Below are 143,837 nucleotides of genomic sequence, written 5' to 3'. Positions count from 1 at the left end.
TTTTTGGAAGTGACAATATAATGGAGGTATCTACAGTAATATGAAATAGCTCATTCATTTAATTTCAATTTAAGTATTTTATTTTATTTTATTTTATTTTATTTTATTTTATTTTATTGAGATGGAGTCTTGCTCTGTCACCCAGGCTGAAGTGCAGTGGCGTGATCATGGCTCACTGCAACCTCCGCCTCCTGGATTCAAGCAGCTCTCCTGCCTCAGCCTCCTGAGTAGCTGGGACTACAGGCATGGGCCACCATGCCCAGATAATTTTTGTTTTTTTTTTTTTTAAGTAGAAAAAAGGTTTCACCATGTTGGCCAGGCTGGTCTTGAACTCCTGATCTTAGGTGATCCTCCCGCCTTGGCCTTCCAAACTGCTGGGATTACTTTTAAAGAGTTTCTGCACAGCAAAAGAAACTATCATCAGAGTGAACAAACAACTTACAGAATAGGAGGAAATTTTTGCAGTGTATCCATCTGACAAAAGTCTAATATCCAGAATCTACAAGGAACTTAAACACATTTACAAAAAAAAAAAACACAACCCCCTCAAAAAGTGGGCAAGGGACATGAACAGACACTCTCAAAAGATGACATTTATGCAGCCACCATGCAAGGCCATTACTTCCCAATCATGAAAAAAATAAATACAGATTTTATAGTAAAATGATAAAAAGAATTGCACTTGGGACCTTCTTTAGTTACAGGCATGAGCCGCCGCACCCGGCCATCAAGTGTTGATTTTTGGGGGAGTGACAATATAATGTCCATTTCACTTCTGACTTGCAGAATATGATCACAGATTCGTTATTTTCTGCAAAAATATTTCAGGACTTTAATTTTTCCAAAGGCCAGCCTTAGCCAGTTATTATTTAGATAATTTTGTCTTGAAGCATTTAATACAGCATCCATATAAATTTTCATTTTTTTCAATTTTTAATTGACTTAACTCTGCCAGATCCTTATCTGACAATAACTTTTGTTGTCATTTGAGCAGCTCTCAAACATCACTTTCATTGACTTTGTCAGCCTACACAACAGAGAGAGGCTCTCTAAAAGAAAAGGTACTTATTTGGGAATAGGGTATTGCAGTGGGATTATTCATGTCAGAGTAAACTATGGGCATATTCCCGGAGGTAAAATAATACAAAGGTTTTTAAGAAAAGAAGGAGGATGACATAATTGTTTTCAAATGATTATCCTTGGTTGCAAAGATCAATAACAAGGGTGACGCCAGTCCAGGGTTGGATAGGCAGTTACTGGGCAGATGTCCTTGCAAAAGAATTTGTTGTGTAAGGTTGCAATGGCCTTTGTGCAAGGTTGCTTTTTGTAGAGTCTTTGTGATAGTCTTTGTTATCAAGCATACAAGCATGAGAACCCTCTCTTCATGGCCTTTCCTGGCTCTAGAGTTTTGTTGTTGTTGTTGTTTTAACATTAATGATTGCATTTTGATTCTGCCAACTTTCACAACTTCATAATATTCAGAAACTTAAATTCCAGTTTCATTTGTTTACATTGTGTTATTGGCTACATTCATTGGCAAGAAGAACAATAAATAGGTTTGGATGTACTAGACACTACTAGTGCGAAAATAAAGACCTATTTTACAAGTGAACGTCCACTAGAACTTCATTAACATAGGAACACAAAACAATGAATATACAGCTAAAAGCCCCTAGATTGAAGGAATAAGCAACCGAATTCAACTGGATCAAATGGGATTTGGGTAGGTGTGATTCATTAAAATTCTTTTATTCAGTTACCTATTTGTTAGCGACCTGCCAACACTAGAGGCCAACAAATAATGTTGATAAAATGATGCCAGAGAACTCCACCAGTAACTTCCATTTCTTGTCAATGAAGAATCCAGCCTGAGAGAACTAACTCAACAGCAGGTTTCTTTAATTATCGTAATAATGCAAAATCTGTAACATGATAAAACCTGCAACCAGGCTTGTGCCCAGTTTCAGCATGCTGTATCTAAATATCTGTTTTCTTTGCAAGGAAACTGTTTCAGAAAACTCTCTACCGCGGTATTTCCCCTAACTTGAATGCAATCATAAGAAAATCAGACAGTTGGCCGGGCACAGTGGCTCATGCCTGTAATCCCCGCACTTTGGGAGGCTGAGGCAGGTGGATCACCTGAGGTCAGAAGTTTGAGACCAGCCTGGCCAACAGGTGAAACTAAAAATACAAAAATTGACCAGTGTGGTGGCACACGCCTGTAGTCCCAGCTACTCAGGAGGCTGAGGCGGAAGAGTCACTTGAAGCTGGGAGGCGGAGACTGCAGTGAGCCAAGATCACGCCACTGTACTCCAGCCTGGGTGAGACAGAGCGAGACTCCATCTCAAAAAAAAAAAAAAAAAAAAATCAGACAATTACCAGGCGCGGTAGCTTATGCCTGTAGTCCCAGCACTTTGAGAGGCTGAGGCAGGCGGATCACGAGGTCAGAAGATCAAGGCCATCCTGGCTAACACAGTGAAACCCCGCCTCTACTAAAAATACAAAAAATAATTAACGAGGCATGGTGGCTCGTGCCTGTAGTCTCAGCTACTCGGGAGGCTGAGGCAGGAAATTGCTTGAGCCTGGGAGGCGGAAGATTCAGTGAGCCGAGATAACGCCACTGCCCTTCAGAGCGAGACTCCGTCTCAAAAAAATAAATAAATAAAAGAAAAAAGAAAAAACAAAATCAGACAGAATGCTAAGAAAACAGCTCTGTAAATGTTTGTTCTTTTCTATTTTTACTAGTTAGTATTTTGTATCTATGACTTAATTTTTATCATGTATGCTAGGATTTTAAATTTTCAGTCTTGAGGGAGGTATTCAGTTTTTCAACTTGCTAGAATCCGGAAATCATGCATTAATTCCATAGACACTCATTGCATGAACATTACATCCTATTATCAGGCAATGAAGACAAAGTGGTGAGGACAAACCAGGTTCTTGCCTTCGTGGAATTTAGAATAGCAGTTCGAAATTTAAACATGAACTACTGGCTATAGAATAATAAAAACAAGTAATCTAAACCAAAACAACTTCTCCTTAAAGGTTCTGGATTGCAAAAGAAACATATTAAAATGCCCCTGCTGCAAAAGTATATTCAAATAATTTTCATGGGTAGCTAGCTATCAGCTGGATGCTATTAAGACACAGATTTAAAGAAAGCAAATATTGGCCAGGGATAGTGGCTCATGCCTGTAATCCCACCACTTTGAGAGGTCAAGGCGGGGGAGGGGGTGCGGGGGGTGGGGTGGATCAGCTGAGGGTCAGGAGTTCGAGACCAGCCTGGCCAATATGGTGAAACCCTGTCTCTACTAAAAATACGAAAATTAGCCAGGCATAAAGGTGGGCGCCTGTAGTTCCAGATACTTGGGAGGCCGAGGCAGGAGAATCGCTTGAACCTGGAAGGCAGAGGTTGCAGTGAGCGAAGGCCCCACCATTGCACTCTAGCCTGGGCAACAAGAGTGAAACTCTATCTCAAAAAAAAAAAAGAAAAAAGAAAAAAAGGAAAGAAAAAGCAAATATTTAGACATTAATTAAACAATACTTGTTATGCCAGCTAAATATGCTATGTATAAAAGTAAATACAGTCAGGTTTGATAGCGTTCATTGGTGCATCTCGATATTCAAACCCATCACAGAAATGCAGCTCGAAAAGTAAAAAACTTAACAGGATAAACTTCCAAGTATAAATATTGGCATTAAGTTGCTTGCCTGGCTGCACATATAAATCAGGTTGTTCCTTGTAGAAGAAGATCTAAAATTTACCAGCAATTTCTGTTTGAAAAATGAAACCAAAGACTAGAAATACTACTACGGTCCACCAGTCAGGCTTGGGTTTACGGTCAGGGGAAGGATGAACACTTGACCTAAGTCCATAAAACATTGGGTCAATGTGGTGGCTAGTTCCTAAGATGGCCCCTAATGGTCCTCATTGTATTTATACCCATCAGTGGTCCCTTTTCCAGGTTGTATCAGAGTTAGTCTGCGTGACCATCAGAATATGCCAGAAGCGATGGTGTGTGTTTTCTGAGATTAGATTATAAAAGACTGAAGCTTCTATCTTAGGCTCTCATTTTGGTGGAAGCTAGCTGCTACATCTTGCTATTAACTAAGCAGTCTATGGAAAGGCCCATGTGGAAAGAAAATGAGATCTCTAGCTTCAGCCAGTGAGGAATGAGTTCAGCCAAACACCGAGTAAACTTGGAAGCAGACCCTCTAGACTTCAGATAACTGCAGTGACCTTCAGCCAGAAACATGCAACTAAGCTGCTTCTGGATTCCTGACCCACAGAAACTTTTTTTTTTTTTTTTTGGAAGCGGGGTCTTGCTCTATGGCCCAGGCGCTAGAGTATGATCTCAGCTTACTGCACCCTCCGCCTCCTGAGTTCAAACAGTCAATTTCAGGCACGCGCCACCATGACCAGCTAATAATTTTTGTGCTTTTAGTAAAGACAGGGTTTCACCATGTTGGCCAGATTGGTCTCAAACTCCTGACCTCAAGTGATCTGCCTGCCTCGGCCTCCCAAAATGTTGGGATTACAGGTGTGAGCCATGGCTCCAGGTCTGGATTCCTGATGCACAGAAACTTTGAGATAAATGTTTGTTGTTTTAAGTTGTAAAATGTAGGAGTAATTTGTTATGCAGCAATAGATACCTAATACAACACCCTTCACCATACTAGATTATTTGAAGCAAACCCCAGAAGCAATATCACTTCATTTGAATATATTTCATTGTGGATTTCTAAAAAATAATTTCTTTTTTCTAAACATACCATCATATTATCACACTTAGAAATGAACAATAACTGCTTAATATAATCAAGTATCCAGTGTATCTAATCACTGCTCAAGTTTATCTCATTTTTTTTTTAGTTTGTTCAATTTAGGATTCAAATAAGTTCCATACACTGCAACTGGTTGGTATATTTCTTTTAATTTATAGGTTCTTTCTCAATTTTTTTTTTTTGCAGTTTATTTGTTGAAAAAATTGGGTTATTTGTCCTATAGATAGTCCATATTCTAGATTTTTCTGACTGCATTCACAGGGTGCATTGTTTTATGTATATATTTTTAAAAACTTTTTTCTCAAATGGATTCTGATAGTTCAATGGTGCTATTGAACAGGGTCCTCTCTCTCGTATTTTCTGTAAATTGGTAGTGACAGAGGCTTGTTCAGATTAAAGGTTTTCTGTCTGCTTGATAATACTGCATTGTAGGTGGTAATTTTATTAGGAGGCACATAGTGTTAGATAGCTTCTTTTTGAGAATTTTTTTTTTTTTTTTTCCCAAGACGGAGTTTTGCTCTTGTTGCCTAGGCTGGAGTGCAATGGTGCAATCTTGGCTCACTGCAACCTCCACTTCCCGGGTTCAAGGGATTTTCCTGTCTCAGCCTCCCAAGTAGCTGGGATTACAGGTGCCTACCACTACGCCCAGCTAATTTTGTATTTTTAGTAGAGACGGGGTTTCATTATATTGGTCAGGCTGGTCTCGAACTCCTGACCTCAGGTGATCCACCGCCTCGGCCTCCCAAAGTGCACGGATTACAGGTGTGAGTCACCACACCTGGCTTCCCCTCATTATCTGTATGCATACAAGAAAGGCAGAATAAATGTATGATAAATGCTCTTTATCAGATTTCAAAATAATGAGTTGGTTTCCTCCTGTGCTCTGAAGAAGACCAATAGGGTTTTTTAAAGCATCATTATGAATTTATAGCTCTAAACATATTTGTTGCACTTTATCGCAATAGATTAATCCATTATTCATATTAGTGGTCAAATTGTCCTGTCTTTGAACAGTGGCAGCTTCTTCAAGTTGGCACCATGTGTTTTTTATATGATCCCAGTAGAATTGATCATTTATTTGCTTTTTGTCATGACATGATGTTTTAGCCTCATCACATACATTTTCTGGTCCATATCTAGAATCAGTCATTCCTCCAAGCATCAATTCCGTTGATTTGGAAATGGTATTTATAAGACAGTCTGTGAGCTAGGTGTTATTTTTACTGGGTTGGTCATTATCTCCAGGTCTTTTCAGTGGCCAAAGGTAAAACAAAATACTTTTTTAAAAGAAGCATAGCCACAAAAAAAATGAAATCATATCTTTCATAGCAATATGGGTGGAGCTGGAGGTCATTATCATAAATGAACTAACTCAGAAACAGAAAACCGAACGCTACATGTTCTCACACATAGGTGGGAGTTAAACAATGGGTACACATGGACATAAAGATGGAAATTATAGACACTGAGGACTCCAGAAAAGGGGAGGGTGGGAAGGGAGCAAGGGCTGAAAAATTACCTTTTGGGTACAATGTTCACTATTTGGGTAAAGGGTAAACTAGAAGCCCAATATCCACCAATATATCCAGGTAACAAGCATGCACACATATCCTCTGAATCTAAAATATATATATATATATTTTATATATATATATATATATATATATATATATTTTTTTTTTTTTTTTTGAGATAGAGTTTTGCCCTTGTTGCCCAGGCTGGAGCGCAATGGCGTGATCTCTGTCAGTGCAACCCCCGCCTCCCAGGTTCAAGCAATTCTCTGCCTCAGCCTACCGAGTAGCTGGGATTATGGGCATGCGCCACCATGCCCGGCTAATTTTGTATTTTTATTAGAGACGGGGTTTCTCCATGTTGGTCATACTGGTCTCTAACTCCCGACCTCAGGTGATCCACCCGCCTCCGCCTCCCAAAGTGTTGGGATTACAGGCGTGAGCCACCTTGTCTGGCCAATAAAATACAATTTTTAAAAAAGAAAACTACATTTTGTATGACTTTATTTATATGAAATGTCCAGAACAGACAAATCTATGGACACAAAAAGTAGATGGTGTTTGCCTAAGAATGGTGAAAGTGAAGAGACATGGAAGAGGACGGCCATGATGGCTAAAGGATGCAGAATTTCTTTTCAGGGTGATGAAAATGTTCTAATATTGATTGTGGTGGTGGTTACACAACTTTGTGAATACTGTGAGAGACACTGAGTTGTACACTGTAAATGGACGAACCATATAGTATGTGAATTATATCTCAGTAAAGTTGTTTTTAAAAATTCTAATGGCAGAATCAAGATAATTTGTTTAATTACCTATTTTGGATGTACATACTCTACATGATCTGAATATGTCTATGCTTTTATAATGTATTTTAAATGAAAGGAGAATGAAGGAAATGCCTAACTTTTCAAACAGTTTGTAAATTAACGTAACACATTTGCATTTTAGAGAACAGCATAATGATCTTTCTATACAAGTTAATCTGAAATTCATGAAATAGACACAAATTCTGTATCCATTCACAAAAGTGAAGATAAGAAATAAGACAATTTTCAGGAATATTCCTTTAAACATTCTCCTCTGATTTAACTTGACTTGCCTTACCATGGCAATAGAGAAATCACTAAAAAATGCTGTTTAACAGGAAAAAAGTCTCTCAGTTTCTGTGAGGAATGATGTATGATTCTGATCTCTCCTAAGGGTAAATATTATAATATCAAAAAATTATGTAATTATAAGCAAAAGTGGCAGAAAGAAAGTCAGAGTTTAAGAAGTAAGTGCATTATACTGACCAGGCACGGTGGCTCACTCCTGTAATCCCAGCACTTTGGGAGGCTGATGTAGGCAGATGGCTTGAGACCAGGAGTTCAAGACCAGCCTGGGCAACATGGCAAAACCCCTCTCCACAAAAAATACAAAACTTAGGTGGGCGTGGTGGTCTGTGCCTGTAGTCCCAGCTATTATGGAGGCTAAAGTGGGAGAAGAGCTTGAGCCTGGGAGGCAGAGGTTGCAGTGATCCGAGATTGCACCACTGCACTCCAGCCTGGGCGATAGAGGGAGATCAGTCTCAAAAAATAAACAGAAAAAAATAAGTGCATTATAAAGATAATTAAATTGTAGTATAAAATTAACTATACTGAGGCTGGGTGCTGTGACTCATGCCTGTAATCCCAACAATTTGGGAGGCAGATCACTTGAGGTCAGGAGTTCGAGACCAGCCTGGCCAACATGATAAAACCCCCATCTCTACTAAAAATACAAAAATTAGCTGAGCATGGTGATGTGCACGGGTAATCCCAGCTACTTGGAGAGCTGAGCTTTGAGAATCGCTTGAACACAGGACGGGGAGGTTGCAGTGAGTCAAGATCCTTGCCACTGCACTCCAGCCTGGGTGACAAAGTGAGACCCTCTCTCACACACACACACACAAATTAATTACAATGAAAATAAAAAAAAAAGAATGTTACAATATCATACTGATACTTCCAACTCAAATTCAGAACTAGAGGGATTTAAAAAAAAATTTTAATTGTTTTTAATCGACAAATAATTATATATATTTGGGGGGTACAATGTGATGTTTTGCTATATCTATGTATTGTAAAATGATTAAATTAAGCTAATTAAATCCATCACCTCACATACTTATCATTTTTTGTGGTATATCTAAAATTCGCCCCATTAGCAATGTTGAAATATACATTACATTTTTAACTATAGTCACCATGCTGTGCAATGTATCTCAAAAACATGTTTTCTTTTCTTTTTTTTTTTTTTTTTTTTTTGAGACGGAGTCTTGCTCTGCCGCCCAGGCTGGAGTGCAGTGGCCGGATCTCAGCTCACTGCAAGCTCCGCCTCCCGGGTTCACGCCATTCTCCTTCCTCAGCCTCCCGAGTAGCTGGGACTACAGGCGCCGCCACCTCGCCCGGCTAGTTTTTTGTATTTTTTAAAGTAGAGACGGGGTTTCACCGTGTCAGCCAGGATGGTCTCGATCTCCTGACCTCGTGATCCGCCCGTCTCGGCCTCCCAAAGTGCTGGGATTACAGGCTTGAGCCACCGCGCCCGGCCAACATGTTTTCTAACTGAAACTTTGTACCCTTTGATCATCTCTCCATGTTCCCACCCCATAATTAATTATATTAATCATGCAATTAATTACATAATTCATTAAATAAGGCTAATTCATTAGGTGCCCCACAAAGGAATAGTTACTTCTTGAGCTCTGTGCCACGTGGTTTGGTAGCTCATTCAGAAAGGCTTTACTTCCGGTAACTAAGGAATAGAGAATAGCTGTTGTGTTATTATTCCTAGATTTAGTCAAATAACTTGTTTAGACTCTGGTAGCTCTTAGTGATGTTAGATGATGAAAATCAAGTGGGAAATTTAGTCATTATTTCCATCTATTCCATAGGTCATCCTTGAATGAGATAATTTGGATGAATAAATCTTGATGGCCAATCCCTCAGGCATTTCTACCTTCTTCCTTAACAGAACCGTGATTTGCTCAGGCATTGTGAAATATTAAGAGAATTAATCATGTTTGATTCAAGCAGTGGTTCTTAACCCTGGCTGCACATTATAATCTCTGTGAAAGCATTTTACAAATATTGAGCTACAGCACCACCCGAAAACAATTCGATCAGAATCGTTGCAAGTTGGGTGCAGGTGAAAATATGTTTTAAAATTTTCCCCGATGTGCAGCCAAGGAGCAGGACCACGAGCCTGAGCCAATAATGGCAATTTAGCTCCTTTATCAGTGACCAGGGGAAGGTGCCTGATCTGACCTAGGAGACTTAGAGGGGAATTCTGTTAGAGGCTTCCAGTAAAAAAAATATTCCATCCTGAAACAAGAGAAGATTGTAAGGGAAAGACTTGTAAGTACCCATGCGCTTGCTTGCTGCTTGGAGCAACATCAGGTGAGTAGGGAACGCTCGGTGTGGTGGCCATTTTGCAACTATCAGGGAAGACAGCTGAAGCAATAAAGACAGCAGAGCACGAAGATCGAAGGGTTCCAAGAGCCACTGTAATTATAATGAGAATAACTGATTTACTATAGGAATTAGGACTTACACGAATCTGAAAAGAGTTGCAAAAGTGAAGGTCTGGAAGGGAGAGTCAGAGAATCAGAGAAATAGGCTGAAGAGTCCACTGAAGCACTGATGTTGAGTAACAAACTTCTGCTGATCGAGAAATCCAGGAAATCAAGCGTGACCAGTTGCCAAAGTGGGACTGCAAAGAGCGTATTCATGGAGGGTGTCTTGAAATTGCCATCTCTGGGGAAAGGTTTGTCTTTGTGTAGCTATCGCCTACACGCTGGGTCAGGGGCTGCTATTGATCAGCCGAACCAGCAGGTGGCAAGAGAGGTAAGACACAGAATGGAGAATGGAAGGACAAGCTGGGACTCGCAGCATCTGTCTCTACCTGTCGCCCGTTTTCATAGCAATGACCTTTTGAGCACAGTCGCTTCAGTTTCATTCACTTTCCAAATCTCATACATATTCCTCTTTTGTTCAGTTCTAGTCTAGAACCATTTAGGAAAGAGGATTCTGGGAAATGTAGTTCCCATCCTTAGCCAATAAAAGGGATAAACAAGGAAGTTATAATCCTTATAGAAAGTCTAAATTTGGTGGTTAAAAATCATTAATAAAGTCAAGTTGAGGATAATACCAGCCGACTACTTCTCAGAACCTTGCCGTCCCCATTATTTATAAATGCAAATCAATTTCCTTACATTTGTAGGCTCATGCTTCTTTTTAAGTTCTGGAACTTCTCTCTTATAGAGATAAATTGTTAATAAGCACACACTATCAACAAAGAGTAAAGGTTAGTGACAAAAATTCAAAGGCTAAGAAGAATTTAAAAAATTAAAATTTGAAGAAGCAGATTGATGTTAAAAATAAAGATTGATGGGAATTAAAACATTTGATAGACAGGAAAAACAGACCAGGGGAACAATTAAAAACAAGAAACTTCTACTTTTAAGTGTGTTGAGATTAAAAAGTAGAGAGAAGCAAACCAAAAAATGGGGAGAGTGAGAAAAAAGCAGGGAGAGACGGTACAAGGGAGAAAGACCGTAATATATTTGAGTTCCTGGTTCCAGACACCTTTGATGCTAACTGTACTGCTGATCTTAATAGGGTTCTTTTGTTTTGTTTTGTTTTGTTTTTTGAGACAGAGTCTCACTCTTGCCCAGGCTGCAGTGCAATGGCAAGATCTCAGCTCACTGCCACCTCTGCCTGCTGGGCTCAAGCAATTATCCTGCCTCAGCCTCCTGAGTAGCTGGGATTACAGGTGCCTGCCACAATGCTCAGCTAATTTTTGTATTTTTAGTAGAGACAGGGTTTCACTATGTTGGTCAAGCTAGTCTTGAACTCCCGACCTCTAGTGATCCGCCCTCCTTGGCCTCCCAAAGTGCTGGGATTACAGGCATAAGCCACTGTGGTCTGCCAGGGTTTGTTTAAATGAGCCAACAAATCCCCATTTTTTGCCCAAACTAGTTCCCTAAACTGGGGTTTTTTGATTTACAAACAAGAGTAATAATAGATTTTATTAGACAAATACTCCTGGAAATTTACCCAGTTATTTATTGCACTAATTATAGTTAAATGAATGTTTTAAATTTTTTTAACGTCTGATTTGGTTATTTTCCAATTAATTTTTAATCCTTCCTCCTTGGAAATCCTGCTTTCTACTCTTCCTTTAAAGGTAGTAATTCCCAGATTTGAAGAATGATAATACTACTATATAGAAGTTATTCCTAGGACTTTATGATATGCAATACCTCAAAACTAAACACACTTGTTCTTCAACTATACAGGGGATAAAAAATTCAGAGACCTAGCCTGATGTTTTGAAGACAGCACATTATCATTTATACCAAGAAGAAAACATCATGACTCAAAAAGTGAAGCTAGGCCGGGCGCGGTGGCTCAAGCCTGTAATCCCAGCACTTTGGGAGGCAGAGACGGGCGGATCACAAGGTCAGGAGATCGAGACCACCCTGTCTAACACGGCGAAATCCCGTCTCTACTAAAAACACAAAAAATTAGCCGGGCGAGGTGGCGGCGCCTGTGGTCCCAGCTACTCGGGAGGCTGAGGCAGGAGAATGGCGGGAACCCGGGAGGCGGAGCTTGCAGTGAGCTGAGATCCGGCCACTGCACTCCAGCCTGGGCGACAGAGCTAGACTCCGTCTCAAAAAAAAAAAAAAAAAAAAGTGAAGCTAGTAAAGCTTTTAGGCAAAGTTCTAAGGGGAAGATTATTCTGTACTGCCTTACAAAGTAAGTATATTTCCTGTTTGTGAGAAGAACAATGAAGAGAATACAAGGGTGTGCAATGTTGGTTCACTTTATGAAAACCCAACATTCAAAAAAATTGTGTTATTATTATTATTATTATTATTATTTTGAGACGGAGTCTCGCTCTGTCGCCCGGGCTGGATTGCAGTGGTACCATCTCGGCTCACTGCAACCTCCACCTCCCGGGTTCAAGAGATTCTCCTGCCTCAGCCTCCAGAGTAGCTGGGACTACAGGCACCTGCCACCACGCCCCACTAATTTTTGTATTTTTAGTAGGGACGGGGTTTCACCATGTTGCCCAGGATGATCTCCATCTCTTGACCTCGTGAGCTGCCTGCCTCGGCCACCCAAAGTGCTGGGATTACAGGCATGAGCCACCACACCTGGACTTTTTATTTTTATTATTATTTTTTTTAACACGGAGCCTCACTCTGTCTCCCAGGCTGGAGCGCAGTGGTGTGACCTCAGCTTACCAAAACCTCCACCTCCCAGGTTGAATTGATTTTCCTGCCTCAGCCTCCTGAGTAGCTGGGATTACAGGCACCCGCTACCATACCTGGCTAATTTTTTTTTTTTTTTTTTTTGTAATTTTAGTAGAGGCAGAATTTCACCATGTTGGCTAGGTGAAAACTCAGGTTAAGTATGCTCAGTTGCTGCAGAATAGTCATCTGTTTAACTAAGGTTAATTGTTCCCTCTTGAGGTACAAAACACTACCAGACACCAGACCCAAGGGACTGTGTATGTGCAAAGAAGAAAATGGAACCTTCCAATTGGTACTAATAACATTTCAGAATCTGGAGACTAGCAACTGATCCTAAACTCTTTTTTGTTTGTTTTTCATTGGAGAGTGAGAGTGAAAGAGGAGAAGTCAGAGAAGGAGAAGCACTTTTTTTTTTTTTTTTTCCCAGCTACCTCTGTCACCCAGACTGGAGTGCAGTGGTGAGATTATAGCTCACTGCAGTCTCCATCTCCTGGGGTCAAGCAATCCTCCTGGCTCAGCCTCCTGGGTAGCTGGGACTACAGGCACACGCCACCACACCCGGCCAATTTCTTATTTTTTGTAGAGATGAGGTCTCACTATGTTGCCCAGGCTGGTCTCAAACTCCTGGGCTCAAGTGTTCCTCCCGCCTCAGCCTCCCAGAATGCTGGGATTACAGGTGTGAGTCACCTCCCATGACCTGTTTTATAGTTTTTTAAAAAATTGATACATAATAATTGTACATATATATAGGGTCCATATGATATTTTGATACATGCATATAATGCATAATGATCAAATCAGGGTAATCAGGATATCTATCACCTCAAACATTTATCATTTCTTTATGTTGAGAACATTTCAAATCTTCTCGTGTAGCTATTTTGAAATGCACAATAAATTATTATTAACTATACTCACTCTTCTGTCCTCTTTTCTACATGTTTCACTTATTTATTGTGGTATTAAGAAAACACTGTAAAACTTAACGGCTTAAAACAACAATCATTTCCTTATCTCTCATGGTTTCTGTGGGTCAGGAATTCAGGAAAGTCTTGGTTAGATGGTTCTGCCTTGGGTTTCTAATGCAATTGTAGTGAGACACTGACTGTACCAATGAAGGGCTGAAGCAACTGGGGGCAGGTCAAGCATCTCTCTCCAAGTGGTCTCAGGGTCTCTTTATGTGGGCTACTTTTTAGGCTTCCTCAAAGCATGGCGGCCTCAGAATATTTAGGCTGCTTATATGTGGGTGGCATCCCTCAGTGTGATCATTAGAGATCAAGGTGAATGTGTAGCATATTTATTACCCACCCTTAGATGTCACATGGCATCTCTCTGCCATATGCTTTTGGTCAAGACAGTCACAAAAACTTGCCCAGGTTGGAGAAGAGAAGTCATAACCTACACCCCATCTCTCAATGGGAAGAGATAAAATATATGGTAAGAAGAGAGGTGAGATAAAAGATACTATTGTGGTCACCTTTGGAAAATATAATCTGCCACACTGCACCTACCCTTTAACATGTATTTTGTTTTTAGTGCTTCTGAATTGTCCTTAGCACTGTTTAAACCGAATTTCATCTTCATTGTTATAAATATCCACTGGTAAGTAATAAGACAAATGAAAGACACAGTGTGTTTTCTCTAAGGCTCCACATCCAACCAACAATAGCCATGCCCATGTCTATAAACTCCCACCAATCCCCTCTCTATTCCCATTTGAAAATAACTGGAAGTAATGAGTTTTATTTTGATAGAGGTCCCTGCAAACCATAGCAGTCGCTTTATTGCCTATTTATCTAATATACCAATTTTATGGCCCATGTACTATAGGCAAACCGCAATATATCAATAGAATATTATAGTTAAATATGCATCAAAATATTGATGCATATTCTAGATTTTATTATAATTTTCACTTTTTCCAGTGGCTTTGGAATCTTCCTACACTTTCAGAAATATAAGAACTTCTAGACTGGGAATATGAGTGACTTGTTTCCTTTAGTCTTTTTTTGTGTTTTGTGCTCTTCAAATTTTACTATAATAAAGCATTTATTACTTTTCTTTTGTTGTTGTTTTCTGAGATGGAGTCTCACTCTATCACCTAGGCTGGGGTGCAGTGGCATGATCTCGGTTCACTGCAACCTCCACCTCTCAGGTTCAAGTGATTCTCATGCTTCAGCCTCCCAAGTAGCTGGGATTACAGGTGTATGCAACCACGCCCAGTTAATTTTTATATTTTTAGTAGAGACGGGGTTTCACCATGTTGGCCAGGCTGATCTTGAACTCTTGACCTTAGGTGATCCACCCACCTCTGCCTCCCAAACTGCTGGGATTACAGGCCTGAGCCACTGTGCCTGACCATTACTTTTCAATCATGAAAAAAATAAAGTGAAATAATAAAAATAATAATAAAATAGGAAATAACAAAAAGAACTGCCCTTGGGACCTTCTTTACTTTTCTTTTTATCTTTTTACATTATGAAACACTATACACGTAGCAAAAAGTATGAAAATAAAAAGGGCTGGGTGCGGTGGCTCACACCTGTAATCCCAGCAATTTGGAGGCTGAGGCGGGTGAATCATGAGGTCAGGAGTTCAAGACCAGCCTGGCCAACATGGTGGAACCCCGTCTCTACTAAAAATACAAAAATTAGCTGGGTGTGGTGGCATGTGCCTGTAGTCTCAGCTACTCAGGAGGCTGAGGCAGGAGAATGGCTTGAACTTGGGAGGCAGAGGCTGCAGTGAGCTGAGATCGCACCACTGCCTCCAGCCTGGGTAACAGAGCAAGACTGTCTCAAAAAAATAAATAAATAAATAAATAAAGACATCTACTAATGAACTACAAGATTAAACAAAAGTCAACATTTGACGATATCAGATTCTTCTCCTTTGCTTTATCTTTGTCTTTTAAAATAAATTACAGATACAATTAAAGTTAAAATATGATTAAAATGGCGGGGCACAGTGGCTCATGCTTGTAATCCCAGCACTTTGGGAGGCTGAGGCAGGCGGATCTCAAGGTCAGGAGTTTGAGACCAGCCTGACAGTGGTGAAACCCCGTCTCTACTAAAAATACAAAAATTAGCTGGGCATGGTGGCGTGTGCCTGTAATGGTCACAGGTGCCTGTAATCCCAGCTACTTGCGAGGCTGAGGCAGAAGAATCGCTTGAACTCAGGAGGTGGAGGTTGCAGTGAGCCGAGATCGTGCCACTGCACTCCAGCCTGGACAACAGAGTGAGACTCTGTCTCAAAAATAAATAAATACATAAATACATAAATAAATAAATGATTAATAAATCATGCCCATCTTTCTTTCCTTCCTATGTCTATCATAGAAGACTGAATACTGCATAAACACTGTAGTTTACATGAGTGGTGCACACAACACAATTATACATGACCAACCCAGAATTCCTATATTGAATTAGTGATTTTCATTATAATTCTCATTTTTGTACTGATTATAAGTGTTCCCCATATGCCGATCTTTAAATATTTACATAGATAGCATATTATAGTTACTTCGCAATTTGCTTTTTTTTTTTTTTTAAGACAGAGTCTCGCTCTGTTGCTCAGGCTGGAGTGCAGTGGTGCCATCTCGGCTCACTGCAACCTGTGCCTCCCGGGTTCAAGCTCTCCTGACTCAGCCTCCTGAGTAGCTGGGATTATGGGTGTCCACCATAAGACCCGGCTAATTTTTGTATTTTTCGTCAAGTCAGAGTTTCGCCATGTTGCTGAGACTGGTTTTGAACTTCTGGTCTCAAGTGATCCACACATCTCGGCCTTCCAAAGTGCTGGCATTACAGGCGTGAGCCACCATGCCTGGCCGCAATTTGCTTTTTGATGTTATCCATGTTAATAAGTGTGTGTCTAAATTGTTAGTAAGTACTGGTCTGTAGTATTCAATTTTATAAACAAATCGCAATTTATCCTTTCCTCTATGAAGGTAGTTAATCCCCCCCCACCCCCGCCATTTTCCTCTATTACCATTAGTACTGCAATGAACATTCTTTGTTTTTTGTTTTTTTTTTTTTTTTTGAGACGGAGTCTCACTCTGTCGCCCAGGCTGGAGTGCAATGGCATGATCTCGGCTCATTGCAACCTTCGACTCTCGGGTTCAAGCGATTCTCCTGCCTCAGTCACCAGAGTAGCTGGGACTAGAGGAGCCCGCCACTACACCCGGCTAATTTTTGTATTTTTAGTAGAGACAGAGTTTCACCATATTGGCCAGGCTAGTCTCAAACTCCTGACCTTGTGATCCACCTGCCTCAGCCTCCCAAAGTGCTGGGATTGCAGGCGTGAGCCACCGCGCCCAGCCAATGAGCATTCTTATACATGTCTCCCTCTTCATATAACTATTAGATTCTCTAGGGAATGTAGATAAAAACAGAATTGCTGGCTACAGGTGTAGATCTTGTATATTGCCAAATGCATCTGTGTAGTGAGCTCAGATACAACATCAAACAGACTCTCCCCCACCGCAAAATAATGCAGCAAATACAATAACAGTCTATTTCTCATTCACCTAAAAACCTAGAGCAGCGTGTGCTGAGACATAGTGATTTGAATAAACACCAGATAACATGTAGAATGGGTTGAGGGAAGGGGGACTCTGCTCTACACAGCTATTCAGGTAACCAGGCTGTTAGGGATGCTGCCATTTTTAACATGTGACTTTCAAGTTTCCCTTGGCATGGCCATTCCCATCAGCCAGAAGGGGCAATGTACATGGAGAAACACATCATTTTAATCCCATTCCACTGGTAACATTCTGTTAGGTAACCACACCCAACTGCAAGGGAACCTAGGAAAGATAGTCTGCGTGCCCTGGAAAAAGAAGAAAATGAATTCAATAAAGAATAAGCAGTCTCTGTCTCATTGTCCAAAGTATTGGGAGTCATTTGTATTTCCAGGAGTGTACAAGAATTTCTATTCCTCTGCACTTTTACCAATACATAATATGAATTTTCAATTTTTCTCAAGCCAGTAGGCATAAAACAGCCTAGCACTGTGCCTTTCATTTGTATTCCTCAGATTCATAGCAAGGTTGAACATCTTTACATATTTTTCTTTGCCATCCATTTTTTCCTCTTCTGTTTAAATCAATTGCTTTATTTTTCCCTTCTGCTTTGCCTTGTTTATCTAGTGGCAGTTCTTCGTAAATTCTATTATAATTATTTTGCTATATGGATTGCAAAATTCTTCCAATTCGTGCATGTCTTTTTACTTTGTTTATGGTGTCTTTTGTCATACAGAATTTCAAATATTATATGCAAAAATGTCATTATATGCAAATTTATCAGGTTTCCTTTATGAGTTGTGGTCTTTGTGCCTTATTAAAAAAATCTGTCCTGGCCCAAGTGTAATGAAGACATTTTCCTGTGTTTTCTTAAGTTTTATAGTTTTGTTTTTCACGTTTAGTGTCTATTTTACCTTAATTTTTTGGTGGGTGGCAAAATTTTCCTTCTTACCCTATATGGAGAATCATTGGTTTCAGCGTCATTTATTGAATAGTTTACCATTTCCCAGCTGATTTATAAATAGATAAAAATTCTGCCATAAATAAAAAAATCCATATGTGCATGGGTCTATTTCTAGACTTGTATTTCTTTTTAATGGTATATTTGGTTATCTGTTTAATTGTAAAAAGAGCATGTTTTAATTATTATAGATTTATTACAAGCTTGATATCTGGTAAAGATAATCCTTCCTCTTCTTCAAAATTGTCCTGGCTCTTCTTGGCCTTTTCCATTTGAGTTTTGCACGGGTTTTTCAAATTTAATGAAAATCCTTTGGATGTATGATAGGAATTGCACTAACATCATAGATTAATTTGGAAGAGTTGCCATCTTCATGATGAGATCTTGGAATTCATTCAAACATCTTTTTAATGATTCCAGAGTATCTTTTTACTGTGACATGGGGTTACAGTTTTAAGCTGTGTATGTATTTGTCAATGCCCATATAACTGTACGACACAAAATAAGGACCATTAACTATGGACTTTAGTTACTAATAATATATTGTTATTGGTTTATTAATTATAACAAACCCATTAATGCAAGATTCTAACTATAGGGGAAACTGTAAGCTGAAGAGTAAGGAGGTATATGGGAACTCTCTTACTATTGGCTTAATTTTCTGCAAACCTAAAACTGCTACAAAAAATAAATTAATTAACTTAAAAAAACTCTTAAGCTATGGTGTCTAATTCCTACTAGTTGTGAGACTTAGGGCCATGTTTTGTGTGTGTGTGTGTGTGTGTGTGTGTGTGTTTTGTAATTTTCTTTTATTTATTTTCCTTATCTGTATCATATACTTATCTGTACCATAATACTTATGACGGTACTTACCTCAAAAGGTTATGTGAGGATTATATGATATATGAAAAATGTTTAACATGGTGGTTGGCATACTGACAAGCTTCAATGATAGCTACAGTAATAACTCAGGCTCCATCACTTCTCTCTCTCTCTCTATCTCTCTCTTTTGAGACAAGGTCTTGCTCTGTCACCTAGGCTTCAGTGCAGTGGTGCAATCATAGTGCACTAATCTCTGACTCCTGGCCTCAAATGATCCTCCTGCCTCACCCTCCCAAGTAGCTGGGACTACAGGCATGTGTTACCACACATGGCTAATTATTAAATTTTTTGTAGAGACAGGGGTCTCGCTATGTTGTCCAGGCTTATCTTTAATACCTGGTCTCAACAATGCTCCCACCTTAGCCTCCCAAAGCACTGGCATTACACGTGGGAGCCGCCATGTTCCGCCCAGGACCTCTTTCTTCTGATAGACTAACATTCCAGCTTTAGATTTCCCCTCTTAGTCCTTAGCTGCTTAATCCAGTCATTCATTGTAAAAATATTTATTCTCTCTCAGATATTGTGCAAGGCACTTTAGATACAAAAACATGTAAGTTTTCTTGACTCAAATAGTTTATAGTCTGTTGGAAGAGACAGAGAGTTAGAAAAAAATAGTGTGATGCTATGGTGCCATGAAAAGAAATACCTGATCTTCATTCCATGTTTGGCTGCAAGGATGGTTGCAAGAAGTATTCAGCATTTTCAAGGATTTTCCCAACCTATAAGTTGAGCTAGACTTGGGACGCAACCTTCCTTGGTTTGACCAAAGAGCCACTGACGAAACCTAGGTTCTGAAAGAACAATGAGATCCGAAAGGTTTGAGGCCCCAGTAACTCTACCTAGACTCATCACCATTAGCAGTTGGTGTTCTGGGTTCATTGGCCACTTTGCTATCAAGTAAAATGTACCATTAGTATTAATAGCGGCATGTATTATACCACTCTTGAAAGTAACAAACCCTTCCATGACTCTTAGAAGCCAAGCCTTGCCTATCACACTGCTTCTGTTTCCCTAATCAGGTCACTTATTTCACATAAACGTGTTGCCACCAACACCCAGCAACATTGTGCAGAACACCAACTGCTCCACCTTTCAGAGTCACCTGGATCCTTTGTGCCAGTTTCTGTAGAATCCCCACAACTTCCTTACTCAGCCCCTGCTGTGTCCTGAATTCTTCATGAGCTGGGAGCTCAGAAAACTTCTTCCAAAAGACAATGACTCTTAAACAAAGCCAAAGTATGACCCAATGCCAAGAATTTATAAAGTCTTCTAAAAGATCTCTGATTCTCATGATCCTCTGGAAAGTTTTGCTTTGTGGTTTTCATTCCTTTTGAGTATTATGGCATACAATAACTTCTAGCTTATGAAGGAAAGTTAGCTTCCATTCTGACCATATATGAGAAGGAATTAAATTGGTTAGTGGTTCAGTGGTTATTTGTCCATAATCACGTTCTTTGTATTTTTACAGGTTGAACTAAGCTTTTTTCTAAATTTTTTAAAAATGTATTTATTCTTTTTTGTAAAAAAATTATTTATTTTATTTTTTGAGACATAGTCTTGCTGTGTCACCCAGGCTGGAGTGCAGTGGCGTGATATCGGCTCACTGCAACCTTTGCCTCCCAGGTTCAAGCGATTCTCCTGCATCAGCCTACCAAGTATCTGGGATTACAGGCCCCTGCCACAATGCCCAGCTAATTTTTGTATTTTTAGTAGAGATGGGGTCTCGCCATTTTGGCCAGGCTAGTCTTGAGCTCCTGACCTCAGGTGATCTGCCCACTTCAGCCTCCCAAAGGCCTGGGATTACAGGCATGAGCCACTGTGCCTGGCCTACTGGATGTAATTTTGAAGCTAATACCCACAAAGTTATCCCAATGATACTGAAAAGAACCTGAATGATAAGCATAAATTAAACAGTAGCTATTTATTGTTTTAAAGCTAATAGCCATAAAGGGCTCAAACAACTCTATAATCCAATTAAAAAATGGGCAAAAGGTTTGAATAGACATTTTGTCAATAGAAGACATGTGACAAGATGCTCAACATCATTGATCATCAGAGAAGTGCAAATCGAAACTACAATGAGATGTCATTTCACCCTAATAACTAATCTCACCCCCAGTTTTTGCCTGTCTTTTGGATACAAGCTAAGAAAAAAGGGAACTCTCATACTGTTGATGGGAATGTAAATTAGTGCAACCACTATGGAGAACAATTTGGAGCTTCCTCAAAAAACTAAAAATAGACGGACTGTACAGCAATCCCACTGCTGCATATATACTCCAAAGAAGGAGAATAAGTATATTCAAGAGATATCTGCACTCTCATGTTTATTGCAGCACTGTTCACAATAGCTAAGGTTTGGAAGCAACGTAAGTGTTCATCAACAGATAAATGAATAAAGAAAATGTCATACTTATATATAATGGAGTACTATTTAGCCATAAAAAAATAACGAGATTCAGTCTTTTGCAATAACATGGATGGAACTGGGGGTCATTATGTTAAGTTAAATAAGTTAGGCACAGAAAGACAAACATTGCATGTTCTCACTTGTTTGTGGGATCTAAAAATCAAAACAATTGAACCCTTGGAGAGAGACAGTAGAAGGATGGCTACCAGAAGCTGGGAAGGGTAGTGGGAGAGTGAGAAGGAGGTGGGGACAGTTAATGAGTACAAAAAATAGTTAGAAAGAATGACTAAGGCCTAGTATTTGATAGCACAACAGAGTGACTATAGTCGATAATAATTTAATTGTACATTTAAAAATAACTAAAAGAGTATAATTGAATAGTTTATCACACAAAGGATAAATGTTTGAGGGGATGGATATCCCATTTTCCATGATGTGATTATTACACATTGCATGCCTATATCAAAACATCTAATGTATCCCATAAATATATACACCTACTATGTACCCAAAAACATTAAAAATAAAAAATTATAAAACTGGAGAAAATAAGTTAATAGTCATAATGTACTAAGTTTTCCTTACCTTATATGTTTACTTTTATACAGCAATATGAGTTATAAAAAACCAAAACTGAAGTTGTAAAGAAACATACTTCAACTTTTTCTTTTCTTTTCTTTTTCTTTTTTCTCTTTCCCCTTTTCTGTTTTTTTTTTTTTTTTTTTTTTTTTTTTTTTGAGACAGAGTCTCCCTCTGTTGCCCAAGCTGGCGTGCAGTGGCACAATTTCAGCTCACCGCAACCTCTGCCTCCTGAGTTCAAGCAATTCTCATGCCTCAGCCTCCCGAGTAGACTGGTGCGTGCCACCATGCCTTGGCTAATTTTTATACTTTTAGTAGAAATGGGGTTTTGCCATGTTGGCCAGGCTGGTCTCAAACTCCTGAACTCAAGTGATCCTCTCGCCTCAGCCTCCCAAAGTGCTGGGATTACAGATGTGAGCCACTGCGCCTGGCCTATTTTCACTTTTGACTTGATTCATCCTAATCATATAAAACATCAGCATTTTTATGAAGAGAAAAAGCAAACCCTAGCCGGGCACGGTTGCTCACGCCTGTAATCCCAGCACTTTGGGAGGCTGAGGCTGGTGGGTCACAAGGTCAGGAGTTCGAGACCAGCCTGACCAACATGGTGAAACCCCATCTCTACTAAAAATACAAAACGCCGGGTGTGGTGGCACACGCCTGTACGCAGCTACTTAGGAGGCTGAGGGAGGAGAATAGCTTGAACCCTGGAGGCAGAGGTTACAGTGAGCCGAGATTGTGCTACTGCACTCCAGCCTGGGTGACAGGGCTAGATTCCATCTCAAAAATAAATAAATAAATAAAGCAAACCCCAGCCCTAGAAATGATGGTTTTTGTTCCAAGATAGTACTCAAAGTACTTTTGATTGTTGAGATCTTAGCAGCACGTAGCACAACAGTTCATTTACACATTAATCATTTTAAACCTGACATTTGGTTTCTTGTAATGTTATGGCTACTCAGCAGTAGCTAATTACTCTAGAGCACATTATGAGTTCTGAATGCTTTTTTTTTTCCCTTGGTAAAGAATGTTCAATCATATCTCCTGCCTCTTCTTGTTCACCAGATTTTAGTATTACCCACAATGCTTCTTTAAAGTAGCCTTTGGTTTCTTAGGAAGTTAACATAGAAAGCAATCAATTACAACTATGTGCATATACAATAGAAATAAATCTGATCCTAAGTAAAGCTAATATTTGCCAATGTTTCCACTGATAAGGAAGCCAGGTCATAGAATCTGAATATAGAACAAATTTTCTCTTTATTGAGTGCTTTCAACAGAGGCCAAAGTAAAGCATTTTCTGAGGTTCAAATATTATATACATATGCATATATATAAAAATACACACACAAGTATATATAAAATGTAATATAAATATGTATTAATATATGTGATTGTATATATAAAATATGTATATATGAATTTAGTTTAAAAGTAAATATATTTTTAGGGAAATACATGTTATACTCACATTGTAATCAAGACGGTGGTTCAGATATTTGTATGTTTGTCTTTGGAAACAAAAACCCAACACATGAACACAATTTTGCTGACTTAACATTTTTTGCAAATGTTGTTTAAAGGTTTCTACTTTCCTGGTACACTATTTTCAAATGCAATTTTAAAAAGCTGTTATGAATGCTTACTTATTTTGGACTCATAAAAAGTTATCTGCCCAAAATATTAGTGTTAAGTGCATGAAGCATAAAATGACTTCAGCTTAGTAAATCTTTTGCCCTATTGTATATGTAGTTCATTACTTTTTAAAACTGTGGATTTTCTCTGTGCTATCACTAAATTCAATTCTAGAATAAAAAATGTAAGGAGAACTAGGTAAAGAATCACCTTTGTTGGAATTTGAGCAGCTATTTGCTGCTATATTCTGTTTGAGTATTTACTAGTCATCTTACATTAATTTATAAAAATTTAGTCTTACAAGCTTCTACTTAAAATTCAATAGACCTACAGTGAATGAAAACAATGACATAATGAATAATGAAATGAAGCCTTATTTTAATGAAGGGATTCTTCCTTAGTATTTTTTGGCATTTGGGGGACATTTTGTTCCATTTATTGAAAAAGAAAGAAGAAAAGGGGAAAAGAAAGAAAAGCAGTCTATATAACACAAAGCAACACTACTAGAAAAATGAATAAGACATGAATCTAATGCTGTTGGAACTCATTGTCTAGTGAGAGATATAGTTAACCCTTCACAATAAAAAGTGATAAATGTGTTTTTCACTGCTATGGGAACCATAGACCTAGAGCCCAACCTCCAGAGAAAGTTCAGGAGAGCACACTTCTGATGTCAGTATTTTGGAAACTCTGGGCGAGCAGGTGCAGATCATTTTAACATATCTCATCTGTGTTTGAATTTCTAAGACATAATACTAATGATCATTTGGGTTCCACTCAGCATTTTCCAATTAAATGCACATTTTCCAAAATATTTTCATGTCCACTAAAACTAGTACTAGATCTGATTGAATTCAATGTTTAAATGTGTTAAAGATGAGTCTTCTTTTTTTATTACTATAAATATACTTTAGTTATTTTTGTTTGCAACTGAAACTCTGGGAATTCAAAATTAACATCCTTTCCAATGAGCTTCTTATAGGTATTAGAAAGTTTCAACCTTGTATTCCGCATTGCCCTGCTGTGCTTTGTCCAATGAACCTTTATGAGCCGGCTGCCATCCAGTTTCTCTCCCCTCCCTGTCCTTACCATCCCACCTTTTTCTCTTCACTCTCTGGCTCAGGCTCTCTCTGAATCTGATTAACAAGGAGCCCAAGCTAGAGAGGGACAAGGGTGTGTGTGTGTGTGCGTGTGTGTGTGTGTGTGTGTGTGTGTGTGTTGGTGGGCGTGGAGGGATAAGGGAGGGGCATTGGGGGAGCATTGCAGCCTCTCAGTCCCTGCCTACAGTGGAGAAGTTGAAAAATCAGGCACCTGGTTCAGTCTCAAAGTCAAAATCACCAAACCACATAAACCTTCTAATACTGAACATTGAATCTAGTGTGCAATTTTGCTAAAGGATATTGTATTTTTTTCATGTATGATGTTCTCCTTGTATTATTCTGGCTTCGGATAGGCTGAGTGCCCAGCAGAGGTATTGGTAACTGTCCTATTCCAGAAAGAATTGGTAAAGTTAGGTCTCTTAACAAAAATATATGACTACTTTTACATATGATTAGTTCAGTAGCAACATCACATGATGTTTCCTTATATTCTGACCTATATTTGTCAACCCCAGTGATGGGCCTACAACTTAGTTTGCATCCGCCTGTCACTGAGAACATGATACAATTAAAAATTGCTCTACTTTTTATAATTTCCCTGGAGCATTTCTCCCTTACTTTTGTTACCATATCACATTTTTATCACATGATGTTACTTATCAATTTCTATCATATACTAAAGGTATTTATATGCATCCTTTGTATTATCTGCTGAACTGTAAACTGAGAGCAAGTTGCATGTCCAATTTTTTTACAAGCTCAGCATTTAGCATGTGGTATACATTAAGAACATATAGATGCCCAGTAAATATTGGTTAAATAAGAGAATGAATAAATTAACATTCTCTTCCTTTCTATAATCCCATGATGACTCTGCTTTTGGTTGCTCTTTAATTTGGCATCATTAACTCTTCAGTATTTCTACTGTATTGCTCTCACTGTAGCACTTCCATCATTTTCACTCTTCCAGGCCATGGGATTTTTCTTCACTACATTACTTTAGTAAGTGTTGTGCTAAGATGACACAAACATTTTAACAACTTTGTAAGATGTTTCTAATGTCACCTTTTATGAACACAAAATGAATTGTATAGACACTTGGCAGATGAGGCACTTTTAACCAAAACGAGCTGAAGATACTTTCTGTATTTTGGTAGTATTATCTGCAATCTCCCCAAGTAGGAATGTACTAATATTTAAAATCAAGAGGAAACTATCTTGAGAGATATTTCATTATGTGTGAGTGAGTAAAATGTTTGGAAGGAGGTGATCAGTTTAATTTTAATTGTAATTTTCATTCTGTCACCCAGGTGGAAGTGGGAGTGCAGTGGTGTGATCATGTGGCTCATTGCAGCCTCATCCTCCTGGGCTCAAGTGACACTCCTGCCTCAGCCTCCTGAATAACTGGGACCAAAGGTGCATGCCACCACATTTGATTAAGTTTTTAATTTTTTCAGAGCTAGGTTTTCGCCATGTTGCCCAGGCTGGTCTTAAACTCCTGGGCTCAAGTGATCCTTCCACCTCAGCCTGCCAAAGTGTTGAGATTATAGCCATGGGTCTATAATATCAGATTATAGACCTGGCCCTGTTTAATTTTTTTTTTTTTTAATTGAGACGGAGTTTTGTTCTTGTTGCCCATGCTGGAGTGCAGCAGCACGATCTTGGCTCACCGCCACCTCCGCCTCCCGGGTTCAAGTGATTCTCCTGCCTCAGCTTCCGAAGTAGCTGGGATTACAGCCATGCCCCACCACAGCCGGCTAATTTTGTATTTTTAGTAGAGATGGGGGTTTCTCTGTGTTGGTCAGGCTGGTCTCGAACTCCCAACCTCAGGTGATCCGCCCACCTCAGCCTCCCAAAGTGCCGGGATTACAGGTGTGAGCCACTGCTCCTGGCCTAAATTTTTTTTTCTAATTAAAAAAAGTTAAAGATTTAAAAAATATATACACTTAATAAATAACTATGTAAAATGGCTTAAAATGGAAAGTAAAATACAAAGTACTCAGCTGCCCAGCCTCTAGTTCTTCTAGTAATTACTGTTGTAACTCCATAGCTCTAAATAGCTTATTACTGTAGATTTATCAACTTGGGATAATATATAATATATATTGCTTCCTAATACAAATCATTTTTCATACTTATCAATTTTCCCATCCATACCTCTTAATTAAATCATTATTTTATTTCCATTTGTGAGCCTCCATTACTAAGTATGTAAACTTGGGCAAGTTACTTAACCCTCTGTGACTCAGTTTTTGTTGTTTTTGTTTTTGTTTTTGAGACTTGTTGCCCAGGCTAGAGTGCAACGGTGTGATCTCGGCTCACTGCAACCTCCGCCTCCCAGGTTCAAGTGATTCTCCTGCCTCAGCCTCCCAAGTAGCTGGGATTACAGGCATGGGCCACCACACCCGGCTAATTTTGTATTTTTAGTAGAAACGGGGTTTCTTCATGTTAGCCAGCCTGGCATCACACTCCTGACCTCAGGTGGTCTGCCTGCCTCAGCTTCCCAAGTGCTGGGATTACAGGCATGAGCCAACACGCCCAGTGACTCAGTTTTACTGTCTCTCAAGTGGACAAAAGTCTTTGAATACTTAGAGGGATTATTGTGAGGATTAAATGACTTAATGCATGTAAAATGCTTAGAACTGTGCCTGGCACATAATAAATACTGTATAAGTAATTAGTCACTGATCTTGCTTTTCTTTTAATGGCTACATTGATAAATTCACATATTCTTAAACATTAGTATCTTATTCAGTTTAACTAGAATATATTGACTCCCTGTTTTGTAAACTACTCTTGCATTTTCCTTCATCTCTCCTCCTGACCTTGCACCTCCCAATTTATAAGAAGTAAGTAATTAATGTAATTAAATGAATTCATTTAGTTCAGCCATTTATTCGGTTCTGTGACAAAAATTAACATTTCTCTGTTTTGGGTAGAATGATTTTGAAACTTGAAACCCTCTCAAAAGATAGCATTTACATTTTTATGACAACGTTAATATTGTTTACTACAGAGTAAAGTAGAATAAGGTTATACTTTGTTGTAAGTCCAACATCATTACCCCATACCAATCAAAAAATAATGTTCCAAACGTCAAGATAAAATATTTTCTCTTCTTACATTCAATTGCCTATTCAATCATTCCGTATTTTAGTTTGCTTTATATTTAACTCATCAGTTTTTTGGATTTACAACAGTATTAGTTTATATAAGTTCCTACTTTATGTGATTTTTTGTTTGGGCAACTTTTCAGTAACATTTCTATTACAAGTATTCATGAAGCGTCCCAGGAGAAAGTTGAGAAGCTTAAAAAAGCCACATGCAAAGGACGGGTGACAGAAGGGCAAAGGGGGCAAAGCAATCACTCCGTAAACCACCATTTCTTATAAAACCTTTATTGCTTAGTGGTACTTCTGATTGCTTTTCTTTCACCTTGCTGACAAAAGAAACATAACCCTTTACTCTATGTGAAGATTATCCAGCCTGTAGAAATTACTATCTGTTGCAGGACTGTTCCAGGATCCCTCTAATTTCCTGCTTCCATCTGGACAAACTTTGTCTTAATTTTCCCCTGGCTTAGCTTCATTGTTTCCGTACTTTCCTCTTTTTCACGTTTATTCCTTGTTCTGCTAAACTATATATTCAAATACTATCCTCAAAAAAGATGATTGGGAGATCATCTTTCTGAATTCTTGCATGTCTAAAAATGTATTTCTTTGTACTCACAATTGTCTAATAATTTGGGCATAAAATACAAGTCCAAAATCACTTATTTGAGAAGTTTATAAGCACTTTTCTTCATTGTCTTCTCATATCCATTATTGCTATTTAGAAGTTGACAGTTAGATATTCCTTACTCTGTAAGTGAACTTGGATTTTCTTTCTGGAAGCTTTTAGAATTTTATCTTTATCCTTGGTAATCTGAAATATAATGAAGATGTGTGAACATATTTTATTTTAGTTTTCATATAGCCTACTTGACTCTTTATAGGTATTTTTAGTTTAAAAACTTATTTGTTTTCAGTCCTAAGAATTTTCTTCCTTTAATAATTCCCTCTCCTCTATTTCTTCAATTCTTTTTTCTGAAGTACAAATTAGATCAAGTGTTGGAGTTCCTAGATTGAGCCTCTATACATCACCTTTTCTTTCATGCTTCCCATCTTCGTTTTTGCTCTTCATTCTAGAGACTTCCTTGCAGTACTTCTATTAATTTTTTTTTTTTAAGATGGTGTCTCACTCTGTTGCCCAGGCTGGAAGGCCATGGAATGATCTCAGCTCACTGCAACCTCTGCCTCCCAGGTTCAAGCGATTCTCCTGTCTCAGCCACCACGCCCGACTAATTTTTGTATTTTTAGTAGAGACAGGTTTTCACCATGTCGGCCAGGCTGCTCCCAAACTCCTGACCTCAAGTGATCCTCCTGCCTCAGCCTCCCAAAGTGCTAGGATTGCAGGCGTGAGCCACCATGCACAGCTCTATTGATTTTTCTTTTTTTAACATTTGTTTTTGGTTTCCAAAAGCTTTTTTGTGTTTCCTGATGGTTCATTTTTCATAGTTTTTAGCATAGTTTTTTTTCTAGCAGAGTATCTAGCATGGTAATGTGGGTACAATATGACTTCTAACTTTTCAGAGGATACTAATAAGAATTTGTTTTATCAATGTTATAAGTTATCTTCTCTTTCTCAAATTGGCTCTGTTTCTGCCCATTTTCGGTTTGTTCATCCTGGCCTTTTACATTAAAATTGATAATTTTCCTCCTATTTCTGGGGATATATATATATGTCCATTTATACTTACAAAATAAAAGATAGGCTAGTCAGTATCAATGCTGGCATGAGTTTCTCCAGCTGTGTGTTTTTTCTCCAGCAAATCTCTTCCCTAGCTAGCAGCAATATGTGTGTAGATGAGTGAGGTGTATTTCTTGGCCAACTTTATTTATTTGGTCTTTTAGGTAGAAAGCAAGAGGACAGGCTGGGCACGGTGGCTCACTCCTATAATTCCAGACTTTGGGAGGCCAAGGTGGGCAGATCATGAGGTCAGGAGTTTGAGACCAGCCTGGCCAACATGATGAAACCTCATCTCTACTAAAGAAACAAAGTTAGCCAAGCGTGGTGGCAGGCGCTTGTAATCCCAGCTACTCGGGAGGCTGAGGCAGGAGAATCGCTTGAACCTGGGAGGTGGAGGTTGCAGTGAGTCGAGATCATGCACCTGGGCAACAGGGCAAGATTCAGTCTCAAAAAAAAAAAAAAAAAAAAGAGAAAGAAAAAGAAAGAGAGAGGACAGTGTGGAGAACCAACAACAAGTCAGAATGGGAATGCTGAGACTTTGTTCTAGGATACAATTTTTTGTTGTTTTTGAGACAGAGTGTCATTCTGTTGCCCAGGCTGGAGTGTACTGGCATGATCTCAGCTCACTGCAACCTCCGCCTCCGGGGTTCAAGCAATTCTCCTGGCTCAGCCTCCCAAGTAGCTGGGATTACAGGCAACTGCCACCACGCCTGGCTCATTTGTGTATTTTTCATAGAGACAGAGTGTCTCCATGTTGGCAGACTGGTCTCAAACTCCTGACCTCAAGTGATCTGCCCACCTCGGCCTCCCAAAGTGCTGGGATTACAGGCATGAGCCACCTCGCCTGGCCAGAAGCTCATGTTTCATGTTATTTTGTCAATAAACTACCATCCATATTCCATCTTCCAAAAATTCATTGAAAACTCTGGTTAACTAATCAGCCACTTCCCATTTTATTTAGTGCTATAGGGTTATTTCCTTCGTATTTCTTTACTATCATTTCAACGATATTGATGAATAGAGGAGCATTAAGTAAGTATACACAAGTTATTAGCTTTCTTTATTCATTTCACAAATATTTATTAAGTTCATATGAGGTCAATATTAACATGAGATTGGCTTGTTGGGTTTGTAGAGTTTCTCACTCTAGGAGACCATTTTTCTTCAGTAAGACACGAAGGACCCTGAAGCCTACCCCACAACCACAGCTCCACTGACAGAAAACTAAACGGAGCTGATTGACTGTATGCCAAGCCAGCAGCTAGACTCCCTCTCCCTTCCACTCTTAGGCTTTTTTAACTTTCTCTTACCTTGCTTGCCCGCCCTTTCCAGTCTGGCTTCCTATTTATTCTTAAGATTATCGAATAAATGACAAGACATTAGGGAATCATTAGGTCACATTTGAAGGAAAAAAAGAACCTAGAGAGTTTTTTAACAACAAAGCTGTTTTTGGCCAAAAACATTTTCCCATTTTGAGTATAGGAGTCGAATATGGAGTCTTTATGGAGTACAAGGAAGATAAATCAACCAGGTCTGGAACAAAGGTTTGGCGGGGAGCTCCAAAGAATCATCTCTGCAATAAACGGGAGCTATTCTTTCATACTGTGGATGACCTGGAAATGGAAGAGCCTATGTAGAATCACAGTCCAGTTGAATCTAGTGGAATATCCAGAGAAACTCAAGACTTGAATTTGGTTTTCTGTTGTCCAGGACTTACAACAGCCCCAGACACAAGTGCTAAGTCTTTCTGGAGGAGAGTATCTTCAAAACATTTCGATTTCAATCACAATGCCCAGCAAACAGATAATCAAGCCTCTCACCCCCAAATTAGTCTCGGTGAGCAAAAGGCAGGCCCTCAGAGACTTTAGATGTAGGAATTACCAAATGCAGACTCTAAGAACACTATGCTGACCATTTAAAAAAAAAAAGTCAAGACTGAAGATATCTGCAGAGAATAGAAGATTATGAAATACCTGAGGGGCTGGGTACGGTGGCTCACGCCTGTAATCCCAGCACTTTGGGAGGCTGAGGTGGGCGGATCAAGAGGTCAGGAAATCGACACCATCCTGGCTAACACAGTGAAACCCCGTCTCTACTAAAAAATAGACCAAAAAAAAAAAAAAAAAAAATTAGCTGGGCGTGGTGGCGGGCGCCTGTAGTCCTAGCTACAGGGAGGCTGAGGCAGAGGAATGGCGTGAACCTGGGAGGCAGAGCTTGCAGTGAGCCGAGATCGCACCACTGCACTCCAGTCTGGGCGACAGAGCGAGACTCCGTCTCAAAAAAAAAGAAAAAAGAAACGATGCCTGAGGGTAAGTGTGAAGGATGGATTAGTCTTTCAATCTTGAGAACGTAACAGGAGAGGAGGTGTACCCCTCATGGGCTTGGAAAATGATATTGTAATTAATAAAAAGAACTGACAGAATTTGAACATTTACTGTATGCCAACTGTTTAGTCTGCTAAGCCTGCCATAAGAAAATATCACAGATTGGGTGGCTTAATGTAAGAGTTAGGAAAACAAACTGTTTTTCCTATTTTCACACACTCAACACAACATGGAAAACTGATACCATACGTAGGAGGATTTTCCCTCACACACAAAGGACTTCCTCCGTGGACACCAATTAGGCATCCTATAATCCAATTAATTCAATTCTAACACTATCTACTGGAGTTTCAGTTAGACCCCACAGAATTTTTTTTTTTTTTTTTTTTTTTTTAGACAATCTTGCTCTGTCACTCAGGCTGGAGGGCAGAGGTCGACCTTGGCTCACTGGAACCTCTGCCTCCCAGGTTCAAGCGATTCTCATGCCTCATGCCTCAGCCTCGTGAGTAACTGGAACCACAGGCATGCGCCACCATGCCCAGCTAATTTTTTTAGACCCCACAGATTAAGAGCTCAGTCCCACAAGACTGGCTTCACTTGAGGCATCAGTTACAAGTCCCAAGTTGTGACTTGTACTTCTGACCAACCAGCTATAAACTGGGATTCCCATGACCAACTCCTCTGGTTCAATAATTTGCTAGGACACTCAAAGGACTCAGGGAAACACTTTAAGTTTACTCATTATAAGAATATCACAAAGAATACAGGTGAATATCCACATAGAAGAGATGCACAGGGAGGGAGAGGTATGGGGGAGCTTTCACACCCTCTCCAGGCACACCATCTTCCAAGCACCTCCACATGTTCAGCAACCTAGAAGCTGTCTGAATCCCATCTTTTAGGTTTTTATGGAGGCTTCATTACATAGGTATGACTGAATACAACACTGGCTATTGGTGATCAACTCAACCTTCAGTCCCTCTCTCCTCCCCAGAAGTTGGGAATGACACTGAAAATTTCAATCTTCTAGTCATACGATTGCTTCCCTTGGCAATAAGCTCCCATCCTGAGGCTACTCAGGAGCCCACCAAAAGTCACTTCATTAGAACAAAAGATCCTCCGATAACCCAGGAAATACCAAGAAATTTAGGAGGTCTGTGTCAGGAATCAGGATCAAAGACAAAATGCCAGAAGTAAAGACTCTCCTAGCACTCCTATCTACAAGGGTTTTAGCAGCTTTAAGTCAGGAACTGGGGCATATATATATATATGTATATACACACGCGCATATATACATATATATTTCCAGTGTAACTGTATTTGGAATTAGGGCTTTTTGGAATTGTTTTTTATGTTCTCATGCAAACTATTCAAGCAAGATGGAATATCTGCTGTTACATATATAAAAGGCTGCTGGAACAAAATAAAGACTTTTTACCATACTTGGCAGATTACAATACTAGCCTGGCAGGACTTACTAACAACGAATGATTACCTGCAAAAGATGTTAATTGGCTGCTTAAGAATAAACCAAATTGATGTGTCCTGAGAGGGCAAGCATTTCTCACAGGGAACCCAGCATTAAGATCCTCCTGTCATTTAAATTCAAGGGAGATTTTGGAAATCATAAGCACGTAACGAAAACTGAGAAGGAGATTAAAATATTGGAAGTGATTTTTTTTTTCTTAAAATCAAATTGGTATTCCTCTGCCACATTTTTAGATCCGAAGCTTAAAACATTAAACATGTTTGTATAAATTACATATATATATGTGTATATATATAATACAATTATTTCACACTTAAGCAACAAAAAGTTATTGTCTCACAGTTCTGGAGGCTAGAAGTCTGAGATCAAGGTTTTGGCAGGGTTGGTTCCTTACAAGGCCTCTCTCCTTGACTTGCAGATGGTTGTCTGCAATACCAGTTGTATGAGGCCGTCCTTATGACCTCATTTAACCTTTAGCTCCTAAAAGGCCCTATCCTAAATACAATTACATTGGGAGTTAGGGCTTCAACATACAAATTTTAGGGGCACAAAATTCAGCCCATAACACCAAGTGATGTTCTTAGAGCTTTATAGTAATTATTTAATCTTCACAACAATCCTAGGAAATAGGTGCTCTTGTCGTTTCCATTTGTTTAGAGGAAAAAACCAACCCACCAAGAGGCTAAGCAATGTGCCTTATGTTATACAGTATGTCATTGTAATAACTGGTAAAGCCAGTATTGGATAGGAGGAATATGTGCTCTTAACCACTACAATATACTGAGAAGTAGAAGGTTTTGGGAGCTTGTGTTCAAAAGGGGGCAATTGTGCTGGACTCAAACGAATCTAATGTTTCAGAACTTCTTTTGGCTTAGAGGGTGGTGGTGCACATAAAGCACCTCAGATGTGAAGGAAGACCCTAGCCCAGCATCACTTTCCCTAGAAGGGCTTACTTAGGCACGAGCCCTACATCCTACCTCATGGTGCCCAGCAGTGGCAACACATTACTTCCCCTATTACCTGGTGAGTTAGAGACCAGTTCATACCAAAGTTTTGAAACATGGCTCCCTAATATCCAAGAAGTCACCTAAGTAAGATGCCCTTTACTTTCTGTGGTCTAAGATGCTACTTATCAGCCTCTCTGATTATTGGAGTAGCCAGATCATTGTCTCGTCTACTCCATTTTTATCTATTAGCTTCCAGGCCAGCTGCTGTTCTGCACTAATCTCCCCTCTTGGCTTTTGTCAGAGATTCATTCATTCATTCATTCAATACATATTATTGAACCACTACTATATACTTGACACTGTTTGAGGAGCTAGAGATATATCAGTGAATAAAATAGTCAAAGATCCCCGCCTTCAAATAACTTGCATTCTAGTGTCTTTTACTAAGAATTCTCCCATTGCTATTTGATTGGGCCAAAGGTGAGACTAGTGCATAGTGATTGGGATCAGGAGACCAAGTGAAAAATCCAGTTGCAAATATTTGATATACATTATGTATACAAATATTTAGAAAAAATATTTGGAAGGGTACACATTACATGGAGTAAAATTGGTAGTGAGGGCGGGAATGAGGGGACGTTTTCTTTTATAACTTCTTTAAGGTTTTTTTTTTTTTTTTTTTTTTGAGACGGAGTGTCGCTCTGTCGCCCGGGCTGGAGTGCGGTGGCCGGATCTCAGCTCACTGCAAGCTCCGCCTTCCGGGTTCCCGCCATTCTCCTGCCTCAGCCTCCCGAGTAGCTGGGACTACAGGCGCCCGCCACCTCGCCCGGCTAGTTTTTTGTAGTTTTTAGTAGAGACGGGGTTTCACCGTGTTAGCCAGGATGGTCTCGATCTCCTGACCTTGTGATCCGCCCGTCTCGGCCTCCCAAAGTGCTGGGATTACAGGCTTGAGCCACCGCGCCCGGCCTAAGGTTTGTTTTTAAATCAATAAACATGTGTTACTTTTTTTTGAGACACGGTCTCCCTCTGTTGCTAGGCTGGAGCATAGTGGTGTGATCATAGCTCACTGCAGCATCAATTCCTGGGCTCAAATGGTCCTCCCACCTTGTTTTTTCAAAATACTGGGATTACAGGCATGAGCCACTGCACCTAGCAAACAGTCTCTCTTATATTGGGACAAGAAGGAAAAAGAAAAGAGTGGATACAGATTATGTTTAGATACAGATTGAAGCAAATCAGATCAAATGAAGAAAAAGCTTTGATCAAAGTTCTGAGGAAAAAGCATAGAGTGAGGAGGCAAGGCGGAAAGACCTGAGTTCAAATCTTAACTTCATGACTCCTGGCTAAAACCTGTGCCCAGTTACTTAAACTTTCATATCTCCAAATGAGGTTAACAATCTTGTAGGATTGTTGAGGCACTTAAATGTAATAATGTGTGTACAGTGTTCAGCATCATTCTTAACAAACGTGGCTTGTTTTCTCTGTTAGCCCTTTCCCTGGCCTCCTGGACAGAAGTTTGTAAGAGTGTAATTCAACAGCAGTTATTTAACAGCTCAGTATAGTCAGTCTTGCTGTTGCTTTGGCTCTGACCTTGGCATCCAAAAGCCCCAGTGCATGAGTCCACATCATAAATTTCCACGTTACTGGTACAATATCCTATAAATCATTATCCTCTCTGGGACCAGGTTCCTATTCACGCACCTGCCCTTCCAGGGCTAAGTTTCTTACTTGGAACCTCATTCACTCCTGTGGCTAGATTCCTATCATTTCCCTATGATCACACTTTCAAATATCTGCTGCTGAAATTCTAAAATTCTGCCCATAGAGCTATGATTCAATTAGACAAAAGAATTTGTGGCCATACTCCCAAGTTCAGAGGCCAAGCCTTCATCTCTTGCATACTGAACTTGCGAGTACTTCAGAATATAACTGAGATTACTGATGCTCCTGGCATCAGATTTTGGTGGCCACTCCAACCACACTGATTTAATGCATATTTTGTAGTGAGAAGAGGTATTGTTAACTGTTTGCTTTATTGTAGATCCAACTCATTTTCCAGTGAGTCTCCTTGAGACAGTGTAAATCCCACAAAGGATACCGTCCTTTCCTTTGTAGTCCAGCCTTTGCCTTGGTTATAAGCTCAAATCTTCAATACCACTTTGGTTTTGACTTTTCTTCGGATAGCTGAATAGCTGAATATCTTTTTCAGCATTATTCTAGACATCCCTGAACTTGAGCAGTGATTCTGTTAGTACATAGGTTACTATCCTAAACAATAAGTCTAACAAGTTAGTAATATACAGTAAACATGTCATTTGAATGTATTGATATCTGAATATACACTTTAAAATATAGGTAAGTATCCTAAAAACAAAGTCCTCAAGGGCTTTAAATTTGGACACTTTATCAATTACTTAAAGTACAAATATATATTTATATAATTACAAGAGTAAGTGATGCGGTGATTGATGATGATTATAAAAGCTGTTAATTTAATGCACCAAGACAATTTCTAAGGACTTTCAAATATTAAACACAAAAGGTTATAGAGTTATGATTCATATCAATGTTAAAATAAAATGTTAGCTAGAAAACTTTAAGAAGAATAGTGTATCAATTTCGAGTCAAGAAATATTTACAAAAATTTCAAAAATAGTATCAGACAGAATAGAGATTAGATTTTATCATCATCATAGTTCTAATCTTTGCAGAACTTTTGAAAATTAGAATTCATAGCATCAAAATAATCTTTAAGAATTGTATTTTAGGCCGGGCTCGGTGGCTCACGCCTGTAATCCCAGCACTTTGGGAGGCCGAGACGGGCGGATCACGAGGTCAGGAGATCGAGACCATCCTGGCTAGCACGGTGAAACCCCGTCTCTACTAAAAAATACAAAAAATTAGCCGGGTGAGGTGGCGGGCGCCTGTAGTCCCAGCTACTCGGGAGGCTGAGGCAGGAGAATGGCATAAACCTGGGAGGCGGAGCTTGCAGTGAGCTGAGATCCAGCCACTGCACTCCAGCCTGGGCGACAGAGCGAGACTCCATCTCAAAAAAAAAAAAAAAAAAGAATTGTATTTTAAATTGTGTTGTTTAACTTCATTTGTATTATGAGATTTTTGAAGAAAAAAATTCCTTTTGAGAATTTTTCACTTCTGTGAGGAAGAATTAAAAGTAGAATATTAATTTGATCAACTCAGATTTTGGAATTGTTTTTTCATGTTCTCATACAAACTATTCAAGCAAGATGGAATATCTGCTGTTACATATATAAAAGGCTGCTGGAACAAAATAAAGACTTTTTACCATACTTGATAGATTACAATACTAGCCTGGCAGGACTTACTAACAACGAATGATTACCTGCAGAAGATGTTAACTGGCTACTTAAGAAGAGACCAAATTGATGTGTCCTGAGAGGGCAAGCATTTCTCACATGGAACCCAGCATTAAGATTCTCCTGTCATTTAAATTCAAGGGAGATTTTGGAAATCATAAGCACATAATGAAAACTGAGAAGAAGGTTAAAATATTGGAAGTGATTTTTTTTTTCTTAAAACCAAATCTGTGCTCCTCTGCCACATTTTTAGATCCAAAGCTTAAAACATTAAACGTGTTTGTATAAAAGAAGTAGTTCATGAAAAAATATTAAATGTGGGCCAGGCGCAGCGGATCACATCTGTAATCCCAGCACTTTGTGATGCCGAGGCGGGCGGAACACAAGGCGAAGAGATTGAGACCATCCTGGCTAACATGGTGAAACCCTGTCTCTACTAAAAATACAAAATTTAGCTGGGCGTGGTGAGCACACCTGTAGTCCCAGCTACTCAGGAGGCTGAGGCAGGAAAATCGCTTGAACTTGGCAGGTGGAGGTTGCAGTGAGCTGAGATTGCACCAATGCACTCCAGCCTGGCGACAGAGCGAGACTCTGTCTCATATAAATAAATAAATAAATGTGCACATGTGAAAGCAATGATCTTTTTTAATTTTACTTTTTATTGTGAAAATTTAAAAACATACATAAAAGCAGAGCGAGAACAGTATCATAAGCCCTCTTGTACCCATCTCCTAGCATTCATAATTATTAGCATTTTGTCATTCTTCTTTTATCTAGTCTCCATCCGTTATTTTTAATCTTAATTATTTTTTCTGGAGTTTTAAAAATAAAATTCTAGATAACAGACAGTTTCACCTATATGAATGTCCACATGAATTTCTAAAAAACAAGGGTTTTATAGAAAACATAGCCCAATACAGTTATCACACTAAACAAAAATTTCTAATGGACTTAAATATTTAGTCTATTCAATTTTCTCTAATTGCTTTAAAATGTCTTTACGTTTCAGTTATTAGTTTGTTCAGTTGTTTACTAGCTTGTTCAATCCAGAATCCAAAGAAAATCTACACATTGTATTTGTTTCATGTGTTTTTTAAGTCTCTTTTATCAATAATATTTCGCCTTCCCTTTCTAGTTTTTTTTTTTTTTTTTTTTTAATGTCATTAACCTATTGAAGAAACTGGGTCACTTCACTTTCAGAAATTTCCACCTTCTGGATTTCCCTGATGGCATATGCATAGTGAAGGGCACAACAATCTTAAGACCTTATCTGAAAATAATCAGAAATATCTTCTTAAAGCAGTACACAAAACTTTGTATCATAGGCTTTTCTTTAAATATGTGTCAAAAGTATTGGCTGGGCATGGTGGCTCAGGCATGTAATCCCAGCACTTTAGGAGGCTGAGGCTGGAGGGCGGGTCACCTGAGGTTAAGAGTTCAAGACTAGCCTGGCTAACACGGCGAAACCACGTCTCTACTAATAATACAAAAATGAGCCCAGCGTGCATGGTGGCACATACCTGTAATCCCAGCTATCTGGAGGTGGAGGTTGCAGTGAGCCAAGATCGTGCCACTGCACTTCAACCTGGGGACAGAGTCAAACTGTGTCTATAAATAAACAAATAATGTATAATCAGGAAGGACTCTTTTGTCTGGCCTCATATATATGATTGTGTCAGCTTCCAGAGATCACCTGAAGCAAGTTCCTGGGTATAAGCTTTCTGCTATATCCTCCTCTCAACCTCTACACATTGCCATGCTCCAGAGATCAATCTCTGCTCCTTTTATCCCTCTGTCTACATTTACACCTTAGGTAATCTAATCTAGTCCTGTGGCTTTAAGTATCATCTAGTGTATGCTGATTGCTTGAAAAATTCATAACTTCAGCTCTACCATAACTCCTGAATTCTAAGCTTTTATATCCAACTATTCATTTTAAAGTCTCGCTTGGATATCTCACAGATATTTCCAACATAAAATTTATGAAATGCCTACCACGGAATCATTGTACCCCTGCACCCTAATCTGCTCCCACACCAATCCTCTCCAAATCCAGCAAATAATACCATCTTTCATCCTGTTACTTAGATGCCAAATCTTGAACTTCTTAACTTCTTTCTCCTTAGTCCCGGATCTAATCTATTAGTATACCTTGTCAGTTCTACTTACAAAAGATAGTCTGGCTGTGTTTAAATCTCCTTCAATCCTATTATCACCACTCTGGTCCATGCAACACTATTTTTCCCAGCCTCCTGGATTTCTGCAATGGAGTATCTGTAATCTTCGCTTTTGTAGGCATTCAACCATAATTGTTCACTCTTGTTTGGCTAAAATTCATTTTCCTTAAAGTAGTTTGAGCAATGTGTAAGACAAATCCAAGAATAGAAAACAAAGATGTAGTAGAGTGGATTAACAAAGCTGAAAATGATTAAAAATGATAACAAAATAGACAAGCCTTTGGTAAACTAATCAAAATTGTAGAAGGTAGAACCTTAGAAAAATGAGGAAAAAATGTTGATATAGCTATAAATAAATACAAAGGACCTGAAAAAGAGAATAATAAAAATAAAAAGTTTTTATTACTAAATAGGAAAATGTATACATTATGAACAATTTTCTAGGAAACTATAACAACTAATTAGACTCAACAGAAAATAGAAAATATGAATAGGTTTATTGAAAATCATGCAGTGGGATACTACTTCACACCTAATGAGATATAAATAATCAAAGAGTCAGATAATAACAAGTGTTGGAGAGGAAGTGAAGAAATTAGAACCTTTATACATTACTGTTTAGGAATGTAAAATGGTACAGCTGCTTTGGAAGACAGTTCAGCAATTCTTAAAATTGTTAAACACAGGCCAGGCATGGTGGCTCACGTCTACATTCCCAGCACTTTGGGAGGCTGAGGCAGGTGGATAGCTTGATGCCAGGAGTTCCAGGTGGCCAGACCAGCATGGCCAACATGGCAAAACCCCGTCTCTACTAAAAATACAAAAATTATCCGGGCAAGGTGATGCACACCTGTAATCCCAGCTACTTGGGGGACTGAGGCACGAGAATCGCTTGAACCCAGGAGGCAGAGTTTGCAGTGACCCGAGATTGCGCCACTACACTCCAGCTTGGGTGACAGAGTGAGACTCTGTCTCAGAAAAAAAAAAAAAAAAAAAAAAATGGCTAGACACAAAGTTGTCACAGGACCAAGAAATTTCATTTCTTTTCTTCTTCTTCTTTTTTTTTTTTTTTTTGAGACGGAGTCTCGCTCAGTCGCCCAGGCTGGAGTGCGGTGGCGCGATCTCGGCTCACTGCAAGCTCGGCCTCCCGGGTTTACGCCATTCTCCTTCCTCAGCCTCCCGAGTAGCTGGGACTACAGGCGCCCGCAGCCACGCCCGGCTAATTTTTTGCATTTTTTAGTAGAGACGGGGTTTCACTGTGTTAGCCAGGATGGTCTCGATCTCCTGACCTCCTGATCTGCCTGCCTCGGCCTCCCAAAGTGCTGGGATTACAGGCGTGAGCCACCGCGCCCGGCTAAGAAATTTCATTTCTAAGTATAACCACAAGAGAAGTGATGGTGTATGTCCACACAGAAGCTTGTATATGAATGTTTATGTCGCATTATTCATAAAGGCCAAAAAGTAGGAACAACTCAAATGTCCATCAATGTCAATGGATCAAAATTGTGGTATACCCATACAAGAAAATATTATTGGTAATAAAAAGAAGTGAGGTACTGATGCTTGCTATAACATGAACAAACCCTGAATACATTTTAAAGCTAAGTAAAAGAAGTCGGTCACAAGAGACCATGTTATGTGATTCCATTTGTAAGAAATGTCCAGAATAGACAAATCCAGAGACAATTAATGACATATTAGTGGTTGCCTAGGGCTGGTGAGGGAATAAAGCATGGGTGGTAATGACCAAAAGGCATGGATTTTTTTTTTTTTTGGCAGTATGAAAATGATCTAAAATTGACTGTGGTGATGCTTGTACAACTCTGTGCTAAATGCGCTAAATATACTAAACAAAGTACTAAAAAATCATTGAATGGTACACTTTAAATGGGCAAATTATATGGTATGTGAATTATATCTCAATAACAACTGTACTAAAAAAATCAGATGTCAGTTTTTGCTTTTAATACTCTCATAGCTTCTCATTTTATTTATAGTAGATTCTAAACATCTTGCCTTGTTCTTGCCAATCTCTCATCTTCCTGTCTTGCACCCTATACTCGAGTCAGAATAGTCTTCTTTCTGCTTCTAGAACCTCCCAAATGTGTTACTACTATAGTATCTTGGAATTAGCCTTTTCTTCTTCTAGAATGTTCTTCTCATATGACTTCCCTGGTTGTCTGCTATCACACAATTTCACCTTTTCAACTCCCAACCCCTCCTTTAGTTTGATGAAATCCTCTTTTCTGGCCCTCCCTTCCAATCTTTCCAATATGTCTTCTGAATTCCAATTTGTGATCAACCAAGTTTTCTACATATTTCTATTGGTGAGACTTCCTGAAAAAAATGTCCTTGTGGAGCCTGGACCCTCCAAGCAAATTTTACATTTTCTCAAGGCTCTCTCTCTTCTGTGTAGACATTAAGTTGTACACAATATTTTACAACCTTTTTCTTCTGTTATAGTTGGCATTTAAACACAAATTGTAAACAAGTTATTGGCTTTTAGTGAAGTAATCTGAAAGACTTATGAGTGGGCACGTAGCTCAGGAATGCTAGAATGGTCCCTTTTGAGAAAAGGCATGGCTCTCTTCAGCCCCATAAGAAGCAGGTCCCCTAACCCTCATTCCAAAGGCAGCCTTGCCTAATGGACATGCATTCTGCTGTTGCTCCAATTTACTGTGCTTCCAGTTGAAGGTGCTTCTCCACCTTTGGACTGGTTGATGTAGCATCTTGGGAAACCACAAACTGCAGGGAACACTTAACCTTTAGTCTTCTGCCTGGAGTAGGGAGAGCTGTAACATTTGCTGTGCTTTTAAACTAAAGACCCTTCCTTTTGCTTCTCTACTTTCTGGGCCTAGGAGCATGCAACATAAACTTGCTTTCAATCATATCTTGTGATTCTGATTCTGAATGTGCTCAGAGTACAAACAATTGCTATAGCAACTGGGAAACCAGTCTTTAATCAGATAAAATTTGTATTTCACTATCCCTTATCAGGTGCCCTTTGCCTCTTTGTTGTAACTGAAGTCTGGTAGATTCATTTTGAGGAAATTTTTGTGCGTGGTTTGAGGTGGGGGTCCAAACTCCATTCTTTCGTAGGTGGCTGATTAGTGGTTCCCAGTACTATGTTTTGAAAAGACTATTCTTTTCCCATTGTATTCTTTGCACTCTTGTCAAAAGTCTTTTGAAAATAGACACATGGTTTTATTTCTAAACTTTCAATTCTATTCCATTGAAGTATATGTCTATCTTTATGCCAGTACCACACTGTCTTGATTACTGTTACTTCATTATACGCGTTGAAATCAGGAAGTATGTGTCCTTCACCTTTCCACTTCTTTTTCAATATATTTTGGCTATTCTGGGTTGTTTCTTTATAGGTATAGCTTTTCTTTTTGTGTACATATAAAAAATGCACATTTTTTTCCTGTTATGCTACTTAAATGTTTTATATTTTTGTTGGAATTTATTTTCCCTACTGTACTCTACTGATGATTGCTGTTTATGGGAAAGCCATTATTTTTTTTCACTGATTTTTAAATAGTACCAAGGCAACTCTTTACTGCTAGCAGTTGTCTCACTGATTCTCTTTGTTAGGCAGTTTTTATTATATGCAAATAATGATCTTTTGTGTCCTTTCCTTTTCTATAGCTACTATTTCTATTCTTGCCTTTTAGTATTGGCTAATATTGAATAATGGTGGTGATAGTGCCAGCCTTATGTAACCTGGTTTGAATGGGGATGCCTCTATCTTTTCACCATTAAGTGTGAGGGATACATCATTGAACTGCATCTTTAAAGGATGCAGGAACAATTCAGATAAAATGAGAGGAGGTATTATGTGGCTTTTGGGGTCATTTGGGATGGGGCATTCCTGTCAGAAGGAGCAGCACGAGCAAAAACTTTAGGTTGAGGGACATTGTGTGGATGTGTGTAGAAAACAGGAAGTAATTAGGTATTGTTGTATCATAAGTTAAAAAGCAGGAAACAGGGAGAGAAGAGACTGAAGAGTTGGCAAGGACCAATCCTAAAGGGCCTTGGTTACATTAAGAAGTTTGGATTTTAATTTTTCGAGATGGAGTCTCGCTCTGTCGCCCAGGCTGGAGTGTAGTGCTGCGATCTCGGCTCACTGCAACCTCTGCCTGCTGGGTTCAATCAATTCTCCTGCCTCAGCCTCTCAAGTAGCTGGGATTACAGGCATGCACCACCACACTCAGCTAATTTTTGTATTTTTAGTAGAGACAAGGTTTCCCCATGTTGGCCAGACTCTTGACCTCAGGTGATCCACCTGCCTCAGTCTCCCAGAGTGCTGGGATCACAGGTGTGAGCCACCATACCTGGCCTGGATTTTGTTCTTTATATTTTGGAGAATTATGAAAAGATTTCAAGTAGGGAGGTAATATTGTCACTGAGGGACAAAATCGCAAACAGTTTCTTTGTTAAAAGAGTTTTATTTTCATGGCTGCAACATGTTCAATTCAGATAATGAATCATTTGTAGTTCCCAAAACACATCAAGTTCTCTGGTACTTCTTTGACCTTGAGGACATCCCTTTTGTCAGAAAAGGCCCCCATACCCACTCCAGGTCAAATAAAACACGAATATGGGTCTTCTACACCAACTGCTGTCACACCAGGCTGAATCCTAATTATCTACTGCCACTCTTCTGAGTTCTTTGAGGGCATGAACAATACCATTTATTTCTGAAACCTATTGGGGTGCATAATGGAATAAATGAATAAACAAATGAGCAAATGAAGTGTGTTGGCAGGGAGAGTAACGCAGAGGAGCCTAAAGAGATAAGGTCACAAAGACAGTTAATCATAGAGTTAGTTAAAAATCTGATGCCTCAGGTCTCTCTCTGCTCTTTTCCTGTGCCTTAAAGTTGCTGAAGTTGACAAAGGTGCTTTATAGCTTGCACAGTCCTGATGCGTGGAAAAGCTTTATTTTATTGTTTGATCCAGCCTTCCTAGGCCGCACCCCTTCAACAGAGGTAAGCTATGGAAATTTTCACCTCCCGATGGGGCTTGCACTTCTTTTCACCCACTGTTTACTGCTGAAAGCCTGAGTAGCTGCGGCCCATCTTTCTGGAGAAAGTAGGAAAAAAAATGTGTGGAAGGGAGCAAGCCGATGATGTAAGAAAAAGTGTTGTAACTTAAGCCTCCAAGTTCAATGATAATCTCAGTAAAATGAGTTTGAGTTATTTTGTTTTTTATTTGTTTGTTTTTCATCTCTGTCACTCTGTCTCCCAGGCTGGAATGCAGTGGTGCCATCTTGGCTCACTGCAACCTCCACCTCCCGGGTTCAAGCCATTCTCCTGCCTCAGCCTCCAGAGTAGCTAGGATTACATGCGACCGCCACCACGCCCAGCTAATTTTTGTATTTTTAGTAGAGATGGGGTTTCACCATGTTGGCCAGGCTGGTCTCGAACTCCTGACCTCAGGTGATCCACCTACCTCAGCCTCTCAAAGTGCTGGGATTACAGGTGTGACCCACCAGGCCTGGCCGAGTTTGAAATCTTTTGACCCCACTGTTTTGATTCTGTGTTTAAGCATATAAACATTTAAATCTAATCTAAACTAACACAAAAGTATGTGTGTTTAGAAAGTGTTTGCCAGAAAAAACTTCATTAAATAAATTTAATATTTTTATTGACTTTCTGCTCATAGTAGCTAATTCTTCCAATTTTTTCCCCCATATTTAGTGTAGTGATACTGTAGGGAGCAATGTTTTAGTGATGACAAGCTTTTTTCGTATCAAAATCGACTTTTGTATCTACATTGCGTACTGTTTTCCGCAGTCTTAATCTCTGCCAGGCTCAGTTATCTTAGATCAACCTTTTGCAAGATGAAAATTTTATCAACTTTCCTTCTTTCATAATTTTTTAGTTAAATACAAATACACTGTCAGTTTTAGCCATTATCAATTACTCTGTCTTGTTTTCCTACCAAATTTAATTTTCCCAAGTTAATTTGGAGTTTTCTTTCTTTTTTTTTTTTTTTTTTGAGAGAGAATCTCACTCTGTCGCCCTGGCTGGAGTGCGATGGCGCAGTATCAGCTCACTGCAAGTTCTGCCTCCTGGGTTCACGCCATTCTCCTGCCTCAGTCTCCTGAGTAGCTGGGACTACAGGTGCCCACCACCACGCCTGGCTAATTTTTTTGTATTTTTAGTAGAGACGGGGTTTCACCATGTTAGGCAGGATGGTCTCGATCTCCTGACCTCGTGATCTGCCCATCTCGGCCTCCCAAAGTGCTGGGATTACAGGCGTGAGCCACCACACCCGGCCTGGAGTTTTCAATGTTACTGATACAATCTGATTTTCCAATAAGTCCTGTGTGCAGTTATAGCTGTTGCCAGTATTATTATGCTGGTTCTTCTACTAACCTTTCTATGAATTGGGTATAAGATAAATAGTTCGTGTTTACATCTGGAAGCAAAAAGCAAAGATCATTAATGGACAAATGTGAATCTGGGCGCTTGGCTGGTTCAAAATAACAGAATCAAAACATCATGCCTATGGCAAGCTTGTTGACTTTTTTAGGATCAGAAATCTTTGCTTTGTAAATGTGACAGTCTTATGATTCTTACATTTTCTTTTAATCTCCATTTTGTTTTACCTTAAATTTACTAAAACTTCTCTGAGAAGGTAAGTTTTCCTCAGCCCTTCTAAGGGATTTTTCCAGCTAGTAGTCTCCCTTATCAAGTTCTACTCTATTGAATTCCTTCGGGGTTGGATTTTGTTTATAACAATAATTTTATTCTTTCCAAATGCCCTTTTGAAATCTCACACTGAGATCCACCAGAAGAGTAAAGGTAACATTAGGCTTATTTTTATAATTCATCCCAGACATCCCAAGTGAGAATTTAAAAAAAAAAAACAAAACACCTCATTTCTATTTTCCTTTCTCAAAAACACATTACAACAATATTGTAAAACAAAGTCTTGAGGGATTCATTAGTCAAGACATGGGGTGAAACTCTAGGAATCCAGTGGAATCAGGACAACCCAAACCTCCTTTGTAGAAGAGCATTTGGTATTGGGAGTGCTTAAAGTATCAGAAGACTAGAGACAGGAAAGAACAGATCTTCACCGCCTGCCTGTGACTTATTCTTCCACCCTGCACTAATCTTACAATGTGGGCTGCGGTTGGTCTAAGGCTTAAATCAACAAGTACTGTAAAGGTTTTAAAACAGTGCAGACCACACAGTAAGGTGCTCAGCAGGTACACTGGCTGAATACTGTAATGGTCCTGCAGATAAAAGCCACAAACTCTGTCCCTAAGGAGCTCCTTTTGGTTGGAGTGACTGACAAGCAACAATTACTTCACAGTGCTTATTAAAGGCTGAGATGGGGTTAGCTCAAGTGTCTGTGGAAGCAGACCAGTGGGTCTGCTCGACCAGTGGGTCTCAAAACTTTTTGTCTCTGGACCTCCACACAATATTTGTTACTACAAATAATGTATTTATGAAAAGTATATTTTCCAAATTAATAAAAAGAGTGATATTTAAAATTTTTGCAAATTTCCTCAATGTCTGGCTTAACAGAAGATGGCTGGATTCTCTTATCTGTTTCTGCATTGAATCAGCTGCTATATGCTGTTTTGGTTGAAGGGTGGGAAGAAAATTTGGCCTTAGACACATGCTCCTGGCAAAGAAATGGAGGCTCTTTTGAAAGGTCTTGGCGACCCCTCAGGGAAACCTGGGACCATATTCTGAAGACTGCTTACTGGATACCAAGAATGTTTCTTGGAGGTAGCAGTTTGAGTCTTGAGGTAGACCAGCCATGCTGGGTGAGGGTAACGGAGGTAGTTAATGGTAAGGCTGCTGTGTCGAGCCAGCACAGATATTTGGGCAGAGGGCTCATCTACTCCATCCTACTCTACCATTCTTGAACTCACAGTCAATTAATAAAAAGTACCTGGGGTTGGGGAGCTGCGCATGAATATTATATTAACTGTGATGCCTTAGTGCTTATTAAGATCGAGAAAAAGCGCTCCTCTGATTCGCCCCTCCCGACGGCCCGGAGGTGTGAGCTAGAAGCCCGCAGGCGGTGCCGCGTCCTCGGAAGACAGGGAGGGGTGCGGCAGCGCCGGGGAGTGCAGCAGCCCGGGGCCCCACGGAGGCGCGGCGCTCGAGGCCCCACAGCGCGCAGGCGCGGCAGCGACGCAGGCCGCGGCCCCCGGAACGGTAAACAGTGGGGTCACGTGACGCGGCCCCTCTCCAGCTCCCGCGCCGCCGCCGCACGCCGATGGCTGCGGGGTCTCGCGCCGTCGCACAGTCCCCACGCGGCAAGCGACCTTCGGGCTCAGGGCGGCGGCGGCTGCAACGAGGATTAGGAGGGCGGCGCGGAAGCCAGAAATAGTGTCGTCAGCAGCAGCTATTCCGTCCCAGGAGGAAAAGAGGCTGTGGCAGCGACGCCGACGTCCTGCGCGTACCCCCTCTCCGCGGCACCCACCGGGCCCCCTCCTCCTCCTCTTCGGCGGCGGCAGCGTCCACCATCTTCCTCTTGCTGCCAGTGGTAGCGCTCGTCTGGCGGAGCTGGGTGAGTTGCGGCTGTGGCCGCGGCCAGGGAGACGGGCAATCCTCCCCTCCCCCATCCCCTTCCACACGCACAGCGCCTCCGCGGGCCTCTCCGCCCCTCCCGCGGCGGACTCTCCGCGCTTTTCTCCCGCGCAGCCGAGAGATCGCCTCTCCGGCCTCTTGCGCAACGTTCTCGGCCTACCTGGGCCGCGCCTCTGCCGCCTGTGGACCATCTGGACCGCGGGCTGGGGAGGGAGTCGCAGCGACGCGGTCGCCAGGCGGAGGGTCGGGACCGCGGCCTCTCTCCCGACCACTGGTACCCAGCCGTCTGCCGCGAGTGCGCCCAGCTGCCGCTGAGGCACGGGCGCGCAGGCCCAAGGCACGGCGGGCGCTGCCTGGAAGGCCCTGCTCGAAGGCCCCCGGATCCGGCTTAGGGCCTCTTCCCTTTCAAGGAGCCGGAGCATGGAGCTTTGGGCCTTGGTTTCGGGAAACTGGGACTGGCCCTGGCTGCTAGGCTGCTCCCTGCCGCTGCAGGGAGACGAGAGTTGCTGTTCCATTTATCCACCAGTTAACGCGCGCTTTTGTGCCCGGGACCCAAACTGTCGACTCCTTTTGCTTAGTTTGAAATGAGAAGCCTAGACTCTTGCCTTCCGATAATACATGTAATTTAGTGAACCACTTGTCGATACGTACGTGTTAATGGTGCTAAATAACTGATCACCTGACACGGGGGGCGGGGGCGGTGCGGAGAGTAGAAAGGGAGAGAATGTTGATATCGCGCAGAGTCCTGTGTCTCTCCTTTCCCTCAGGATGTGTTGCCGGGTCAGGTGACCTTTTTCCGTCTTTGGGCTTTTAAATGCCAATTCCTAGAGACTTTAGATTAGGGTGGTTATTAGTGCTTTCCAATAGTCACGCGTAGAATATGTTCATGGATTAATGTTAAGTGGCAACACTGCTTTAATATTCTAGTCCTAATCTGCATTACATGTAGAGGTATTTAATTTAAAAAGAACAATTATTGAGCCTTCTCTAAATACTAACTTTACTATCTTAAGTTAAATTTAAAAACCAGTGCAGTAAACTCCATAGGGAGTACTTATACAGTGCGTTGTTGTATTTAATTACTATTTTGGGGTGGAACTTGTCTTCCCTTTGTCAAAATGATTGCTTAGAATCTAACAAAACTACGCCTCAATCATTCATTTTTTGATTCCTGAATGAAATGTTTGGAACTGTGAAAATATTTGTAGAAAAAGATGTGTGTTTGTGATAGAGCGACATGTTAAGTCAAAGAACCAGAAACCTTTCTATTGTAGTATACTTATGTTTTTGAATTTATGGCTGCTTTCCACAGCACAAAAGGTGTTAAGATTATTGTTAAATAGTAATTTTTAACTTTATTTATCACTTAGACCTTTGCCCCCTAATTTTTCTCTTCATTCATCTGTTTACTGGTTATATATTACCATAATGATTCTTTACTTCATCATCATCATTGTCATTTTCACTGTTATTATTTTACAATACATACTTCATTTTCTGGTGATAGTAGCAGAGTTTAGTGGCAGAGACTTTTAGGAGTGATGATTGCTCTGATTGAGCCACACAATCAGTCCTGAAATCGGCTACTTTTATTTAAAAAGATTGCAGCTTTAGATTTTAAGCTTTTTCAGATAGCTGTACCCGGTGATTTGTCAAAATGATAAAAATGAGCCAGTGATGGGACCAAAGTTTGCCTCTTATTTACATTATTTATAGGTTCATTTATTGAAGAATAGAAAAATGTAGTTTATTTTACTGCTTTTGCATTCACCTGAATTAGTTATGTATTCTCTCTTGTTGGGATAGACCTCAGATAACTTTATCATGTTGATCTTACGGTATATTTATATGTTGCATAATCGGAAAAGTCACCTATGAGAAGTGTTTTATGTAAATGTAGGTAAAAAATTGGTTTGATCACATGCACATTTCAAGATAGAAAAATCGAAAGGAATTTGTCTTTAATCATTTCAAACCATGTTATTAAAATTTAAATTTTATTGAGTATTGGAATCCCCTAGGAAAGGTTGACAGTCTTTGACTTTCACTTATGTAATGTATTACTTATAAAAGTTGGGAGGCAGCAAGTGACAATTTGGAGTGTTGCAAAATCAAGAGCTTAGATTTTTTTCATAGTATGAGGCCTATTTGGAAAAACTGGTAAATGAAAATTATACATACAATTCTGTGTTTCAGTTACTAAAATAGACGATGTTTATCTTCCTTAACATGGTGGGATGGTGTTTGCTTTTTTGATGTATTTTGCTTTCTTAAGATCCATTTAAATTTCTCATAAAATCCTTTTTACATATGTTTTTTCTGGAGATAACTTTTCTGTTTTTTAATAAGATTATGAGATTTTTTGGTCAACGTTTAGGTTTGTGTGTTACCAATAACTATTTCACCACACAGTGTCAAGGAGTTCAGGATTCTTGGGGTGCTGATTTCTAACAGTTTTTATTCATCCGCATTTCAAGAATTCTTTCTGACAAGTGGCTACTGGATTTTTTTCTTTTCTGGAAAAGTACGTCTTGGACTATGTTTCTCTTATTTCTTCTTGGAGCACCCTCTCAGAATTCTGGAGTATCTTTTCAGAAGGATAGACACTTTTTCAACTATAAAAATTACTTGGCAAACTGTTAGACATTTATGATACTGTTGCATTTTTGAGAACACAGTCAAAAAATATTCTTTAATTGTTGCCCTTTGATTACACACGGAAAGATATTGAGAGTATTGATGTGATTAAACATACATGAGACCCTAAAACTGTTTTTATTCTCAGTAAAGATATAGACTGGGAAACAAGATTCATGGACATCCGATGTTAATCAGTGTATTAGAGTTAAAGGGGGAAATATCAAGAGTTTTAAAAGGCATTGTATGAGGCATTGCTTTATGTGTGGACCTGACAGTTACTGTCCTGCGTAATGTGTTTAATTTAGACCATTTTTAATGGTATCTTAAAATTTTATGACTATTATACAATGAAGAGTGGATATAGAGAAATAGTTGAGTAAAAATTTTAAGATATTTCCAGAAGTTTTAACCTGTTGGCATAATTTAACTTTATTAGACAGTTTTGAAGAGCATGGTAGATTATACAGAAAGGCTGAACTTTAATATTTTAATTAACTTGTAATTTATGTGAGCTGGGCACATGAAAACATAAAGTTTTAGACTGAAAATAAATGGAAAAGTTTGTAGCTGATAAATTGCTTTTCCTCTAATGATGTTCATATGCACTGAGGCTAACATTTTGTTTTTTTTATGTGTAGAGGGTGGCTAAGTGCATATTCCTGCTTTATTTTGGAAGAAGGATGAGTCGCTTTTGTTTCTAGCATTTTTTAAGATTTCATTAATGATACATTAAAAGCATAAAAATGTGTAGAGTGCATTATATAGAGTGTAAAGTGTAGGCTCAGGAATGGGTTCAAATGTGGGAATATTGGGTATGTGACCTTGGGCAAATTATGTAATTATCTGGGTCTCAGTTTGCTCTAAAGAGAAAGGACTAATAATTGCGCGTACCTTACAGGGCCGCTGTGAGGAACTAATGAGATAATGCATATGATACCCAGGGCCTGGCGTATAGTGTGTGCCAGGTACATGTTAGCTTGGGCTGTTACTACCTAGGCCATAGTTTTAATGATGAGCTAGGTCCACTACTTTGGTGGTTTATTCAAATTCCTAATGCTTATAATGTCAGTTATGATATAATGCCAATATAGTTGTAAACTTTGAAGTTAACTTATTCTTGTTACTGTTGGCTACTGTAATTCTGCGTTTGCCAGTTTCAACATCATCTAATCCTTTCCTAGGGCCTTAGGTCTGCTTTGGTCTAAGTTGTCTTTGTGCAGCAGACACCTTGATATCTTCTTTTTACCAGATACATTTAGAAAAGAAGTTATGATCCTTGCTTTCTTTAATGATGTCTTGCCAATAGATTCTAATTAACGAAACTGAACCAGAATTTGAAGTGGGGGTGTAGAGTAGATGACTAGGTTGAATTGCTTTGTAGAATGGTACTTTGTAGTATTGTGTCATACCACATGATCTAACCACTTACTAATTTTTGACTCTGTCCTCGAAGGATAACCTATGATTCATCTTCAGTGTTGTTATACCATAGTGGTTAAGAACTGACCTTGGTGTAATGCAGAGTAGATTTGAGTCCTGGCTCTGTCACTTATTTATTTGGTAATATTGGGTGTAACTTTGCTATTTAGCCCCTCTCTTGTAAATTGGGAATGATAGTACCTGCGTGATGGTTTGGTTCTGAGGATTAAATGGCATGATGCATTTAATTTGTTTAGCATAATGCCTTGCACACAGTCAACATCCAGTGAATTTAACCTTATAAACAGATAGGGCAGTCATAAGCGCATTGACTCTTAAATGAAATTTTCTGGGTTCAGATTTTAGCTCTGTTTTTCCTGTAGGAGATAGCTTAAACAAATAAAAACAATCAACTTTTAGCTCCGTCACCTACTATGGCAAATCATTTAATCTCTTTGATCCTAATTTAATTTTATTTCATTTTTTATATAATCAGGATAATAATATAAGGTTGTTTTGAGGATTAAATGAATAAATGTAGAGCAGAATTTCTTAAACTTGGCACTGTTGACATTTTTGGCTGGATAATTTTGTGTGTGTGTGGGGGGCTGTCCTAGTGCTTTATAGTATGTTTACTAGATGCAAATAGCACCCTTTCCAGTTTTGATGACCAAAAATGTCTCTAGACATGGCAAATATTCTCTGCATGGGCATACTCACCTCTGATTGAGAATTATAGATATAAAGCATGTAGAACAATGCCTGTCTTGAAGTTTGAGCACAAGAAGTTTTGTTTTATCATTATTATTATTAGTTGTTTTGTTCTTCTGCTACTGCCTATTAGGAATTTGTTTTTAGTAAGCATGCCTGATGAAATTGCTTAATTTAAACGATGGTACAGGGGCTGAAGGCATCAAGTGTGCTCTGCTTTTAAGACCATTGTACTTCTAGGACTTTGCCTGGATTGCTCTTCAGCATTTATGCATTGGTAACTACCTCACTTCAGAACGCTGTGAGGCCTTCACTTACTATCATAGACCAATCCCCCATCACCACCACTATTACTATTGCCCTGTATAACTTTTCGTCAGAGATACTAGTCTCCTGATATATTTGTGCTCCCCTCACACCACCCCCCTACACACACACCCACAGACACAAATGTGGACTATGTGAGAGTGTACTTCATCTTAGTACATAACCTCTTTGGCCTTTGATAGCCTTAGTGATTTATTGTTAGGCGTGTATGTGTGTGTGTGTTTTAGGAAATAATAGAATTCATAGGTTTACTTTGAAGGTGTTTTTAAAAAGCTGGGATAGAGAATTTTAATTTGCTCTTAAAGTGAGTTTTCATGAAGTGTAATTTTTTTTTTTTCGAGATGGAATTTTGTTTTTGTCGTCCAATCTGGAGTGCAACGGTGCGATCTTGGCTCACTGCAACCTCTGCCTCCCAGATTCAAGCTATTCTCCCGCCTCAGCCTCCACCACGCTCAGCTAATCTTTTTTGTCTTTAGTAGAGACGGGTTTTCGCCATATTGGTCAGGCTGGTCTCGAACTCCTAACCTCAGGTGATCTGCCCGCCTCGTCCTCCCAGAGTGCTGGGATTACAGGTGTAAGCCACGGTGCCTGGCCTAAAGTGAAATTTTTTTTTGCTGTTGACACTTTCTAAATCTCATCTTTTTGCATTCTATTAATACTTGAAACACTTATAAAATAATTAGGCTGTTTTGTTAGTATAAACTAAACCTGGCTTCAGTATAATTCTCTGAGAATTACAGATGAAACATATTTTAAAGCGGGAAATATCTTTGGACTCAGATTAAATTTTATTTGGCAAATTAGTACTAATTATTTTTAGTTGTATTCTGAGTCTTTATAAATAGTCCATTAGGACCAAACTCAGCCATTTGTAATTAAGAGATGGTGTTCCATTTGCCTGGAATATCCTCTGGATCTTTAGGATCCAGCTTACACATCACCTGCCTAGCCTTTGTTAGCTTCCTCAGTTTTACCTTCGTCTGTGATATTATTCGCAGCCCTTCAATACGGCACTTAGCATTTTGTTGTGATGTTTATATGTGTTGTATTTGTTTATATATATTTATGTTGTTTTGAATTGTGAGTTGTTTGACTTTTTGATGGGTTCGTTTCACTAGACTTAAAATGCTTTGTATTAGATGCTTAATACATGTATGAGTAAATGAATAATTTTGAATTATGCAGATTATTCATTTACATACTTAGCTGCATATATTCTGTTGTCTGTAAACATGAGTTTACCCAGAAACAATTTCTGACTTTAACATGTATATTCCCAAATTACCAATACTGATTTAATTGGATATACACATAACATTAGCCATTTAAAATTCACCCTATATAGGCTTATTATGTTTTATTAAATTTAGAATGCCAAATATAGGGGAGCATTTAAGTAGAATTTTAGTGTTAAGAAACAGAGATTTGTTTAAATTAGACAATTTGTTTAATTAACAAAGATACTAAATTGGCTCCTAATTTCCCCCCTTAATTAGATCCAATTGTCTTTGTTAGCCACATTACTAGGTATCCCAGAATGTTCTTAGTTTTTTTAAGACTTTATTTTGTAATAATTTTATATTTATAGAAAAGCTGCAAAGGGTGTGTAGTGTTTCTTATCTAGTTTCCCTGATTATTAACATCTGACATAAAGCTAGTGCCTTTATCAGAACAGATATTATTATTATTGGTGTATTACTGTTAACTAAATTACAGACTTTATTCTGATTTTACCAGTTTTTTTTGCTACTGTCCCTTTTCTGTTCCATGATCTAATCCAGGGTACCACATTGCGTTTAGTAGATTAGTGTATCCATTACAAGTGAGTAAATATTTCTACATTTGGCTAATTTGTTTGCTTATTTAGCATTAGAGTTACTTTATTTTTGAGACTGATCACTTTATATCTGAAACTGATTTTTAAAAATGAATTATATCTCCAATAAATGTTACTTTCAAGGGAGTTCTTTTGGATGGCTACATACTGTTCATTTTTGGCATTTTCTCTTTGGAATTACCTCCAGAGCCAGTTGGAACCACGTAAGAAAAATTATTCTCACTCATTTATAATAATTTTTCTTAAAACGTGTCCCACGAAACACTAGGATTATGATTTGTCCTGTGGAAATTGTCTTCTTTGGACTCACAAATGTGATAACGCTTTATTACTATGTTCTTAGAATATTCCCATTTTCATTAGCCTACTAAACGTGTCTCACACAATGGTAGCTGCTTAATAAACATTTGATGAATAAATAAACAGTATCGTTAAAGAAATGTAACTTCAGTCTGTCTCCACTTGTGACTGTGGAAACCTTTTTCCTGATAATGCCTGTTTCAATCCGGGGAAACATACTTTATAAGTCATAATAGTTTTGACTTAAAAACAATACTGGAAAGCTTGACCCATTTTATTTACAATATGCTTTATTTAAAAAAAATTGATCTTCAAGAAATACGTTACAGGCTCTGAAGCCATGAAAGGGTTTTGGGATGGTTTCACTCATAGCAGTATTATTGAAAACAAACAAAAAAATTGCTTGTTGATGACTAGTTATAATGGCCTGGTCTTCATTATAGCTGTGTGATCTTGAGCTTTGTGACCATAACTTCTGAATGTTGTGAATGTTCCCATCACTTGAAAGCTCACAGCGTATAATTGGTACAATAGGAAGACCTCATAGGAAGTTTGCAGAATTTGCTAGCCTCATGTTGCTGTGGTAACAAGTGCATTTACTTTTTCAGTAGATTCAGCATATCATTTTTTTGAAGGAAAGTTAGCCATTTGTTTCTAGAGCTGAAACTACCTTTTTTCTTTTTGATTGATCTGAGAAAAAAGATTACTAATTGGGATGCAACTCTCTGAAGTGGAGGTGGCTTTGGCTTGCAGTACTGGATTCCAGCACATTCAGATAAATGAATTCATTGGTAGTTCTACTTAATTTTGTAAACATTTAGTAAATATTTTCATAAATTATTTTTAATTACCAGAATTTAATATACTAAAATTTTTTTTGGAACCTGAAAACATATAAGGCGGAAGTATTGGTGATGTATGATAATTGAGACTTTCTTTGGCGCTGAGATCATATAGTGTGGTAGGGAATTCTTAAAGGAACTTGTCCTGAGATTTCTTCAGCATTGCTAGCTACAGTTTTCTGTCAGTTGAGAAAATGCATGTAAAATAAGCAGCAAGTCTGTAGTTAGCATTTTCTTTCAGTGCTTTATTAACATTTCAATGTAAATAAATGGAAAAAAATGAGAAGAGATACCGAAACTCTTCTACTTAGAAGGGCATTAACTTTTGTGAGACAGGAAATTTTTCTTTTTTTTAAATTGAGGTATAATAAATGCATTTGTTAAAAATGAACAGATTTCTGAAACCATTATTGCAATCAAGATTTAGGACATTTCCGTCATCTCTCAGGTATCCACGTTCCCTTTTGCAATTCATCTTTTTTTTGGATTTTTTTTTTTGTTTGTTTTTTGACACAGAGTCGGGCTCTTTCGTTACCAGGCTGGAGTGCAGTGGCTTGATTTTGCTGCAACCTCCGCGTCCGGTACTCAAGTGATCCTCCCAACTCAGCCGCCCAAGAAACTGGGACTACAGGCACGCGCCACCACACCTGGCTAATTTTTGTAGAGATGGGATTTCGCCTTGTTGCGTAGGCTGGTCTCCAACTCCTGGGCTGTAGTGATCTGCCCACCTCCCAAAGTGCTAGGAATACAGGCATGAGCCACTGGACCTGGCAGGAAAATTGTTTTTAGAGAGCCTTTAATAAGTCAGATCATCTCAGCCCTTAGCTCAGTGTGAAAGGGTAACACTAATGGGTATGGGCTGTGGAGCTTGAAACCTAGGCTAGAATTTTGGCTTTGTTTTGTGACTTTGGGGAAGACATTTAAATTATTCAAGTGCATTTTTTAAAATAATGCAAGGATGATAATAGACCCTATTTATTATTGGGGCTTAAATTATATAAATGTTGGTAAAATTTTTAGTACAGTATGACATATATAACCAGTAGCGTGTATCTGAAATTCTTCCCTCAGTTTTATAGGGGGAGAGAATTCAAGACTAGTTTGAGGAAATTTTGTTAGATTTGGAGCTAATCTCAAAACTCTTGGAATTAAGGAGCCCAAGATGTTATAGGTTAATCAGTGGAATTTTTTGGTTAAATTAATATTAGTTTTTTTTGGTTGACTTTCTACCCTCTAAAATATGTTGATTCAGTTTTCTCTCAAACCAGTTCAACTTAATTGGTTTAACTTTTCGTAATTGAGGCTCCTGTAGAGCTTTGAAATGACTTTTGCTGAGCAATGTAGGTACAGTTCAAATGGGAGACTAACTTGATACTTGTATAGACCACACATAACTAAAATAAATCTAAATACATGATGTAGATTGTCTTTGTGTCATTTATCTTGTTTTTCTCCTAAAAGGGGACCTTGAAAAAAGGTGTATTTGTGCACATCTTTGTGTGCGTGTGTAGTTTTTTAAGTTTTGATTTGTTGGGTTAATAGTTTCTTTTTCATTTTCCGCCCCTACCCCCACAATAAAAGCCCTTTGTCTATATGTATTACCTTTCTTTAAATAATTTTAATACTTTGTAAATAAAGCAAGGCCACTTTATGGTTTTAATAGGTATGGGATAAAAATTTAAACTACTTGATTTTAGCTCATTTATGTGGACTTATTGTAAAAGCAGTGTCTAATGCTTAATTTGTGAAAAGGTTGTGGTTAAAATCAATTGTTTTTATGCTTTAAGCCTTGTAATTCTTATGTGTCAAGTTAATGGACTATATACATAGTTTTTTTTCTAAAAATAATGAACTGAGTAAACATTTAGTAGAATTTCTGGTAAAATGATATACTACATGCATGATGAAGAAACATTAGTAAAGATTTGTTCTACATTTCCAAATGTATATTCTAAAAACAAGTGAGGATTTTTTTTAAACAACAATTCAGAAATACCTTAAGTGTGTTCTTAGACTCAAAACTATTAAAATAATTTGGTATTAGGTGATTTTCAATTGATAGCTTTATTTCTTATGGTATTTTTTTTGTCTTTCTATAGGGCTGAAAGACACACAGAAGTCTTCATGGATATAGTTGATACATTTAATCATTTAATTCCTACTGAACACTTAGATGATGCCCTATTTCTAGGATCCAACCTGGAGAATGAAGTCTGTGAGGATTTTAGTGCAAGTCAAAATGTCTTAGAGGACTCGCTGAAGAACATGCTCAGCGATAAGGATCCTATGCTAGGATCTGCAAGTAACCAGTTCTGTTTGCCTGTTTTGGATAGCAATGATCCCAATTTCCAGATGCCTTGTTCAACAGGTAATTCTTACTTTTTTTTTTTTTTTAGTCTGCAATTTAAAATAAATTTTCAGCAGCTTTTTCTTTTTTCTTTTTTTCTTTTTTTCTTTTTTTTTTTTTTTTTTAATGAGGAGGGTAGTAGTAAATTTAGGGTTCTTTCCTTTGAATTTAGAGCTTCTTTTCCAGGCATCAGAATTAGAATTTAAACTAAATTTTCTTCCAAGGAGTGTGGAGTTATCCTCAAGGATATTATGGATATAGGTAGGGTGACCATATAATTTATTATCCAGTATGGTACACTTTTTAGAGTTACAGCGAGTACTTTAATAATTACATCATGACAACAGGTATAAATTGGGACTCTTGAATAAATAGGGATTGCCCGGCAAATTGAAACATGTGGTCACCTTAGGCCTGCTGGAGTCAGGGGGGATGGCTGAATTGACCTTTCTCAGCATACGTCCCAGCCCCTGAAATATTTACATTGTTTGATCCCATTTCACCTCCTTTGGTATTTTTTGCATGTATCTTAAAACCAGAGAAAGAACTCTATACCTCTGCTGCTCTGGACAGTAAACACTAGCCACATGTAACTATTGATCACTTGCAATGAGTCTGGTCTTAATTGAGATGTGCTATAAAATGCACATTAGATTTTGAAGACTCAGTATGAAAAAAAGTTAAAAAAAATTTCTTCAATTTTTTAATGTTGCTTATGTGCTGAGGTGATATTTTGGATATTTGTGTTTAAAATTTATGTCACTTGTTTTGGTTTTTTTGCCTTTTAAAAAGTGACTACTTGAAAATTTAAAATTACGTATGTGTCTTACATTATATTTCTGTTGGACAGAAAAGGGTCTATAGTTGAAGTAACTACTTTTCTGTAAGGCTAAACTATTCTTAATAAGAAATTACTTTGTCATGTTAATGTATAAAAAAACAGTTTTTCTTTTATAAAGCAGAGAAAATATTACTGTAAACGTTGTGGCAATTATTAGTAGCTATTCTGTGAGTAAAATTATAGGTAAAGGTAAAATCAGCTTCCCATGGAAAAGTAAGGTTTTCCCTCACCATTCCCTAGAGTAAATAGTTCTCAGATTTATGTGATGTTGGTTTGTTTTTCGTTGACTAGACATTTTCTCCTGTACAGTTTGTTCAGCATATTTTTCATTTTTAAAAACATTTTCTATGTATATTTTAAATTTAATATAGCAATACTTAAAGTTGGGAATAGGTGGTCTGCTGTTCACCCATAAGTTTGTCGGGTTACTCTGCCTTAAGACCTCAACACTGGCTACTAGGAAGCTTCATTTTAACAACTCCTTAAAACTGAGGTCTTTTGAATTGCTTGCTAATAGTGTATCTCTGAATTATTTATATTGTATTGTGTTATTACTTAGGTTTACATTGTTCTGTTGTTGTATTCTAAATGTTTTAAAGCTTTTAAAATTTTGTTTTATGTATGCATTGTTCAATTTTTTACTTTGGTGCTTGTGTCAGTATAGTAGCTCTAATTATCTTTATTGTTAAGCACCTTTGACAGTGTTTAGTTGTATGGTCACTGTTTCCTAGTTTAGTCCAAATTCAGGAAAATCATTTATTTAATATTAACATGGTTCTTGCTGGAACTCCAGTTACCTTCAAGGGTGTTACATTGGATGTGGAACTGACACATGTGTCATCTTGTTAGACTTTTTTGCTTATAAAATTCCAGTTCTATAGTAATACTTGTATTCTTACTTCCTGTCCTTTTTTTAAAATTGATTTCTGTTGATATGAAAAGTTTTTATTAATGTGAAAAATCTTTTCAGTTTTGTTATACATCTCTTTTGCTAATAGAAGACTTAGAGCACGTTTGTAAGTACATAGAAATTTTTTGAGTTATGATTTATTATTTGTTTATGATTCTGTTATCTTTTAAATAAACTTTTAAATTTAGGAACTTAAATTACTTCCTAAATTTTCTGATATTAAAATTTGTTTACTACAATTATTTATCTTTGATTATGTAGCAGAATGTTTACATTGATATATGTGTAGTGTGTATGTTTTAAAGATATGTAAGGAAATATGTGGGGGAAACTTAAGGCTTTTCTGTTTAAGATTGTTTAAATTTCATTGTGCCATCTAGCAGGGGATTTATCTTGATTTCAAAGTTCTTTTGGGATATTTAGTTCAGTAAAAGGCCCACACATTTTCTGAAAGCAAAATGAAAACATTTTTGAAAAAAATTTTAACTTTTTGTTAGATTTGAGATAATTGCAAAGAAGAAATCTTATTTATTTATTTATTTATTTTGGTAGAGACAGGGTCTTGTTATATTGCCCGGGGTGATCTCTAACTCCTGGCCTCAAGCCATCCTCCGGCCTCTGTCTCACAGAGTGCTGGGATTACAGGCATGAGCCACTGTGCTTGGCCTGGGAAATCTTACTGTAATTATTGATGAAAACCCTGTGTGGACAGTAACTTTCAGTAACTTCAGCTGTTTTTAAATAAAAACAACATAGTTCTTGCCCAGATTGTTGTTCCTGGCACTATAGGCTTTTACTAGCTGTTTTCATTGAAGCTAAGCAGGGAAATAATCCTGTTTATATTCCTTAGACCAGTGAAAGCTATAGATCGTGGCTGTTTTGTAACCTTAGTGCTAAAATTAGCTACCAAAATAATTGCTACATCATCTTTTCTGTTATGGTGAACCAAGTTGGTTTCGGACCAGTGTTTTTGTTGTTGACATAGTGATTTGGATTGTATTTCAGCTGTCTCAAAAAAATCGTAGTTTTAGAAAATTATAAAAATAAGAAACATAGAAAATTACATTTAATGCTCTGTTGGTTACACAAAAGTTGGGGTGCCAATTGTTTCATTTTGAGAGAAAGCAGCCAGCATTCTTCTTTGAATGCTTTTGACTGTGTCAAGTATTACTTCATCTCTAAGTGTAGTGTTTGCTTATGGTTTTTAGATGTGCCCATTATTACACTTTTTTAACCTCTAGTGAGTGAGCAGAACAATATTTTCCCAAGTAATAGGTTTGAGATACTGAATATACTGTTTATATATACCACTTGAGGAGTGTATTCAAAATCACTGCAATGGTGTTTACTAGCATCAGTTTTATGAAGAAATGTTTATTTTGTCTCTCATTTTACAAACATGTTCCCTTTTTACATTGACAGCTGTGATTCATAAGTGTGGAACAATCTTGTGTTTACAATCCATTTCTTGATATGGTATATTGAAAATAAATGTTCAGTGACTGTAAGTTGATGTCTTTAGTTTTTATAATGTAATTCATTGTTTTAAGACCAACAAAACAGACATACTGTAGAAACATGAGTGTTTAGAGCAGCCTTTCATTCAAATAGCACTTTTATCTGCTACTGTAGGTTACTACTTGTAGCTACTGCATCCTTCAGTGAAACCAAGATGTCTTTTCAAGGCTGCGTTATGGCTAGCAAAATCATCATTCTTTTAATTTAAAAAAAATTCTCTACTATCGTATGGTTTTTGGAGGTTAAGCAAATTAAAAAGTCATTGAACTCTTACAGATATCCCAAATATTTGGGAAGAGTTGATTCATATTGTGTAATTGAATATTTTTTCAACTAAAGGAAAACACCTGCTTACATCATGTGTTGCTTTCCTATCATAAATGACATTGATATTATATGACATCAATGTTGTTTAATATAATTTTAGCTTGCACTGCTTTCCTTTCAAGCAAAGTGTTGTGATAGTTGTAATACATGTTAAGACTAGTTTTACAATTAGTAAAACTATCAGTAATAGTGTGATTTAGTCCCTTTTTTGTCATATGAATTTTAAACTTTTAATCATACCTAGTTTGAGGCTCGTTTATCACTAGACAGAATTCATCTATGTAATATTGGAAAAATTATATTGCACTTGTTCTGGAAAAAAAGGTTTGGTGTACCAGTGTGTCACTGAGATTTGTTTAAAAAGTTTTGGGTTTTATGGCTTCATGTTTCTCTTGGACAGCATTTTCAGTTAGACAGGACATTGAACTAAACATAGTGGCTCTCTGGTCTAGTAAAATTCAGTTTTTAGATATTTATTATTTTACTCCCTATTTGTGCTTTCTTGGGGGTTGGTGGGGCTATTTGTGCATACTAATTACATCTCTGAATCCAGGTACACATATAAGTTCATTCTATATCTGCACGGGAGTCTTCTCACTGTTTTTGTTTATTATTAGTACTTGTTGATTTTTTTTAAAGCTTCTGTGCTTCAATGAACCTTTTACACTAATAACTTATTTTTGAGAATCGAGTTTTAAAAAATTGTTTTTGACACATAATTGTACATATTTGTGGGGTACAGTGATATTTTTATGCATGTGTACAATGTGTAATGATGAAATTAGGTTAATTTGCATATTTATCACCTCAAATATTTGTCATTTCTTTGTGTTACGAACATTCAAAAGCTGCCTTTCTAGCTATTTGGAAATGCACAATAAATTGTTAATTATAGTTACCCTGTAGTGTTAATAGAGTACTAGAGTTTATTCCTCCTATCTAGCTGTAAATTTTTCTTTTTTTTCCTTCTTTTTGAGATGGAGTTTTTCTCTGTCATCCAGACTGGAGTGCAGGGGGCCTATCTTGGCTCAATACAACCTCCACCTCCCGGGTTCAAGTGATTCTCTTGCCTCAGCCTCCTGAGTAGCCGGGATTATGGGGGCCTGTCACCATGCCCAGCTAATTTTTGTATTTTTGGTAGAGACAGGGTTGCACCATGTTGACCAGGCTGGTCTTGAACTCCTGAACGCAAGTGATCTGCCCGCCTTGGCCTCCCAAAGTGCTGGGATTACAGGTGTGTGCCACTGTGCCCTACCTAGTTGTGATTTTGTATCTGTTAACAAACTTTTGGCTAGTCCTCCTGCTCCTTCCCCTTCCCCAACTCTAGTAATCACTGTTGTACTGTCTACTTCTTTGAGCTCAACTCTTTTGCTGCTATATATGACTGAGAGCATGTAGTATTTATATTTCTGTGCCAGGCTTATTTCACCTAATGCCCTACAAGCTCATCTGTGTTCCAATAAATGACAGAATTTTGTTCTTTTTCAATAATTAGTATTCCATTGTGTATATATATGACATTTTCTTATTCATCCACCTGTTGGTAGACACTTAGGTCAATTTCGTATTTTGGCTATTGTGAATAGTGCTGCAATAAACATGGGAGTGCAAAGATACTGATTTCTTTTCCTTTAGCTATTTATGTCCAGTGGTGGGATTGCTAGGTCATATGGTAGTTCTTAGTTTTTTTGAGGAACTTCCATACTGTTTTCCATAATGACAGTACTGATTTACATTCCCTCCAGGAGTGTGTAAGAGTTCCCCTTTCTCCACATTCTTGCCAGTGTTTATTATTTTTTATCTTTTTGATAATAGCCATTCCAAATGGGTTGAGATGATATCTCATTGTAATTTTGATTGGCATTTCCCAGATGATTAGTAATGTTGAGCATTTTCTTCATATGCCTGTTAGTCATTTGTATGTCTATTTTGAAAGATGTTTATTCAGCTTATTTGCCCATTTAAAAAATTGGATTGCTTTTGTTGTTGTTGTTTGAATTCCTTATATATTCTGGATATTAATCCCTTGTTGGATGGGTCAGTTGCAAATATTTTCTCCCATTCTATAGGTTTCTCTTCACTCTGTTTATTGGTTCCTTTTCTGTCCAGAGCTTTTTAGTTTAATCTAATCCCAATTGTCTGCTTCTGCTTTTATTGCCTGTGCTTTTGAGGTTTCCATAAAATCTTTGCACAGACCAGTGTCCTAAAGCATTTCCACCATTTTCTTCTAGTAGTTTCTTAGTTTTGGATCTTACATTTAAGTCTTTAATCCATTTTGAGTTGGTTTTTGTATATGGAGAGAGATGGGGGTTAGTTTCATTTTTCTGCACATAGATATCCAGTTTTCCCAGCACCATTTATTGAAGAGATTATTCCTTCCCAAATGATTGTTTTGGTGCCTTTGTTGAAAATCAGTTGGTTATAAATATGTGGATTCATTTCTGGGTTTCTTATTCTGTTCCATTGGTCTGCGTGTCTGCTCTTAGGCCAGTACCATGCTGTATTGATTATCATAGCGTTGTAGTATATTTTGAAGTCCAGTAGTGTGATAACTCCAGCTTTATTTTTTTTTGCTCAGGATTACGTCGGCTATTTAGTGGTTTTTTTTTTTTTTTTTTTTTTTTGGTGCTTCTGTGTATTTTTTTTTGTGTGTGTGGTTTTGTGGATTGTCTTTTTCCATTTCTGTAAAGAATGTATTTTGGTATTTTGGTAGGCATTGTATTGAATCTATACACTGCTTTTGGTAGGTAATATGGTCATTTTCACAATATTAATTCTTCTAACCACGAACATTGGATGTCTTTCTATTTTTTGGTGTGTGTTCTCTTTAATTTCTGTTATTAGTTTTTTTGTAGTCATCCTTGCAGAGATCTTTAACCTCTTGGTTAAATTTATACCAACGTGTTCTACATTTTTTGGTGAGTAGGATTGCTTTCTTGATTTTTTTTTCCCCACTAGTTTATTTTGGTATATAGAAACGCCGCTGACTTTTGTATGTTATATTTTGTATCCCGCAAGTTTAATGAATTTGTTTTTAAGTTCTAACAGTGCAGATAAACAGTTTAATTTCTTCCTTTCCAGTTTGGATGTCCTTTATTTTTATTTTTTTCCTCCTGCTTAATTGCTTGGGCTAGGACTTCCAGTACTGTGTTGAATGGAAATGGGCATCCTTGTCTTCTTTCAGATGTTAGAGGAAAAACTTTCAACTTTCCCCAACTTAGTATGATGTTGACTGTGGTTTGTCGTTCCTGTATTGTGTTGAGATATGTTTCTCCTATACCTAACTTGCTGAGAGTTTTTATTGTGAAGGGATGTTGAATTTTATCACTTGCTTTTCCTGTGTCTATTGAGATGATCATATTGTTTTTGTTCTTCATTCTGTTGATGTGATGTATCGTATTTATTGATTTCATATGTTAAACCATTCTTGCATTCCTGGGATAAATGCTACCTGATCATGGTGAGTGATCTTTTTAATGTGCTGCTGGATTCAGTTTGCTAGGATTTTTGCATTTCTATTAATCAGGGATATTGGCCTCTAATTTTCTTTTTTTGATATGTTTTTGTCTGGTTTTAGAATCAGGGTAATGTTAGCCACACAAAATGAGTTAGGAAGAAGAATTCCCTCCTCTTCAATTTTCTGGAATAGTTTGAGAATTGGTATTTCTTTAAATGTTTGGTAGAATTCTGCAGTGAAGACTGGGTCCTGGGCTTTTCTTTGATGGGAGATTTATTTTTACAGAGAGAATCATGTTTAACATGAAAAATACAAATTTAGTATGTGTAGCCATGCAGATGAGATGGAAATACATTGGTTAAGACAAAGTATGTACTTTTAATTAAATGTTAAACAAGATGAACTGATGAGCCTTGTAAGCACATGCTTACCCTTTAAGAATAAAAATTTCTATAAGATTGATTATTAAGATTAAATATCATTTTGAGTTTTACGTAGAGGGGTTCAGTTGAACGTGGAGTATGTTTTGAAGAGAGCAAAAGATAAAAGAGAGGTAAGTACTTTATAGAATTAGAGCTGTAACTTAGGGAAGAAGAGGAAATGCTGAAAGATCAAAAGAGTATGACCTGGTAGCTGCCATAGATATTTGACAGTTTATCATATTGACAAGAGATCTGACTTTTTTATGAATAAAAGGGAAAGACCTAGGTCCCTTAGGTAGCAGTTAGAGGGAGGCAGAGTTTAAGTGGCTAAAAGGAGGAACTTGTGGTTCTCCAAAATGGAATAATAGGTTCCCTTGCTGGGCATATAGGATTTTTGCTTTTGCTGGTTATGACCCTTTGACTGAGGTGTTTCACTGGGGATTCAGGCATCAGATAGTTATTTGTATTAGGTGATCTCTTTTTTGTTTTGTTTTGTTTTTGAGACAAGGTCTCACTGTGTTGCCCAGGCTGGAGTGCAGTGGTACAATTTCAGCTCACTGCAACCTCAACCTCCCAGGCTCAAGTGATCTTCTCAACTCAGCCTGCCTAGTTGTTGGGACTACAGGTGCGTGCCACCACACCCTGCTGATTTTTTTCTTTTTTGAGACAGAGTTTCGCTCTTGTTGCTCAGGCTGGAGTGCAATGGCGTGATCTCAGCTCACTGCAGCCTCTACCTTGTGGGTTCAAGCAATTCTTCTGCCTCAGCCTCCTAAGTAGCTAGGGTTACAGGCGCCCACCACCATACCCGCCACCATGCCTGGCTAATGTTTGGTATTTTTAGTAGAGATGGGGTTTCTCCATGTTGATCACGCTGGTCTTGAACTCCTGACCTCAGGTGATCCACCTGCCTCGGCTTCCCAAAGTACTGGCATTACAGGTGTGAGCCACCACACTTGGCCTGTTTTTGTATTTTTTGTAGAGACAGGGTTTCACCATGTTGCTCAGGCTGGTCTCGAACTCCTGAGCTCAGGTGAGCCGCCCACCTTGGCTCCCCAAAGTGCTGGGATTTCAGGCGTGTGCCACTGTGCCTGGCTTTAGGTGACCTTTTTAGGTCTTTTCCAACCTAGATTATCCATGAAACTGTTATTTCTTTTTATAAAAAGAAATACAAATTATTTTTTGTGTTCACTTTAGTCCTAAGTTCTATTGGTTGGCTTTATGTATTTCATAGCTTCTTTAAATTATATGCAATATAGCTTAAAAGCATGGTGATAACTACTACATTTATGTAAGTAGCTTTAATTGCTCTTAGTTCAGTTTGTTTCTTGTCATTTTATTTCTTACGCTTTTTCTGGGTTATAGACTGCTCTTCTATATAGATGTTTCTTCTTTTTCTTTTTCTTTTTATTGCAGTGTTGGGGTTTTGCTATGTTGCCTAGGCTGGTCTGGAACTCATGGGCTCAAGCCATTCTGTGATTATAGGCATGAACCACCGTGCCCGGCCCTGCTTTAGACATTTCTAATGGACTGTGCTGTTCTTTCCAGATTATTTTTCCATAGTCATTGCTGCAGCCATCCTTAAAACAAAAATAACAATTGAACTCAGAGATAAAACATATATATCTTTTAATGTAAATACTAAAATATCACTTTATAAATTCAGAAAATCCAGAGTAGGGAACAGTTGAAGTCTTTATTTTGCATATTCTGTGGCTTTTCTGTTTTAATTCTATTTGCTTCCATTTATTTTTGCTTTCCTTAGCTTGACATAATATAAAACTGAATACATCTTAGTGGTACTTTGCATTGACTAATTTTTTTGCCTTTTTAACTTAAAATGTGAAATAAAATAAATCTTCATCACTGTATCTCTGATAGTTTTTGTTTCTTCTGTTGCTTAAATTTGTTCCATTGTTATTCCTGAAACCCTTAAAAAAATCAAGACACCTTGGACCACGACTAGTACAGTTTTTATTCTAGTACAGTTGCTGACTGTGTGTTTGTATGTGTGTGTGTATAGTGTGTATAAACTTGCATTTTTTGTGCTGTTCCAAGAGACTTTGTTTTCCAAGATTTTGAGCCTACTATTTGTCTATTGAATTCATCTTTCCCCTGGAGATCTGTTGCCCAGAGCCCCCTGTCTGGGTTTGTGATTTTCTAGGCATGTTATATTATCTTCTATCTCTGAGCTTTACTGCTCTCCTTAATTAGAGCTATTATTTCCCTGTATTCCATCTTCTTTTTTTTTTTTTTTTATCTATACCCTCTTTCTTTGTTGAAGTCCTTGGTAATTTTCTAATACCCTCTGATACCCTCATACTTGACTAATGATTTGCTTTTACATAGAATCCAAAGTTGAATGTCACTTTTCCTTCAAATTTTATCTCGTCGTTTCTTAGCCTTCTAGCATTTAATGTTGCTGCTCTGTTGCCTGATACTTATATAAGGCTTGCTGCATTGTTAGGTTACCTTTCCTCCAACCCAGCTTTAGGATCTTCTCTTTACCTTTTGATGTTCTGAAATTGCAGTGATATATCTGCATTAGCCTTTCATTTATTTTCCTGGGCACTTGGTGGGCCTTTTCAATTTGGAGCGTGTTCTCTTAAACTCTGGGAACTTTTCTTGTGTTTTCTCTGCAAACTCCTGGAAGACAGATGTTGGCTGGTGCTTTTTACCTATTTCTTGCATCTTTCCAACATTTTGCTTTATATCTTTCTAGATATTTATTGCCATATTTTCTACCTCTTTGAATATTTCATTTTGACAAATATTTTACTGTTTCTAAGAAATCTTTCATGTGTCCTCTTTATTCCATGTTTTTGGTAGTAGTCTATTCTCACAGGGATATACAGTAGACTTTTGAATAATGTGGGATTTAGGGGTACAGAACCTCCATTCTTTGCATTCAGAAATTCATATATAACTTTTATCTTCCTCCAAACTTAACTACTAATAGCCTATGTTGACTGGAAGCCTTACTGATAGCAGAAGCAGCTGATTAACACATATTTTGTATATTATATGTTATGTGTATTATATACTGTATTCTTACAATAAAGTACACTAGAGAAATATTAAGACAATCATCAAAAAGAGAGTATGTATTCATTAAGTGGAAGTAGATCATTAAAAAAGTCTTCACCCTCATCTTCATGTTGAGTAGGTTGAGGAGGAGGAAGAAGAGGGGCTAGTGGCTAGTCTTACTGTTGCACGGGTGGCCGAGATAGAAGAAAATTGATATATAAGTGGAACTGCACAGTTCAAACCTATGTTGTTCAAGGGTCAACTGAATAAGTGTCTCTTTAGATATAGTCTGAATTAATTTTTGTATTTGTTTATTTTGATCTTTCTTGTAGTACTGCATGCTTTCCCCAAAGGTCAGATTGTTTTTCGTTGGTTGTTAATGTTTACAATTAATAGGAAGTCTAGTCATGTTTTGCTGTGGGATAAGTAGGCTTTAGATAGATAGCCTAAGGTTATTTTGGGGAACCAGGGTAAGAAGTACCTTATCATTAGGTGATAACTGTCCTATTTCCTTCAGTTCATTCAATTTAAGTTCAGGGTTAAGAAAATACTTTCTCTTACTTTGGGTTCAGTGCTTGGTTGTAGGCCTTGCTGGGTATTCAGGTGGGGGAGGAGATGAGGTTGACCTCTCAGTATTAAGGCTTTCAATTAATCCTTAATGTCTAGCCCAGCTCACTACTTACGCTATCTATCATTTCATTTTTAGAGGTTCTAAAAGTTTGTTGGACAAGGTTGTTCACAGCCTCTTAAGCCTCAGCTTCTTTGGACTCTGGGCTGTGACTTTTTTGTGCTCTGTTTTAGTTATCTTTTCTATTCAGTTTTCTCTTCATCTCCTAGAAATGTATTTAAATCTTTCATTTGCTTTTGGTCTTCTCTTTATTCATTTTGTTGTTACAGGTTTTTACCTTCTATTCCTTCTCATTTTAATGGGATTTGGGGATGGGGAGAGAAATAAAGATGTACAAAGTCTGCCGTATTGAATCAGTGACTCTTTTAATTAAGTCATAATAAATATAAAATTTCTGGCATACAGTAATTCTTACTTAGGGATTTTGGAACCCTCTCCATTATTATCTTGATGGTTATTTCTTTCATAGTGTATTTGCATTACTTTCCTTGCTTTCAGATTTTTTCACCTGTTAGTAATATTAATCTTGTGTTAGTAATAAAGCTATTAACAAACTTATCTGAGTTTGCAGGGTTCTCTGGAGAAACAGAACCAATAGACTGTGTGTGTGTGTGTGTGTGTGTGTGTGTGTGTGTGTGTGTGTATTTATAGCGAGAGAGAGAGAGAGAGAGAGAGGGAGAAATTGATTGATTTTAAGGAGTTGGCTTACGTGATTGTGGAGACTGGCTGGCAAGCCCAAAATCTGCAGGGTAGGATGGCAGGCTGGAGACGTAGGGAAGATTTGATGTTGCAGTTTGAGTCCAAAGGCATTTTGGAAGCAGAATTTCTCTTATTCAGGGGACCTCCATTTTTGTCTCTGAAGAGCTTTACCTAATTGGTTGTGGCTGACCCACATCATGGAGAGTGATCTTTTTTACTCAAGTCTTTTGGTTTAAATGTTAATTATTTAAAAAATACCTTCACAGCAGCATTTAGACTTGTGTTTGACCACATATTGGGGCATCATGGCCTAGCCAAGTTGACATATAAAATGAACCATCTCTCACGACAGAAAAGTTGATGTGAGTTAATGCATGCATGTTAATTAATTTGATTTAGCCATTCCACAGTGTATACACATTTCAAAACATGTTGTACACCATAAACATATATTATTGTCAACTAAATAATTAAAAAATCAAATTAACCATCATAGTAAGGTCCCCAAAACTCGGAACATGATAAATTATTCTTTGAACTGCTATTTTATATATGTTGTCATGAAACTAGTGTTAATCTTAGGATTTTTGAGAAAGTGGTTTCAAGATGAGTATTGTAGGCAGATGGAGCTTAAAAAGAAAACCCCCGACTCTTTTCTCATAAGGAATTGTATATATAAAGGAAATTGAAAAAATAGTTAATATGTGTGGATGTTAATGTACTAAATACTGTGCAAAACCACTTTGCTAGCGCTGTCTTATTAAATCTTCACGAAAACCTTAAGAGCTGTAGATACTACAGGTTGAGTATCCCCTATTTAAAATGCTTAGGACCAGAAGTACTTCAGATTTTGGATTTTATTTTTTGGATTTTGGAATATTTGCATTATACTTACTGGTTCAGCAAGCCTGCCTAATCTGAAAATCCCAACTCCAAAATGCTCCAGTGAGCATATCCTTTTGAATGCCATTTTGATGTTCAAAAAGTTTTGTATTTTGGATTTTGATTTTTGGGTTAAGGATACTCAACCTGTATTACTAATCTCATTTTGTAGCCCAGTAAACTGAAGTTTTGAGAATGGTTAATTTCCCAAGGTTATTAATATGTAAGTCATAGTACATGGATTGCAATCATTCTAATTTTTGTTGCCTTCAAGTACGTAAGTTCTGTTAAGATCAGTGCTCTATATCGGTTCTCAGATTTCGTTTAGCTTTGTAGTCAGCAAGATTAGGATGTTATTTTGTTTTTGTGTGTGTGTGTGTTTCTTTTTAGTTTTGTTCTTGAAAGAACAAAGAAGATGGTTCTCTTTCCTGTTTAAAGAATATATGTGTGTTTGTGTTAATTCTATGGTATGAGTGCCCGAAATGGCGCTTAGTTATTTTCCATAGGCACTTGAACCATTTGCTGTCTTAACCAGAGTTTAATATAGAAGAGGTAAGTATAATTTTTATACTCCGTGTGACCCATAGTTAACCCGGACCATACACAGACTACTCACCAGTCGTCAGGGAGTTGAACATGCATATCTGTGGACCAAACCGATGATGTTTCTCTGCACCTACCAAAGGGAATCGGGTTCCCACATGCACTTAGGAAAAAAGAAAGACCATGTGGGTGCCAGATATTGGGCGAAACCCCACCCCTGATACTCAACGTGGGTTCTTTTCTATTTTCCTAAGCGTCAGCTGGTCTGAGAAATAAAGGGAAAGAGTACAAAAGAGAGAAATTTTAAAGCTGGGTGTCCGAGGGAGACATCACATGTCGGCAGGTTCCGTGGTGCTCATGGCTCTTAGTTATTAAAGACCAAGGACTTTAGAGAGAAAAACAGTCATTGGCCAGTGATTTAGTTAATCTTGAATACCAGAGAAGTGCTCTAAAAATGTGCCTTTGTTAGGTGCCAACAGATAGACGTGTACTGCAAGCTACTTGAACCCTTCTTTATCAGATAAGGTTGATTCAGGATGGAATTCATCTAGATATAAGGAAAAAGCCTCTAACTTCATACTCATTTTACAGTTGAAGAAATTGTGGTTTATGAGTAAACATTACCTTGGATTTTTTTTTTTGTACAAATTAGCTGATTTTGACTTTATTCATTTATTGAATGTCTGTTATATGTCAGGTAATATGCTAGGCAGTGGACATACAATGTTGAGTAAAACAAAACTTGATCTCTTCTTACGGAGCTTAAAGTTTAGTACAGAAATAATTTTTCTTCTTATTTTCCCAGGATATTTAGTAAGTCTATTTATTTAACATAAACTTACTGGGAGAGGTTGTCTTCCGTGAGTTTTGAGTGTTCTTGAGCTTTCTTGCTCAGCATGGCAAGAATGCAAGGTCCTGACCACTCTTTTCCTGGACCGTTTCTCAGGGTCGTAATTATAGCAAGCAGCATTGAAGGATGACATTACATTTGCTCTCTCACCTCCACTTCTTAAGTCTACATTCAGCAGGCTTGCTTACTGCTCACTATAAAAGGCAATGCCTTCTCAACAATATTCCTCTCGTGTATTTCAACCCATTGTGTGTGTAGGCATCTATATAGGCATACCTGTGTTGTCCCTGTGGAACTTGAGGAGACAGGGGGATCTTGTCATCGTGCTGCTTGCTGTGCCATGGGTGACAGAGTTCATTGTCTTTTACCCAGTACCCTTGTGTCTTCTGTCAGTGAACATGAATCAGTAATAGGCTAGTTCATTAGTTTGTGAATAGGGTAAAAATCCCAGACCCTTTACAGTTCTTGCGCTTCTCAACATTACTGTGTTTAATCCCAGGAATTATTTATGGAGGTTTAGCAATACTTTAATTATTAAAGATGTTTAAATTTAAATAATTTACCTCTAGGAAGGTGGGGATTGCAACTATGTATGTTATTCATACTGGCACTAGAATATAGACATTTAGTAAATTTTGACTGGAAAAACGCACAAGGAGAAGGTGGGACCAGATAATGAGACTAGAAGTTAATAAAATGTGTGATGCAGGTGCGGTACAACTTTGCCTCACAGATTTATAGCAATTACTGTTGAAGAGGAAACATTCCAAAGTAAAGAATACAGTGTCCTGAATGTAAAAACAAATTTAGTATCCAGGAAAAGGGAAATCATTTTTGACACTAAAACTGGAAAGAAATTTCAACCAGTGTGATATGAAAAAATCCTTAACATAATTTCAGTGAACATAGGGCTTTTTCTTATATCCCTCAATATATATTCCAGTATGAGCAGTATTACAGGGGCTAGCATCATGGTCTGACTGATCCAATCCCAGGATAGATTTTAGCTTGTCTTTCAAACAGCCTACCTTGGATATCAGTTGTCACTAGATTTTTAAATATATTGATAAGAAGATAAGTTATGTGATACTATCTGAGAACTGTTGAGAATGTAATTAGCCTTTTGTTTTATTTTGCCCTATACATAAGTTTTATTAATCATCAGGGCTGGGTATGAGATTGCATAAATTCAGGCTCTGATAAGAGTGTTTGTTAGAGTAGGAGGCTGTTCTGCTGTCCTTGTAGAACAGGGGTCCCCAAACTGTGGGCCATGGACCAGTACCAGTTCAGGGCCTATTAGGAACTCAGCTGCACAGCAACAGGTGAGCTGCGGGCAAGTGAGTATTACTGCTTGAGTTCTGCCTCCTGTCATGTCAGCGTTGGCATTAGATTTTCATAGGAGCGTGAACCCTATTGTGAACTCTACATGTGAGGGATCTAGGTTGTGCTCTGCTTATGAGAATCTAATGTGTGATGATCTGAGGTAGAACAGTTTTATCACAAAACCACCCCCTCATCCATGGAAAAATTGTCTTCCATGAAACTGGTCCCGGGTGCCAAAAAGGTTGGGGGCCGTTGCTGTAGAGGACAGGGCCAAAATTTTCCTCAAAAAGTTATTTTGGGGTCCTCTGTAATGCCTTAAATAGGCAGGAGTAGCCCCATACCTTCAGACAGGAAGATCATTTTGGTGTATTTTTTTGTTTTATAGCCCACATTTAAAGTAAGAGCTAGCTGAGTAAAATTATACAATTTTATCCTCTTTAGTTCCAATGATTTTTCTTGCTGTTTTCTTCTGGTCATGGCAGGATTGCAGAATCCCTTTTTGCCATTTTTACTGTAGTTGTTGCCTGGATTCTTTTGGAACTCTGTAGACCTGTGTCTTCTCCTTTTGTACTCTTTTCCGTTCCATATTTATTTGCTTAGTTGGAAGATCTTCTCAAAAGATTTCTGATCTGCGGCCGGGCGCGGTGGCTCAAGCCTGTAATCCCAGCACTTTGGGAGGCCGAGGCGGGCGGATCACGAGGTCAGGAGATCGAGACCATCCTGGCTGACACGGTGAAACCCCGTCTCTACTAAAAAATACAAAAAACTAGCCGGGCGAGGTGGCGGGCGCCTGTAGTCCCAGCTACTGGGGAGGCTGAGGCAGGAGAATTGCATGAACCCGGGAGGCGGAGCCTGCAGTGAGCTGAGATCCGGCCACTGCACTCCAGCCTGGGCGGCAGAGCGAGACTCCATCTCAAAAAAAAAAAAAAAAAAAAAAAAAGATTTCTGATCTGAATCTACTGGTGTTGGCGCTATTTTCTGCCATCTGTTCTTTCCTAAAATACTACCTTTTCCTAATTTTGGTCTTTTGTCATAGGTTTTTTATCATATCTTTAAGTGAACCATGAATGACAAATTAGTTATCAAATATGTGCTTACATAACAAGAACGATAAATTGTCATGGAATGATTACATGGAAGTTTCCGGAAGTACGAGAATATCCAAAATGATGACATTGTTTAAAGCATAACTGATGTCATTTCTGTTTTCCTGCTAAAGCCAATTTCCTGTAAACAGAGTCTGAGATTAGGATGAGAGCATTTTAATGGTTGACAACTCCAGTGGGTACCAATCTCAGAAGATACAGTGTGAATAGTGCCTGTTTCAGGTGAGTGGACAACAGCCTGGGTAGTTTAAGGAAGTGAATAAAAAAATAATTTTGATACAGAGAATATCAAGGATCCTTGAGCAAATGTTTTCTTAACCTTAGTTTTGACCTCCTTTTCCTTTGTCTAATTAGCCTCATAATTACTAATTTTTTTTCTGTCAAGAATAAAAATACATAATAAAATCTCTAAGCTCTTTGCTATCTTTTGAGGACACTGATCAAAAAGAAACTCTGATAAAAGATAGAGAGCTGCATCTTGATTCTTACGGGATCTCAAGATGAGACTGGCTAATTTATAGTGGCCCAGAAGAGTTACTTGTTTCAAGGCCCTATCCTTGTTTCGCCTTCACTATCCTAGAAATAAATGTATCCGCCAGCTACAGAAGCTGAATTTCATAATTCCTTGGCAGTGGCAGATCCTTGTTTTTTAGAGAAGTAGGAAAACTGGCTACCTAGATTTCTCCAAATCATAGACCTAGGCCTCCTCAGCCTCCCTGGCTGTCCATTTCTTATTTCCTCAGCCTCCTGTCTGACCCCAGAAACACTTTCTGTACTCTAGACTCTATATTCTTTTCCTAGTCTCTGTTGCCATCATGAATTTGCTTCCCATAGGTTGTAATTTACTGAGTCATCATCTTGATTTAGAATTTTTGGCCTTGGTTTTAGTTAGGATTAGGCTCAGCTAACAGTGATAGAAAACTCCAGATAACAGTGGTATAAAGAAATTAATTTATTTTGTCATGCAGTAGCTCAGAAGGAAGTGACTGAGAGCTAGTATGGAGTTGGACAGTGCCAGGGACCCAAACTCCTTCTACCTTGCACTATCATGTGTGATCACTAATTCCGCCTTTATTGCATAGTTTGAGATGGTCCCTGCAGCTATCAGATACTGATGCCACTCAGTAAAAAAAAGGGGAGGGAAAGGTAATATCTCCTTGATTTAAAATCAAGGAAAAGTTGTATGTTCATAAAATCCTGAAAGTTGTATGTTCATTTCTACTCACATCCCATTGGCCACACCTTAGTAACCACAGCTATCAGTAAGGTAGATTGAAAAGTGTCATTTTTATTTTGGGTAACCATGTCCCCAGCTAAATATTAGGAATTCCAGTAAATGAGGAAGAATGGCTGAATGGTTATTGGGCAACAGCTAGCAGTTTCAAGTACAATTTCTATAGCTCAGTCTGTGAGGAATCTGAGATCAGTACCTTTTCCTAGCTTGCTGGTCATCCTGGGACCCACGTTTGACTACTTGGCCTTTTTTCGGAGCTCATCCTGCCTCACTTGTCAAAGACTTCTAGACTGTGTATCTGTATTTCCTCCCTAACAAATGGAACTTCGGAATCAGATAAAGCCCAGTTCTCTGTTCATAGAGCATGATCATTTGCTTGTATCAGAAATTTTAGAGGGAGATTGAATTCTTGTTTTACTCTGAAGGAGATGGGTGTCAAAATTGCTACTTGTGTATTGGAGATATTTCATTAAGGTAAGGTAAGCAAACTTTTTTGATTGTACATGTTTATATATAAGACATTTGAGTGCACACCAGTATTTTTACATGTGTTTATATTACTTGTCTTACTATTCTACTGTATTAATGTATTTTGCATAACAAATACAGTAGATATTAAATATTTTAAAATGTTGAGCCATAGATAAAATATTTATACTTTTCAAATTATTAAGTAAAATTATTAGTTGTATAAGAACTTAACTTGGAATGCATTATGATTGCACATGCTTAATTAGTTTTGGAAATTTCATCTTCTTTTGATCTAATTTTTTACATATCTGGTTCCAAATTGAGCTTGATACTGGGTTTTAATGGCTATCATAGCTGAAAAAGATAACTCGATTATACATGCATTTAAATGGAAGAAATTTATTGTAGGCTCTAGTTACTAAGTTATAATCTTAGGTTTTTTTTGTTTTAAATACAGAAAAGCTTTTATTTAGTTAATTAGAACATTTCTGCCATCTTTCAGTGTGCTTGTTGTTCTTTTAAACTACTAGGAAGTGGTTACATTAAATAGTTATTACCATATAAGATCAAAATTCACTGAACTTTTTTTTTGTTTAGGAAAATTTTTAAATGTCCAGATTAAAAACTTTTTTTTTTAAGTGCCTCATTTCATTTTTAGCCAGATATCACATAACAGTGAAAACATACCTAAACATCAATTTTCTTAGCCCGTGTTTTTTCTTTTTAAAGTAAGAAAAGAGTTACTTTCTTATCACTAAAATATCATTTTATCTAGAAGGGACAGATGAAAGGTGTCTATTTTCTCATATGACTTATCACATCTGCTTATAATAGAAAAGGCCAGCATGTTTGTAACACTTGTCTCATTTGTAGAACATTTATTTTGTAAAACAAAAATGTGTAATTTATTAAGTATAATAGCTCTTTTAAGGCCTTTGCTGTGAATTAATGGAGAATTTTTATGTGGCATTAAGATTTTAATAATCACTTCCCATTTCATTAAAATTACTGTTTTGTTTTGTGGTGGTTTTTTTCTTTTTTTTTTTTTGAGACAGAGTCTTGCTCTGTTGCCCAGGCTGGACTGCAGTGGTGTGATCTTGGCTCACTGCAACCTCGGTCTCCTGGGTTCAAGCAGTTCTCCTGCCTCAGCCACCCAAGTAACTGGGATTACCGGTGCCTGCCACCACGGCTGGCTAATATTTTTGTATTTTTAGTAGAAACGGGGCTTCATCATGTTGGCCAGGCTAGTTTCGAACTCCTGACCTCAAGTGATCCACCCACCTCCGCCTCCCAAAGTGCTAGGATTACAGGCATGAGCTCCCGCACCTGACCTAAAATTACTGTAAACAGTCTACTGTTTTACAAAGTATTTTTAGTATAAAAGGAACTGTATTTATATTAATGACATTCTGTAACAATGCAAAGTGCTGAAGCCAAACAAATGCATTAAGGGTATCAATTCCTCTCTACTTTATGGAATTTTTACTCTTTCAGTATCCTTCCTTTTGGATAAATTGACGTGTATTCATCAAGGATACTAGTGGCAATCTGATTAAATGTTAGTTAAGTTTGATTTCTTTTTAATTTTTAGGTAGTATTTAATCATAGATTGATTGTCATGTCTACCCCTTTAGTTATACACACCACCTTAGGAAATGATTTGCTTAATGTATAAAGTCTAATAAAAGCTGCAATAAGGATGTCTTTTGAAAGAGTGACCAATTTAGAGTTAGTATCTTTTTAAGGTATACTGACTGTTTTTTCATGTGTTTCTCCATAAGTTCTGCTGAATGCCTGACAAACTTTGACTTTGTCTCTATGAGATCAGGGAACGCCTAGTAAAAGTAAATATTTATAACTTACTCTAGGTACTGACATTATCCTTGTTCATCTTAGTTTTTTACGTATATATGTATTTACATATATATGTGGCATAAATATTTTAATAATCTTTAATACATATATTTGCTTAGTTTTTGTCAGCATTTTTTTTCTTTTAAAACATTCCCTTATATTGTAGAGTCATTCCTCGGTATCCATGGGAGATTTGTTCCAGGACTTCTGCCAATATACTTCTGACAATACCAATATACTCATATGTTCAAGTCTCTGGTATAAAGTGGTGTAGTATTTGCATATAACCCGTGCACATCCTCCTATATATTTTAAATCATCTTTGAATTATACCTAATACAACGTAAGTGCTGTGTAAATAGTTGTGGTGCAGTGTTGTTTAGGAAATAATGACAAGAACAAAAAGTCTGTACATTTTTCATACAGACATCATTGTCCCCCTCCTTTTTTTTTTGAGATGGAGCCTTGCTCAGTTGCCCAGGCTGGAGTGCAGTGGCATAATCTCAGTTCACTGCACTCTCTGCTTCCCGGGTTCAAGCCATTCTCCTGCCTCAACCTCCCAAGTAGCTGGGATTACAGGCATGTGCCACCATGCCCAGCTAGTTTTTGTATTTTTAGTAGAGACAGGGTTTCACTGTGTTTGCTAGGCTGGTCTTGAACTCCTGACCTCAAGTGATCTGCCTGCCTTGGCCTCTCAAAGTGCTGGGATTGCAGAGGCGGGGTCTCCCTAAGTTTCCCAGGCTGGTCTTGAACCCCTGGGCTCAAACAATCCTCCTACCTTGGCTTATGAAAGTGCTGGGATTACAGACGTGAGCTACCATACTCAGCCTTCCCAAATATTTTTGATTTGCTGTTGGTTTTATTCACATATGAAGAACCCATGGATTTGGAGGGTTGACTGTATGTCCTTTTAAAAGACACTTTAAACTTTAAATACGTTTTGGAACAAAGTAGACTGTAAATCAGATATATGCTATTTAGATACCTGGTTAAGGATACTTGTTATTTTAAGCTTTAAAATTTTTTTAAATTTAATTTTGTATTTTAAAAATTTAAAACATACTGAAAAACAAAGTACAGTATACTCACATTTAGTCATCACCAATATTCAACAGCTGTTCATCCATCGAGTCTACCCATTTAGTTAAACTTCATCATATATCTTCCCAAAAAGGACTTATACGTAACAGTACCATAACTATACCTAAGAAACAATTTCCAAGTATCATCTAATATCCTGTCCATGTTCAAATTAGTCATTTGTCCCCAATGCCTATAATACTAATTTTTTCCTTGGGAAACAAAGGTCTCTTAGCAACATCCTGAGCTTTAGATTTTTTAAATTGTATTTTCTGCAAGTTGGAAATTAGGTTTAATAGCTTGATTAGCGTCAAACATATTTGGCATTCAGAAAACTTCGTAGGTAAAGCTGTATAATATCACGTCTTAGAATGTTTATCATCTGACTCGATGTTAAATTGGATTACTGGGTTAAGGTGGTGAGAGCAAAATCTCTTCTTCCTAAATACTTGAGATGGCAAGTAATCTACACAGAGATGCAGCTTTGGCAATATGAAAATATTTAGTTCCTCATCAGCGTTTTTCCTAATGCTTTTATGCATCCATGATGATATTCGCTGGAATCAGTTGTAGTGAAGTGATGGCTTTCTATATCTAACTTTTCTTTTACATTTATTTGCTGGCATTCTGGTAAGGAAAAGTTTTGTTTCATTACCTGGTTGCTTACAGTTCCTACTGAAGAGGCAGATTAGAAGGAAAGAATGAACATTTCAAAGTTAGGAGTTGGAGGAATGATCTTTCAGAGTAAGGACTTTTGGTGAAATGATTACTGCTAGTGCCAGAGGTGGCAAATGGTTTTTATTTGACTTTCCTTTTTTTTTTTTTTTTTTTTTGAGACAGGCTATCACTCTGTTGCCCAGCTGCAGTGCAGTGGCGTGATCGTGGCTCACTACAGCCTCGACCTCCTGGGCTTAAGTGATCCTCCACCTCCTGGGCTTAAGTGATCCTCCTGCCTCAGCTTCCCAAGTAGCTGGGACCACAGATGTGTACCATCACACCTACTAATTTTTTTTTTTTTTTCGTTTTTGTATAAATGGGGTCTTCATGTTGCCCAGGCTAGTCTTGAACTCCTGGGCTCAAGTGATTGTCCCGCGTGGGCTTCCCAAAGTGCTGGGATTATAGGCTTGAGCCACTGCACCTGGCCCTCTTTCCTTTTTGATGGTTATAATGAGTTAATAGATTGAAAAAATATATATGTCACATTGCTTTTTTCCTTATGATGCTCAAATTTTTTTTTTTTAACCAAATCACCTCACAATGTAGTCAGTGAGATGTACTTTTAAATGCATGTTCTGTTGCATAGTTTTGTTACCGTTACAGAGGCAGAATGCTTCTAAAAGTGCTTGCTGATTTTTTTCATTCTGTGATTTTTAATTTTGGCTTTAGGACCATATTTTCCTCTGTTGCATGTATAATTACAGTCAATTTCAGTATAAGATTTCTTGATATGCAACTTCAAAAAGCACATGAAATATGTAAAAGGAGGTCAGCTTGGAAATTAACTGATCGGTTGTGAAGGTTTGGTAGAAAATTTTTTCCTTAGCTTAAGGCTGAATGTTGATGAAATGCTTTAAATTAAATTTGATACACACTGGTGACAGGAAAATTGTCAAATAAATGACCTTGATTAGTGGACAAAGCAATCTTGGCTTTAATATAGAAACATTCTTGTGATGATTTAGGAAAATAATTATTGTAAATAAATCCTCAAGAAACTGACATTTAAAAAAGTATATTGATAGTTCTTCCTTTTTAAAGCAATATAGTGAACATAATTTAGCTTTTAACTGTTGATTTAGTAGTCTTGGGAAACAAATGATTGTATTATTACTTATTAGCAACGTCCTTAGGTACCATTTTTGTAGGTAAGGCTTTTGGTCCCTGTATTAACTGGGCCTGGGCCAAATACACTAGGAAAAAATTGCTTTTGAATGATGTGTTTCTCCTCTTTTTATAATACTGTCTTAGGACCTCCTACTTTATCTTTCTCAAACATCTAGAATATTCGATCCATTCATCTAATTGTGAGAGGCCAGGAAACTTGAGTTATTAGAAATATGTGAAATAAAAATAAGAGACTACTTATAAAGGTGTGTATATATGTAAAACACAAGGACAGAAATAAACCATATTAAAGTAGGTTTTCACTGAGGGTTTCTATATACTTGATTTTTCTTGAGGAAGGCTCTAGAGTTGGAAAGCTAACTGACATGAACTTGATGTAAAGGATTACCCATTCTCAACTGTTCATAAGAGGCCAGAGAAAATTCTGAAAGATAACAGGAAGCATTTACTGACTTTTAAACCTACATTATAGAATGGAGCAAGATACATTTTACTGTTGTTTCAAGGCTAAATACATATAATACTAATTTTTTCCTCATTAAGTTATGACATTTACCTAGGTATGTTTATCAGAATTGTGTTTTCCAAGTTGTAATAGTTCTCTTATGTGTTCCAAATTTATTGCAGAGTTGACTTTTTTTGTTCTATTCAGGTTCATATCTTTAATCTCTGTAATATATTTGATGAAAGTTCCTTTTATAGAGGCTTTTTTATACTCTTAAAAGGAGACTTTGATTCCTAGGCATACACCTGAAAAAATGCTACTAATTCTGTCTTTTTGAGTGAGCAGCTTTTTTTGTAGTTATTTGGTTATTCCATGTTTGGATGCTTCTTTCTCATCCGTGCTTTCTAAACTATCATCCTAACTGCATGGGTTAGTCAACACTACTGTGATGGTGTAGAGGTGTTTTATTCTATTTCTTTTGATTGCTGAGGATAACTTCCTGATTTGAGTCTAGTTGAACATGGAGGTTCTCATCTCTCGAGATAGAGCCATGATATTTTGTATGCACTCATGCATTTGTTCATTTAAGCTATGTTTTAAAACGGAGTATTTTATGTTCCAGCTGCTGTTCTAGCATTAGTGATACATCAGAAAACAAAAGAATAACAAATTCCTGCTCTTGGGGAGTTCTAGTTAGTGGAGCGTATAGTACCATAATAGTCTCTTCCTGGGCTACTACAAATTAGGGCTGTTAATTGTTCAACTCATTTTCCTGGCCTCTCTTACTTACTGAAAAAATTAATGTGATTCTCTAAGAACTCTGGGTGGTCCTGTTTGTGTCTGTTTTTTTCATATGTTTGAGTAAATGCAACTGAAATGTTACAGAACAAAGTGCCTAGTTGGGAATTGACTTACTAGAATGTGAAACTCAGTGAATAATAATGAGATCCATATTATAAGATAGTTGAACCTTTTTTTTTTTTAAAACCTATTCCTGTTTTACAGTAACGTGATTTTCATTAAATAACATTCCAGGAATCAACAATTTACAACAATCTTATGTAAGGTATAATGATTTGCTTTGAGATTAAAGTGATTGGTACTGTACTGTTTGTTTAACAAATGTTTATTTCATACCTATCATATGCCAGACTGTTTCCAGTGCTGGAAGATAGAGTGGTGTTTGAGACAAAGTCCTTGCCCTCATGGAGCTTGCAAGTATTAGATTGGTGCAAAATTGATTGCAACTTTGGCCATTACTCTCAAGGGGAAGAAACACAATTATTTTTGCGTCAACCTAATAAATTGTAAGGTGATAGAAAATGTCTAATTTTTTTTTTGGTGGCAGAGGTCATGGTTTATTTGACTTGGACTAGGGGGTGGGCCTCTCTCTAACATTGAGAGTAGCTGCATGCTGAGATACTTGTAGTGGCCAGCCTTTTGAAAATCCTAGGCAAGTAAAGTACGTTTTAAGCAGAGAAATAGCAAATGAAGTGTACTCAAAATGATGTTTAGTTTATCAGATTAAAGTAATTCATGGTTACTAAATAGTTCTAGTATCTCTGAGGGTTGTGTTTACATGATTACATTCATATTTATAGTTGTTTTGTTTTTTTTGAGACAGAGTCTTCCTCTTTTGTCAGGTTGGAGTGCAGTGGTGTGATCTTGGCTCACTAGAACCTCCGACTCCGGTGAGGTTCAAGTGATTCTCCTGCCTCAGCCTCCCGAGTAGCTGGGATTACAGGCACGCACCACCACGCCCAGCTAATTTTTGTATTTTTAGTAGAGTCGGGGTTTCACCATGTTGGCCAGAGTGGTCTCCATCTCCTGACCCTGTGATCTGTCCACCTCGGCCTCCCAAAGTGCTGGGAGGTGTGAGCCGCCGTGCCCGGACCATATTTACAGTTTTTTACTGAACCAAGTCTGTAATTAGTGGGCCGTATAAATAAATGAACTATGAGACAGTAACTTTTTCATGTGCTATTGCATAAAGAAAATCTAAGAAATAAAAATAATATTTAAACAATTAAGAAGCAATTCATAAAGTATTCTCCCCTTCTCCACAGACACACATACTCATATTAACAGAGTGTATACTTTATCTCACTGTAGGTTTTCTAGAATTGGCTAGTGTCTGGCCAAGTGCCTCTTTTCTGCCTGTTTTTATACACATAGGGCAGACAGAGCTAATCCAAATGAAAATTTGGAATGTGTATTTTTTTTTATTTTTCTTAATTTCATAATGTTGCTTGGTAGCTTAAAAAACACTTTTATACATTTGTTGCCTTTATTGTAATGTCCTATAGTTAGATACTCCTTTAATGAAATTAAAAGATCATATTTTATGGTTAGGTTTCTACTGCTCTGTTTTCCACAGGTAGGGTTTGTGGTTACATGATAGGATATCTACTGTTAAAGCAAACTAAATATGCCTGAGAAGGACTCTACTTCTATATTTGAGTGCTTGTGGATGAGCCATAACCTAGCTTAATAGGCAGACAAGATTGGAAACCTAACCTGGTGTATGTGCCTGTACAGTAGCTGAGTACTGGTCAATCCCAGTGGCCATACTTGAACCACAGTTGAACACAGTGTTCAAACTGTTCACATAAGGCAAACGCCAACCTGTAACCAATCCAGCTATTTCTGTACCTCACTGCCGATTTCTGTTATGTCAGTTCCCTTCCCTTTTTTGTCTATAAATTTGTTCTGACCACGAGGCACCCTAGGAGTCTCTCTGAATCTGCTGTGATTTTGGGTGCTGCCCGATTCATGAGTCGTTCACTGCTCAGTTAAGCTCCTTTAAATTTATTTCTCTTCAAGTTTTCCCTTTAACACTATCTTATTTGTTTTGTCTATGCTTGGGATTTTTTTTGTTTTTATGTCAACAATCTTGTATTAACAAATGTGCAGGATTAACACTTTAACATGGCTAACAGCGGAAGCAGCGCCTCTAACAAGCTCGAGTATGGAGGTATAGACCCAATAAAGATTGTCTCTTAGAAAAGGATTGAAAAGATACAGATATCTGCTTAAGTATTTTTTGTTTTTAAATAGTTTTCCAGTGTTGCAGAAAAAATATCCCAAAGTGATTTCAGTTCATAAAAAAGCAGCATTAGGCAGCCTGTGCTGCCTTATAAACCCCAACTCAGGATAACCATAGGAGAAAATCAACCCCCAAAACATTAAAAAAAAAAATCACCCTTTCTTTTCATCCTTCTCTAGCTTCGACTGCATATTCCACGGAACATCTAATATCGGGATAAGCAAGACCCAGCTCACTTCTTTTGTCTGTTTGTTAAGGTTGATCCTTCACCTCTACAACAATCAATAAATTGATCTCTAATTTCTGGCCCAGATTACTAGAAACTTGCAAAACATCCTTATGTTTTCTTCAAGGATGGGCCTGAGGGTTCCTTGAAAAATCAAAGGGGCAGGGTACCCACCTGAGACTGGAATGCCTGCCAAGCCCTTAAGCAAAAGCATCCCATTACCTTTCAACTGAAAGTCTAATCTACCAGGTAAGAACAAGTAGCAAATGGGCACTAAACTGTGGCTGTACCAAAAAGGTGAATATCTCCTCCTGTTAACCATAAAGGTAAGGGAGTTGACAGGAGCCAAGTATTTGATCTTATCTGAAGAGTTTGCATGGTTTAGACTGAAGTCATACTGCAGAGAAAAACATTCAGTCAAAGGATAGGGGTGGCTTTTGCTGTATCTGGTAAAGCTGCCATTCCTGGGCAGCCAAATTCGTTGCTCTTTTATAGAAGCTCTTTTCCCTTATGCAAAGTACTTAAGAATTAATAGGGAAATTTTAAATTTGACTTAATAACTGACAAACTTAAAGACATACAAAAAGGCAGTATATAAATCCACAAAGTATTCAAGCTTTTTTAGTAACCCCCATTTTTTTTTTTAAATCTGAAATTAGTGCTAATGAGTTCTTTTTTTTTTTTTTTTTTTTTTTTTTTTGAGACGGAGTCTTGCTCTGCCGCCCAGGCTGGAGTGCAGTGGCCGGATCTCAGCTCACTGCAAGCTCCGCCTCCCGGGTTCACGCCATTCTCCTGCCTCAGCCTCCCGAGTAGCTGGGACTACAGGCGCCCGCCACCTCGCCCGGCTAGTTTTTTGTATATTTTAGTAGAGACGGGGTTTCACCATGTTAGCCAGGATGGTCTCGATCTCCTGACCTTGTGATCCGCCCGTCTTGGCCTCCCAAAGTGCTGGGATTACAGGCTTGAGCCACCACGCCCGGCTGCTAATGAGTTCTTGAGACTTAATATGAAGCTCTTTGCACTGTAAATATTTTATATTTTTGGAGAAACATTTGATGATATCTAAGACAAATGAATACATATATTTGTGTGTGTATATATACATGTATGTATGTTTATATATATATACATACGTGTGTGTGTATGTATACACCATATATGTGTGTGTATATATATACACCGTATATGTATGTGTGTGTATGTATACCATCTTCGACTCAGTGAACCTGTGTTTTAAAATGTATCGTAAGGAAGGAATAGAAGAGGGGAAGAAAAGCATTATTTATATAGCATTGTTTATTTTTTTCAAATTAAGAACGTGATAATATCTACAGGGATAAATTCATTCCCAAATAGTTAATTGTATGTAACATACAACTCGATGGAGTGTATCATGCCTCAGCCTCTTTTGGGGGTGAATCTGTGACTCATCCATGAAGGAAAGAAGTCTTACCAAAGGGTGGCCAAGTAGAGAGTGATGGTCTTCTGTGATGTTAGAGGGGAAAGCTATAGGGGTTCTGTTAGAGGAGTTGTTCACATATTTTCTTATACTTAAAAAACACAAGCCATATAAAATAGGTAACTATTCTTTATTGTTGTGATACTGCACAGATATGTTCTTTTCCCTTTCAAGTCTGCCAACTTTGTAATAGAAGAAATAACTGACATAGAAGTATAATAGTTGAGCTAAGGTTGACCTTTGTGCTGCCTGCATAATTAAGGCATTCCAAATGTGAAGAGCTCCCTTCTATTCCTAATTTGTCATTCTCCCCCTTTGTATGGTATTAAAGTGATTTAAACAAATCTCTATTGTTGAGCAGTGCAATAAATTTAACTCTGAATGATTTGATTTTATTCTCTTTATCTCATTTGCCCCCTTTCCAAAAAGATAGGTTTAATTTAAATAGTCTGGAGTTAAAATAGTAGCAATGTCAGGAGGACTTCACTTAAGCAAGTTTAATTAGGACAATTTGGGGTTGAGATGGGAGGAATTTTAATGTGATGTAAAATCAGGCTCGAAGAGATTTCTGAGTATGATCATGGACTTTATGTCAAAATTTTAAAACCATTTGGGGTTAAATTTATTCCATTTCTCAACAATAGGGATTGGTTTAAATCACTTTAATACCACACAAAAGGGAGAATTACAAGGCAGGACTAGTAGGGAATTTTTACATTTGTTATGTGATAATTATGCTGGCAGCGCAAAGGTCAAACTCAGCTTAACTACTTCTAGGTCAGTTATTTCCTCTGTTATAAAGTTGGCATTAAGTTTCAGACTTGGGGATAAAAATGAGAATGGCACCTAGTACCTAGTTCTGGAATATACAAGGGAAGAAAAAAACATACTGGAGGTGCTTCTGTTGTTGGGGCTCTTGTTCAGCATGAGAACTCTGGAAACTCTGAAGGCAATGTAGAGCTTGATTTAATGTAGAAATGGATTTTTGAGTTGAAGGAAGTGTGTTGTCAGGAGGAGCAGGAGTTCAAAAAAAGATGCATGCTTGGAAATCTTTCCTTGAGAAACATCCTAAATGCAGTCTTAGTTATTCTAATTGTAGATTGTCGACCAAGAGGTTGTTCAGGGATAGAACCTCAAGTCATCACTTACCTTCCAAGTTATTTTCCGGCACATATAAACATTGTCAGATCTCTGTTGATTTTTCCCTCTTCTGTCCGTTTCCTTCTCTCCACTTTTCTCCATTAAACTTAAAAGCGACTACAATTATTGTCATTCTTCATTTACTTACTCCTTAACTCCTACTCATCTAATTCTCTGCTTTGTGTGTCAAACTAGTGGATTTCTCTCCTTTATTTGTTCTTTGGGTTGCAGTTAGCCTTCCTGATTCCCACTACTATGAAATTTTTGTGATGTTGCTTTATCTTCACGCATCTTTGGTCTGAGCTTTTTCCTTCATATCATCAATATATCAAAAAAGTGAAGTCAGTATGTTACTTCCAAATTTGTTCTTTCCAAATTCTCTGTTTGTTCAATAGAAACATTTTTTTCTCACTTATCAAGGTTTAAGTTCTCCCAATCTGTCTTTCCCCGTAATGCTTTTATTCAGCAAATATTTTCTGGAATACCTACTATATACAAGGTTGTGATTCTAGATTCTGGGGATTCAGCCACAAGTAAGAGACAAAGGTCTTTACCTGTGCAGCTTATGCTCTGGTGGAGAAGACTGTCAGACAGATACTTAATGTCATATAGAGAAACATTTTAAAGGATAAAGTAGCTAAGGATCCGTAGGCAGTAATGGAAATATGTACTGTTTTGCATAAGGTGGTTAGGGAAGGTTTCTCTGAGAAGATGGTATCTAAGTAAAATCTGAATGAAGGGAAATAATGAGTTATGAGTATTGGGAGAAGAGCCTTCATGCAGAGGGTATAGCAAGTGCAAAAACCCGGAGATGGGCTTATGCTTCTCTATGTTCAGGAAAAGCCATTGTGACTGGAGGAGAGTGAATCAGCAGGGGGAGGAGATGAAGTCAAAGAAGTTGGCAGGAGAAGATCCTATTAGACCCTATGGGCCCTGGCTAGGATTTTGGGCTTTATGTCTAAATGTGTTGGGAAGGTTTTAGAGGATTTTGAACAGAAGAATATTATCGTGATCTGACTTAATATTTTAGAAGGATCACAGTGATAACTGTGTGGAGAATAAACTGTCAGGGGAGAGGGGATGGCAGTAGAGAAACCTGGGACACTAGGAGGCTGTTACAGTCTTGATGAGAGATGGTGATTTGGGAGTAGAATGTTAGCTGGTCAGATGTGTGATACATTTTGAAGATAAAGCTAGCAGGATATGCTGATAGCTTGGATGTGTCAGATATGGGGAGAGGAGCTAAGGACAGTTCTTGAGTTTTAGAATTGAACTAGGTGATTGGAGGTTCCATTTACTCTGAATACCTTGGGAGGAACAGTTTTTTGAGGGGGAGGGAGGATTGATAGAATCAGTGTTTATTTTTGGTATGTTAACTTTGAGGTACTTATTAGACAACTTAATGAAGATGTCAGATTACACTCTTCTGAAGGTCTCATGAGTTTTGGGTTGGAGAAGATACCTGTGGGAATCAGAGTATAGATGGGCCGGGATAAGATCACCTTAGGGATAAGTGAGTGTGAAAGGGATACGTGAGTATGAGTGTAGATAAAGAAGAAAGATGGGGGGACTGAACTGTTGGATCCTTCAATATGTAGATGTCGGCAGGAAGAAAAGGCTTTATCAAAGGCTGTTGACAAGTGGCTAGGGAAATGGGAGGATGTGATATCCCAGAAGTGAAGCGAAAAAAATGAAGATTCAGAAAGTGGAGAGGAATCAGCTATGTCAGATGTTGCTAGGAAATGGAATAATTTAAAACCTGATAATTGACCTTTGGATTTGGCTTGCTAAATCCTGTTGATTCTGCTTTGTAATATAGCTCTAAAATTCATTACATGACTTCACTCCTTGTCAACAAACACTATTAATCAGGCTTTCCTCCTGGTCTGTTTTTCTATTTTGGATGGTTCTTTTTTCTCCTGTTTACATTGTAGAATACATGCTCATTATAGAAAACTTGGAAAACTCAGAGAAAGTATAGTGAAGGTTAAAAAACAACAGCAATGGCAAAATTCCTTACAACTAAAGATAATCACGATTGAACAGTCTGTTGCGGTTTTCCTATTAATGTTTCTTACACATCTTTGTAATGTATATACTATATATATGTATGCTTTTCTACAGAATTAATGAAAAGTAGTCTTAAAATTTGCGTATTTAAAGGAACTTAGTAGACCTGTAATCTAATGTCAAAACCTTTTTGAGGCTGGGTGCAGTGGCTCATGCCTGTAATCTCAGCACTTTGGAAGGCCAAGGCAGGCGGATCACCTGAGGTTAGGAGTTTGAGGCCAGCCTGGCCAACATGGCAAAACCCCGTCTCTACTAAAAATACAAAAATTAGCTGGGCGTGATGGCACACACCTGTATTCCCAGCTACTTGGGAGGCTGAGGCAGGAGAGTCACTTGAACCTGGAGGTGGAGATTGCAGTGAGCTAAGATCACACCACTGCACTCCAACTTGGGCAACAGAGTGAGACTCCGTCTTAAAAATAAAATAAAATAAAATAAAAACAACAAAAACCTGAGGATGTATGTGAATGTGTGGCAACAAATATTCCATCATGTTGGAATACCTAACTGGACTTCCTACCTGTTTTTACGCAGATTATATCTTAAATGAATCCTGATTAATTTTTCTAAAGCATATTCTCCAAACTTTTAGTGCATAGCATAATGGTTAAAAGCATGGGCTCTATTTTTACTTTTATAATACATGCTTATAGCAGGAAATTTGGAAAATAGGAAAAAGATATATTCTTATCTGTTAATGGATAAGAATTACTGCCTATGATTACTGGTAAAATTTTCATCTGTTTTCTGCCATTCTTTTTTTTTTTTCTATCTAAATGTACATACGCAGGCATTTTATTTGTGTGTGTGTTTCTAACGAGGATCACACTGTATTTTCTGATCAGCATTTTTCTTCACAATCCATTCTTTCCTCTCTTTTTAAATTTATTTTGATCAAAGCATATGAGCAGTTTCATGATTCTGTTTGTTGTCAAATTGCTCTTCAAAAAAAATTGTGTCATTTAAAAGTAAACTTATGAAGAATTTTGTTCTCTTTAAATTTTAGGATAGACCACTATCTTGTTGAGCTCTTTTAAATGAAGTTCTACTTGGACACAAAGATGAGGACTAGATAACTCCTTGAGGTTCCTTCTAACCCCTAGGATGAAGATAATAACTAACATTTGTATAGTGCTCTAAAGTTTACAGAGTGAGTTCTCATACATCATCTCACTTGATCCTCACAACAGCCCTGTGAGGTAGGTAGGACAGGTATTGTTATTCTCGTTTTAGAGATAAAGAAACTGATAGAGAGGTTAAGTGACTTGATCAAGGTGTTTTTCTTTTTGTTTTTTTTTTTTAACGTTCTAGTAAGGATTTGAATCCAGACCTTCTGGTCTAAATAATCACATTCTTTTTGGCAAGATTTCATACAACTGCACATTTAGAATTGCTGATACATGTTGGCTAAGTGGCATTTGTTCTATACAGAAATAAACCTAATGACAATATGAGTATGGTGTTAGTATTTCTTTGACTGTTCCTGAGTCTTTTTACATTCTTTCTCCACCCCACAAATTAAATACATGACTCTGTCTCTCTTTTGACTAGGAAAAGGTAATGTAATTATATAGCTATATTAAACATCTACTGTTTTCTCCAGCATTTGGGGGAAGGGGAAGTTACATTATGTTTTTCATTTTTTTCCTGTTTCTTTTTCTTCCTTTTTTTTTTCTTTTGGTACCAGTCAAAAGTACATCTGCATTGCTTGCTTTCATACATGTAGCATAAAGTCTTTAGTAGAGTATTGGGATCCCAGTTAGAAGTAGAATTTTTGATTCTAGCATGAACCTAGAATCAAGCTTTTCAGGGTATGGAACTCTTGAACTACCTTAACCAAAGTTGTGATACTTGAGTACTCCAGGTATAGTCACCCATGTCTTTCACAAGGGGTCAGCAAGTGATAAATGGAAGTGATATTTGAGGCTAAATCAGGAAGGAGTATAATATAGCTAATACTGTCTTTGACTAATTATTTTACAAGGTGGAAGTTTGTAAAACTGACTTGATTTGGGAGTTTGGTAGTGGCAATTTCACATGTTAGAAAATTTCACACTCTAGATTTTCAGGAGTATGTAGTGTTACGTTGAGACTATCTCACAGTATTTTCTGTGCTGCCTTTAATTGCCTAACATTCTCAGTATTTTTAAAAATTAACTTTTATTGTTGTTTTTTTCTAGTTGTTGGTCTTGACGATATTATGGATGAAGGAGTTGTTAAAGAAAGTGGCAATGATACCATTGATGAAGAAGAACTGATTTTACCTAACAGGAACTTAAGGGACAAGGTAGAAGAAAATTCAGTGAGATCACCAAGAAAATCACCTCGTTTAATGGCACAAGGTAATCCTTTCAGAGAGGTCTAGCTAGAAAATCAGAGGTATAGGGGCAGATGTGTTAAGTTATAAAACTGCTGAGCAGAAATCATGTTTTCTTGATGTTTTGCTAATCCAGTCATTTTGATGACAATCAATTTTGAGATCATGTCAATGTGTTCCATAAGTTTTCAGTACCCACCACCCCACCCTACCCATTTCTCCTTCCTCAGAGGAAACCACTAGTAACTCTTTGAGCTGGTTTAATTTTTTTTTTTGTTTTTTGATATATATATATTTTTTATTATACTTTAAGTTCTAGGGTACATGTGCATAACATGCAGGTTTGTTACATATGTATACTTGTGCCATGTTGGTGTGCTGCACCCATCAACTCGTCAGCACCCATCAACTCGTCATTTACATCAGGTATAACTCCCAATGCAATCCCTCCCCCCGCTCCCGTGATAGGCCCTGGTGTGTGATGTTCCCCTTCTCAAATCTAAGTGATCTCATTGTTCAGTTCCCACCTATGAGTGAGAACATGCGGTGTTTGGTTTTCTGTTCTTGCGATAGTTTGCTGAGAGAGATGGTTTCTAGCTGCATCCATGTCCCTACAAAGGACACAAACTCATCCATTTTTATGGCTGCATAGTATTCCATGGTGTATATGTGCCACATTTTCTTAATCCAGTCTGTCACTGATGGACATTTGGGTTGATTCCAAGTCTTTGCTATTGTGAATAGTGCCGCAATAAACATACGTGTGCATGTGTCTTTATAGCAGCATGATTTATAATCCTTTGGGTATATACCCAGTAAAGGGATGGCTGGGTCATATGGTACTTCTAGTTCTAGATCCTTGAGGAATCGCCATACTGTTTTCCATAATGGTTGAACTAGTTTACAGTCCCACCAACAGTGTAAAAGTGTTCCTATTTCTCCACACCCTCTCCAGCACCTGTTGTTTCCTGACTTTTTAATGATCGCCATTCTAACTGGTGTGAGATGGTATCTCATTGTGGTTTTGATTTGCATTTCTCTGATGGCCAGTGATGATGAGCATTTCTTCATGTGTCTGTTGGCTGCCTAAATGTCTTCTTTTGAGAAATGTCTGTTCATATCCTTTGCCCACTTTTTGATGGGGTTGTTTTTTTCTTGTAAATTTGTGTGAGTTCTTTGTAGGTTCTGGATTTAAGCCCTTTGTCTGATGAGTAGATTGCAAAAATTTTCTCCCATTCTGTAGGTTGCCTGTTCACTCTGATGGTAGTTTCTTTTGCTGTACAGAAGCTCTTTAGTTTAATTAGATCCCATTTGTCAATTTTGGCTTTTGTTGCCGTTGCTTTTGGTGTTTTAGACGTGAATTCCTTGCCCATGCCTATGTCCTGAATGGTATTACCTAGGTTTTCTTCTAGGGTTTTTATGGTATTAGGTCTCTAATCCATCTTGAATTAATTTTCATATAAGGAGTAAGGAAAGGATCCAGTTTCAGCTTTCTACTTATGGCTAGCCAGTTTTCCCAGCGCCATTTATTAAATAGGGAATCTTTTCCCCATTTCTTATTTTTCTCAGGTTTATCAAAGATCAGATGGCTATAGATGTGTGGTATTATTTCTGAGGACTCTGTTCTGTTCCATTGGTCTATATCTCTGTTTTGGTACCAGTACCATGCTGTTTTGGTTACTGCAGCCTTGTAGTATAGTTTGAAGTCAGGTAGCGTGATGCCTCCAGCTTTGTTCTTTTGACTTAGGATTGTCTTGGCAATGCGGGCTCTTTTTTGGTTCCATATGAACTTTAAATCAGTTTTTTCCAATTCTGTGAAGAAACTCATTGGTAGCTTGATGGGGATGGCATTGAATCTATAAATTACCTTGGGCAGTATGGCCATTTCAACGATATTGATTCTTCCTGTCTATGAGCATGGTATGTTCTTCCATTTGTTTGTGTCCTCTTTGATTTCACTGAGCAGTGGTTTGTAGTTCTCCTTGAAGAGGTCCTTCACATCCCTTGTAAGTTGGATTCCTAGGTATTTTATTCTCTTTGAAGCAATTGTGAATAGAAGTTCATTCCTGATTTGTCTCTCTGTTTGTCTGTTACAGGTGTATAAGAAGGCTTGTGATTTTTGCACATTAATTTTGTATCCTGAGACTTTGCTGAAGTTTCTTATCAGCTTAAGGAGATTTTGGGCTGAGACAATGGGGTTTTCTAAACATACAATCATGTCATCTGCAAACAGGGACAATTTGACTTCTTCTTTTCCTAACTGAATACCCTTGATTTCTTTCTCTTGCCTGATTGCCCTAGCCAGAACTTCCAACACTATGTTGAATAGGAGTGGTGAGAGAGGGCATCCCTGTCTTGTGCCAGTTTTCAAAGGGAATTTTTCCAGTTTTTGCCCATTCAGTATGATATTGGCTGTGGGTTTGTCATAAATAGCTCTTATTATTTTGAGATACATTCCATCAATACCGAATTTATTGAGCGTTTTTAGCATGAAGGACTGTTGAATTTTGTCAAAGGCCTTTTCTGCATCTATTGAGATAATCATGTGGTTTTTGTCTTTGGTTCTGTTTATATGCTGGATTACTTTTATTTGCGTATGTTGAACCAGCCTTGCATCCCAGGGATGAAGCCCACTTGATCATGGTAGATAAGCTTTTTGATGTGCTGCTGGATCCAGTTTGCCAGTATTTTATTGAGGATTTTTGCATTGATGTTCATCAGGGATATTGGTCTAAAATTCTCTTTTTTTGTTGTGTCTCTGCCAGGCTTTGGTATCAGGATGATGTTGGCCTCATAAAATGAGTTAGGGAGGATTCCCTCTTTTTCTATTGATGGGAATAGTTTCAGAATGAATGGTACCAGCTCTTCCTTGTACCTCTGGTAGAATTCAGCTGTGAATCCATCTGGTCCTGGACTTTTTTTGGTAGGTAGGCTATTAATTATTGCCTCAATTTCAGAGCCTGTTATTGGTCTATTCAGGGATTCAGCTTCTTCCTGGTTTAGTCTTGGAAGAGTGTAAGTGTCCAGGAAATTATCCATTTCTTCTAGATTTTCTAGTTTATTTGCGTAGAGGTGTTTATAGTATTCTCTGATGGTAGTTTGTATTTCTGTGGGGTCAGTGGTGATATCCCCTTTATCATTTTTTATTGCGTCTATTTGATTCTTCTCTCTTTTCTTCTTTATTAGTCTTGCTAGCGGTCTATCAATTTTGTGGATCTTTTCAAAAAACCAACTCCTGGATTCATTGATTTTTTGGAGGGTTTTTTATGTCTCTATCTCCTTCAATTCTGCTCTGTTCTTAGTTATTTCTTGCCTTCTGCTAGCTTTTGAATGTGTTTGCTCTTGCTTCTCTAGTTCTTTTAATTGTGATGTTAGAGTGTCAATTTTAGATCTTTCCTACTTTCTCTTGTGGGCATTTAGTGCTATAAATTTCCCTCTACACACTGCTTTAAATGTGTCCCAGAGATTCTGGTATGTTGTATCTTTCTTCTCGTTGGTTTCAAAGAACATCTTTATTTCTGCCTTCATTTCGTTATGTACCCAGTAGTCATTCAGGAGCAGGTTATTCAGTTTCCGTGGAGTTGAGCGGTTTTGATTGAGTTTCTTAGTCCTGAGTTCTAGTTTGATTGCACTGTGGTCTGAGAGACAGTTTGTTATAATTTCTGTTCTTGTACATTTGCTGAGGAGTGCTTTACTTCCAATTATGTGGTCAATTTTGGAATAAGTGTGATGTGGTGCTGAGAAGAACGTATATTCTGTTGATTTGGGGTGGAGAGTTCTATAGATGTCTGTTAGGTCTGCTTGTTGCAATTCCTGGATATCCTTGTTAACTTTCTGTCTCGTTGATCTGTCTAATGTTGACAGTGGGCAGTTGAAGTCTCCCATTATTATTGTATGGGAGTCTAAGTCTCTTTGTAAGTCTCTAAGGACTTGCTTTATGAATCTGGGTGCTCCTGTATTGGGTGCATATATATTTAGGATAGTTAGCTCTTCCTGTTGAGTTGATCTCTTTACCATTATGTAATGGCCTCCTTTGTCTCTTTTGATCTTTGATGGTTTAAAGTCTGTTTTATCAGAGACTAGTATTGCAACCCCTGCTTTTTTTTGTTCTCCATTTGCTTGGTAGATCTTCCTCCATCCCTTTATTTTGAGCCTATGTGTGTCTCTGCATGTGAGATGGGTCTCCTGAATACAGCAAACTGATGGGTCTTGACTCTTTATCCAGTTTGCCAGTCTGTGTCTTTTAATTGGAGCATTTAGTCCGTTTACATTTAAGGTTAATATTGTTATGTGTGAACTTGATCCTGCCATTATGATATTAACTGGTTATTTCGCTCGTTAGTTGATGCAGTTTCTTCCTAGCCTCGATGGTCTTTACATTTTGGCATGTTTTTGCAATGGCTGGTACCAGTTGTTCCTTTCCATATTTAGTGCTTCCTTCAGGGTCTCTTGTAAGACAGGCCTGGTGGTGATAAAATCTCTGAGCATTTGCTTATCTGTAAAGGATTTTATTTCTCCTTCACTTATGAAACTTAGTTTGGCTGGATATGAAATTCTGGGTTGAAAATTCTTTTCTTTAAGAATGTTGAATATTGGCCCCCACTCTCTTCTGGCTTGTAGAGTTTCTGCTGAGAGATCTGCTGTTAGTCTGATGGGCTTCCCTTTGTGGGTAACCCGACCTTTCTCTCTGGCTGCCCTTAAGCCTCATTTCAACTTTGGTGAATCTGGCAATTATGTGTCTTGGAGTTGCTCTTCTCGAGGAGTATCTTTGTCGCATTCTCTGTGTTTCCTGAATTTGAATGTTGGCCTGCCCTACTAGGTTGGGGAAGTTCTCCTGGATGATATCCTGAAGAGTGTTTTCCAGCTTGGTTCCATTTTCCCCCTCACTTTCAGGCACCCCAATTAGACGTAGATTTGGTCTTTTTACATAATCCCATACTTCTTGCAGGTTTTGTTCATTTCTTTTTCTTGTTTTTTCTTTAGATTTCTCTTCTCGCTTCATTTCATTCATTTGATCCTCAATCGCTGATACTCTTTCTTCCAGTTGATCGAGTCGGTTACTGAAGCTTGTGCATTTGTCATGTATTTCTTGTGTCATGGTTTTCATCTCTGTCCGTTCGTTTATGGCCTTCTCTGCGTTAATTATTCTGGTTATCAATTCTTCCACTCATTTTTCAAGATTTTTAGTTTCTTTGCGCTGGGTACGTAATTCTTCCTTTAGCTCTGAGAAGTTTGATGGACTGAAGCCTTCTTCTCTCATCTCGTCAAAGTCATTCTCCATCCAGCTTTGATCCGTTGCTGGCGATGAGCTGCGTTCCTTTGGAGGGGGAGATGCTCTCTAATTTTTTGAATTTCCAGCTTTTCTGCCCTGCTTTTTCCCCATCTTTGTGGTTTTATCTGCCTCTGGTTTTTGATGATGGTGACATAGTGATGGGGTTTTGGTGTGGGTGTCCTTCATGTTTGTTAGTTTTCCTTCTAACAGTCAGGACCCTCAGCTGTAGGTCTGTTGGAGATTGCTTGAGGTCCACTCCAGACCCTGTTTGCGTGGGTGTCAGCAGTAGAGGCTGCAGAAGATAGAATACTGCTGAATAGCGAGTGTCCGTGTCTGATTCTTGCTTTGGGAGCTTCCTGTCAGGGGTGTACTCCACCGTCTGAGGTGTGGGGTGTCGGTCTGCCCCTAGTGGAGGATGTCTCCCAGTTAGGTTACTCAGGGGTCAGGGACCCACTTGAGCAGTCTGTCTGTTCTCAGATCTCAACCTCCATGTTGGGAGATCCACTGCTGTCTTCAAAGCTGTCAGACAGAGTTGTTTGCATCTGCAGAGGTTTCTGCTGCTTTTTGTTGTTGTTGTTGTTGTTGTTGTTTAGCTGTGCCCTGTCCCCAGAGGTGGAGTCTACAGAGACTGGCAGGCCTCCTTGAGCTGCTGTGAGCGCCACCCAATTCGATCTTCCCAGGGCTTTGTTTACCTACTTAAGCCTCAGCAATGGTGGGCGCCCCTCCCCCAGCCTCGCTGCTGCCTTGCTGGTAGATCGCAGACTGCTATGCTAGCAATGAGGAAGGCTCCGTGGGCGTGGGACCCTCTCAGCCAGGTTTGGGATATAATCTCCTGGTGTACCTGTTTGCTTAAAGCGCAGTATTGGTGTGGGAGTTACCCAATTTTCCAGGTGTTGTGTCTCTCAGTTCCTCTGGCTAGGAAAAGGGATTTCCTTCCCCCTTGCGCTTCCCTGCTTCAGCTCTAGCTGGTGGGGCTGCAACAGCTGACCAGCACTGATTGTTGGGCACTCCCTAGTGAGATGAACCCAGTACCTCAGTTGAAAATGCAGAAATCACCTGTCTTCTGTGTTGCTCGTGCTGGGAGCTGGAGACTGGAGCTGTTCCTATTCGGCCATCTTGCTCCGCCCATCGGTTTAATTTTTTTTTGTTGCTGTTTTTTCGGTATTTACCTTTATATCTCTAGGTAACATGCATATGTTGCTGTTTTTTGATGATTCTGATTTATTATTCATCCATCTATTGACTTTCCACTCCGGATGATTTTCTTCCTGCTACTTGTTCTCATCACCAAAAAGAACATCTTTTCCATTTTTCCACTATATAATTTTGTTAGATCGATGGTAATTATGTTACTATGAGTAATATGCTGTTAGAGATGATCTATTTAAGAAACTACAGTTACTTTTCTTGTATAACTTGTTTTTCTGATTTGTTTTAGTTTCTCAGTTGTTTAGTGTGTACATACTGGCAGTTATACTAAAACTGCTCTACCAGTTGACTAAATACACAAATACCTTAAAGATATTTGTGTATTTCAGGTATTCTGTCATATCCATTTTATTGAAAATACCTCTTGGAGCCTTCTGATTCCCTCTTATGTAGACAGACTCTTGTTAGTCCTATGAGCCTGATGCAAAACTGTTCAGGGATCTCCCTTAACCATTTTTCTGAAAGTCTGTGCTTTGTGCTTTTGTTGTAGTTCCTGTTTCCTCTTTTTGGATTCAACTTTTTTATTTTGGTGATGCACCTCTTTCAGTAGTTTTGTGAGAAAAAGGAGCCGTGAGATACATTTTTTAAACCTTGTATGTTTACCTTGTATTTAGTCTGGTCTCATACTGGAGTCGTGGTCTGGTTGGACTTAAAATTCAAGGTTGGAAATCATTTTCCTTCAGAAATTCTGAAGGTGTTCTCCATTTTTTTCTAACTTCAGGGTTGTTGAGAAGTTTATTTTGATGGGTGTGTGTGTGTGTGTGTGTATGTGTCTGTAGGAGTGTATGTTACCTGATTTCTTCTGGAAGTTTGGGAATCTTTCTCTTCAGCTTTGGTGTTTTGATATTTCATGATGATGTGTATTGGTTTTGGTGTATTTTGTGTGTGGAGCTCAAGACACTCAGTAGATCCTCTTAGTCCGAAAAATGTTATCGTTCAATTCTGGGAAAATTTTTCAATTTATTTTATTGTTAATTCGTCTCTTTATTTTGTTCTTGGTTTCTGTAAACTTTATTATTTTTTACATAACAGGTACTGGTCCCTCTGTTTTCTTTATTTTGCCTGCTTCCCACCTCTTTGTAATTTTTCTTTTACGTGCTTAAATTTTTTCGTATTTATCCTCCAACTTTTCAGTCAAGTTTTGTACTTTTGAGTCTTAAATGTTCCTTTTGTTGTTTTGAGAATGGTCCTTTCTGTAGTGTTCTATTCATGTTTCATGGATATAATATCTTCTTTTGTCTTTATTAAGCAGTATACTAATGGCGTTTTAAATAGTTTTTGTCTCCTTTCATAGTTTCTGAATTCTCCATGTTGCATTATTGTAAACAAATTTTTAAAAAGGTTTTGGCCTCTGTCTTTCCTAGATGCTTTCCTGAAATGTCTGACCCTTAATTATTGCTCATGTTTAAGGGTAGGGGACTAAAATTATAAAACTTCTAAGTGTGGAGATTGGGTTTTACCAGCTATGAGCGTCAGTGTATAACAATCTGGCTGTACTGTTATTTGGCAGAACCCTTCATATCAGAATTTAGGTTATTTTCCGTAACTTATTAGATTGCTAGCATATTATGGAAACCCGTAAGGGAGACTGCCTGGGGTTTCTCAGCTTTCAGTGTATACAGATTCACTTAATCTTACAAATTTCAGTGTACTTTACAGCCAGTCTCTACTGTGCCTCATGTTCTTCAGCCTAGAAACCTTGCTTTACTATCTCCAGAGAATAAACTACGAGGTTTGGCTCAGGACCAGGGAAGGGCAGTTGCCCAACAAATGGAGTACGGGAAAGAGGGATCTAGAAATCTAACTGCTGCTTTTAAAGAGCTTTCAACCCTTCTAAGTATTAAACATCTGTCTTCATTCCCACTTTAGAATCATCTGGGACCACCAAGTCTTAAAGGTTTTTGAGGTGTTAATGATGTTAGTTTTTGCCAACACTGCCAGCCTAGTGTTTATTACTTTTGGGTATCTTATATGAGTTACTTGGTAATCATCTCTTGTTTAGTTTCCAAAATTTGCTGCTGGTTTTTCCTCTCTTGTTCTTCCTTGCCTTTTGGATTTTTCAAAAAAGATCCTGCTGTTACAGCTACAGTAGGTTTTTGAGAAGTGAATAAATTTAGATGCGTGTATTTATTTCATCATCTTTTCTTTGATCTGTGTTTTTAATACATTTTCAAAATTAGTTATTTGGTATATACTTGTGACTTTGAGAAATGAAAAGAATAGAATAAACATTTTAGGAAAATAAATTTTTTTTTGCCTATAGAATCAGGCTTCAAACTAAGGAAGGTAATATTTAGAGGAGAAAAAGTGACTTTAGCCTTTGCTTAATAATTTGCTTACTATTGGAAAACCTTTTTTTTATCTGAATATCCTTCACAGTTGAATATACTATTCTTTTGTCATTTTTAGCAACCTCTTGGGTGTTAAAAGATCTTTATTTATTAATGTGTAATGAGTGTTAAAATCTTTCATTTGTTTCATTTCAAGGATGAATAAAGTAGAGCTATAAATTACTATAATCTGTCTTTAAAGCTTTAAAAATCACCTAAATATTGAAACAAAGCTTTATTAAAATTTTAGTTATTTAAAAAAATTATGTAACTGAACATGTGATAAATAGTTCATAATCCACCAAGTAATTTTTAAACATTGTTAAGTACTTAACCTAATACTCAGATACTTTGTTGAGTCCTATGGGAATTAGAAAGGGTCTGTAAGATTAGGGTGACTATATAATTTATTGTTCAAATTAGGCATACTTTTGAGAATGAAAGTGTGCTATTAGTATTAGATCAGAACTACAAGCAGCCCTGGACATTTACCTTTTTAAAGATTCTCACAGTTCAGTGATAAATGACAAATTCAGTTTGTGGGTTGTTTTTGTACTTAGTGAATTATTTAGCTCTCTTTCTTTTTAGCTCTCTTCATGTTTCTCCTTTCTCCTGATAGAAGGGGATGTATCAGAATAGGGAAAGGAGACTCTGTCATTTAATAGACTAATAGGAGCATTGTGTGGGAAGCTTTTACATTATTTTCATACTTACGATATATTTTCTTGGTTTAAATCTTTTAAATTGTGTTTCTTTTTTGATGAACTGTGTGTGGTACTCTGTGTAGATGTCATTTCTTAGGAATAGCTTTAATGCTAAAATGGTGACCGAAGGGAAGCACATTGATAAAGGAATTAGAATCTGTTTGAGGCTGTATTTTGAAACTCGCACAGATCCTGTTTTGTGATAGGAGGTTTTTAGTTCAGATTTCATTAGCACTGGAATTTATTTGGTTTTATATATTTAGAAATATTTAATGTTTAACAATGCATGATGGTCTTGCTTTAATATGGGCATGAATGGTAAAGGAAGCTCATTTTACTTACTTCACCCTAGGTTACTTTCTGTGGAAAAGAGATTTGATGAAAACATTTCTTTTAATAAGGTATAATATTAGTCTGAATTTTTTAGGGGCTTTTCCCCCTGCTAGAATTCAGAGAAGTTTGATAAATATAAAATATGACATTTGTTAAATTACATATATGTATATATATAATATCACCATTATGAGTACTGTTCAATACATTTTTGTTGAGAAAATTATAGCTCAGGATAAAGAAGTGATATATTCTAAATTGTACTGAAATAAAAACACATGACAAAATAGCTAAGTATTTTTATTTATTTTTTTCCCCTGTGATAGAACAAGTAAGAAGTTTGCGGCAGAGCACTATTGCCAAGCGTTCAAATGCAGCACCATTAAGTAACACAAAAAAACCATCTGGGAAGACTGTATCTACCCCTAAAGCAGGAGTGAAACAGCCAGAAAGGAGTCAGGTTAAAGAAGAAGTTTGTACGCCACTGAAACCTGAGTACCATAAGGAGAATAGAAGGAGCAGCCGAAATAGTGGACAAATTGAAGTGGTACCTGAAGTATCAGTGTCTTCAAGTCATTCTTCAGTGTCATCTTGTCTTGAAATGAAGGATGAAGATGGATTAGATTCTAAGCATAAGTGTAATAATCAGGGAGAAGCAGATGTACCATCTCATGAATTAACTTGTTCACTTCTTTCAGAGACTTGTGTTACTATTGGAGAAAAGAAAAATGAAGCTCTGATGGAATGTAAAGCCAAGCCTGTTGGTAGCCCATTGTTTAAGTTTTCAGATAAAGAAGAACATGAACAGAGTGATTCCATTTCAGGTAAAACAGATGAGACTGTTGTTGAAGAAATGATAGCAACAAGAAAAGTTGAACAAGAATCAAAGGAGACAGTAAAATTATCCCATGAAGATGACCATATTCTTGAAGACCCTGGATCTTCTGATAGTTCTAGTGGTGATGCTTGTACAAATCCAAATAAGACAGAAAATAGCCTTGTAGGTTTGCCTAGTTGTGTGGATGAAGTGACTGAGTGTAATTTGGAATTGAGGGATACCATGGATATTGCTGATAAAACTGAGAACACCTTTGAAAGAGATAAAATTGAACCATTGAGTTATCGTGAAGATGCAAAGTCTAATAGACAGTTGGAGAACACTGAGTTTAATAAATCAAACTTAGAGGTGGTTGATACTAGTACTTTTGAACCAGAAAGTAATATTTTGGAAAATGCTATTTGTGATGTGCCTGACCAAAATTCAAAACAGTTGAATGCTATAGAAAGTACTAAAATAGAGTCACATGAAACAGCAAACCTTCAGGATGACAGAAACAGCCAGTCAAGTAGCGTTTCTTACTTAGAGTCAAAAAGTGTAAAATCCAAACATCCAAAACCTGTAATTCATTCTAAGCAAAACATGACCACAGAGACTCCGAAGAAAATTGTTGCAGCAAAGTATGAAGTAATGCATAGCAAAACTAAAGTTAATGTCAAAAGTGTGAAACGAAATACTGATGAACCAGAATCTCAGCAAAATTTTCATAGGCCAGTCAAAGTCAGAAAAAAACAAATTGATAAGGAGCCAAAGATTCAGAGTTGCAATTCTGGGGTTAAATCTGTGAAAAACCAAGCTCATTCTGTATTGAAAAAAACATTACAGGACCAAACTGTAGTACAAATTTTCAAGCCCTTAACTCATTCTTTGAGTGATAAGTCACATGCTCATCCTGGTTGCTTGAAAGAACCTCATCATCCTGCACAAACTGGACATGTATCACATTCCAGCCAGAAACAGTTTCATAAGCCTCAGCAACAGGCCCTAGCAATGAAAACCAATAGTCACGTGAAAGAAGAGCTTGAACACCCAGGCATTGAGCATTTTAAGGAAGAGGATAAACTGAAACTGAAAAAACCTGAGAAGAACCTACAACCCCGCCAAAGAAGAAGCAGCAGAAGTTTTTCTTTAGATGAGCCACCATTGTTCATTCCAGATAACATAGCTACCATAAAAAGAGAAGGCTCTGATCATAGCTCCTCATTTGAAAGCAAATATATGTGGACTCCCAGCAAGCAGTGTGGGTTTTGCAAAAAACCCCATGGCAACAGGTGTGTGTGTATGTGTGTATGAGTGATGTGTACATTGAAGAGAAATTGTTTTTTTGGGGGGTGGGATTAATGTGAGAATTGTTTTAAAGACATTATTTGATACACAGACCTGTGCAAAAACAAAAAACTTCATCAGTCTTGGATAAATGATAGATGGATCTACTGAATTTACAAATGTATCATCCTAGAACATTTAAAAAAACATAGTCTGGCCAACAGCTGACATACATGGAAATATTTTGTTATTGTCACAGGTTGAACAGTGTAATTTAGCCACTGCATCTGCAAAAAAGCCAAATGCTTCTTGGTAATTAGAAAATTGTTACACTGCTTTGGGTCTAAGTTATATATTATTTTATTTGGTGTGAGAAGAAATAGTAATAAAGTATGAAGGTCATAATGGAAATTTTATTTTTCTTTTGAAGTTTTTTTTTTTCTTCAACACATTAAAGACCTAACACTATCATTTCATAACTATCAAACTTTATCTTGCAGTGAAATTTGATAGCTAAACAATTGTTAGATTACCCAGGTCAACATGGAGTAGAGTGAAAACATGCATTTCTTTTTTTGAATGTTTTAAATAATTTTTTTGTGAATTCTAGTCTCTTAAAATTTTAGAGATGATTTTAGCACTGATTTTCATCATTCTTTCTAGTATTCAGTGATTTGTAGTCTTATGACACTGCACCCCTCAATCCTCAATGTGTTTTTGTTAGCTTTTTAAGAAAAGGAAAGCAAGAGATGAAGTGGAGTTTGCAGCTACAAGATTATTCTGTTCACGTGTTCATATTGCTGTTGGAACTTCTTTCAATGCTGATATGATAAAATAACATTATAATTTGTATATTATTTTCTTACTATCCTTATTCATGAAACTGTTAGAGTGATTTTTCCCAGCACTATCTTAGTACATAAAAATGAAACTCTTTAGGGAGGGACAATTTAGTAAAGTGTGTTACTATTTTGGTGGTGATAGGGTGATTGGGGAGTTTGGAAAGGAGATGTTGGGGCCATTGTGTAAGTTTTATGGCAAAGTATTTCTTCATTTGTGATCCAGCCCATGGCCTGTTTTTAGCGTCAAGGGTTAGTTTATAACAGTATATTCCAGTTTTTTTTTTTTTTTTTTTTTTTTTTTTTGAGACGGAGTCTTGCTATGTCACCCAGGGTGGAGTGCAGTGGCCGGATCTCAGCTCACTGCAAGCTCCGCCTCCCGGGTTTTTACGCCATTCTCCTGCCTCAGCCTCCCGAGTAGCCGGGACTACAGGCGCCCACCACCTCGCCCGGCTAGTTTTTTGTATTTTTTAGTAGAGACGGGGTTTCACCGTGTTAGCCAGGATGGTCTCGAACTCCTGACCTCGTGATCCGCCCGTCTCGGCCTCCCAAAGTGCTGGGATTACAGGCTTGAGCCACTGCGCCCGGCCAACAGTATATTCCAGTTTTTAAAAGCTGTCACTTGTTTGAATACAGTGCTACATTCACTGTCACTTACATGCTCTTAATTATATGTTTTTTTCTTTAAAACACCTTACTTGGCCGGGCGCAGTGGTGCACGCCTGTAATCCAGCACTTTGGGAGGCTGAGGTGGGCGGTAGGCAGATCACTTGAGGTTAGGAGTTTGAGACCAGCCTGGCCAACATGGTGAAACCCCGTGTCTACTAAAAATGCAAAAGTTAGCTATTGCATGCCTGTAATCCCAGCTACATGGGAGACTGAGGCATGAAACCACTTGAACCTGAGAAATGGAGGTTGCAGTGAGCCGAGATCGAGCCACTGCAGTCCAGCTGGTGACAAAGTGTGAGATTCTGTTTCCGTAAATAAATAAACACCTTACTCAAATGTTCTGAAGTGGGCCTGCTGTTTTCAGGCGAAGAATGAAGAGTTAGGTGGTACTTTTAAGTGCTCCTTTAAACTAGCCTTTTTCTTTCTGCCAGAATATTTAAAAAATTATCATACTGTCACGTGGGCAGAGAGATGGAATAGGTTCCTTAAGTAAATGAATTTCTAAAGTGAAACTTTGGCATAGAGTTGGAAGCCATGTTAGTAAGTTATAATGTAACTTACTAACCTTGTAGATAAACTTCCAGTCCAGTCTTCAGGAGTTCACCCAGGCTTTTTAATGATGACTCTTGCTTCACCAACGTTTAATAATTTTCCTAAATTGAAGAGTAGGTGTTAGTCCCTTTGTTGTTGTTGTTTACCTGCTGCCACCTTTTGGATCTACTGTATAGAATCTAGAGTGTTTTTGCTTCAGTCTGTAGAATGACTTAGAATGTTAAGTGCATAGAGATTTTGGGTTTACACTCTGTAATTGATGTGAATAATATATGTTAACATTGGAAACAATTTTGAAAGCAGCATTTTTGATTACTTCAATTTTGTGAATAAAAAAAGCCTGTATAATTGTTTTTTTCTTTTCCTTTTTCTTTTTTTCTGTTTTTTTTTTGAGACGAAGTCTCACTGTTGCCCAGGCTGGAGTGCAGTGGCGTGATCTTGGCTGACTGCAAACTCCACCTCCTGAGTTCAAGCGATTCTCCTGCCTCAGCCTCCCAAGTAGCTGGGATTACAGGCAAGCGCCACCATGCCCGGCTTATTTCGTATATTTGTAGAGATGGGGTTTCTCTACATGTTGACCAGGCTGGTCTTGAACTCCTGGCCTCAGGTGATCTGCCCACCTCAGCCTCCCAAAGTGCTGGGATTACAGGCACAAGCCATGGTGCCCAGCTGATTGCTGTTTTTACGTATTAACTAGCCTTCACTACTACTGTGATCCTACTACTTTTATACATTGTGTTTGTATACATTTTGTTTACCTCAAAAAATGCACCTGTCATGCAGCTTGTAAATTTCCTATTTTAATCCTTGTGTAAGAATATAAATTTATTAGAAAGGGCATATTTGGAAATAATTTTGATCCTTCTCTTTGATTTAATGCACTAGATACATTGAAAGCTGTTTGTTAATATGACACATTTTCTATCACTTGAAACAGCTTTGCTTCTGTGAAGACTATATTAATGCGTTATCATTTTTTTTACATATTGCAGTTGAAGTTAGCTTCCTTGTGTGTGCTCCCAGTTGGAAATTATATTTTGTAATATAGCTGTGTCATGGCTAGATGTGATATTAATCATAAGCAACTTCTATACATATCCTAAAGACAGTAGATCCTTAAAGAGGCAACATATCATGCTAGGTTTTTGTTGCTTCCATTTATTTTCATGATTCAAACTTACACCAAAGATATATGATTTTAAAGACCAGATTATTTAATCCTCTAATTTTTAAATAAATACAATTTTTGAACTTCTTTTAAATGTAAGTCAGTTGGCATTTTGTAAGGAGGAAGTCTTAGTTTTTTCATATTATTTACCTTGTGGTTTCTATTTTTCTACTTCTCCAGAAGATGGTTGAGTTTTTAGTTTGCATTACACTTCCTTGGCCCCAATTGTAGAAGACTAATATATCAGATAATATTTAAAAAACAAACAGAAAATGGATTTATAGCTTTCAAACAAGAAAACTGCTGCGAAGAAACTTCTAGAACAAATAATTCTGCTTTTCTCTGCAGATTGTTAGTAACAAAAATGATTTAATGTTTATGTGAAATAGAATTTTTTCATCTTAGAAGAGTGAGTCAGTCTCTGTCTCTCACACACACACAGTAACATGGTCTAGTCTGTTACTTAAAAGGGAACACCAGAACTGGAGGCCCATCTTGAAATGCTTACGATGTTAGTGAATTTATGATGAATTTGTTAAGAGAGGAGTTGTCAATGCTATCTCTGTAGTTTAACTTTGAAGAAACTTGAAAATTTTGCTCATGCCAAAAAGATAATAGTTTTTAATTCTCTTTAGTAGGTCTAGTTTAGTTTTTTTAGTTTATTGTATGTGAACATGTGACAGTAGGAAAAGACAGCATAAATATTGCTTATAACTCTTCCAATTAAATGATTCATACTGACTTGGTCCAGTTAATTGATCCACAGCTAAACTCCACACAACACTGATTTTATAGTAAAAGATTTAACATCTAGGGTGTAGCCTTTTCCTTCTTTCCTCTTGGTAATTAGAAATTTAAGGACGGGGCAGAAAGTGGTAGAGTAATTGTTAGTTACAACCACTCTAGCTACTCTCTCCCTTACTCCATACTCCCCACATTCCCATGTTTTTAAAGTAGAGCAACAGCATGAAAAGGAAAGAAAATATATTCTCTTTATGTGATAGGCCATCTTTTCTGTTTTTTTAAATGTGGTTTAAAATGTTCTTAGTACTTCCATGTTTTAGACCTTAAAGTGATCCATATAGGACATTTTTGGTTATCAATTTCATTTTCAAGTGAATTTATCTCTAGGACATGTGGAAATTGTTTCTGTTGATGCCATTTTTTTCTTGATTTCTCAGAAAATTTTATATAACTGCATTTTTTAAACTGTAATATAAACTATTAAGATATATCTGTAGATGGCACTAGAGTTTTGCTTTTCATAGCCTCTCAAGTTTGAATGAGACATTTCCAAAGTAAACTTGAAATGAGGCTCATTGAAATAGTTGCTTGATAAATTTCACGATCATCAAACCACTCTTGCCTGGTTGTCAAATAAAAATGTGAAAATTCCTTGATATGTGCTTTATATTTTGACCTTTAGGTTTGGATTTGGGACAATAGCATGATTTGTACTGTAGGTTTTTAAGTCTTGTCTCACTGAAACTATCCCAGACTTGCTTTGAAGAAATCTTAATATACCTTTAATTATGGAAGTAAAGAGAAATTATTAGCTTTCCTTCAGCATTTCAGAAACATTCATGTTAGACAGTTGCTTTCAAGAAATAGCAGTTAACCCATTGTTAGGAAATTTACGATGCTCATTACAAATAATCATCTTTAATATCTTAACTTTGCAACCTGAAGTGGGAGAACTTTTAAACACCTGCATTTCAAACTGTTTTTCCCCTTTTGCTAGAATATCTGTATCGTTACGGGCCCATCAAAAATCTCAAACCTGTAGGAATTACTTCTGTCTTCCAAACATATGTTACATTGTTCGAAAGTTTCCTTGCTTGTCAACCCCAAATATTCTGTATTATTTTTTTCAAATCAAATTAATCCCTAGGGAGATGAGGACTTAACCTGCTAAAGCTAGCACAGGCATTACCAGCAAGGATAAAGAATGATAAATTAGAGATGTGATGAAGTCAAGTCTCAAGGCATAGTAGTGGTTTTATACACAATAAGCACATGAGGAAGAAGAAAAGGAAGTGCTGCTATTGAGGAGTGAGGTATTTGGCAAGACTTTAAAAACACTAAGGATTGGAACTCACTGTTGTAGTTTTTACAGTTCTAACATTAAAACAGTACCTCTGGTATATTTTGAGTTGGCCATATTACCCAGTGTGTTACTTTCAATATCCTCTCTCGGACTACAGCTTTTTGAGAGGAGTTTGGCACTATTGGTGGTGCCACTATTAAAATCAGCAGCACGGTCTTTAGATTGTTAAAGTATTTACCTAAATCCTAAGTCTTTCATCTGTGTCAGAAATTGCTAGCCTGAAGAAAAAAAGGGCAAAGTTAAGGATGGATGTCTGAAATGAGCATTGCAGCTTTCCTAACAATGGGTTAAAAAGCACGTAAATTAAATCACTGTGTATGTATCTCATTTGCCATTATTTTCAAAGGTAGTTATAGGTACTCCTTTTAAACTGGGAAGATGGAAGCTTTTTTAGAGTCATACATCTCACATCCCTGGAGTTGTCCTATTGGTTAGTGAAGTTATTATTTAGCTAAAAGACGATGGGAAAACTTTTATAAGAAAATTGGGAATTAAATCCAACCCAAGTACTAATATTTTTATGTTAAGATAGAATAGTGATCTTTATTTGGAAAAACAAATCTAAAACACATGGTAATTAGTAAGGAAGTCCTTTGAACTTAAAAGTACAGAAAAATACTCTTTAGCTGAATCAGCGTGACACCATGAACCAGGATATTTTGAGGTTATCTGGGTAAGATGACTAATAAACAGTTTGAGAGGCTTCATCATGCTAGCTTTTGAGTTCTGTTTCTGTTGCTATTGTTAGTTTTTTATTTAAAACGATTCGTTGGATAAACAGTTCTTCCCAATTTTATGTATGATTTCACGTCTGTGGTGGGGTAGGTAGCTGTAATGTTGATGGATTGTCTGTGATGAAATTATTACCAAGATTTTATCACCCTTCTCAGTGGAGAAATTTATTGTTAGTCTATACTTTGTTATTCTTTATAGTATTCAAGACTGACAAAGGCCAGTTGTCTTTTCTTCCTGATGGTTTATTGCCCCTCCCTCCCCCAGCATTTTCCCATTCATACCAGAGGAGAAATATTTGAGGTCTTAAAGGTATCATTTTAATGGAATATTATTTTCTTTGAAAACTTGCTGTATGTTGAACTTATGGATAGAGATGGAAAACATGCAAAGTTTCAGAAATCAAATATTGAAAATTTAATTTAGCCTCATTTTTGACATAGATTTTCTTGTTAAAAAAAGGGATAAAAGTTTTTTGGTGTTCTGTTTTCCAGGTTTATGGTTGGCTGTGGGAGATGTGATGACTGGTTTCATGGTGATTGTGTTGGGTTAAGTCTTTCTCAAGCACAACAGATGGGCGAGGAAGACAAAGAATATGTCTGTGTAAAATGTTGTGCTGAAGAAGACAAAAAGACTGAAATATTAGATCCAGATACTTTGGAAAACCAAGCTACAGTTGAATTCCATAGTGAAGATAAAACAATGGAGTGTGAAAAGCTTGGATTATCAAAACACACAGCAAATGATAGAACCAAATATATAGATGATACAGTGAAGCACAAGGTCAAAATTTTAAAACGGGTGAGCTCTTCATTAATGCATTATTTTGTTTATTTAAGAGCTTTTTGTATGGACTGGCTGCAGTAATTTTGAAATTTCTCTGTAGAAGTTTTAATGTTCTTTTACATTTTCAAATTTAGTGTTCCATGAAAGTGAATAGGTTTTTATTTAAAATTTTTTGGCAGTCTTTGTGAAACCAGATAGTGACTTTTAGAATATGCAGACCTTATCTCTTACCGTCTTTTATGCCATTTCTAGCCCTTAGTTTGGTACTTGGATTTTCTGTTGTAGGATGTGTGTGGATCTTGTGGCCGTTAAGTGTAAATTGTGCTTGCTAAGTTTTTTTAGAAAAGCTTTTCAGTCCATAAATATCTACCAGCCCTTTGAACATTTGACATTATTTTTTGACTACCTTCCGAAAGTATTTTCTAAATAGAAATTTCAAGATATTTAGGCTTTAATAGGAGAAATGTGTAAAGGACACATCATTTTATCTGATTAAATTTTCTTTCCTCATTGTCTACCTTTTTATTACCTATCACTTTTTTAATCATTAATTTGTTACTCTTATAGAATACTGCTAGAGAGGAAACACAGTGGCAACACATGTCTGTGGTTAGGCAATTATAATCCAAAACACAAAGAACATGAATTTTATAGTTGGAACTTTGGAAATCTTTTAGTCCAACCATTTTGATTTATTAATATGCCCTACAACATTTCTAGGAAGTGATGATCTAGTTTCTGTTTGAAATCCATTGCAAGGGGATACATCTTCATTTTTAAGCATCTAATTGTTAGAAAGTTCATCAGTTTGAGCTGAAATTTACATCCCTGAATTGAAGCCTCCTTATTAAAACTAATTTCTCTACAACATGATATGGAAGTTAATTTAGGTTGAAGAGCATGAGGATGTGTTCTGCAGTATCTTACCTATTATTTACAAATCCATTTCTTTCAGGCACTCCTTGTATGCCAAATCTGGATTAAGTTCTAGTTTGCCACATTCTTGTGGCATCTAATATTTTCTTTCTGTCAAGACTTTTTGAGAATCAGATTCTGTCCTTCTGATACGTGTTGTTACTTTGTTGATTTGATCCTTAAAGTAATTGATAATATGACTTTGAGAGCCACAGTGAGAACAGTTTATAGCATGTATTTGGAAAACTTCTGTTATTAACTAGTATTAATAATCACCTCTTATGTACAACTTCTTGGCCATGTATGTATGTAATACAGTGAGAAATATAGCTTATTGTATTGGCCATAACTGAGTTGTCTCTGTCTTGCTTAAAGAGACATCATAAAGTCTGGGTGTGGTGGCTCACACCTGTAATCCTAGCACTTTGGGAGGCCAAAGTGGGTGGATCGCCTGAGGCCAGGAGTTTGAGACCAGCCTGGCCAACATGGTGAAACCCCGTCTCTACTGAAAATACAAAAATTAGCCGAGCGTGGTGGTGCATGCCTGTAATTCCAGCTGCTTGGGAGGCTGAGGCAGGAGAATTGCTTGAACCCGGGGGACAGAGGTTGCAGTGAGCCGGGATTGTGCCACTTTATTCCAGCCTGGGCAAAAGAGTGAAATTCTGTCTCATAAATAAATAAGACATCATAAAACATTAACAATTTTAATATTTTGAGAACCTCTTTATCCAGTCTGTATCAGAAAAGAATCTGAGGTGAGTCTGATTTTGTAAATGCATGCACCATACAAATGATCACTGCCTCCTTTTTTTTTTTTTTTTTGAGACGGAGTCTCGCTCTGTCGCCCAGGCTGGGGTGCAGTGGTGCAATTTCGGCTCGCTGCAAGCTCCACCTCCCGGGTTGACGCCATTCTCCTGCCTCAACCTCCCCAGTAAGCTGGGACTGCAGGTGTCTGCCACCACGCCCGACTAATTTTTTTTTGTATTTTTTAGTAGAGACAGGGTTTCAACATGTTAGCCAGGATGGTCTCGGTCTCCTGACCTTGTGATCTGCCCGCCTCGGCCTCTCAAACTGCTGGGATTACAGGCATGAGCCTCCGCGCCCGACCCACTGCTTCCTTTTTGATGAGAGAACTGTTGACTCTTATTTGGACTTGTCTGATGTTAGTTTATGGAATCTGCTTTTCTTATCCCTAAATTTTTATGTTGAACTATTTATTGAGTTTCTGTTGTGTGGCATAGCACTACCTGCCTTAGGTGTATAAATATTGAAGTATATTCCTGCTCTCAGTGTCTAGTTGCAAATAAAAAAATTTTTTATTTGCAAATAAAAAATTTGTCTAATTTTAGACAAATAAAAAATTAGAGGATTCTTACTCTAGAGAAAAGCACTATTTTGATTATACCCTATTTTAAAACCTGAGTATATGTCTGACTGTATAGCGTTCTTCTCCCTGTCTTTCAGGAACATTAGTAGGATGTGATTAATTTCTTCCAAGGGTCTCAGAATTCCAGTTTTACTAGTAACTCTTTGTGGATTATAATTAGAACCAGAGTAGCAGGTACTCTGATGGTTTATTCTACCTCATGGGAATTAAAATTGCCAATAGGCACACTGAGAACTTAATTGATACACTTACTAGTATATAAGTGAACGTAATTTCATTTGTTTTAGAATGTAGACACCTGTTTCTTCACAATTTCCTTCTCCTTTTTCCATATCCAGAGCCAAATAAGAGAATTCTTACTACCTTAGTTTTTAATTTTCTTTCTACTAATGATATTGAGAGCATGATCTTTATGTCCTTTGTTTCTCCTTTATAAACTATAATGTATTCTACACAAAATAGGTGCAGAATAAATTTCGAATGAAAGAGTGAATCTCATTTTACTAATAATCGAGTTATTTTTGTATGTCTTAAAAAACAAAGATTGTTTAGTTATTTTCATTCTAATGTACTATTTTTCCAGGAGTCTGGTGAAGGCAGAAATTCATCAGACTGTAGAGATAATGAAATTAAAAAATGGCAGCTAGCTCCTCTTCGTAAGATGGGACAACCAGTTTTACCTCGGAGATCCTCAGAGGAAAAAAGTGAAAAAATACCAAAAGAGTCTACAACTGTTACTTGCACAGGAGAAAAAGCTTCAAAACCAGGTAGTGGGATGAACAGAAATAATTATATACTAATATATTTATATCCTATTTAATATACAATTAATTAGTATACTTAGGGAATTTCTACAAATTGAACATTTTAATGGCAATAAAAATGGGTTAGGTGATTGGCGTTACTTGTAATTAAAAACTTGCTCTAAATTCTGCGGAAGCACTAGTGAAATCAAGATAAGACCCCTGTTCTCATGGCACTTAAATACTAATGGAAGAAGGCAGTAAGTTTGCAAGTAAGAAAATTGCATGTTATTTTATAGCTTGTGAAGAAAAAGTGGAGTAATGGAATAGATAGTCACAGGTGGGAAGAGTAATGGGACTTCTGTTTTACATGGAGTGGAGGAAGTAACTTGTGAGGTAGGATTTGAAGGGATGCAAAGATTTTTGGAGGAGGTACAAGGTAAGGGACACATCAAATCTTAAGGCTTTGTGGTAGAGACAAGCTTGGTGTTTGAGGAGGAAGAAAGCCACTATGGAATGATTAAAAGGTAATACATAAGGGATAGAACAGTGTTAGATGAGTTCAGAGAAAATTATTGATTGTACCCTATTTTAAAACCTGAGTATATGTTTGTCTATATAGTGTTCCTTTCCCTGTCTTTCAGTAACGTTAGTAGGATATGATTAATTTCTCCCAAGGGTCTCAGAATTCCAGTTTTACTAGTAATTATTTGTGGATTATAATTAGAACAAGAGTAGCAGGTACTCTGATGGTTTATTCTACCTCATGGGACCTTTGGGACTATGGCAAAGAGTTTATATTTTGTTCTAAATGTTGTGGGAAACCTTTAGGGGGTTTTGTACAAGGGAAAACACTGGTTGCTCTGTACAGTTTGGATTGTAGGAGGGCAGGAGAGAAAGACAGTAACCTGATTAGTTCATAGCAATATCCTAGGAAAGAAATGATGGTAACTTGGAATGGAAATACAATGAAGGTAGTGAGTAGTGGTCAGATTCACATATGTTTTATAATAGAGTTGACAGAACTTGCTGATGGCTTCGATATAGGTTGGTAAAGGAAATAGAGTCTGAGAAAAGAGAAAGAAAAAGGTTTTGGGAAGAAAATGGAAAAATTATGTTTTGGCCATTGTGAGATTCCTATTAGACATCCAGGTAGAAATGTTTTAAGTAAATCTTTGGCTGATGAGTCTGGAGCCTATTAGAAGACTTCGGAGGTTGGTATATAAATTTGGGATTTACTAGTGCATAGCAGTTAGTACAGGTGAAACATCCCAAATATGAAAATCTGAAATCTGAATCTTGAATACCGGCATGATGCTCAAAGGCAGTGCTTGTTGGAGCGTTGTGGATTTCAGATTTTCTGATTTGGGATACTCCACTGGTAAATACAATGCAAATATTCCAGGATTTGAAAAAACCCGAAATTGGAAATACTCTGGTCCCAAGCATTTCATATAAGGGCATACTCAACCTATTTAAAATCCTGGGCTTAGATGTAAATAGCTACAAGAGAGTTTGATCATGAAGGGACAGAAGCAGAGCCCTTGGGAAGCACCAGCATTTATTTTTACTTTATTTTTGTGACAGGGTCTCACTCTGTCACCCAGGCTTGAGTGCAGTAGTGCAGTAGTAGCTCACTACAGCCTTGAACTCCGGGGCTCGAGCTATCCTCTCACCTCAGCCTCCTGAGTGGCTGAGACTACAGGTGTGCACCACCACACCCAGCTAATTTTTTTGATTTTTTGTAGAGATGGTGTTTCGTTGTGTTGGCCAGTCTGGTCTCCAACTTCTGGCCTTCAAGTGATCTTCCTGCTTTGGCCTCTCAAAGTGCTGGGATTACAGGCATGAGCCACTGACCCTGGCCATCAGCATTTAAAAACTGGGGAGAGAAGAGTTTATACAGCAAAGAAAACTAATGGGTGGCCTGTGAGGAAAGAGGAGAACTAAGACTGGTGGCCTGGAAGCCAGGTGAAGTTTCAAGAAGGAAGGAACGACCAGATGCTGTCTGGACATCTAATAAGATAAACATAAGATTGTTAAGTCTATGGCTTAGCAAAATGGAAATCATTGGTGACCTTGACTAGAATGATTTTGGTGGAGCAGTAGGGAAAAAAACCAATTGTAGTGGCTTGTGAGTGAATGAAAGAGTGAGGAACTGGAGATACTGATTACAGATAACTCTCTCAAGGAGTTTTGCTGTTTAAAGAAACAAATGCTATAGTCGCTAGAAGTGGATGTGAATGTTTTTTAAAAGATACTATATCATGTTTGTAAGACTAATGGGAATGATCCAGTAGAGAGAAAGAGACAGAGAGCTAGAGAGAGATGATGATGATGATGATGTAAGAGAGAGAAGTGATAGTGTAGGTGTGAAACTCAGGAAGACACAAGAGGGGATGGGATTCACTCCACATGGAGGGAGGTATTTATCAGAAAGGTCAAGTGCATCCATTGGATAGTAGGGAAGATTGTATGTGGTAGGAGGAAGAACTAATGTAGGTAGGTTGGATTTGGTAATGGGAAAATGTGATAGCTGACATTTTTTCCATTTTTTCAGTGAAATATGAAGAGCAAATCAAAGAGGTTGTAGTTGAGAAGGTGGTATTGTTGATTTGAGATGAGAGGAGAAAAAGTATGAAAAAGATACCTTAAAAAGTGGGAGAGCAAATTTATTAGGAAAGGTTAATAGGATTAGGGCAGAAAGTTGAGTTACCTACTTAAAACTTGTGGTTATAAATTTAAAATGACATTTGTCAGTACCAGTACTTATTTTTCTCCCTTGTCTTTTGCCTATTTGGGTGAAGGATAAAAGTTGGCTTTTAGCAGGGTTGTGGTTTTTGCCAACACACATGTTTAAAGGAGAGAGAATAAAGGTATTAAGTATACAAGGGGCTGGTAATGGTATTGGACTATGTAACCTAAGTTTATAATGTATGAAAGTGAATACATGAAGATGGTAAAAATTATAGATTTAAGAATTGTTGGAATGAGGAGATTCTAGAATAAATATGCTAATATAGTAAGTCAGAGTGGTGGGATGTTTGACATTGAGATTTTGGAGATGCATGGGAATTAGTAATGATAGAATAAAAATAATTTGAAAAGCTTAGCCTTCAAATTAGTAATATTAAATGCAATTAAAACCAGAAGAGATTAATCAGTTTTGTGGTATTAGGTTATTATCTGCTCCTAATAAGTTTAGATCAAAATTTCTAAATAGCTTTTAAAATTTAATTAATATATATATGTGGAAAAATAACTGGCTCTAAAAGCCATTGTCTAAATTGAGGAAAGAGTAAGACCAGTTTTTAGTCACTATTCATTTTAATTAGGATTTCAGTGTCAGGAATATTTCAGTATGGACTATGGGTTCTGATAATTATTTCTTTTTTTTTTTTTTTTTTTTTTTTTTGAGACGGAGTCTCGCTCTGTCGCCCAGGCTGCAGTGCAGTGGCCGGATCTCAGCTCAGTGCAAGCTCCGCCTCCCGGATTTACGCCATTCTCCTGCCTCAGCCTCCCGAGTAGCTGGGACTACAGGTGCCCGCCACCTTGCCTGGCTAGTTTTTTGTATTTTTTAGTAGAGATGGGGTTTCACCGTGTTAGCCAGGATGGTCTCCATCTCCTGATCTCGTGATCCGCCTGCCTCGGCCTCCCAAAGTGCTGGGATTACAGGCTTGAGCCACTGCGCCCGGCCCTGATCTTATTTCTAAATAGTGACTTTTAATCAGTTTTGTTTATAATATTATGCATTAAAAAGGAAAGATATTTTTAAAAGCAATGTAATAAGTTTTGATATTTATTCAAATTAGGTACTCATGAGAAGCAAGAGATGAAAAAGAAGAAAGTTGAAAAAGGAGTGCTTAATGTACATCCTCCTGCTGCTTCTGCTTCCAAGCCTTCTGCAGATCAGATCAGGCAAAGTGTCAGACATTCTCTCAAAGATATTCTTATGAAGAGGTAACATATTATTATTATAGAAGTTTGAATAATTATGCTTTATATATTTGAAAAATAATTGAATTGTTCTAATTTTAAGACTTACAGACTCAAATTTGAAGGTACCAGAGGAAAAGGCAGCAAAAGTTGCCACAAAAATTGAGAAAGAACTTTTCTCTTTTTTTCGGGACACAGATTCTAAATATAAGAACAAATATAGAAGTTTGATGTTTAATTTGAAAGATCCTAAAAACAATGTAAGTATGCTTTGTTCATATGTTTATGTTTCCAACTTTCCTGAATACGTAGGTATCTCAGATTGTAATACAGTAGATCTATAATTTATTAATTGGAGTGAGATTAGATTTCCTTTTGATGTAGAACATGTAATTTTAATGGTCTTTTTGCTACTGAAGAATTCTGTATACTAATGGATAGCATTAACCGTTCAGTCTACTGAAATGCTAACCGTGTGTTAACCTGATTTATATATTTTTTTTCTTTACTCTCCTTTATATAATCCAATTTATTAAAAAATTCATTCATATGTATTCTTCAAAAACTCTTGAGCTAAAATTTGTAACACTTTTTTTCTTAAATCTGAAAATAGCTATTTTGTACTTAAATCTGAAGATAGGGTAAAAATGCTTTTAAATTGTTTTTATTGAAATGTGATTTATTTTCTTAAGAAAATACATAACTTTAGTTCTAAAGATAGTCTTAAATATAACTTTAGTTCCAAGTATCTTTTAGCAGTAGAGTAAATGTTAATAATTTTTTTCTTGGGATTTTGTGTTTTGGACAGAGGAAATCTGAAGGCTGTGCATGTGTGTGCATGTATGTCAGTGTTAGCTCTCAACACCAAAAGTCGGTCTCTGATAAGTACAATAAGCAAAAGTCACGCCAGTGAACATTTTAAAAGTTCGGAACATGACTGATCTTGTGTCTGACATTTACTTAGGTCCACCAGCAGTTTTTTACTATAGATGACTCTAGGTAACAGAATGTAATTAGATGCAACCTTTTTGCATGAAAGGTTTTCACACAACTGATACAAATTTGTTTAAGGATGTTTGCTACAGTATGTGATTTGAGATATTTTCTTGAAGTATACTAACAGAGGCTTAAAAATATACATTGTATATTCTGCCATCATGGTCCTGGATCAGATGCTTCTGGAATTACATAATCTGGAAGCTTAACTTCAGCAATTAAATAAAGATTTATTTCCCTCAGGTTTTTTTCTCTTTTTTTTGGAGACAGAGTCTTGCCCTGTCGCCCAGGCTGGAATACAATGGCGCCATCTCAGCTCACTGCAGCCTCCTCTCCCGGGTTCAAATGATTGTCCTGCCTCAGCCTCCCAAGTAGCTGGGATTACAGGCACGCGCCACCATGCCCAGCTAATTTTTGTATTTTTAGTAGAGATGGGGTTTCACCATTTTGGCCAGGCTGGTCCCAAACTTCTGACCTTGTGATCTGCCTGACTTGTCCTCCCAATGTGCTGGGATTACAGGCGTGAGCCACGGCACCTGGCCTCCCTCAGGTTTCTTTCACGTTTCTTTCTTGCAGGTGGTTCTTTGCTCTGCAGTTTCCTCCAAGCTTGTCAGGATTTAAATATGTAAAATCTTAAAACTATGAAGACCATTACATTGAGTAAAGCTGTTAGATGCAGTACCTTCCTATACTATAGATTGCTTATTGTTATGGTTAGATTGTGTCCCTGGGTGGACTTAATACAACTTTTGGGTAGGTATTGTAATGGTTTTACTGTACATGCTTCTCCATATGTATTGATTTTTACATGAAATGTTTGTTTTGCTGCCTTAGATAAATTCCTAGAACACAAAGCTGTCATTTAATCTCTGTGTAGTAGGTAATATATAAATAATTAAAAATTTGTAGATCAGTCTTCAAAAAATTGTATCTTTATTACAAGTTTCTGTATAGTAACCACTCTTTTACTTTAAAATAGTAACCACTCTTTTAAATGTTTGTCTCCCCTTCTATTCCTGTTTTAAAATCCTTCCAGATATTATTTAAAAAAGTACTGAAAGGAGAAGTAACTCCTGATCATCTTATCAGAATGAGTCCAGAAGAACTAGCTTCTAAAGAGTTAGCTGCTTGGAGACGAAGAGAAAACAGACATGTAAGATTATCTATAAATATGCATTTGACTATCAAAATTATTTTTTTTCAGCCATTGGGTAAAAATTATACAGAGGTAAATTCACAGACTGCACAATAACACAGACTTTCTGTTACATGCTGCTGCCTTTTTTTTTTTTTGGAAATGGAGTCTAGCTCTATCGCCAGGTTGGAGTGCAGTGGTGCGATCTCAGCACACTGCAACCTCCACTTCCTGGGTTCAAATGAATCTCCTGCCTCAGCCTCCCGAGTAGCTGGGATTACAGGCATGCGCTGCCATGCCCAGCTAATTTTTGTATTTTTAGTAGAGATGGAGTTTCACCATGTTGGCCAGGATGGTCTCGATCTCCTGACCTCGTGATCTGCTGACCTTGGCCTCCCAAAGTGCTGGGATTACAGGCATGAGCCACCGTGCCCGGCCTACATGCTTCTTTTAGTTACGTGTTCTCCGTTCCTCTAGTTCTTAAATTCTGTTGGTTTCCCTGATCTTGTCAGTTTTTTTCCTCATTTTTTCCAGTTACTAGGTTACAGAATTACCTTGTGTTTTATTATAGTTTGTAAATGAGAAGGATGGGAAAAGAATTAACACTTTTCATAATTACATCTGTATTTTTCAGCAGCACAGTTTAAAGGTATTATGAATATTGGTAATTTGTAGAGCCAGATGAATTAAGTCAGAATAAAAATGTGTACAGGTTTATCTCTTATCCAAAGTTTCAAATGCCAGAAGCTCTGAAAAATAAAGTTATTTTTGCATAACTAATTTATTGATAAAGCTTAACCTGAATTGCCATGTATGAATGTTCATATTCACAGAAATATTGTATATTATATGGTGCTGTCTCAGACCTAACTGGAATGTTATGTAATACAGAGTGTGTGCACCATATTTCATGTTCAAATTTAAAAATTCTGAAACTCACAGATAGCAAGAGTTTTTGTTTGGAGATTGTGAACTTAAAGGTACTTAGAGTACCTTTAAAAATTGAGTATGTTACTTAGAGCTATTGTGACAGTGAGATAGCCATGTTATCCAATTTTTGTATTACAATGGCATCAGAATGTTAGCCCCTTATTCTAGAAAATACTGGTTATAGTTCATATTAACTCCACATGATTTACCTGATTCTTTTGTTCATAATATTTAGTTACATCTGAGGCACTAAACCTCCATATAGACCTATGCCGGATCTAGTTTGAAGCTCATCTAGAGGCCTTGATTTGACATATCATACTTCTTCATATATTCCTTTACCTTCACGATATGTAATTTCTCCTCCTCTTATATTTTGGAAATAATATCACCTCCTCTTCTTTACCTCCATATCCCAAATATGCACATGCCACTCTTCTGCTTTGAAACTGGCTGCGAGTATCATCTGCATCAGAAAATGGCAGCTTGTTCTTTCTTAAGGCCATGTACCTGATTTTTCTTTAAAGGATAATTTGTACTTAACAAAGAGAGTCCCATCTATGCCCTCCTTAACCTGTTCTATTCCTGGCTACCTTTTTACTACTTCTCGTTATACTTGCTTCATTTTGATGTTTTGTTGCTAAGCTTGTTCAACTGAATTTTCAAGGTCACTAAGCAGGTTTAGTTAGGAGTTAACTAATAAAGGACTGCCAGATCAGTCGTTGGATTAAACTGCTATTGTGGGGGATGTTAGAACATTGAATTAGGAATTTAAGAGCGAGATAGTTCCTATTTCCCTGTGGCAGCTGCTAAAAAGTACTAAATCAGCAAACAGATTTCAAATATAAATACTATGTTTCACCACTTTGCAAATTACTTTGGACCTCATTTGCCTCCTGATATAAATGTACATGTCAACTTCTCATGGTTGAGGTATGGGGTCTAATTCTTATAACCCCAGTGCTTAAAACTGTCTCTGGCATATAACAGTACTCAGAATATGTTTGTTATATGAGACATTACCTTAAGATTAAAAGTCATCTGTGATGATGCGTTTATTTTTAGGTAAGCTCTTATTATTTAAGGTGTACATTTGGAAATACATATTTTAAGTTTAATATTTTTAAAAAAGTATTTTCTGTTAGACCATAGAAATGATTGAGAAAGAGCAGAGAGAAGTGGAACGACGGCCAATCACCAAAATAACTCATAAAGGTGAAATAGAAATTGAGAGTGATGCCCCAATGAAAGAACAGGAAGCAGCCATGGAGATTCAGGTAAGGATAGATATACCATGTTTTATAGCTCAAAACATGAAGATTCAGAAAAAGTTTGTCTAATGTTTTTAAAGTAGAGAAAAGAATTTTAAAATATGCATCCATTTCAAAGTGGCCTATTTTATTGGTTTAGTGGTTTTTTGAGTGTTGAGTAATGTTTCTCTTAGTGTGCAAATTGTGTTATAGGTACCTGTTAAATAGTTATTACAATGTAGATTCCTGGAGTGCTCTGACTTAGTGAATTTCTTTTTATTTTTTTGGTGGGATGGAGTCTTGCTTTGTTGCCCAGGCTTGAGTGCAGTGGAGCAGTCTCGGCTCACTGCAACCTCCACCTCCCAGGTTCAAGCGATGCTGCCACCTCAGCCTCCCAAGTAGTTGGGATTACAGGCATGCGCCAACACACCCAGCTAATTTTTGTATTTTTAGTAGAGATAGAGTTTCACCATGTTGGCCAGGCTGGTCTCAAACTCCTGACCTCAAGTGATCTGCCCACCTCGGCCTCCCGAAATGGGGGGATCACAGGTATTAGCCGCTGTGCCTGGCCTGACTTAGTGAATTTTTTAGTAGGCTTTAGAAATCTGTAAGTGCTTCTTAGGCAGATTGGCATTTGATAGGTGGCATAGCTTTTCTTATTTTCAAAAATCAGTGAAGAAATAATTTGATGTCTTATTAAAAGCCTTGAAGAATGGGGAATGTTTAAATTTTTGCTCTTTTAAGTTACAGTTAAAAGTTAGCATTCATTTTCTTAAGAAATAGTAAAAAAAAAAAACCTATCTATGGAACAATTTCATTTTGGAAAAATATAAATGGAAAATTAGATTGATTTTGATAATTGAGGCCAAATTTTATCAGCTAAAACTAATTTTTACTTTCACTTACGTTAGGAACCAGCTGCCAATAAGTCACTGGAGAAACCAGAAGGATCTGAAAAACAAAAAGAGGAGGTTGACTCTATGTCTAAAGATACTACTAGTCAACACAGACAACATCTTTTTGATCTCAATTGCAAAATTTGCATAGGTAATTGGAAGTTTTTTCTTCCTAAAATTTTGCATTCATTATGAAAGAAGGATATTTGTATACTAGTATATGTAATTTAAGTAGGTTTTGTTTTCTCAGTATTGGTGGTGAGGCACTCACTCACAGTTAAGCTTTCGTGTGACTAGTTTTCTGGGTTGAGGTATAGTTTGATACTGTAGTGTAGTCTGCTGTCTAGACCTAATTATACCATACATGATTTGAACTTAAAAACTCTTCTTGCCGGAGTCAGATGACAAGAATTTAACCATTAGAATGAACATCAAAAATTGTGGGCAGTTGTGATGATACTGTCATTTACTAAAGTAAAGGAGTAAAATAGCATTTATATTTTATTATTATATATAACATAAGACAAACCGGAAACTGAAATTACTTTTTTGTAAAAAAGCTTTTTATTTTTAAGAGCAGTTTTAGGTTCATAGCAAAATTGAGAGGAAGTTACAGAGATTTCCCATATACCTGCTTCCTCCCTACGTGCATAGTCTCCGCTATTACCAACATCCCACACCAGAGTGGTACAGTTATTACAGTTGACGAACCTACAGTGAAAAATAATGACCCCAAATCCATAGTTTACATTGGCGTTCACTCTTTAGAGTTGTACATTCTGTGGGTATGGACAAATGTGTAAAGACATGAATCTAGCATTATAATATTATACAGAGTATTTTCACTGCCCTAAAAATCCTCTTTTGTCTGTCTATTCATCCCTTCCCCCAACACCCCCACCAACCCCTGGAAACCACTGATCTTTTCACTGTCTGTAGTTTTCAGAATATTGTATAATTGAAATCATCTAGTATGTAACATTTTCAGATTGGCTACTTTCACTTAGTAATATGCATTTAAGTTTCTCCTATGTCTTTTCATGGGTGGATAGCTCATTTCTTTGTAGCATTGAATAATATTCCATTGTCTAGATATATAGTTTTTATAGTTTATCCATTTACTTAATGTAGGAGATGTTGTTTTATTACAAGTTTTGGCAATTACGAATGAAACTAGTATAAACATCTGTGTGCAGCTTTTTGTGTGGATGTGTTTTCAACTCCTTTGGGTAAATACCATGGAGCACAGTTGCTGGATCGTATGGTAAGAGTATGTTTATCTTTTAAGAAACCTCCAAACTATTTTTCACAGAGGCTGTGCCATTTTACCTTCCTGCCAGCAATGAATGAGAGTTCGCCTTCCTGCTAGCAATGAATGAGAGTTCCTGTTGCTCTACATCCTTGCTAGCATTTGGTGTTTTCAGTATTCTAGATTTTGGCCATTCTAATAGGTGTATAGTGGTATCTCTCTGTTGTTTTACTTTGCATTTTCCTGATGTAGCATCTTTTCATGCTTATATGCCACCTGTATAGCTTCTCTGGTGAGGTGTCTCTTCAGGCATGTAGAGTCATGAGCTGTTGCTGTATAATCCAAACCTGGATACAGATATACAGGTTTGTCTTAGTTCTTCATGTTACATCTCGAGACTATTGGAATTTGGTGTGGTTTAGTTAAAAAAAAATTATCAAGAATTAAGAAACCTGTTTTAGGTTCTAGTAATCATATTTTCATTTTAGCTTGTCTGAGTTGTTTAACATTCTCTTCTTCTAATTTTTCACATCACTAAGAGAGGAATTACACTGTCTACTCTAGGGGTCCTCAACTGCCAGGCCACAAACCTGTACGGTCCATGGCTTGTTAGGAACTGGGCCTCACAGCAGGAGGTGAGCGGTGGGCCAGTGAGCATTACTGCCTGAGCTCCGCCTCCTGTCAGCTCAACAGTGGCATTAGGTTCTCATAGGGGTACAAACCCTATTGTGAACGGCACATGTGAAGGATCTAGGTTGGGTGCTCCTTATGAGAATCTAACTATGAATGCTTGATGATCTGAGGTGTGACGGTTTCATCCTGAAACCATCTCTCTCCCCCCATCCCGCTGTCCATGGGAAAATTGTCTTCCATAAAACTGGTTCCTAGTGATAAAAAGGTTGGGGACTGCTAATCTTGTCCATATTTACTCATTATATGTTTTACATGTAGGAAATAATTATAAAGTGATTTTAAGGGGAAATTAACATTATAGGTAGAACCAATGCACGATTTGCTTTGAATTGCATTTCAGATAAGCTTAGGTCCCTGTATATAGAAGAGGACTGGAATGGGGAGAACACTGGTGAATTTTCTGCTGATTCTTAAATGTGGTTGTAACATAACTAAATGATGACAATTAGATATAACCCCAGGAAAGGTATGGTTACTCAACGATCAAATCATAGAACCTGAATAACTTTAGAAAGTGAAAATGGGTCAAGTTATAAAAGTTGTGGTTAATAACAATTGTGTTTTTTTGGTGTATTCTGGGCTTAGGTCGAATGGCACCACCTGTAGATGATCTTTCTCCAAAAAAAGTAAAAGTTGTTGTAGGAGTAACTCGTAAACATTCAGACAATGAAGCAGAAAGTATAGCAGATGCGTTGTCTTCAACCTCAAATATTTTGGCTTCCGAATTCTTTGAGGAGGAGAAACAAGAGTCTCCAAAGTCAACATTCTCTCCTGCTCCACGGTAATTTTCTCTGTTGTAAATTCTGTAATACTCATCATAGATCTTTGCCAGATTGTACTTGCAAGTCTTCGAAAACAGAAAAGTGACATTTTGGGAACTTTCATTTGAGAAAGTAACTGTACTTTCCTGTACTTTGAGATAAAACAAGACTTTGAAAGTAAATTTATTTTGAGTGGTTTGAGTGAGAGATTTGAGTGTGTGGGGAAACAGCTTTAAATTCTCTTTAATTGTCTGGTCCCAAAAGTCAGGGATAGATTATTAAAGAAGAAATGCTTGCATTTTTCTCGATCTTAGTTCTCCTAAGCCAGCCAAAAGGGAAGATTTTGTAAATCATAACTATGTAAATATGAATGTAATTTTATAAAATAAAAGTGTAAACTCTTTGTCAGTAGCCTCATATTTTGGCCTTCATCACATGCTAAAATACGAGTAACTGATGACTAAGTAGAACATTGATTTATTCATCAGCTTGTCTTTAGGCTTTTTAATGTTATTTTCTAGTCCAGAGATGCCTGGAACTGTTGAGGTTGAGTCTACCTTTCTGGCTCGATTGAACTTCATCTGGAAAGGTTTTATCAACATGCCTTCTGTGGCAAAATTTGTTACCAAAGCCTATCCAGTATCTGGCTCCCCTGAATACCTGACAGAGGTACTGTGAACTTTTCTGCTCTTCTGTGCATGAATTGATATGTGTGTTTCTGAAAGTAATTGACAGGGAAATAAGACAGAGTTAGTAATAAAAATATTTATTAACAATGATTCTTAAACAGTTCAAGTAATATAATTATGAATTAACAAATGGATCTTTAGAATTGTGAAATAAACTATACTCTGAAAGCTTTAAACTCCCATGTCCTGTACTTTTCCCAAGATGTACTGCCTCACTGTGTCAGATAATTAAAAATCAATGAGAGTCTACATGGATATCCAAGTTTTTCTTTGAATACACACTTAAATAAAAGATTTACATATTTTTGGCCTTTAACGTTAACCCATTGAGATTTTTTTGTTGAACAAGTCTCCTAATTTCCCCACTGCTTGTGTTTCCCCATCTTCATGACTACTGTTCTTACCTGCCTATTTCTGTGAATGTGGTTTATGTAGACCAGGAGTTGAAGCTTTACAGCTATTTGAAAACCAGTGAAACTAGTGACTATAGTTGCTGCAAGTGACACCCTTGGTTGGTTTTACACCTGAGGGAAATAGGAAGAAATTATGTGGTATTTATGGAAAATAAGCAGCAGTAACATTATAATATTGTGATAAATGTGACAATGACATTTTTGAACTATTTTAAAGGAAATGTATTTTTGTATGTGTATAGAAGGAAAATAAGTCAGTACATATATACTGTATTTATATTGAGATCATATTTTGCTATCTTGCTCTTATCTTACCTTTTTCATTTATTCTCCATCGCTGATTTTAAAGAATTAAAAGATTGTAAAAAGTTCCTTTTAGTATTTGGAAAAGCCTAAATCATTTGCCTGGTTTTTTTTTTTTTTTTTAAGGCTAACATAAATTTTACTTTTCTTTGGATTAGGCTGCGATTAGTTTAATTCAGTATAATATTGTTTATGTAATGTTTATATCAGTTTATTTGGTTAGCAGTTGTGGGGTGTTTTTTTTTTTTTTTTTGGAGACAGAGTCTTGCCCTGTCGCCCTGGCTGGAGTGCAGTGATGTGATCTCGGCTTACTGCAACCTCTGCTTCCCGGGTTCAAGCCATTCTCCTGTCTCAGCCTCCCATGTAACTAGGATTAACAGACATGTGCTACCACACCTGGCTAATTTTTGTATTATTAGTAGAAACGTGGCTTCACCATGTTGGCCAGGCTGGTCCCAAACTCCTGACCTCAAGTGATCTGCCCGCCTCTGCCTCCCAGAGTACTGGGATTACAGATGTGAGCCACTGTGCCCAGCCTAGCAGTGTGTTTTCGATTAATAAACAGACTAATCAATTTTATATACAGTTTGCTTGATAAATATTTAAAAAATGTGGGCTTTATAAGAGAAAAATGAATTAGACCCATGATGATGTTCTTGAACAAATCTGTTTAGAGATTTATTGTTTGGTCAGTCCATGGTGAAGATAATTCTTTAAATGGAGAGGTAAGCCCTTAACTACAAAACCCTTTTGATTTTAAACAAAATTATTATTTTCCTCTCCAAGACACAGTTTTTATGTGATTGCTGTCCAGATTTTTCACTTCCATTTTGTACCTGTTTTTAGTTTGAGACTAAACTCCCAAATCAAATATTTTAAAGTAGTTAATAATTTAAATAAACTAAATTGAATTTAATATCAATTATGTTTTTATGATTTTCCTCAGTCTTCATGGAAAAAATAGGAATGTACTGAATAAAGTTAAATATTCTTAATTGCTTTTATGTGTAATCATCTGTTTTCAGAAGGATTATGCCTTTAAAAAAAAACCTTGAATTATTACAATATTATTCTCCTTTGTGCAAAAATACACTCTGTAATTAGATTTGGTAACCTTTGAAGTTCCGCTGTTAATTATTAAGGAATTTTCCTGCCTACTACTACCAAAAGGGGAGGTTACAAGCTCTGCTAATATTCTGAAATGTGTTGTATTCTTTCTGAATTGTTAATGTGGTATGCTTGCCATTGCTTCCCTTTTCCATCTTTCATAGTGAGATTGGGCATGAACTAAGACTCTTTCTTAGTAGCTGTATTTTAGACATCAGTCATTTTTAGTTGGCATTTTAAGTAAAGCCTAATTGCTCTCTCTTTATTATCTTCTTTTCTGATAACATTTTTCATAATCTTTTTATTTACTTGTTCTTATTACTGTTTCAGATTAGTCTTAGAACCAAATTTGTATGAATTACTAATGTCATAATAAAGATAATCTATATATATTGATTTTTTTTTTTTTTTTTTTTTTAAACCACAGGACCTACCAGATAGTATTCAAGTAGGTGGCAGGATATCACCTCAGACAGTTTGGGATTATGTGGAAAAAATAAAAGCATCAGGAACCAAGGTGAGGAAAACTTTTTTCACTATACCAGCATGGGAAAATGTTTAGAAAGTAAACAGTTCAGAATTATTTTGCAAGGGTGCAAGGTCTCCTGGGAAAGGAGGCAATACACATTTTAAGTCTACATAACACACCTCACAAAACTGAACAAAAGCCATTTGCTGAGGCTATAAACAGTACAGCATTTTTTTTTCCTCTCGTCTTCTGGGATGCTCTCTTTGTGGCTTCTGTTAATGTTTTAGAAGAAATGTTTTAGAGTAAATATTGAAATTCACCCTGGAATTTTGTCTTACTTCTATTATAGACATGTGTTTGAGTGAGGGCACAGCTAAGCTATTGTAAAAGAAAGAATCTAAAATAGAGTGACTCAAAGAATATAGAAGTTGATTGGAGTGTTGTCCTCAGCAGTCAAACATACCAAATAGGAATAAATGAGGAATACCTGTCTAGTTGTTTCAAAGGCAAATTGCAGTCATCAACTTCCATTGGAAAGAACCTAGTCACATAGCCATACATAGGTGCTAGGGAGGCTGGGAAATGTAATTTTTATTGGATGACCATGTACCCAGCTAAAAGTTAAGGGCTTCTCATTAGTAATAGGAGGAAAGGAGAAAAGATACTGTGAAATGGCTCTATCACAATAATATTTCTCCTTTTCCTTTTTCTCTCTACATTTTCTTTTCTTTTTTTTTTTTTTTTTTTAACTTATAGAATATTATTACTACAGAGGAAAATTTAATCATTAGAAGAAATTGTTTTTCCCTCCAGGGGATGTGATAGTACCTAGTATATTACCGTCATTCAATAAATAAATCTTGAATAAATAAATGCTACTTTTTTGCCTCTTTTTCTAGAAGTCTCTAGTTTTCCTTTGGAATGAACCAAAATGGATAATCTTAAGCTGAAAAGAATGTTTTGTTCCAATATAGATTTTAGAATTTAAATCGATATAGTGTTAAAATACAAATTAAAGCACTAATAAAAATGAGAAGTATTACTCTTGGGCATTTTGAGAATCAGTCTTGAATCCACACATATATTACTGCCCAACACTTTATAGTATATTCCAATTTAACAGATTTAAACACGCTGTAATAGTTGTTACTAACATACATATGGTGATTTTTACTCTAAAAGAGGGCAGTTTAGATGACACACATTTTATAAGAGATAGAGTCATATTTCAGCTCATTCACATGTTTTCCTTAGGAGCTTGCATCAGTTTTAGGCTTTGCAGCAAATCTGGCTCTCCCATTTCGGCCATATACCATCATGAAAAAAACATTGTTTTTGAACACTACCAAATTAGTAACAAATTAGGACTGTCTTTTCTATCTGAAACAAAGCCGGGAACCTAGAGGCAAGCAAGAAAATTCCTGAGTAAGCCAAATTACTGTACAAAATTTATGGTCTATATGTGTTTAAGGTCTCTTCATCCAGCCCTTTTTATTTCTAAATTCAGTGCCTAGTAACTGGATTATTAGTAGATTTCTCTGTTGTGTATATAAATGTATAGTAGGGTGGAAGTATTGGGTGCTTTGAGTTCCCAGTGGGTCAAGAACATAGGCAGCCCTTTGTGGAGGTTACAGCATTGGAAATCACGATATAGTATAGATATTAGAAGACTTGGGTTTCAGTATCTTCTCTGCCACTGACACAGTTGTATCTGTCACCTTCATAAAAGTCGTTAATCACCTTGGGACTCCATTTCTTTACGTTTCCCTAAGAAGTGTAAGCCATCAGATAAAACAAATCCATCAGTGGATCAGTAAAGATCTTTTCTTAAGAGTTACTTCCTTTTAATATTCTCTTCTGTATTTAAGTTGGTAAACCATGTTATTTGGTACTATCATTATAAAGTTCAGTAGATTATTACTAATTGAGAAATAGTTTTAAAACCAAGATACTCTTTAGCTTATTATCTTAAACAATCATTTGTTCTTTTCTTGAACAGGAAATTTGTGTGGTTCGCTTCACACCAGTAACTGAAGAAGATCAAATTTCTTATACTTTGCTCTTTGCATACTTCAGTAGCAGAAAGCGCTATGGAGTAGCTGCTAACAACATGAAGCAGGTTAAAGATATGTACCTTATTCCTTTGGGTGCCACAGATAAAATTCCACACCCTCTTGTGCCTTTTGATGGACCTGGTAGGTATACGTTTTAATAATAGGATAAGAATGAAATAACATGGGAGGTGGGACCAGAGTGAAAAGACTGATTCTGCCCTCTTTCTCAGGATCCAGCCGTCTAGAGATGGCTTTACAGGGCCAGGCATCATTTAATATCCTGTAATAAGTTAGAGGCAGAATTTACCCTTTTTTGTAATGATCGAAAATAATGAATTAATGTTTTTGGTTTTATACAGGGCTTGAACTGCATAGACCTAATCTATTGTTGGGCTTAATTATTCGTCAGAAACTGAAGAGGCAGCACAGTGCCTCTGCTAGTACGAGTCATATAGCTGAGACTCCTGAAAGTGCACCAATAGCATTGCCACCTGATAAAAAAAGTAAAATAGAAGTTTCTACAGAAGAAGCACCAGAGGAAGAAAATGACTTTTTTAATTCCTTTACAACTGTATTACACAAGCAGAGAAATAAACCTCAGCAGAATCTTCAGGAAGACCTTCCAGCAGCAGTTGAACCTTTAATGGAAGTCACCAAACATGAGCCACCAAAACCTTTAAGATTTCTTCCTGGCGTATTGATTGGCTGGGAAAATCAACCTACTACTCTGGAATTAGCAAATAAACCTCTTCCTGTGGATGATATACTTCAAAGCCTTTTGGGCACCGCTGGTCAAGTATATGACCAGGCTCAGTCAGTGATGGAACAAAACACTGTTAAAGAAATTCCATTTTTAAATGAGCAGACCAACTCAAAAACAGAAAAAATAGATAATGTGGAAGTCACTGATAGTGAAAACAAGGAGATAAAAGTTAAAGTAGATAATCTTTCAGAATCCACAGATAAGTCAGCAGTAATAGGAGAAGAAACATCAATAGTAGGATCCTCTTCCATTTCTGCAGGGCCTTTGACGAGTCTTAGTCTCAGAGGTAAACCACCAGATGTTTCTACAGAAGCATTTTTAACAAATTTATCGATTCAGTCAAAACAAGAGGAAACTGTGGAGAGTAAGGAGAAAACATTAAAAAGACAGCTTCAGGAAGATCAAGAGAATAATTTGCAAGATAACCAGACTTCAAATAGTTCTCCATGCAGATCTAATGTAGGAAAAGGAAACATAGATGGTAATGTGAGCTGTAGTGAAAACCCTGTTGCTAATACAAGGTCTCCACAGTTTATCAACCTGAAAAGGGATCCTAGGCAAGCAGCAGGACGAAGTCAGCCTGTAACTACTTCAGAAAGCAAAGATGGAGATAGTTGCAGGAATGGAGAAAAACATATCCTTCCTGGTCTGTCACACAACAAGGAGCACTTAACAGAACAAATGAATGTAGAGGAAAAGTTGTGTTCTGTAGAGAAAAACTCATGTGTTCAGCAGAGTGACAATTTAAAAGTTGCACAAAACTCGCCATCAGTAGAAAACATACAGACTTCTCAGGCAGAACAAGCAAAACCCTTACAGGAAGATATTTTAATGCAAAATATTGAAACTGTGCACCCATTTCGAAGAGGATCAGCAGTAGCGACATCTCATTTTGAAGTTGGAAACACAGGTCCATCAGAATTTCCTTCTAAAAGCATCACCTTTACTTCCAGAAGCACCAGCCCCAGAACAAGTACAAACTTTTCACCCATGAGGCCACAGCAGCCCAGCCTTCAGCATCTGAAGTCTAGCCCACCTGGATTTCCATTTCCAGGGCCTCCTAATTTTCCCCCACAAAGCATGTTTGGATTTCCACCACATTTGCCACCTCCATTACTTCCCCCTCCAGGCTTTGGCTTTGCTCAAAATCCCATGGTTCCCTGGCCACCTGTTGTTCATCTCCCAGGTCAGCCACAGCGTATGATGGGTCCTCTCTCACAAACATCAAGGTATATAGGCCCACAGAATTTTTACCAGGTTAAAGACGTTCGGAGACCAGAAAGGCGCCATAGTGACCCTTGGGGTAGGCAAGACCAACAGCAACTGGATAGGCCATTTAATAGGGGTAAAGGGGACCGCCAGAGATTTTATAGTGATTCACACCACTTGAAAAGAGAGCGACATGAAAAGGAATGGGAGCAAGAATCTGAAAGGCATAGACGCAGAGACAGAAGCCAAGACAAGGACAGAGACAGAAAAAGCAGGGAGGAAGGGCATAAAGATAAAGAGAGGGCACGGTTATCACATGGTGATCGAGGAACAGATGGAAAAGCAAGCAGAGATAGTAGGAGTGTAGACAAGAAGCCAGATAAACCTAAAAGTGAAGACTATGAGAAGGACAAAGAACGAGAAAAAAGTAAACATAGAGAAGGAGAAAAGGACAGGGATAGGTACCACAAAGATAGGGACCACACTGACAGAACTAAAAGCAAAAGGTAAAATTTGCAGGCTGCTTCAGGATTACATTTAAATAACTGTTAAATGTTGTATCTTGTAAACAAAAGAAAGATTGCCTGCTAGGATTGTGCCATCTTTAAAATTTTTACTATCAGTCATTTGCAGAACAGTAAATTCTATGTGTTGGTGCAGAGTGTCCTGTACCAGTGCTCATCATCCCTTCTTCATACCAACTGTCCCTAGTTATAGGAATTTAATATTTTTAAAAATTTTACATTGCTGTATATTCAAAGATTTGTTTTATTAATATGCAATAAAGGCTTAGAAATTTTAGTTTTATTCCTTAATTGGTAAATATGGTTAACTATGGAATATATTTACTGCCTCTAGTGAATGTCCTTTATATAATGACTAATTTGGGAGTAATGTGTGGCTCTGTAAGTTTGTTTTAAATTGCACTGTTTTTAAAGAAACTGTAGAGGAGCAACAAAAATCCAAACTTCATAATCAGATTATGCTAATCATTTAGTTGAGCAGTTTTTGACCAAGAATCAGAAGCCCAAGGGGTACATTTATTGCTTTAATCTGCACTCATTGAAGTCATTTATTACCATGTACTACAGCTTTGTGGTAGGTCATTGTTTTCATTTTCATTTTTGGCTCTTCAGAAACTTGAATACTTAAGCTTGTACATGATCTTGTGTTTTGCTATCCTTTTTACTGTAAAATGTAAATATTTTAAGGGATATTTTGATTCTAAATATGATAAAAGAATTTCTCACCTATTTTGTGTGTGTGACTTGAAATTCAGTAGTAAAAGAATTTCTTCTTTAAAGCTTTAATTACCTTCAACCATTGATTTTTCATTACTCAGCCAAGAACATATAGACATAGCTATCTATGTCAGGCATTAGATGAGGGGAAAAACAATTTTTTAAAATCTTAAATTATAGGCTGAGATGAATTGTGTAGTTCTAAAGAGGCTAGAATTTAGAACTACTTGTGAAACACTGCGCAGGTATAGCCCCCTTTTAGGTAAGTTTCTGAAAACTTTTACACCATCACAGTTTGGTACTCTGACTCACTCATCATTAAAATTAAAGACCACAGAACTTGAAGAGAAATATGTTTTGAATCTTTTTATAAAATGTGATTTAGCCTAATTTGTAAAGTAACTGTACAGTTTCGTATACTAGTTTTACTTGAAAAAAAAAACATATGAAAATTATTAATTCAAATCTAAATTTATTTAAACCCTAAAACACATGGTTTTGATGGCTGTAATTTAAAGCAAGAGCTATCAAATGATGCTGACAAAAAAAAAAAAACCTCCCAAAAAACAAAGAACTCAGTATATTTACTTACCTGTATTAATGAAGAAAAATATAAATAATTCCACAAAATCAAGATTGATTGTTTTCCTAAAGAACTTAAAGATTGGTTAAAAATTGGTTTTGAAACAGAATTATCCTTGTTATTTTTGCTGGAGAGAAGGGAGAAAATTCGGAACCAAACATTCTATCTAATTTGCAATGACTTGCAGTACTTTTTTCCCTACTTTATCCTCTGAAATTTGTCATCATAAAGTTCTAAAACAGAGGACTTGTGTTTAAATAAAGCCCGTTTAACTTTGGTCCACTTTTCTTTTGGAAATTAACTTGTTAGAAAACAAATTCCCAAACAAAACAAAATCTAAGTGTTAATTTGCACCAGTACAAAGAAATTGCTGTCAGCGTTTTACACATTAAAAACAAAAACATTAGTTTTTCAATTTCAAATGTATATGTCATCAGTACATTTGCCTTTACTGGTTGCGGGATTATCAGACTCCAGATTTCTTTTGCAAGATGAAAGTAAAAAATAATGGGTTAATGAATGAAAACAAGCTTTTAGGTCAGTTTTTGATCACCTCTTAGCTAATAGTTTCTTCTACATATCTAAAATTCTTTAATCAGATCTGATTGAGTCTTGATACATGTTTTTAAAATAGCAAGGCCCATATAGCCTCCTATTAGGGATGAGCATCTCTTGGGGTTAGAGGCAGATCTTGTAACCGCTGATTGACTGAAACATTGTGTGGAGAGTAGGAAAAGTATGGTCATATTAACTATTTGAGGTTTTCCTTTTGAGGAAAAAAAAGGAAAATAAGAGTTTTCAACGAGTAGTAGATCCAAAGCCATTCTCAGTCCCAGGTACAACTAGCCTTATACAAACTAGTGAATTACATGAATTTCATCTTTCAGTTTCTCCTGTTTCAAGAAAAACCTGCTCCTTAAAAAAAGTTGTACACTTAAACTTAAGAGTCATCTTAAGACAGTGAATGCATACCTCTATTAGGTAAAAGTACCAGGGCATCTCAGTACCTGTAAAGTTCACCCCATGTGATCTTTGTGGCAATCAGAAAGCCTCCATGAGCCCTCTGTAAGGCATCCCTGGTTTTGAGCACTTAGTATAAACATTGGTCAACTCAAAGGTGAAGGCTTAGAGCTGAGGAATCTGGAACTTAGAGAAGTTGGGAAACTTGGCCAGGTTATCCTGCTGTTGTCAGAGCAGGGATCCTAGCTCAGTTGTCCTTTTCTCTACAGTCCATGTGCTTAGCAATTGTGCTCTGAGAATTGAGAATGAGGAAAAGAAGCAAAAGCCTGGATCATATATACCTTTCATAGCCCTCTTGCTTTGCATTCCACCGAACTGTCAGAAACCCTTCAATGAGCAACCCAACTCTTCAGCGTGAGCCAGAAGACATAACCAAAAACCTGTAAGTTATTTTGTACAGATTTGCAAAATTTAATCACAAATCCTAATTCTCTATTCCTGTTTTCTATTGCTGCTGTGATGAATCACTACAAGTGTAGTGGCTTAAAACCACACAAATTTATGATCTTACGGTTCTGTGGATCAGAAGTCTACGCAGATCTCACTGGGTAAGATCAAGGTGTCAGCAAGATGCATTCATTTTCTGGAGGCTTTCGGGGAGATTCCCTTTTTTTATTTTGGCCTTGGTTTCTATCTTCTAGAGGGCACCCAATTTCCTTGGCTCATGATCCCTTTCTCCATATTTAAAGACAGCAATATGGGACCCAGTCTTTCTCTACTATCTCTGACCTTCCCTTCTGATTACCTCTTCTACAAAGGACCCTTGTGGTTACATTGTTGACCCCAACCAGATAATCCAGGGTAATCTTCCTATTTTAAAGTCAGCTAATTAGCAACTTATATTCCATCTGTGACCTTAATTCCCTATTATCATGTAACCTAATATATTTACAGGTATTCCAAGGATTGGGGTGTAGACATCTTTTGGGGGGCCATCATCTTCCACAGCCCTTGACTCACTAATTGTAGCTTATTGTGGGTGAATTAATCTTAAATCTTTATAGAATAGTTAAGGCTATAGTAAATACATGTTAAAAATGTAAGAACAATAACACCAGCAGTAGAGGAGAAATTGGAGTGAGAAGCCCCTCCATGTTAACGTGTGTGTTAAAACTACCCCTTAACAGGTAACTTTGTTGTTCCTAAGTTTTTAATAGTAGCTGTGTGTTTTTTTTTTTAATTTATTTATTATTATTATACTTTAAGTTGTAGGGTACATGTGCATAACGTGCAGGTTTGTTACATATGTATACTTGTGCCATGTTGCTGTGCTGCACCCATCAACTCGTCATTTACATCAGGTATAACTCCCAATGCAATCCCTCCCCCCTCCCCCCTCCCCATGATAGGCCCCGGTGTGTGATGTTCCCCTTCCTGAGTCCAAGTGATCTCATTGTTCAGTTCCCACCTATGAGTGAGAACATGCGGTGTTTGGTTTTCTGTTCTTGTGATAGTTTGCTAAGAATTTTTTAAAGTTTATGAACCACTGAAATGCATTATGAGAGCTTGATAGTGAACCAGATCTTAGTAAATCAGTATTTTAATATTTGGATATACTAGTTGTACTGTGCTCATCTTCTCAGATCCCTCTAACACTGGTCAGGCTACAACTTACTAATGACTACAAAGAACTGTATACATAATCAGGTTTATTTCTGTCTCTTAAAGCAAATTGCAAATAAAATTGGTTACTGCTTTTAAAAAGGTGCCAAACACCTTAATTCTTTGATTTCTGTTTCACAAAGAATTATAGTAGTTAATACGTAGAACAAGAAAGTAGTTGAGTTGAAAACAAATATTAGATCAGTAGCTAGAAGTCCTTTGAAAGCTTGAGTTCACCCTGTCAAGTTTCATCTTACAGATAGATGCAGAGCAGAGTCATTGAGGGAAATAGCCTAAGCACTAAAGGACAATGAATCCAATATAACTCCAAATACCCCCAAAATACTTTTTCTATGTAATAATTGTGTGCATGTCCATGTGTGTGTATATATATGTATATGTTAGCCCAAGCTGTCTTTTAAAAATACTTATTTTAAGATAATTTTGTCCTCAAAGTAATTTTTTTTTTCAGGAACTTATTCTTTAAAAGGAGACTGAAAAGGTAAATATTACTGCATCTTATTTTATAAAAATGTTCCGTTTACATTCAACACTTTGAGAAACCTCGTGACATTTATAGTAAAATTATCTTAAAAGTCTTTCTGTAGCAGTCATTTTTATTTCATACTGGAAAAGCATTTCACATAGGAAATCATCAACACCATCATCACCAGGGTAGCAAAATTGGAAGCAGGAATAGTGTTAATTTGTTACATGAAGTTTGCAGGGTTTTAAGGTGAAAAATATATTTTTCAAGTCATTCTGATTTATGGGAGAATAGGCAGCAGTTTTCAGTTCCTAAATATTGTGTGCCTATTCTGCAAGCACAATTTTCTGCATTTGGAATTCAATGATGAGCAAAATGGGAAAGTTCCAATTTTGTGGAGATTACAGGTAGAAGACAAGTTATAAAATCTGAACGTAAAATTGCAACTGTGAAAAGCTTTAAGGCAGCAATTCTCAAACTTTTGGTTTCAAGACCCCTTACACTCTTAGAAATGGAAAATGCCAAAGCTTTTGTTTATATGGTTTATATCATTAGCATACTAAGAAAGTCAAATGATAAACATTAAAAATATTTATTAATGATAATCTCATCTGTTAATACAACATTTATATAAATGTTAGCTTCCAAACTAGTAAGAAGAGTGTCATTGTCTTCATTTTTGCATATTTCCAATTTCTAACTTAGGGCTGGATTCTCTTACGTGCTCTGCATTCAGTGTTTTGTAGTATGTCATTTTATTTGAAATATATGAAGAAAATCTGTTAATATGTTCATTCGTTTTTGGGAAAGGGAGGACTCCGGATTCCTTGAAAATATCTCAGGGGTTCTTGGACCATACTTTGGGAAGTGCTATTTTAAAGAAAAGGCATACTTTATTATGAGAGAACAAGTGACCTAATATGATGGGAGTGTGATTCAGGCAGTTTCTTTGAAGATTTTGTAAGCTTTTATGAAACAGCCTTCTTTTTATACATGACGTGCATTTTCTGAAAGGTTAGATTTGATTACTAGCTGCCAAAAGGAATTTCTTTAGAGCATTTATCCTTATGGTGTAAGTATCTCCAAAGTTAAATGCAGTAATATGGACCAATACCAGTTTAGGTAACAGTTTTTCAGCAAAATTTGATGGAGTTGTCTTGAGTGGTTTCTGTTAAAAAACAAACCTTTGAATCAATGTGTAAACATTCTGCAATTCTACCTTATATTCTATCCTCACACTTCCTAGTGTTAATATGAACTGTATGTTTGGAAACATTTGTGCCCTGTCAAATGGTGTAGACATTCTTAACTCTGGTCCTAGGTCCTTTTAGGAATGTCTGTAGCCTTTTGATTGGAATGAATGGAGTAGCTAAAATAAGACAAAAATCTGTAATATTTTTTGAATGATAAATTACGCCTAGTTACTTTGTATAGATTGGAATCTGCACAGAAGTTAAATGTGTATTCATCAGCTCTTTTTGTAAATTCTTTTCTCGAATTACTTGATGATTAATTACATACTTTTCTTTTTGAACATTACATGCTGTTTATTATTAAGATTTTTTTCCTCCAGATGACCTATTCTACCTGGTAGTTCACCAAGTCAGTCATATGTTGCTGGTTGTCAAGTGGCAAAATTGTCACAGATATCAAACTCAGAAAATGTCAGGTAACAACAGCAATAACTGCTTTCCAATCTGCAGTGGTGGACTGGGAGTGGGAAGTGAAAATTCTGTTCACAATTGTATCAATAACTGTTTTGGGAAAAATAATACTTTCAAGTTATGCTATCAACAGTACTAAATTGTTAGGACAGTAATTTCCCGTGGCATTGTTTAGAACCTATTTTATGCCCAATTTTGAGATCTGTAGACTTGAAAGCAGTTAAACACAAATTAAGGTTAATTTTTTAATTTGATCAGTTAATATGAGTACATAGTTTTAAAAAGCCAAATAGTTCTACAAGGTTTATAAATAAAAAGCAACAGGCCTCTGCACTACTCTTCTCTCCAGAGGCAACCATTTTTAATTCTTTTAGATATTTAGGATATTTGCCTTCATGTTTGTGATATGCATATGCTATTTTTTAAGTTGCACATACTGTAATATCTATTAATGTCTTATTATAAAAGATAAGGATTTAGCTCTTACCAGCCTGTTCTCCTTTCCTCTCACCGTCTCTTTCTACCTTCATGCAATAATTTTTGGTTTAAATCTATGTTTTACATCGTTGAATCATACAAATAGTTGTAGCTAAGCCATGTAATACAATATGGTTACATTGCTTTGTATAAATTTTATTTTTCCTTTGATTAATAACTTGACTTTTTCCTATTTGTACCTATCCCTAATTCATTCCCAACATTTTAAAGTTCAGTTTACACATTGATTTTTAAAATTGTGTTTACACATTCATTTTAAAATTTAAGCATTAGGGATAGGTAAAAAGTGAATAAGCAAAGTGAATAAGCACATTCCGTGAATAAGCACTGAATGAACTAATGGAGTTAAAACATGAGTCAAAATATATACAGATAAATTAGATGTAGGAAAAACAATCAGAACCTTCAGTGACATTTTACAATCCTACCAAAAAGATATGTTAGCATTTAGACTATTTCAGGTAATAGTAAACAGTTGATTCCCTGTGAGCAATGTACCAAAGAAATAGCTATCAAAATAACTGCATTTATGTATAGTGTGTACTAAAATCTCTAGTGTTAACTTATGTAACTTCATTTTGTTCATCTCCATCATAAACATTGTATCCTTCTAATTTAATTAGTTCAATTTTTTTTGGATCCTGAAAAAATACAACATCTTTAATTTTGCCAACAAAATTGGTTTTAAAAATCTCTTGAGTAACGATATTTACCTTTCGACCATATTCAAAACCCCCTAGATAACAAATGCCTTCATAGTTTAGAGCAACAAAGTTTTTATGTGGATCAATATCCTCGGAAAGAATTAGACTGTTATTTACGTAGGCCTTGATAAGAGTCTGATTTTGAATTACAATTACATGGTGCCATTTATTACAACAGAATGTGCCGTTGTTATAGCTCATAGGCACAGAGATTCTTTCTCCTAAGTTAACTGCTATTTTCAAGGTCTGATTATGGAGACCAATTGCTAGAAAATCATTTTCTTCATTTTGAGCTATTCCCATCCATATAATTAGACCTTCTGTTTTAGTGGTACTGAAATTTAAAGATATAGTAGTGAACTGGAGGTTTCTCATTCTGTAATTTGGATCAATGTATTTAATGTAAGAATTGCCCATGAATTTTGCAGTTGTAAATGAAGTTTTGTTTTCACAATACCTTCCCACCCAACCCAAAGTACACAGGCAACTGTAAGAAAATGATTGATCAGGTATACATAAAGACTGGTGGAGGCAAAGATTATTCAAACAGTACGCAGACTGGTTACATATATTTCCAGCCCAATCTGGCAAACATCTGCAAGAAAAAGTTGTGCCATTTACTGTACATTCACCTCCGTTTCTGCATGTATTGTACCCACAGGCTGTCCCATCACAGTCACCTACATTTGAACCACCTTTTGCTCCAAATTCAGTTAGTTGTAATTCTTGATTATTTATGATAACTTGTCGGATACAGCCGTGAAAACCTACAGGTTCATTTTCTATTGCCATGGGATTTACAAGATTTAAAGAAGATACTCCTCCAATATAGAAGTCTGTATTTGTGTCCAGAGAACTCATTTTAGTGGAGGCTTTTTCTGTTACATTTATTCCATCTAGATCCAGGTAACCTTCTGTACCAACTCTTCCTGCTTTTATTATGTGCCAAGTACTTCCGTTTATAGTTACTTTTTGGAGAGTTTCTAGAATGATAGTTCTGTCACCAAGGTTGTAGCGAAGTTGAACGGAACCATTTACTAAAGAGATACATAAAAAATCACCTGCAAGAAAGCAAACAGTAAGTTTGATTAGCAACAGTAAAAGTTTCCATTGAAAACTTTTGCTCTTTCTTGCCAAGTTGGGTGAGTTTTGGTTATGGGGAAAAAAGTAACAGCTCTTGAGCACAATTGTGTTTTACTTCCACTCACAGAACAAAATGCATATATCCTGTATTCTTTCATTTTGTTCAGCAATTGACTACATAATTTTTCTGTAGTTGTGGACAGTTTTCATTGAATGAATGTATTGTGGTAGTAAATTAAAGTGAGGTTTTTCTTCAAATGAAAGCCTGATCCTTATGATACCGTTTAATGGCGTTCACTATTTTCAGGTTAGGTACCTATAAATTCTCTGCACATTCCTGGCTCCTTTCCTCTCTCTCCAACCTTACCTGGAATGTTCTCTTTCCCCATCCTTACATTCTCTTTACTCCAACAACATTGACCTTGTCAAGGATTTCATTTGCCTGTTTTCTAGGAACACTCCTCCGCCCCATTCCACCTCAACTAGATAACTCCTACCCATCCTTCAGGTTTCAGATCAAGTGTCAACTTCCTCAGAGAAATTTTCTTTGATTTCCCAGAGTTGGTCAGGCATTTTTTTTTTTTCTGTCAGTGCTTTAATATCACTAGGTTTCCTTCCATTACAATATATATCATTTCATAATTATGTAGTTGTGTGAAGAAATTGGAACAAATACCATCCAGCATCTGAAGTTGCAATGAGGCATTCAGAAGAAAATTAAAGGCAATTCTACAAGCTTGGAAAAAGAATGTTCTTCAATGTTAAGATTGCTTCAAGAGGATATCAAAATGACTTATTAATAATGAACCATGCAGAAGGCTCCATGAAACATTTTCTTCTCCCTCTGAAATTTCCCAACCTTTCTCTTTTCTCATACAGGGATATTCGGCATTATACTACACTACTTCTTCCTCCAGAGTGCCATATTTCCATGCCTCCCTCCTGCAAATGGTGTTCTTTCCTTCTCTCTCCATTGTGGTCTATACCAAGCCATTCTAGAGTGGTTGGAATACTTGGCAGCTCTATAGTTCTTCACCTATCAAACTATGGTTCTCTTGCTTTATTTTCCTCATAGGGAATTTTTAGTGAGTATACTATGTCATTACATATATGATTATTTGACTAACAGCTGCTTTATCCACTAGGTTGTAAGCTTTATGAGAACAGGGTCTGTGTTAGGTTTGGTCCAACAGTTTATTCACAGCACCCAAAACGGTATCTGGCACATAAATAGATGCTAAATAATTATTGAATGAAGAAATATGTTTGTAGGGTTGTGGGTTGAGATGACTCAGGACATTTCTCAAATAATGGTTTTAGCTTGAAAGCAAAAACTTTTTTCCTATAATGACATGAAAATTGTTTTAAAAAATTCATAACAAAGGAAGAAACTCAGTTTATTTGCATACTTTCTAACATGTACAGCATTTTTAACTATAAGGAAAGAGAAGCAGCATTATAAACTTTCAGATTAGGAAAGAAAAATATACAATGGGTTATACCACAAAAAACTAGAACAAGTAAACATAATTGATATTAAGTTCAAAAAATTTACAGCAACCTAAATATACTTTATGGCCTGCAAGTGAACACAAACCAGTTATCTTTCGAAAGATTATGGAGGAAGCTTTTCTTGCTCTTTGTGTTGTAGAGTGTTCCTGTAGTAAACAATTTCATAGTGAAGAGGTACATTAGAATAAAAAATATCTAAGAAATGATTAGGAAAGCTGAAGCTGTGATCTATACTATCACTGGTCATGTTGCCAACCAGAAGAAAGAGCAAGGATAGCTTCTGTGAAGAAAGGGTTATTTTAACTCAGCTAGTATGTT

General features: G+C 37.3%; 1 protein-coding gene across 4 annotated transcripts; it reads left to right on the top strand.

Annotated features, from left to right (window-relative positions):
• Positions 1-48,130: 48,130 nt before the first annotated feature.
• Positions 48,131-133,926, top strand: LOC105479510 (PHD finger protein 3). Of its 4 annotated transcripts, none has more exons than XM_011737497.3 (16): positions 48,131-48,265; positions 58,461-58,729; positions 92,289-92,450; positions 102,600-104,382; positions 110,939-111,245; positions 114,116-114,299; positions 118,085-118,232; positions 118,312-118,468; positions 120,241-120,357; positions 122,415-122,546; positions 123,431-123,566; positions 125,943-126,138; positions 126,640-126,787; positions 129,058-129,147; positions 131,099-131,294; positions 131,513-133,926. In XM_011737497.3, the coding sequence occupies exons 2-16, from the start codon at positions 58,486-58,488 to the stop codon at positions 133,633-133,635; spliced, it is 6,123 nt and encodes a 2,040-aa protein (XP_011735799.2). In that variant the 5' UTR covers positions 48,131-48,265; positions 58,461-58,485; the 3' UTR covers positions 133,636-133,926. The 4 variants fall into 4 exon arrangements, with proteins under 4 accessions (XP_011735799.2, XP_011735802.2, XP_070953012.1 ...); XM_071096911.1 differs by lacking the exon at positions 48,131-48,265 and adding an exon at positions 91,115-91,307 and having other exon boundaries at positions 58,635-58,729; XM_011737501.3 differs by lacking the exon at positions 48,131-48,265 and adding an exon at positions 75,352-75,460 and having other exon boundaries at positions 58,652-58,729.
• Positions 133,927-143,837: the final 9,911 nt, after the last annotated feature.

The sequence above is a fragment of the Macaca nemestrina genome, chromosome 5, assembly GCF_043159975.1.
Source record: "Macaca nemestrina isolate mMacNem1 chromosome 5, mMacNem.hap1, whole genome shotgun sequence".
Taxonomy (NCBI): Eukaryota; Metazoa; Chordata; class Mammalia; order Primates; family Cercopithecidae; genus Macaca; species Macaca nemestrina.
Note: the sequence above shows the minus strand (reverse complement) of the source record. Positions and strands in the feature narration are given on the sequence as shown.

Coding starts and splice junctions, on each gene's coding strand:
- LOC105479510 (XM_011737497.3), top strand. CDS start 58,486: ATGGATATAGTTGATACATTTAATCATTTAATTCCTACTGAACACTTA. Junction 118,233..118,311: donor AAAGATATTCTTATGAAGAG/GTAACATATTAT, acceptor TCTAATTTTAAG/ACTTACAGACTCAAATTTGA. Junction 122,547..123,430: donor AAGCAGCCATGGAGATTCAG/GTAAGGATAGAT, acceptor CACTTACGTTAG/GAACCAGCTGCCAATAAGTC.